This window comes from Nyctereutes procyonoides, unplaced genomic scaffold, assembly GCF_905146905.1.
Source record: "Nyctereutes procyonoides isolate TBG_1078 unplaced genomic scaffold, NYPRO_anot_genome, whole genome shotgun sequence".
Taxonomy (NCBI): domain Eukaryota; kingdom Metazoa; phylum Chordata; class Mammalia; order Carnivora; family Canidae; genus Nyctereutes; species Nyctereutes procyonoides.
The window spans coordinates 21,827,589-21,940,983 of NW_026575024.1; the positions used below are offsets into that span (position 1 = coordinate 21,827,589).

At 52.7% G+C, this 113,395-nt stretch overlaps 1 protein-coding gene across 5 annotated transcripts; it reads right to left on the minus strand.

Annotated features, from left to right (window-relative positions):
* Positions 1 to 49,874: 49,874 nt before the first annotated feature.
* Positions 49,875 to 102,206, minus strand: SRC (SRC proto-oncogene, non-receptor tyrosine kinase). 5 transcript variants are annotated; one of them, XM_055301355.1, is made up of 14 exons: positions 101,924 to 102,205; positions 84,379 to 84,449; positions 71,227 to 71,387; positions 70,088 to 70,345; positions 68,314 to 68,413; positions 60,650 to 60,748; positions 60,398 to 60,501; positions 58,500 to 58,649; positions 56,898 to 57,053; positions 54,698 to 54,877; positions 53,492 to 53,568; positions 52,668 to 52,821; positions 52,397 to 52,528; positions 49,875 to 52,107 (listed from the first exon to the last, which is right to left on the minus strand). In XM_055301355.1, the coding sequence occupies exons 4-14, from the start codon at positions 70,335 to 70,337 to the stop codon at positions 51,899 to 51,901; spliced, it is 1,611 nt and encodes a 536-aa protein (XP_055157330.1). In that variant the 5' UTR covers positions 70,338 to 70,345; positions 71,227 to 71,387; positions 84,379 to 84,449; positions 101,924 to 102,205; the 3' UTR covers positions 49,875 to 51,898. The 5 variants fall into 5 exon arrangements, with proteins under 5 accessions (XP_055157330.1, XP_055157335.1, XP_055157334.1 ...); XM_055301360.1 differs by lacking the exon at positions 101,924 to 102,205 and adding an exon at positions 89,119 to 89,195; XM_055301359.1 differs by lacking the exon at positions 101,924 to 102,205 and adding an exon at positions 88,648 to 88,671.
* Between the last annotated feature and the right edge of the window lie 11,189 nt (positions 102,207 to 113,395).

Sequence of the window (113,395 nt, forward strand, 5' to 3'; positions counted from 1 at the left end):
GCTTCTCTCCCTGCCTATGTCTCTGCCTCTCTCTGTGTCTCTCATGGATAAATAAATAAAAATTTTTTTAAAAACCTGACAAGTGCTGCATATATTTAGTTTTGCGTTAAAGCCTCATATACAAGCAGTGCAGCGCACGAATCTGAAGTGTGCAGCTCAGTGATTGTCTGATTATGCATACACCCATGTAACCGCCCCCCAGATCAAGATACACAACACTTTCATCCCCCTGGAAGGCTCTCGGGCACCCCCTCCCAGTTAGCACCCAGCCTCCAGAAGTGATTACTACCCCGACGAGCTTCACCCACGAGTGGTTTTGTTTGTTCTTGAACTTCACACGAACAGAATCAGTGTGTTCCCTGCATCTGGCTTCTTTCACTAAACATACATCTATGAGACTCACCCCTGTCCGTGCATGTAGATTGACTTTGTTCTTTTTCACTGCCATCAGGTGCTCCTTTAAGTGAATATGCCGCCAATGGATATATTTATGCATTCTCCTTTGGGTTGATTCTGATTTTCTGTGATGACAAAGAAAAATATATGAATGTTCTGTGCACATCTTTAGGGGGACCTATACACTACTTCCCATCGGGGTAGTCCTAGTAGCAGACTGTTTGGGTCAGAGGGCAGGGGTATGCTTCACTTTTACAGATATTGCCAAACAGTTTTCCAAAGCGGTTGTACCAATTTACACCCAGCACAGTAGGTCTTCTTAAAGGCCATGCCTATTGATACACAATTTACAGGGAATGACATTCACTGTTATTTTTGTGTACAGTTTTGACAAATGCATATCGTAGCATAGCCCTCACCATAACTGAGATAGAAAATATTTCTATCACTGCAAAACATTCCCTCGTGCACCACCGACCACCACTGGTGTGTTCCCTGTCCATATGTTTTTGCCTTTTCTAGAATGTCATGTAAAAGGAAATCACAGAGCATTTGGGGTCTGGCTTCTTTCACTTATCATAATGCATTTGAGATTCCCCCCATGCTGTTTCAGTACTCGTTCCTTTTTATTGCTAAGAGCTGCTCTACTGTGTAGGTGTGCCACATTTTTGTTGTTGTTGTTTTTAATCTCCATGAGTTGAAAGATATTTGAATTATTTCCAGTTGGGACAGCTGTGAATAAAATTGCTCTAAACATCCATATAGAGATGTTTAGGTGGATGAAAGTTTTTTTCACTAGTTAAATGTCCAAGAAGGGATCATGTGTTCTCCAGTTTAACTCTGCAATGAACTGTCCAACAGTTGTAAAGGCTCTGCCATTTGGTGCTCCCACCAGCAATGGATGAGCGTTCAGGTAGCTCCTCATCCCTGACAGCACCTCATAGTGGGTTTTTTTGTTGTTGTTGTTTTATTTTAGCCACTCTTGTGACTATACAGTGGTTCAGGTATTAGGCCCTTGTTTTGTGGAGCCGACTAGAGGGGTTTTGAATGAGAAAGGGCACAATCAGATGTGTCCTCCAGGGCTGGCTGGAGGCGACCAGAGCAGAGGAGCCTGTACCCTGGGATCTGGAGGGAACCTGTTGCATCGTGACAAGGCCACACGAGGGGTGGCCCTGAGGATGCAGAGTGAGAGGCTATAAACATGGTTCCAAAGATGTTGGAGAGGGGCTGGTGGTCCTTGGCTGTTGTGGTCACTGCTGACTTAGGTCAGGGTCTGCAGAGGCAGTGCATCAACAAGAATTTAAGTACAGGTGGTTGGTTTATTAAAGAAGTGAACCCAAAACAAACAGGTGAGGGATGGGGAAGCAGGATGGGAAAGGAGGAGGCGTACAAGGTTCCACAGGGGGCAGCCCCGGTCTGATCCCACAGGGAGCTCTGGAGGGTCAGGCCCCTCCAAGCTGCCCTTCCTGGCAGCAAGGGAGCTGGGCTCGCACCCTGCCTCACCGGTCAGCATTGGCAGGGCTGGAGGCGGCTGACATAAATCCCCATACACTTCTGATTCTTAAAACCTGTATGGAAAGAAAGTCCTGGAGCCTAAAAGTAGTCCTCCATCACACAACTGTGAGTGCTAGCTGTAAGAAACTAAACATAACAAAAATGGGGTTTGGGGAGCACAGAAAACTGTCTGAAAGGATGGAGACACAGAGTCAGCATTGCCCATCACCAGTGCTGCAACCTCGCACCTAGAACAGTGCCTGGCACTGAGCAGATGCTCAATAAATCCTTGTTGACAGAAGGAGTGGCAAGAGCCACTGAGGCAGGACAACCCAGAAGAAGAGCCAGTTCAGTAGGAAGGAGAGAGACTGGCTTGGGGCCTGATGACTCTGAGGTGGTGATGGGTGATGGGTCTGGCCCCTAGAAGTAGGGCCCCTGGAAGTGGGAGTAAAGAGAGGGAGGAGATGGGAGGGGAAGTCTCAGGGGCTTAGGGCCCAGGGAATAGGAGCTGCTGAAGGTGAGGAGAAGGTGCCCAGAGACAGGGAGGGAGCCCGGAGAGACAGATTTGAGGAAGAAAGGCAGTGGGTCATCCCTGACTCTGCCAAGCAAGAGGCCCTGGCAAGGACCCCACGGAACACCCCCAATGTCTTCGGCCAGGGAGGCTGCAGTTGCCTGAGGGCCTGGAGGGAGACCAAGAGGGGCAGCCAGAGATGGGCCTGGGAAGGAGGAGGCCTGTGGGCAGAGGAGAAAGAGAGGGTGTGTTAAGAAAGGAGAACGGGGCTGGGGGGTTGTGGGGTGGGGGGTCAGGAGGGGGTGGCCCACATTGACAGGATCCAGGCCGAGTGGAAGGATTAGATTTAAACAATACCTCAGTGTTGGGCTGAGCTGCCTGAGGTGAATTAATTAAGTCCTCAGCGGGTAACACTATCCCCGTGTCCCGGGTGAACCTCAAGGGGTCCCGAACGTTCCCGGGGAAGGGCAGGTTGCATCCTGCCCTGGGGTCCCCAGCGATTGTGCCACTTAAACTGCAGCCCACATCGGAAGCCCCCAGAAAGGTGAGCGGGCAGGCAAGATCCTGGGAGCTTTCTGGAAGCCAGATTGGAGGTGGGGTGGGGGAAGGCAGGAGGGGGGCAGGGGTAGGGAGAGTTTGGTGGAGAAGCCAGCCTCTGGAGGAGAAGAGGGAGAGGTGGAGGCAGAGGTGGTGGGTTGGGAGCAGTTGAGAATTGTTCTGGGCAGAGGAAAAAGAGCCAGCAGAGAGGGAGAAATCAGAGGAAGGAGAAGGGGGGTGAGGCCCGGGAGGAGACGGGCAAGGGACAGCTGGCCTCAGACGTGAGAAGGTGCTGGCAGCTCTCTCCAGAGCTGGGGGGCGGGGAGGACAGTGGCAGGAGCCAGCACCCCACAAAGGCCTCTGTTTTCTCTACTGAGTGGGGCCCAGGTCGCCTGCCTGGCCCATGGGAGCGGGGGGTGCTGTGGGGCTCAGGGGGCACAGCTGCTGTAAGAGGGGATGGGAAAGAGTTTGGGGACCACTCGAGAGGCTGCTGCGCTGCATTTAAGACCCAGCTGAGGTTGAAGAAAAGTAATCTGTGTTGGCGTCAATCAGCGTGGTGATGTGATTTTCTCTGGCCACACTTGGCGGCCCAGAGGCCGGATGGAGAAAACAGATGGTTTTCTGAGCTCCTGCTTGTCTACTGTTGAGTTTAGTCTGCCCGGCAAGCCCAGCCTCCTCTGGCCTACAGATGAGGAAACTGAGGCCCAGGGCAGGGAGACCACATGCCCAGGTGTTGCAACAAGAAAGTGGCAGCTGGACTTCCTGCAAACTTTTGCTGGCACACACTGTGAAGAGCATTGTGACAGCCCCCTGGCCCCTGACCCAAATACTTATGGAGCCTGCTGCCTTGTGTTCCCAGAATTGCTCAGCTCACCTACTCACTGAAACCTCTCCAAGAGAGAGGGACCAGGAGGAAACAGGGGCACAGATATGACACATGGCTGGTTCGGGGTCACGCAGCATTGTTAAGATGTCAATTCTCCCCAAATTGATGTAGTGATTCAACACAATTGCAGAATCCTAGTAGGCTTTCTGTAGAAATTGACTAACCGACTCTAAAGTGGATAAAGAAATGCAAAGAACTAGAACAGCCAAAACAATTTTGAGAAAGAAGAACAAAGTAGGAGGACTTGCACTATCTAATTTCAAGACTTGCTAAAACCTACAGTAATCAAGACAATGTTTTATTGGCCTGTGGAGAAATGGAATGTAATATAGAGTCTGAAAATAGAACCACGCATATATGGTCAATTGATTTTTGACAAGGGTGCCAAGGCAATTCAACGGTGAAAGGATAATTTTCCTCAAACTGTGCTGGAACAATAGGAAATCCATAGGGGGAAAAATGAACCTCAACTCTTACTGACCTCACACCATATCCAGAATATATAAAGAAGGAGTAAGTACTGGGCTCAATATTCAACCTGACTTTTTTTTTTCAACCTGCCTTTTTTTGATTGGCAAAAATATGAGCAGATACTTCACCATAGAAGATACAGGAATGGCAGATAAACATGTGGAAAGATGCTCAACATTGTTAGTTATTTAGGAGATGCAAATTAAAACCACAATGAGCTGCCACTGTACACCCACTAAAATGGCTAAAACTAAAAAGACTGATAATATCAAACGTTGGCAATAATGTAGAGCAACTGGAATGCTCATACATTGCTAGTGGGAGTATAAAATAGTACAACCACTTTGGAAAACACTTTGGAAGTTTCTTATAAAGTTAAACATGCACTAAACATTCAGTTCACCCAGAATAAATGAAAACACATGTCCCCACGAAAACTGGTTCTCAAACATCATAGTGGCTTTATTAATAATCGCCTAAAAATGGGGGAAAGAACAAAATATTCACCAACATGCAAAAGGGTAAAGAAATTTTTATATATTTACACAATGGAATAGTACTCAGCAATAAAAAAGAACAAATGATTGATTACGTGCAGCAACAAGGATAAAATCTCAAAAACATGATACTGAGCAAAATTAGCCAGAAGCAAAACAATGTGTACTACATCATTTCATTTATATGAACCCCAGGAAAATGTCAGTCTAATCCATAATGGTGGAAAAGGGATTACTAGTTACTTCAGGCAGCAAATGGTGAGAGATTACGTGTAAAGACATTGAGGGAAGTTTCTGGGGGAATAGAATGTTCTATATCTTGACTATAGTAGTGGTTACATTGCTATAGAGTTTGTCAAAACTCATCAAAATGGACACTTAAATTGGGTGCATTTCACTGTATATAACTTAAGCTATGATAATTTTAAAATATTATTAAAATTGTCATCATGAGAAAAACCAGAACTATGTGGACTTACCTTATAGTTCATCAATTGTTTTCATTTATTGTTGAGGTAAAAGGACCATAATCTTGGAGCCCCTGAAGACCTTGATCCAGTCCTGGAGAGCTAGTCAAGGCCAAATACCAGAGGGTCTTGAATGCCAGGTGTAGTGGTTTTAAGATATATCTATAAATTCTTTTACTCTCCTCCCTTAGTGACTTACTTCTTACAATAGAACAAAGCAAAACTGATATATAGGATTTTGAGGACTAGGTCATAAAAGGCACTGCAGCTGTTCTTTCTCTCTCCTTCTCTCTCATCACTTCCTCTGGGGGAATCTAGCTGCCATGTCCCCAGACACTTCAGGAGCCCCCTGGAGAGCCCACATGGTAAGGAACTGGGCCTCTTGCCAACAGCCATGTCAGCATGCCATCTTGGAAACTGATCCTCCAGCCCCAGCCAAACCTTCAGTTCACCAGAGTCCCAGCCGTTAGCTTGACCACACCTCCTGAGAGAACCTGAGCCAGAATCACTCAACCGGGCTGCTCCTGGATTTCTGACACTCAGAAACTGTGCGAGAAAATAAATATTTGTTGTTTTACACTGCCTGGTTTGGAGGTAATTTGTTATGTAGTAAAAGCTATGACACCAAATTAAGAAGTTTGGAATTTGTCCTAGGGACAAATTGAGGAGTTCTGGAAGGTGTTAGAGAAAGGGAGTGACATGGAAAGAGCTGAACTTAGGAAGAAGTCTCTTGGTCCCAGAGTGGAGAAGGGATTGGAAGTCACAGGGTCCAGAGAACATTAGACAGAGGCAGAGACTCTGGAGCTGGGTCTCTGTGCCAGGTGGCTGAGTCAGGGAATTGCACTCTGGCCAGAGGAAACAGCGTGTGCTTAAGTCAAGAAGGGCAGATGTTGCCAAGTGTCAGGGGCAGTGGGTACAGATGGAAAATGAGATCGTTAGCACAGGCGTGGATAGACAGTGAGGTGCTCAGGGCTGGGTCCCACCCCTTCCCACTCTAGCCTTCATCAGGACCAGCAGTTGCTCCAGGATGTGTCGGACACTTATAGAAACCCAGTTCAACTTAAATCCCCCATGAGCCCCATTGTGCTGGCCACCCACACTGGGAAATGTAGCAGTGAACAAGCAGACAAAATTTCCTGCCCTCATCAAATTTTCATGTTAGTGGAAGGAAGCAGGTAACGAGCAAAATTTAATAATAAATATATAATAAAAGAAAATAAATATGGAGAGAAATGCATAGGATTATGTGGATTATAAATTGGGGTGGTTGTGATTCTAGGTAGGGGGCCACCTACTTAGAATTCACTGAGAAGATAACATTTGAGCAAACACGTGGAAAGTAAGCAAGTTAGCCATGTGGATATCAGCGGAAACAGTGTTCCTGGTGGAGGGAACAGCCAATGCAAAGGCCCTGAGGTGAGTTGATCTTTGAGACAAAAAGTTCAGGTAGGCAGAAGGGGTTGTAAATTGAGGGGCAGATTACCTGACTGAAAAAAGCTCTGCAGAAAACTAGTTCCAGAAATTTAGAGGGGAGTTCCCTTGAGTCATTAGTAAATGCAAGGTTGTTCATGTGTAGGATGAAACCCCACAAGGACAGGCCAAGAAAGACTGGGGAGTTTTGAGCTGAACAATTCTCAGAGCCTACATAGGGTGAGGATGTCTACAAGTGCTGACCAGCTAGAGCTTGAGTCCTTGATGATAATCGGGGCCATTCAATCATCTCTTAGCAGAGAGATAAACTATCCCATGAGTGAAGGCCACGGTGAACCCACCCTAAGAGCCTTAAAAATGAGCCTCAAGGGGCACCTGGGTGACTCAGTCAGTTAAGCATCTGCCTTGGGCTCGGGTCATGACCCCAAGTCCTGGGATTGAGCCCCATGTCAGGCTTCCTGCTCAGAGGGGGATCTGCCTCTCCCTCTCCCTAAGCCCCTCCCCCATCTCTCTCTCTCTCTCTCTCTCTCTCTCTTAAATAAGTAAATTAAATCTTTTTTAAAAACGGAGTCTCAACAGGTGCCTGAGTGGCTCAGTTAGTTGAATGTCTAACTCTTGATTTTGAAGCAGGTGATGATATCAGGGTTGTGAGACAGAGCTCTGCATTGAACTTTGTGCTCAGTGTGGAGTCTGCCTGATTTCTCTCTCTCCTTCTCCCTCTGCCCCTCCCCGCTACTCACATATACTTTCTCTAAAATAAACAACTAAATCTTCTTTTAAAAATGAGGCTTAAAAAAAAAATGAGCCTTAAGGCAGCCCCGGTGGCCCAGTGGTTTAACACCGCCCTCAGCCCAGGGTGTGGTCCTGGAGACCTGGGATCGAGTCCCACGTCGGCTCCCTGCATGGAGCCTGCTTCTCACTCTGCCTGTGTCTCTGCCTCTCTCTCTCTCTCTCTGTGTGTGTCTGTCATGAATGAATAAATGAAATCTTTTTTTAAAAATGAGCCTTAAATTGATTAAAATAATTAGCAAGTAACTTACTTGCATGTCATTTCTTAAAGGAAAACAACAAAAAAATCCCAGATCAGCAGTAGCATAGCATTCACAATATCCAGCACCCAATAAAAAATTTCTAGACAGGCCAAGAGACAGAAAATTATGACCTACCACTAGAAGAAAAATCAGTAAACAGAAACAGACCCAAAAACAACAGAGATGGTGTGAGAAGGCAAGAATGCTAAAGGGGCTTTTATATCCATGTATTTGAAAGAAAAAGGAGATCTATCTTCTAATCAAAAGTAACCCCAAACCAGAGCTCATGCCTAGAGGAACAGAATAAGGGCTGGATTTTGGCCTCTGCTCACATCCTCAGCATGGCGCCATAAGCAACCTGGTGTGGGTTGTTCACAGAACCCCAAGAAGGCCAGAGCAGCATGAGCCAGGGGAAAGGAGCAGGAGATGAAGGCAGAGAGGTAACAGGGAGACAGACTACGGAGGCACATAGGCTGTGGTGAGGATATTAGCCTTTACTCTGAGTGACACAAGAGCCATGGGAAGATTTGAGCAAAGAAGATCCATGATCCCCCTGGAAGTTCATGGAGGATGAGGAGGGTGGTCAGAAGACCGGCGGAGTCCCCTGCAGTGAACCAGACATGATGCTGGGCCTGGGCCAGAGGCCCCCGCTGAAGGGATTGGGATTAGAGGGGTCTCAGAGCAGCCCCTAGGAGGCAGATTGGGCAGGAAGTAGGGACAGATGGCCATGGGTGACAGAGCAGAAGGAGTCAGGGATGACCGGGGCCCCTGGCCGTCATAGCCCCTGGCACACAGAGGCGCTCAGTGGTAGGTGGAAAAGAAACACGTTTCAGGCTATGAGGATGAGGCAGCGGGTTTGAGGCTCCTGTGGACGGATCCGGCCCATGCTGGCTCAGAGCCTAAGGCTTGAGGGAAAGGAAACAAAAGATGGGGTTCTGGCTGCAGAAGCAGTTGTGGGGGGTGAGCTTGTCTGGGGAGTGTGTGGGCAGTGAGAGAAGAGGAGGGAAACAAGAGACCGGACAGACAGGTAGATGCCACCCAGAGCTAACTCAGCATGCTGTGGACAGAGGGATGGACAGACAGACAGGTGAACAGTCCATGACAGTGAGAGAGACAGAGAACGTGGGAGCCACCACTGACAATGCCTCAGGGAGACGTGGCCCACCTGCATGTACACCTGTGCATCCACACCCAGACACACACAGCAGGGTACAGAGAGAGAAAGAGAGAAAAGTCCACAAAGGAATGAAGGAAAGATGGGCAGGCACGTCCATGTATGCGCACGCACAAATGCACACACACAGCAGGAATGATGCACAAACAGCATATTCAATAGGGCTCCTCTGGAGAGTGAGAAGAAGCGTGGCTGAGTGAGATGGAGACAGAGAAAACAGGAGGGGGGCGGGAAGAGGGCTCCGAGCGACAGACCCCCCAGAGGGGCAGAGACATTGATATGGCACATTTGAGGGGCACATACATAGATCCACATGCATGAACCACCCCAGCTCCAATACCTGGGAGATTCTCAGTGTCCACGGTAGCGGAGTGGTCAGGAGGGACAGTGGGTGTGTAGAAGTCACCCAGCAGACGTGAACTAGGATGAGAAAAAAGATAAAGAGGAACCCACAGGTGATGGGACACGTAATGGGACACACAGACATTAGGTGTCTGACAAGGTGTGAGGATCAAATCTAGAGGGAATATGGAACATTAACTTTACCAGGAGGGCAGTGGGGTGCCGGCTGAGCTGGGTAAGCTGCCAGATGGGAGACTTGGAAAGGTGGCTTGGGCAGCTTCACCAGATGTGGATGGGAGGAGGCAAGACTGGGGACTGGCATCCAGAGAAGCTGGTGGTCTGCTAGAGGCAGAGGAGGGTTCCCAGTTTTCATGGAGGGGACCCGACAGCCCTGGGTGGGACTGGGTGTGGCCAGAAAGTCAAGAAGATGCCTGTAACTCAGTCCACCTACACCAGGTGTGAGGAGCTGGGCAGTGGGAGGGCAATAGAGAAAATCATTGTGGTAGGGATGGAGAAGAGCCCCTGCCCCCTCCTCCCCTGCTCCTGTATACAGATGTGCAGGTTCCAGTTAGGGAGAGAGCTCTATGGCCAAGAAGGACAATGATGGCCACAGATGTCCCGGAGGAAAGGGAGCCACCCTCAGGCAGCAGGCAGAGTGGGAAGAGGAGGGCTGGGCCCTGCGGAGTATTAGCCCTGGGGAGAGGGTGAAGAAGAAAAGCCCAAGGGATGGGACAAAGGTCAGGGCACCCAGAGTGCTACGGGAGGAGAGAGGATCTGGAAGCAAGGATGGACACCATGTCAGGCCTCTGATGGCCAGTGGGAATGAACAGGCGAAAGGGGCTGTAGGCTGGAAAAGCAGGAGATCAGTGGAGACCTAGCTCAAGAACCATGGTAGACTCAGGGTGACTATGGTCAGCGGCAATGGATGTGGTGATTGGGGGAGAGAACGCAACCCTCGAGCCCAGAGCTCCCTCCCCAGCATTTTGGTGGACGGACAGACAGATGGCAGAACAAGAGAAGAAAGAATGGGTGGCAGGAGAACAGCCCTCATCATGTTAGAGGAAAGTGGACCCCAGAAGAGGGAAAAGGATAGCTGTTGCCAAGGCAACCATACTGGCCGTGGGAACGGAGAGGGGCACGAGACGGTGAAAGACTTTGGAGGAAGAAGTGGCGCAAACTAGGGGCACCTGGATGGCTCAGTCAGTTGAGCGTCTGACTCTTGGTTTTGGCTCAGGTCAAGATCTCAGGGTCATGAGATAGAGCCCTGCATTGGGCTATGTGCTCAATGCAGAGTTGATTCAGATTGTCTCTCCCTCTCCCTCCCACTCCCTCTCTCTCACATATAAATAAAGTCGAAGAAGAAGAAGAACAACAACAACAACAACAAAGCTGAAGGACAGAGGCAGGGAGTGAGCTAGATTCCTGTTCCTGGGGAAGGAGCACCGGGAGTGCAGACCAGGAGTAGAGAGGGTAACGACTGGTCTAGCTCAGTGAGTCTGTGATGATGGCGGTACCACCGAGTGGGGCTGAGCAGGGGACAACAGGTGCAGGGGACTTGAGAAGGTGGTGGGAGGGGGGATGTCAGCACAGAAACAAGGGGGCCTTCTTGTGGAGGGCATCCCTGAAGCCCTGGGGTGGCCAGTGTGGCTCAGGAGAGCACATGGAGCAGGAGGAGCAGAGGGATGAGGACACAGCCCTGGGGAGCATGGCTAAGGAAGAGCAGGAGGAGAGTTAAAAGTCTGAAGAGGTGAGCAAGGCAGTCTGCACACTCACTGGCACGCACACGCAGTGACGCCGAGAGTGACTTAGAGACTTCAGAAGTCTTCGGAAGTCCCCTCGCTCAGTGATAACGGGGTGATAACTGGTCTACCTTCCCCAGGACTTCTTAGAACTTGGCCGGGGGCGTTGAAGCTCCTATCCTCAGCAGAGCACCCAGGTACCCAGGGCAGGTCTCTTGCTGGATGGCCAGGTGCATGGGCCAGTCGTCCACTCAACCATCACCACGATGCCACAGCAGGGGCTGAGGGGGTGGGAGGCTCTAGAGCCCCTTGGAGGGAGAGTCGGCGAGGCGGGAAACAGATAGGCTGTGCGTGGCTAAATGGGGGTAGTCAGAAACAGCAGAGGGCTCTGGGCTGCGAAGGCAGCAAAGTTCTGCATTAGTAAGAAGAAAGAAAAAGGCTGGTTGGGGCGTGGAGAGAAGGATTCGAGTCGAGGACATCTGTGGAGGGGGCAGGCCAACACTGGCTCCAACCTGTGGCTCCAGAGACGACGTGGGTGGGTGGTTCTAGGGATAACGGGCGTGGGTGGTTCTAGGGTGCAGGAGGGGATTGGGTGCCCTCTCAGGGGGCAGTCGGTAAATTTGTGCAGGGAGCAGGTGCAGCATAAGAGGAGGGGCATCGGACAGCCCCTTGTCCAGAGCCCAGGGGCATTCTGTGGACGGATGAAGCACCTGGGAGTGACGGAAAGGGCAGGAAGCAGCCCTGGCCATGCTGCGGGGAGACACAACTCACACACGCGTGTACACACAAAGAGACACAGAGAAAGAGCAAAACTCCACAAGCCCCAGAAAGAGAGGGAGGGAGCTGGAGAAGAAAGTTGGAGGCACACTGGCGCACTCACACGCGCGCACACATACACACGCAGCGGAATGACGCACAGACCCGGAGCAAAATTCAATAAAGCTCCTCCGGAGAGCCGGAGCTAAGGCGGCTGAGCAGGCGAAGACGGAGGCGGGGGAGGGGGGCACATCAATAATAAAGTTAAAAAATAAAACAAAGAAGGGGAGGAGGGACCCTCGGGGAGGCAGAGGCAGGCAGATGCGGAGATGCACGCATGGCAGATGAACGAGCCGGCAGGCTGGAGGGAGGCGTGGGAGGAAGGAACCTGATAAGGAGCCTCTGAGACTGGCACCCTGCCCACATGTCCACACAGAAGCAGGCACCCATCATGACCCTGGGGGCAAGGGCCAAATCTGGGGAGAAGGAGAAGGGAGGGAGGAGATGAGGCAGGATGAAGGGGGAAGCAGGCAGCACTCAGCTCTGGAGAGGCTGCCCTTCCAATGCTCAAACAGACAGATGGACAGACGGAAGAGGATCCACACACTGTGGACACATTCTGGAGGCCTCCCTAGAATTCAGAAGAGAAAAAGGAAAAAGGGGAGGTCTGGGCATGGACATTTTATCTGTCATAGTGAAAAAGAGAAAGCAGTCTGTGTCCATCCACAGGAGGACATGCAACCGTGGTCTAGAATTTACTCGGGAGCAGATTTCTGACATAGGGTGCATCCTGCAGTGTGCTGGCAAACTGGCTCTCTGAGGAGAAAAAAAATCCCAATTTATATCTTTCGCCTACTTCTGTGGCATAAATACTACCACCGAGGCCAATTTTAAGCTATCTGTGCATCTTCGTTGGATGGAGTTGGGGAGAGATGCCCATGATTGGCAAGGCCATGTGTGAACATGCTCGTGGGAAGAGCTCTAACACTCACCAATGGGCAAAGAAGCCTGTTGGCAAAACCCATACCTAGTAAACAGCATTTACATTTTAAAATAAATCCCTCCACTCCCTCCAAAGCAACCATATTTATTTAGCTGAGAAGGCATGTATGGACAGTGTGGACAAATGGATTCACGCAGAACTAGTCACAGTGGTTCTTTGGCGTGGGGGAGGGGTTCAAAAGAGGGTGGGGAGGGGTAAAGACACTCGAGTCCTTTCTGTCATGCTGCATTTGCAAAAAGAATGTCCTCATGTATCACATGTATAATTTCAAACCATTTCTTTTAAATCGGGAGAGGGAAAAAATTGGAGGGGAAAAGAGAAAATTGGAGGGAGAATGAGACTGAGAAGGGGAAGGAAGAGGTCTCCAGTCCTTCGTTCTGTCTGTCTGCCCACCCTCTCTTCAGCCAGAGTGCTCCCCAACCCATTTCTCTGTGCTGAGAAGTAGAGAGAAATCAGGTGTAGACCTGCCTTCAAGGAGCCCACAGCCTGGGGTTGGGGGGGACAGGGTGGTGCCCCATGGGGAATCCTCCCCCCTCCCCCCCCGTATGGTGGGACCTCCAGGGAGAGCTTGGCAAAGACTTCTTTAGGAGGATGAGGGTTTTCTGGAGTGTGCCTGTGACCCTGCTTAGCAGAGCTGTAACGGGGAGAGGGATGGGCTGGGCGGCATCAGCATGAGGCTGGTTGCCCAGGCCCTCAAGGAAGACCACGCAGGGTAGTGGAGAGAGCAGCAGGAAGAGGGAGGAGGGAGCCCCAGAAGGATAGGCACTAAATGGAGAGATATCCCAAAAAATGGGAATCGAAGTAGAGGGAGTCCAGTCACCAGGATACACCCCCTGGCATCAGAGGCCTTGGATGAGTAAGAGATGAGAGAGAGAAGAAATGGGCTGTGGGGTCTGGAAGCCTCGCCCAGCCACCCTGGTGGGCACAGAATGGCTGAGGTGGGAAGTTGTGCAAGAAGATGGGTTGGGGGAGGAGTGCGTAGACGCCACCATTGCTGCGTCCCTCCCCAGCTGTTCTGTGGATGGAAAGAGAGAGGACAGGAGGAAGATGGGAACAAAAGGTCAGGGGAGAACTCAACTCTTCAGGTGGGAGGGAGATGAGTATGTCCACCTGCTGGTAGAGCCCAGAGGAGGGACAAAGAAGGGGACACCTGTTGCTAAGGCAACCATATAGACTAGGAGGATGGAGAAGATAGGACTTTGAGGGAAGAATCAGTCATAGGTTGGAAGTGGGGGGCAGGCAGAGGCAAAAGGGCTAATCTATATTTTCAGCCCTGGTTTTGGGAAGTGGAAGGAACACAGAGCCAGTCCTGGACTTAGTGAGTCTATGATGCTGGTGGGACCTCAGTGGGGTGCCTGATAAGATGCATAGTACTTCAGCAGAGGATCCTAGGGAAGTAGGGGCATCTCTCTCTCTCTCACACACACACATACATATTGTGATGTTCAGAGAAAAATAAAGAGGGGGGTACTTACCCCCATATTCTCATTAACCTACTTCCCTATGGACTTAGTGCCACCAGGATGTAGCCTGGGCTGTGGAGTCTGTGTCCACTGCCAAGCACCCAGTTGGTGCTCAGTGCATGCTTGTCAGATGGACAGACAGATGGATATATTTGGTGCAAGCATAAGATTGTTATATCTGATCTGAGGTGGAGGTGAAGGGCTGGAGAGAATCTTGACCTGTGCCTTGGAGGGAGACTTGGCAGGAAAGAGAATGGGTGAGCCAAGGAGGCAGGAGTAGGAATAGTCAGGGATGATTAGGGGCTCCTGGCTGCATAGCCCTGGGTGCCAGTGATGTCAGCACTGATGAGAATAGAGACAGAAAGACATCCAGCAGGTATAGAAACAGTGCAAGAAGACTGGGGATCTGGGTAAGGGTTGCCTCAAGCTCCAATCAGTTGCTGGAGAAAAGTGAGAGGGTCCGGGCTATGGAAGGCACAGTGGAGGGGTCAGCACAGAGGACAGTAGACAAACCCATCCAGGGAATGTGTGTATAGTGAGCAGAGAACCCGGGACAGGACCATGGGGGCCCAGAGGTAAACAGAAAGAGGAGAGTTGGGGAAGGAGAGGAGGAGAGACAGGACAGACACTGAACTAATTAACAGTTTATGGACATGCAGAAGAGCAAGCAGAGAATCAGGCAAGGAGAGTGAGGGGGGTGGAAGCCAATTCTAGTCATGCCTCAGAGAAAAAGGCATGAGCCACAAGTGTTCACACATGAGATGAAACAAAGAAAAGACACAGGTCCCAGCACCCAGCAGGTGCTATGACATTTGTGGATGATGGACAGATGGATGGATGGGTGAATGGATGGATGGTGGATGGTGAATGGATGGATGGATGGATGGATGGATGGATGGATAGGTGAATGGATGGGTGGTGGATGGATGGATGGAGAACTCAAGGAATAAGAATAAATTCAGTTAACAGAGCCAGAAAGAGAAAGACTCGTGTGTGACCACTTTGCTGGTCACCTCCCCGAGATGTCCTGTGGGGAAAAGCTGTAGGAACTAGGATCAGGAAAATAAAAGAATTCCAAGGCTTTAGAATAAAACTCTGCAAGCCCCCAGAAAAAGAGAGAGCTATGGGGGAAGGGCAGGCAGCCCAAGCACGCACACTCGCACATACACAGCAGGAATGACGCACAGCCTCAGAGAAAAATTCAATAACTCTCCTCTGGAGAGAGAGAAAGAGCAGAAATGAGCAAGACACAGATACAGGAAGAGAAGGGGAATTATATGTCAATAAAAAAGTTGAAAAGAAGCAGGGGCGGCAGGACCCACAGGCAGACAGGTGGGGGGCAGGCAGAGACCCAGGCGCAGGCTCACGTGTATGCACACACCCCTCGGCAGGTGCTCACCCCACACAGGGCACCTGGTAGAGGCTCGTGCGATTTGCTGGATGGATGGATGGATGTGTGGAAGGGGTTCGATGGATAGATGGATAAAGTAACCCAGAGCTGGAAACAAAACCTGATAGAGGGCCCAGGCAGAGAATGTTCTAGATGTCTTCTGCTTGCTCCTCCAGGTCCTCTTCCACATTTCTCTTCTCCAGGAGGCTGACTGTGCAGATTACCATCAGTAGGCTCCCTGCCCTCTAGCTTCCGGTTGGGTTTGGCCAATGAGATGCCCTGGCAGGAGACAGGCAGGGGAGGAGGGTGGCTCCCCTGGGTCCACTTTGGCTGGATGGTCCTTCAACTGAGGGTAACAGCTCCTCTCACAGCAGAGCCTCTCTGCGACTCCACTTTCTGGTAATTACTGCCACCGCTCGTCCCCTAGGTAGGAGAGGTGGTCATAAACTCCCCACAGTTAGTCCCAGCTGTCAGCAAAATCCCTCCGGGTTTTTCTACTCCACACCTTGCAATATAGTGCCTTCGTGGGAAACGCTCCTCAAATGTTCCTAATTTGAATGTTCCATCTCTTTTCTTTTGGGGCCCTGACTAACACACGTACACACACACACATACACACGTACACGCACACACACACGTACACACACAGAATGACAACCACATCTAGAAAGAATGGGGAGCCATGAAAAGCTGAGAGGGAAAGAGGAAAAGAAGAAAGAGACTAGTTCAGAGTCAGAGCCTGGGGAGGCAGAAGGGAGAGTGCACCTGGAAGGGAGGAGAGACACAGGCATGCATGGCAACCTTGTTTGAATGGCAAGAAAGTAGAAATCATCTAAACATCTATTACTGGAAGAAAGTTAAATAAACCATGACAGTTCGCCATGGAATACCATGCAGCTGATATAAAGGCTGATGTACATTGTTATGTATTGAGATGGAAAGAGATCCCGAAAAATCAGTCAAAAATCCCACTGAACAGAGGCATGTAGGTGGCTCAGTCAGTTGAGTGTCTGCCTTCAGCTCAGGTCATGACCTCAGTGTCTTGGGATCAAGCCCTATGTCAGGCTGCTTCTCCCTCTCCTCCCCAGCTTGTTCTTTCTCTTGCTCTCTCTGCCTCTCTCCCAAATAAATAAATAAAATCTTTTTAAAAATGTCTCACTGAACAATATTCATAGCCCCCCCCCCATAGCTCAATATCATTTCTATAGGGAAAATACTGTAAACCAAAACTTACTAAAAACCCTTTATATTTTCATCGGAAAAAGTACATACATATATTATAGTTTATGTGTATATGTATACGTTTGTATGTGTGTATGAGAGTATAAGTACCTAGTGTGGATGATCCTGCTAAAGCATTAGCTGTGGTTCCACCCCCACCTACCCCACCCCCCACGAGGAAGTAGCCTGGGATCAGGTGGGAGGAGTGTTCAAGGGAACCCTATCACTATATCTTTGATACTGTACTTTGTATACAAAGATGTGTTTGTGTGTCACTTATGTAGTCAAATATTAATTTTTTTAAAGATTTTATTTATTTATTTGAGAGAGGGAGAGAGAGCATGCGCGAGCAGAGTGGGGGAGAAGCAGAGGGAGAGGGAGACTCTCCGCAGAGCAGGGATCCTGATGTGGGGCTGGGTCCCAAGACCCTGGGATCAGCACCCGAGCCAAAGGCAGACACTTAACCAACTGAGCCACCCAGGAACTCCTCAAATACTAATTTTAAAAGGAGAGGAAACAGCAAGGGTAAAAAGGACAAGAGAGTTGAGGAAGAAAAGTGACCCTCTGGACAGAGCCAGCTTCTATCTGTCTGTCTGCTCATCCTCTCCTCCAGGCACAGCTATTGGCCAGTTCCTCTGGCTAAGACCCCAGACATGCACATCGGGTCCCAAGAAGCTCAAAAAGACACGCAACCCTCACATGCCGGAGTGCTCCAGGCACCCCTGTGTGTGCTCTCCTCAGGGGAGGATCAGCAGGCACTTCGGGGGGGAGGATACAGGTCTTCTTCTGGGTCGGTGATGAGAGGCACAGGGAGGAGGCCTGTGAAGGCCATGCCAAGTGGATATGGGGGTCCCAGCTCAGCAGGAAGAGGCTGGGGCACAAGCACAGTGGGATGTGGCCAAGATGTGGATGGTCCCAGGCCGTGGGAGTGGTGGAACTGGGGCTGTTGGCAGGACGTCCAGGTAGAAAGGAAGGATTTAGACACATGGGCCTGCGGTGTAAACAGGAGGGCCTGTGTGGACACAAGACACGAATGAGGGGCATCTCAGGAGCCCCACCTGTGAGGAGCATGGCCCAGGGAACGTTTGTCAGTGGAAAGGAGTAGAAAAAGGAGAACACAACTGATACTAGAGAGATGAGGAGGGAGACAGTCTAGAGAGGTGGGCAATGCAGAAAGATCACACACACACACACACACACACACACACAACCTGAATGGGATCCTCAGAGATCACAACCTGGGGAGCCTTCATCACTCTCCTCATCTTCTCACGCTCTGACTCTTCAAATTAGAGCTTGGGACTTTGGACTCCTTGCCCTTAGCAGAGCACACAGCAGGCATTCCACTTACATTTGCTTGATGTCTACTGGATGGATGGGTGGGTGGGTGGGTGTGTCATCCAGGTACGAGGCCGGGCTAAGGAGTGAGGCCGGGCTAAGGAGTTAGGCAGGCACCCTCAGCAGCCTCTTTGAGGGTCACTTGGTAGGAAGTGGGGACGGATAGGTCATGAGTGGTAGGAGGGCGCAGGGATGATGCAGGGCTCCAAGGAGGGGTGACATTCAGCATTGGCAAGAACAGGAAGAGTTACCCATCTGGGGTCCAGAGATGACGGTGATGCTCTAAATTCAAGGCACCTGGGGAAGGACCCAACCAGTGTTGGCTCAGAGAGGGTCGCATCTCCAGGAACATAGTGGGAGGACAGCATAGGCAGGAGGTCCAGAGGACATGTGAGAGTAAGGGGGGGTACAGGAGAGGACCCGAGGCGCCCCCACCCCACCCCACCCCCGCCTCGTGTGAAGTGGGTGGAGGAGGAAGCATAGTTAACGAAGAACATGAAGAGGGCAGCCCAGGTGGCTCAGTGGTTTAGCGCCACCTTCAGCCCAGGGCCTGATCCTGGAGACCCAGATCAAGTCCCACGTCCGGCTTCCTGCATGGAGCCTGCTTCTCCCTCTGCCTGTGTCTCTGCCTCTCTCTCTGTCTGTGTCTCTCATGAATAAATAAATAAAATATTTTTTTAAAGGAAGAACATGAAGAGAAACAGGGCAGACAGACAGATCCTGGTCCAGACCCCTCCACATACTCCAGGGATGTGTGGGTGAAACTATGGAAGGATGGAAAGATAATGGATAGACAGACAGACAGGCAGATGAGGTGGGGACCAAGTTTAATCATGAACACACAAGTTTATACACACACACACACGGTGAGGGAAAGAGAAAAACTCTAAATGCTTCAGAAACAAGAGAGAAAGCTGTGGACGAGGCAGCAGCTACACACACAGCAGGAGTGACCCCCACACAGAGTCCAATTCAATAAGTCTCTTCTGGAAAGCAAGAAGAAGCATGGCTGGGGGAGATGGAGCTGGGGGGCGGCAGGTAGTATGTCAAAGGAAAGTTTAAGAAGTCAAGGGGAAAAAAAGGAAAAAAAAAGGAAAATAAATAAATAAATAAATAAAGAAGTCAAGGGGAGCGGAACCCACAGGCAGCAGGGGATGTAGGTGCATACACAGTTCCCCACAGACATAGCCCACAGGGCCCTGGCTCCCAGACTCCAGATGCTCACCTGCATGCACTGCAGACAGGTGAACGGGGCAACCCAAGGGGGTGAGGACAAAGCCCAAGAAAGCCCCAGAGTGACACAGGGTGCCAATGACTCCCGCTGGCCTTGCAGCTCCACCCTCCCTACTGGCCTCGGCCAGTAGAGACCCCCAACAGGAGATCTGGGGGAGAGTGGGGGAGTCAGCAGTCCCCTGGAGCTCAGGCTGTTGTGTCCCTCTCCACTTGAGGTGGCCTTCTCTATGAAGTTCTGGAAGCTTCTTTCAGTGTTAATGGCTGCTCAGTGCCACTTACCCCTGGGCTCCTGCACCAGCCCTCATGGTTGCTTCCACCCACACCCCAGTACCTCTGTAAACACGCATTCCTCAAATACCCTTCCTTCAAGGAGACATCTGCTCCCTGTTGGGACCTGTGAGGCAAGAATGGGAACAGGGATCAAAGGCGACTTCTGTTGTATATGGAAGGACTTCATTCTTTTACAAATATGGTTAAGTCCTTACGTTGCTCATGGAATTAAAAATTATTTGCAAAAAATGAGAAATGAAGCAAGAAGGGGAGAAAAACAAGGGAGCAGGGAAGATGAGGTCCACAGACACCTCTGCCCAGCTTCCCTTCGGTACAGACCCCAAGAGAAAGCAGACCCAGTCCCCAAAGAGCCTGTGCCCCAGCGGGAAGGGACAAAGGCATGTGCTGTGGTTGATGCTCCCAGAGGGTGCTCGCTGGGTCCAGCAGGTCCTAAGGGAGCCTCCCTCGTGCAGTGCAGAGTGGGAGCCAGGGCCAGAGCTGAGTGTGTAAGTGGTAAGCCTGGTGGGATGGAGGGGAGAGATGGGAACCAGGACAGGGCCCTGGGGAGCTTGAAAGCTCCATAGAGGCTGTTGGAAAAAACCCTCCCAAGGAAACAGACGGAGCACGGCCTGAAAGGTGGAAGAAAACTGAGAGCTCTCAGTGTCCCCAGCGGACAGCACAGGGGTCCCCGGGGGCAGAGAGAGAGTGAAGAGTGAAGTGGGTTGACCACATTTGTTGACAAGCAGGTGGGGGAATCTTGCCAAGATGTAGCAGGGGACTTAAGGTGAGAGTCCTTGACTGCAGAGGGTGTGTGGCAGAGAAGAGAAAAGACCAGTGCCTACTGTTCCCCCCTCAGCTGTCTGTGGATAGAAGGAGAGAGAAGACAGGAAGGAGATAGGAACCTCACTTCTCAGGTAGGAAAGAGTGAGGGAATCCACCTGTCAAGAGGATCCAGGAAGAGGGGAGATGACAGCCATTGCCAGGGCAACGACACTGACCTTAAGAATGAGGAAGAGCCTGGGGACATGGTGAAAAGCCTGTGGGGAAAGAATCATGAAGAATGGGAAGCAGATTAGAGGTGAGAGTAGTGAGATGGGTGGGGCGGCCAGAATTCTGGCTCTGAAGAGGGGGCTGGCTCTCGTCAGAGGATGAAAAGTTTGGTCCTCACTTGGGGAGTCAGTGGTGCTGGTGGGACCACTAAGTGGAGGCACCAGGCAGACAGATGTGATCTGGGGAGTGAGCAGAAGAGACTGGGTTGGGGGGACTGAGGTGAGGCAGCATCTTGTGGAAGGGGCTTTTGAACCCTCAATAAAAGACAACAAGCTCAAGAAATCTAAGAGGGAGAGAAGTAGCAGGAGGGCGCTGCAGCTATGAGAGCATCAATGCTGGGAAACCAGGATGGAGAGAGGTCTAGAGAAGTAGCCCAGACAGACAGACAGACACACACACACACACACACACACACACACACACACTGCTCAGAGTGACTTAAGGTCTTGGGGCACCCCTATCACCCATCTTGTAGTGTAGTGAGTGATAACTGGTCTATCTTCCCCCCTGGATTCAGCTCCTATAAGACACGGGCTGGGGTTTAGGGGCCTTTGTTCTCAGTGGAGACCCAGTGGGTGCTTGGGGCAAGCTTGTTGGGAGATAGATGAATGGATGGGTAGATAAGTAGGTAGATGGGCGGGGGCATGGATAGGGGGATGGATGATGGGGGGATGGATGGTCTAGGCATCACAAAGTTGATAATGGGGCTGTGGCCGAGGCCCCTCAGAGGGAGAGTTGACCAGACAAGGGACAGGTGAAGGAGTGGATGTTGTTAGAGAAAGGACTGGGGGCTCCTGATGTTCCAGATAGTGGTGATGCTGAGCGCTAATGAGAGCAGAGAAGAAACACACATGGGGCTGGGGAGAGAAGGCACTGGGTTTAAGGGTGGGGGCCCAGTGCCCATGGCAGGAGAGAAAGAAAATTAGTAGAGTCTGAATGGCAGAGGGACACTGGAATATATATGCAAAGAACTCTGACTGCATCCAGGGAGCGGCTGAAATAGAAGAAGGATGCAGGACAGGGACCTGGGGGCAGCACAATGGGAGATGTGTGAAGCAGGAAGAGTCAGGGAAGGAAGACCACCAGGACAGACAGATCCTAGAACACAGCTCAACAAATATGTTTTGGATAAACAGACAAGTAGATGGATGAAGAGTCACTGAGAATGACAGAGAGCATGGAACACAATGGTGACCCACCTCAGAGAGAGAAGCACGATGCCACCTGCAGAACTCTGTGTGCTCATGAGCACATGGTAAGGCAGAGTGAAAGCAGAAAGTTTTACAAACTTGGGAAAAAGAGATGGAACTGAGGGGGCGAGCTGTGCATACACACACACACACACACACACACACACATGCTGCAGAAATTACACGCAAACTCAGAGCAAAATTGAATGCTTCTCAGGAGAGTGGGGAAGAGTACAGCTGAGCGAGTGACATGAAGACAACAGCAAGAGGAGCACAATGAGGGGTAACTTAAAAAATGAGAAAATAACAAAGAAGGGGGGAGACCTTGTAGAACTGAAAGGCAGGCAGAGACACAAGCATGTTCCTGGGCACATGCTCCAACATACACGTGTCTGCTCCTGGGACATGCTAGGGATGTCCTTGTGGGCAGATGCACAGTGGCTGGGAGGACATGTGGATGGAGGAGACGATGGAGAAGCCACACGCACACTCAGGAGCCACATCCATCAGGAAATCAATGTTGCGATCAAATTAGGGTAGTCTGAGGAGCTTTCCTCTCTCTGGGGCATTTTCTCAGGTGTTGAGCCCCTGATGGGACCTTTACTGATGCCCAGAGTGGGGAACGGGCAGCATGCACACACACATGCAAGCACACATGCACTCAAGAATGAGGGCCAAATGCAAACAGAAGTGGGGAAGATAAAGCAGAAGAAGAAGGAGTGAGGCAGGGAAGGAGACAGAGTTCTCTGAGGCCCCACGAGGCAGGTGAATATACAGACAGGCTGCAGTGGCTGAGAACCTAGAGCAGAGGGAGCCAGAAGGAGATGCACATGAGTTCAGTACAGCCTTATCTGTAATGACAGACTAGAAACTACCAGAATGTCCATCCTTGAAGGAAGGGTGAAGTAGATGCCAGTGCAGCCCTCCTCTAAAACCCTGTGCAGTGGAGGAAAAGAACTGACTACAAGGTACGTGCTAAGAGGGAAAACAGGACCCTCAGAGAGCTGTTGAGTGTAAGAGCTCACTGGAGAATAATATTCACAGTATGAGGCGATTTCTTTTAAGAGCAAAGACAACAGTGTTCTGAATACTGTTCACCAAACCATACTCTGCATTTTTTAGAGGAATATATATGCTTCCATTTCCAACTGTTCGTTGATTTTTGTGTACTGAGTTTGTACCTTGTGACCTTATAAACTCATTTCATAGTTTTAGGAGCTTTTTTGAATGTTTTTATAAGTCTCTATGTAAATAATAATGTCATCTGCTAATAAAGACAGATGACATCTTCCTCTCCACTCTGTATGTTCTTTTATTTCTTTTTCCTGCCCTATTGCACAGGCTAGGACTTCCAGTATGATGCTGAATGGGAGTGGTGAAAGTAGTGTCCTTGCCATATTATCGATCTTGGTGGGGAAAGCTGTCTTTCACCCCTGAGTATGATTTTAGCTGCTCTTCAGGATGTATGTATGATTAATTTTTTCCTACTCATTTGATAACTCTGGTTTCCACCTGGGAAAGAATTGAGGACCAGAATGTAGGATGAGGGGAACAGTGGAAGAGTCTTTAATTTCATAGGCAATGTTTTAATCTTCCAAGAAGACAATGTATTTGTATATCACTGGTGAGACTGAAAAGTAATATTTATTTAAAAAAATAGAGAGGGGGTGGCAGAAAGGGAAGAAAGGGACCACTGGTGAAGAACAAAGAGGAAGAGGAAATCCACCTTCCATCTGTCTGTTCATTCTTCCTCCCTACTCAGCCCCAAACATCTCCTAGCTGCCCCCCTCACACCCCATACTGACATCTGGAAAAGAAATCAGATGCAGGGTTCAGTCTGGTGTGGAGAAAGGCACCCAAACCAAGCCATGCCCAGCTGTGCCTGGGGGAGAGCTCCTGTAAAATGATGGGAATGTGATGGGATATGGGCAGAGAGCTTCATCAAAAGGGACACGGTGCCTTATTCTTGAACGATGGGTTTGGAAAGGGGAGGGAAAGAGGCCATTGTAGCCTTGCTGACAATGATGAGAAACCTGAAGGACATCATGAGGTACTCTCCACCGGGATAAGTAAGAGAAAAGAGACTGTGGATCTAGCAAACCAGAGGCTGGTAGAGAGGGCTTTGCCTGAGCATCAGGGTGGGTACAGAGAAAGTGGAGGCATCAAAGCTAAAGCCAAGATTTAAGCTCTCCAACTCTTCTGAAGATGGAAGAAGAGTGAACAAGAGTGAGATGGGGAAAGATGAAGTGTTTGTCCTCTAGTTAGAAGTGACCCAGCTGGGCAGCCCGGTGGCTCAGCAGTTTAGCGCCACCTTTAGCCCAGGGCCTGATCCTGGAGACCCCGGATCGAGTCCCACGTCGGGCTCCCTGCATGGAGCCTGCTTCTCCCTCTGCCTGTGTCTCTGCCTCTGTGTGTGTGTGTGTGTGTGTGATGAATAAATAAATAAAATATTAAAAAAAAAAGAAGTGACCCAGCTTAGAGGAGCTTGGAAAGAAGGGAGAGAACAGCCATGGCCAGGGCAACCATGTTGTTGGCCATGAAGATGAGGAGGAACATGGAGGAGGACTGGAGGGAGATGTTGGAGAAAGAACTGGGAAAGAAGAAAGAAGAAAGAAAGAAAGAAAGAAAGAAAGAAAGAAAGAAAGAAAGAGAAAGAAAGAAAGAAAGAAAGAAAGAAAAGAAAGGAAGGAAGAAAAGAAAAGAAAAAAGAAAAGAAAAGAAAAGAAAAGAAAAAAGAAAATGGAACTAAATTGAAAATGGAGAGCAAGGGAAAAGAGAAGGTGATTTCTGGATTTCTGGTCTTAAAGATGAGAAGTAGGCACAAAGGATGAAGGTGAGGACAATTAGGAATTTGATCCTATCTTGGGAAGTCTGATGTTGCTCGGGCATCTGAGTGGGGCTGAGGGGTCGCTGAATATACGTGAGGGAGATTCTGAGTGGAGGGGGTGGTCTCTGGAGCCTTGGCCATGGACGGCATGGTGCAGGAGAACTCATGGAAGGGGAAAAGCAGACTGCAGCCCGGGGAGCACAATTCTAGAGATCTGGAAGGAGGAAGGTCTGAAAAAGTGGCCAAAGCAAATAAGATGGATGTCACACACACCCCTCCCCCAAACATACACAGTGACATAGATTCTTAAGCCAAAGGCAGGCGCCAAACCGCTGAGCCACCCAGGCGTCCCGACATAAATTCTTGGAACACCCCCATCACACATCTTCTAATCCAATGATAATTGGTCTGTATTCTCTCTGGACTCTGAGCTCCTGTAGGACATGGTTTTGGGAACTTCGTGCTCAGCATAGACCTAGTAGGTGCTTAGGGCAAGTTTGTTGATTGGGTAGATGGATGGATTGACAAATAGGTGGATGGATGGATGGATGGATGGATGGATGATGAATTCAGTGGTCCAGGCTTCAGTTTTCTGGGCCCAGGCTGAGACAAGGCTGATAAGACAGTGGGGGGTGGGGGCTGCTGAGCAGCTTTTGGGGAAAGATTCTACAGGAAAGAAGACAGATGGGCTGTGGGCGGCAGGAGAGTGAAGACTCAGATGACTCGGGGCTCCTGGCTGCGGACCCAGGCAGGCAATGACAGCGCTAATGAGAACAGGGAGAGAAACCCATTAGAGGTGCGGAAATGATATGGTGAGCTTGTCTTATGCTGGGTTTGAAGTATCAAAGCCAGCTGGGGATTGGCTCTGAGTTTTCAACTCATGAACAAAAAGGGAGTGTGGCCTGCAGGGCTGTCAGCACCAAGGGCAGAATAAGCACGTGCAGAAGAGGAGTGGAGTCCAGTGCACATGCTGGGGGTCCCAGGGTGTGAAGGTAGGTGGAGGGAGAGGAGAGAAGAAGACAAGCAGTAGACAGCAGACAGCCATGCACTTACACAACACACATACACTATGGACTGGCCCAGGTCTTGGCACGAAGCAAGTGTTTAATAAACCTCTTGTGGATAAATCAACAAATAAATGGACAAAGTGTGAATGACAGTGACCCAGAGACTGAGAGCCACCTCAGCCTAAGCCCCAGAGGGAAAGATGTGAGAGACTGACAGATGTTCACACACACACACACACACACACACACACACGTTAGAGTGTCACAAGAAAAGAGCATAATTTCGCAAGCCATGGAAAGAGAGAGCTAAGAGGAAAGGTCAGCCAGCATGAGTGCATGCACATGCACCCACACATAGCACAAACGCTCACAGACTCAGCACGAAAATTCAACAAGGCTCCTTTATAGAAATAACAGAAATGTGGCTTTGCCCAAAGGCAGTGAAGAAGGGAGAAAGAGATCCTCACACAGACAGCAGGGACACAGAAACAGGCACAGTGTGCACAAACACTCACATCCTCACTCACTGGAATAGAATCTGGCACTTGTCAGATGATGGATGGATGGATGGATGGATGGATGGATGGATGGCATAATCTAGAGAGGAGAACACATGTGAATCACACGACACACACCTAAACTATCTAACATAGCATCTACCACAAGGTATTTAAAGATGGGATAACTTCATAAAATGATAAATTAACAAAGGAGTGAATGAATGGAGCAAATCAGAAATTTGATCAAAACCCATTAAGTGAGAGAGACAGAAATATAACCCATGGTGGGACAGACACAGTTGCACACACACAAAGGTGTGGATATGAATTCACACTCACACACAGAATGCTCCACTCTCAAGGGGAAGACCACACCTGTGAAGGTTCAGAGAGAGAACTCAGAAGCTAGAAAAGAATGAAGCAGCACAGTAGAGCAGGGCAGGGAGGCAGAGGGCTGGAATGGAGGCTGCAGAGATGAGAGCTGTCAAGGAACAGACCTGACGGGACTTGGTCTCCAATCAGATTCATGCATGTCACCCATGAATATTTACCAAGCAACTACTATGAGCCAGACACTGTTGAATGAGAAAATTACAGCAGAGAACAGAACAGACTCAGCCCCTGCTCTCCCAGAATGGACCTCCCAGTACAGAAGGCAGAAAAAAAGGCCATGTAAGTTAAGGAGACCATTTCTGATATTGATAAGAGCTAGAAGGAGCATAAGGCAGGGTGGTAAGACAGAGCTCTGGGGGGAGTGGAGGGGTACTTCAGAAAGGATAATTAGGTAAAGCCTCCCTGATGTGGTGAATCTGAGCTGAGAACTGAGGAATAGGGAGGAAGGAGGCAGCCTTGTGAATTTCTGGGAGAAGGGGTTTCCAGGATGAAAGAGTTGCAAAGCTAAAGTCCTGAGACAAGAATGAGCTTGGCATGTTGGAGGGCTAGCAGGGAGGTCAGTGGGGCTGGAGCTGAGTGAGTAAGAGGGAGAAGTAGCAGGAGGTATAGCTGGAGATGCGGTCAGGGCCACACATGTCAGACTTTGTAAGCACAAAGCTTCGGTTTCATGGTCAACATAATGGGAAACCACTGGAAGGTTTTAAGCAGGTAGTGGTCTGATTCAATCTAAGATCCTTCTGGTTTGTGGATGGAGAATGAATGGAACACAGGAGTAGCAGCAGGAATCCCAAGGAGAAGGCTGGGCTGTTGTCCCAGAGAAGCCATGGGGGCTTAAGTTAGGATGGAATAGCCGGAGTGAAGAAAACAAAATAGATTTGGGATCTTTGGGAAGTTTGGTCAGTGGGACTTACCAGTGTATTAAGCATGAATAGGTATGAGTGATGAAGGCAACAAGGGACTCCAGGATGACTTTTTAGGGAATTAAAATGGTATCATTTACTGATATAGGGAAGGAGCAAGTTTGTGGGGGAGATAGAACAATTTCAGCTTTAAACACAGCAAGTTTGAAAGGCCTTTTGGGCATCCAAGTAGAGATGTTGAATGGACAGTACAGTCTGGAGTTCAGGGGGAGCTAAAGGTTGTGAGTCACCAGCAAATAAAGAGTATGTCCAACGATTTAACAAGATGAGATCCCCTAAGGAGAGTGTGTAGATGAAGAAGAGAAGGGAGCCATTTGGAGACTGGGGGAATTGGAAGGATCCAGCTGAAGAGCCGGGAAAGAAAAACAGAATGTCGTATCATGAAAGCCAAGAAAAGTGAATGCTCCAAAACTGAGGAAGTTCTTGACCCATTCAATATTGCTGATGGGGCAAGGAAAGTGGGGACTGAGAACTGACCATTGGATCCGACAAGACAAAAGCACTGGTGACCTTGCCAAGAGCAGTGTCAGTAGCAAAGTAGGGATGAAAGGTTAATTAGCAGGGGTTAAAGAAAGAATTGTTAGAGGTAGAGGCTGATTTCCAAGGTCTTGTTGAGATCAAAGTCATGAAATGAGAAAATGAGATGGGATGACAACAGATGATGGCTGGGGAGTGCGATGGCTTGAAATTGGGGTTTCAGATCCAAGCTGTTATTGGGTGACAAGGTCAAAGATGTGGTCATGGTTGAGGTCAAGTAGAGGACAAGATTGTCAGCACTTGGGAGGTCAAGACCATGGTATTGGTTACACCAACCAGTGGTTGTGAAGTCATCAAAGATGGCCATAGGACTAGGAATAGAGAGAGAATAGAACAGGAAATACAGTCCTCAGTGACTGAGGGGGCCCAGTGGGAGATTGGCAAATGACTGACTAATGAGAAGCACTGGTAGAGTGAGCAAAGAAGAGTCAAGTGTGATTTGAGGGTACCACCCTCCATAGTAGGGCACGTAGTGATCTTACTAACCCAGGTGAGGCTGGAGGAGCATATGTTGGGGAAGATGCTGAGTTCACTTTGGGACACATGGGGTGGCAGGTGCCAATGGACACCCAGATGGAAGCATCTAGGAAATGCCTGACCGTACAGATCTAAGGCTCAAAATCATGATTAGGCAGGAGAGAGAAACTCAAAGGTCATCAGCATTTGAGTGGTCATCGAAACAGAGGACAGGGAAACAGGTAGAGGGAGAACTGAAGACTGGGGACACAGACCTGGGGGTGAGGGACAGTGGCAAGTCTGAAGCAGGGCCCTTGTCTCAGGTTTGGGTAATGGTTGTGCCAGTTACTGAAGTGAAGGAGGTGGGGGAGGGACTAAGCTTGGTGGATGCAAGTCCAAGGCTCATCAGGAGCATGCTTGATTTGAGTTGCCCATAGACTTCCACATGAGGTGTCCAGAGGCAGGTAGGTACAGGAGTCTGGTGTCCGGGCCCCGGCTGGCAGTCGTCTGCATAAAGCTGGTGTTCAAGTCACGAGACTGGATGAATCAAGATTCCCAAGGAATCGAGAGACAGAGACAGTGAGATATCCAAAGACATCCATTAGCTCACCAACATTTCATCAACATTCACAAGGGGGTTCTCCAGCTTTTCTCCAGCAGCCAGTCCTGGAAGCACAGGAGGGGAGATGGAGCTGGGTGTCCTGGAAGCAGAGAACAGACTTGAAAAGCTGCTGAGAGTTCCAGTAAAATGTACGTGTCCCTTAAACTGGTGGCTTGGAGGTGGCACCACTGATGTCCTGGGATGGGGTAACTGATGGAAGCACATCCTGCAGGAAATGGACTACCGGGGGCAATTCTTTCCCTAAACTTTCACAAGGAGAGAGGAGGGAGTAGCTGGGGGAGAGACAGAGTCAAGGGAGGAAAATTTTCTGAGATGGGAGAGATGTGCACGCTGACTGGAGGGATCCAAAATCTTTCAAAGGGTAGCCATCCTTCCAACAGGTTTAACAAGCACTGCCTTACAGACAAAGTGGGGCAAGGAGGCAGCAGGGACTCAGAGGAGGGCTAGGAAGAGAAGAATGGTGTGCCCACAGGGTCATTCGTTCGTTCATTCAGAAAATCTTTAATAACAACTACCCATTTAATCCTTAATCACGGCTCCGGATTGTGAGCCTGGCCCTGCCGTAACAGCTTTTCAAAATTCTTCTAATCCTCGAGACACCCCATGAGGAACGTGACGTGGGCGGCTTTGTTTACAGACCAGGGGACTTGGGAAGGTGACAGGTGTTTGAGCAAGAAGTAGAGGGGTGGGCGCAGAGGTGGGGGGCCGGGAAGGGCCCCCGGAGGGAGAGTCAGCAGGAAGCAGAGACAGATGGCAGTGGGCGGTAGGAGCTGGAGGAGTCAGAGTCGACTCCCGGCTCCTGGCTGCAGCCGGTGGGAGCTAATGAGAACAGGAGAAAAACATGTTTGGGGGCTACGGAGGCAAAGTGGGGGAGGCGGGTGTTTAGAGGCATCTGTGGAAAGACCTAGCTGGTGCTGGCATGTGTCTCCATCCTTGCAGACTGCAGGGAGTCCAGGACACCAGGCAGGGGGACGTACTGTCCAAGGAGAAGGTACGGAGTGAGGGCACGAGGTGCTCAGGGCAAGACAGGAGCTGCAGAAAAGACAAAGACCCTGAGATCCTTTAGACTTGGAGAGAAAAAATGCTTAACACATAATCATCTTACATCACTTAGAAGATGTCTCTGGAACCGGACAGCATGGACAAATCCCACCTCCACTATTTATTTGCTGTGTAACCTGGAACAAGTCACTTAATCTCTCTGAGACTTGGTTTCTCCACCTGTAAAATGGAGATAATAACGTATCATTTTATGCAGTACTTACTGCCTGCCACAGTTTCCGGCCGGCAGTAAGCACTACATAAAATTAGGTGTTGTCCTTGTTATAGGCTATCTTACTCTACCCTTGAGCACCTGTAGCCTTTGGAGAGACACACACACGAAGGGGGGGCAGTGGCGCAGCGGATGGTCACTTGAACTGGACGTTTTGGGCTGCATACAAGTTAGCCAGGTGGAGAAGGAAGGCTTATGCCTTATTTCAGCTACCCTCCAGCATCCCCCCAGCTCCTGGCCTGTGCCAGAGGGGTGAGGCCAAAGCTCCGGGGAAGAGCGTGCATCTGGCCAGAGCCTGTGTCACTCCCAGGCTGGTGGGGGAGGCAGATCCAGTAGAAATGGAGTTGAACCTTGAACAATGTAGGGATTAGGGGCGCCCACCCCTGCACAGTCAAAAATCATGTATAACTTTTGACTCCCCTCCAAATTTAACTACAAATAGCTAGCTTCCTTTGGACCAAATCCTTACCAATAACGTAGATACCAATTAACGCACATTTGGGAGTTCAATGTATTATATACTGAATTCTTGCAATCAAGTAAGTTAGAGGGGAGAAGAGTTATCAAGAAAATCATAAGGAAGAGAAAATAACACAGTACTACAATGTATTTATCCCCAAAAATCTGCATTTAAGTGGACCATGCAGTTCAAATCTGAGTTATTCAAGGGTCAGCTGTAGATTGGTAGGGAACCGCAGGGATGGGGATCGCCAGGGGCTCACGGGAGCCGCCAGGCAGGATGCTCATGTGGGGCTGACAGGAGGAGCAGAAGGAGGGAGTCAGGTAAATGGGAGGCGGGGGGCTTGCAGCCCACGCCAGGGGACAGCTGCAGCCAAAGCCTTCAAGGGGGGCACGCTGTGCCGCTAAAGGCCGCTTGTGTCCCCAGCCTTCCCTCCCCGACCTCCACTGCCCACGGGTCTCCATGGTTTGTCTCACCCACTCATTCCCTGCCTATCTAAGTGACACATTGGAAGGGGGGCACCAGGGTGGACCCACCTCCTGCCCTCCCCCACTGTTGCCCAGCCCCTCCCACCCCCTTCACTATCCTTCCTGTTCGCTTGCTGTCAGAGGGCTTGTCACCAAACTCCACCACTGCAACAGGATCACTCCCTTGCTCCACAACCTTCACTTGGCCCACAGGGCAAAACCCAGAATTCCTCCTGGCTGCTCTCACCACTGGGGCCAGAGGAAGCCAGACCATGTCTGGGTCCCCCTTCTGACACAGGAGAGGCCCCAGGTCACATTTGACTAAGTGATGGGCTGGCTGTCTCTGTTTGGGGTCTGGAGCAGTTCTGACTCCCCCACACCCCCTCAACCCACACACTTACCACAAACACACACACTCCTCTCTGTTTCCGTCTTCTGTGTGTGTGTCTCACTTGCTCAGTCTCTCCCTGTCTCCCTCTGGCACCGACACCACTCCCTGACTTTCATCTCTTTGTGTGTCCCTCCCTCTCTCCCTGTGTCTCTAGGTCTCTACAACTCTCTCTATGTCTGTTTCTCCCTGGATCACTGATACCCTTTGGTTCTCTCCTTCTCTTCCTCTGTCTTCCTTTCTGGCTCTTTGTTGCTCCTTCCCTCTGCCTCTATCTCTGGGTGTCTGCCTCTCTGCCTCTGTGGTCCCGGTTTGCACCGACCAAACGCCCTCAGCAGGGCAGGCTCCCTGCCAGCCTGTCAGGCTCCTGGGCTCTCTGCTGAGGGTCTTTCTCCCACCCACTCCCCAACTTTTGTTTTCTCTTCCTCATGGCCTTCTCTGGGGTTGAATTCAACGTCCTTCCAACCCAAGGGCCAGTCCTGCTGTGTCTGGTGCATGCACGCTCACATGTGCAATCGTCTGACCATCCGTCTGTCTGCCTGGCTCAGGCCTTTTCTCCAAGTTGTTCTGAGTCACTCATTCAGATGCCAGCAAGGGAGCACCTGCCACATCATGGATCAGGACCCCCAGTCCCTGAGGAGAGACACAGTGACAAGAACAACCATGGTACAGTTGGAGCACATGCCCACGGAGCCCTGGCCATGCACTAGGCCCTCTTCTAAGCCCTTGCTTGCATTCTTCAGCCCTCCTTCTGCCTCTGTCTCATACTTGAGGAAACTGAGGCAATTGGGGGGTGTGTGTGGCAAGGCCCAGCAAGCAGTAGTTACCTCCAATCCCCCAGGCTCTGGAATCCACACTCAAAGCCCCTCTGAGTACCCCTCCCTCCCCCCACCCTCTCACCCTCCTCCCCCGAAAAGAAGGAGCCTCAGAGACTGCAAGCCCCACATCTGCCCCCCTGCTCCCAGCATGCCCAGCCCCTTGGCACACAGAAGTCACCACAGGCTAATGGAGGGGCCCTATGAAAGTCCAGGCTGTTCCAAAGCCAAGACTGGGCCAGGTGCAGGGGTGGGGGTGGGGGAGGTACTTCCGGGAGAGGTTCTGGGGACCTAAGTGACAGGAAGCCGGGACAGTTAAAGAGTGGGTATTGGAAGGCAAGTGTCAAGTGGGGGCCCTGCTGGGTGCTGACAGCAAGTGACTGGTCAGGGCCAGGGGAGACCCCAGATGGCTGCTTAGAGGGGAGTGGGGGGCGGGGAGGTCCCTGAAGCAGGGACCAGGGAGGGAGCTGGGGCAGAGTTGGCCTTGGGCTCCTGGAAACTTCAGCAGCTGTACACACACGCGTGTGCACACCCAGGCCCAGCACAGAGCCTGGAGCTGAGGAAGAAGTTGTGTGTGGAAGAGAGAAGAGAGGGGAAAGAGAGAGGAAGAGGCATGTGAACAGCCCCTGATTCGGGCAGAGAAGAGGGGAGAGGCAGCCTGGTGGTGGCCAGCACTAACCAGCGCATGGAGCGCTTGCCGCAGGCCCGGCTCTGCGCTAAGCATTCTTCACATGATCCATCACATTTGTGCTTAAGAACTCCTATTATCCCCATTCTGCTGGTGAGGACACTCAGGCTCCCAGGAGTGTCACTAGTCTGAGGACCAGTAAGATGTGAGCCAGGTGTCAGACACCAAAGTCCAGCAGCTCATCCTCTGTGTCCTATGAGCGTCAGAGCCCGAGCAGAAATGGAGCCGAGGGCCCTAGAGGCAGCGGAGAGGGTCCAACAGTGAACGGAGGGACCTGGAGGGAGACAGCTTTGTTCTCAGCGGTAGCAGCCTGGGCCTAGGGGAGAGGCTGGGAGGCTCCAGGCCGCCCCACTCCCTCTGCTCCCCTATGCCTGCTCCCAGCCCTTACAGGGGTGAGGCGAGAGGCAGGCCCTCAGTGCCCAGGCCCCTGCTCCTCCGCCACCCTCGTCTCACAGGCTGCTCAAGGACACCCTCCAGAAGTACTGCCCGGCTTCCTGCTTTCCCTCGCTGGTGGAAGGTGTGCTGTCCACCTGCATTATCCTACTCCGATCCCAACACCATCCTCTAGCTCTCCTTCCTTCCTTCTTAGGGAACCAGAGAACAAAGAGACAGGCAGGAAAAGGAACGGAAGGACAGACGGACAGATGCAGGGAGGCCCCCAGCACGGTGGGTCCTGCATCAAGAGGGAAGCAGCTGGACAGAGACAGAGAAGGGAGGGGAGGGGACGTGGGGTCTCTCTCTCCCCCACCCCTTTTCTTCCTGCTCACTTTCACTGTCTATCTCTCTCTCTCTCTCTCTCTACACACACACACACACACACACACACACACACACACACACACACACACGATACAGCCCCAGAGCAAAAGGGGAAGATGGGAGGAAGGTAGGAGACTGTCAGACAGACAGACCTTCCCAGACAAAGACATTCCAACCGTTCAGCTGGGCTGACAAAGACACCTGGGGGTGTCCTGAGTGGGGGGCCCCCCAAATGCTTTTGAAGGAACGAATGAATGAGATTCCAATGAAATCGAGGGCAGAGAAAGACACACCCAGGGGGAGAAAAGATTCACAGGCACAGGGAAGAGATTGAAAAAAGACCCTCAAAATTAGCAGTGGTTTCTTTCTGCCTGGGAAGCAGGATTACGGGGGATTTTTATTTTATAATCTTCCGCACCTTCTTTTTGGTATTTTCCACCTTTTCTGCAGTGAACACATATGAGTTCTGAGACCAAAGGAAAACAATACATGTCTTTTCTAAAAGAAAGGAAATGTCCACAGAGGGGGATCGAGGCTGCCAAGGCCGCCAGGGCAGCGAGGGTGGGGGAGGGACGGAGCCAATACACACACGCTCACACATGCTCACACACACTTGCCCCTGGGCCCACACACAGGCTCTTACACACTCACATGCACCTACTCATGTACACATACACACACACATACACATCCCATTCTTTCCACTCACAGAGGAATAACCAGAGTGAAATTCCAGAAATCTCTGAGGGAGGAAGAAGGCAGAGAAGGAAAGAAAGAGGCAGACAGGGAAGACTGGAGATGGATGAACAGACAGACACACAGACCCAGCACAGGGCATGACTCAGTGTGGATGCTACCCAGGGCGTCTAACACCCTCACTATTCTTATGGTGGTTGTGGTTATAACTTTAATGGGCTTTTCTTACTATAAAGGTAATAAAGCAATTTGTACTCCTGGCAGACAACTTTTTTTTAAATGATGTTCTGTATTTTTGAATGAGCAAAAGAACTTATGAATGAAAGTGACCAACAGAGACCAAACTGTGAGGAAGCCAGAGAGGAGACTGGCAAGGCAAGAGCCGCGTGGAGGGGTACACACATGTGCACACGTGACACGTGTGCATGCGCACGCACACACACACACACAGGATGGGGCAGGAGCAAGACGGCAGTTCAAAAAGGCTGCAAAAAGAGGGAGGTGACAAGCAGATAGACAGGCAAATGGGCGTCCAGGGAGCCAGACACATGGACACACACTCCCAACATGCACCCCCAGGAGCTCACAGAGTGGGGGCAAGATTCAGTGAGACACTATCCCATAGATACACACACACCCCACCTCCCCCGTCTGCAGAATGAGTCGAATGAATGAATGAATGAATGAACGAACGAATGAATGTGAGTGTGGATGGAATACCCAGGACAGGACAGGGGTGATGCCCCCAGAGACAGAGGGACAGGCTGTGAGAGGCACAAAGCAGGCCTCAGTGACCCACCAGGGAGTGACAGCCATAGGTGGGAACAGAGTGTGAGACAGAGAGGGTGCCCCAGGTACAGCTCAGTGCAGGGTCCACTCCCCAGTATGCTCCCAGGGAATCCTCCTCCTGGGAAATGGGACTTCTATTGTTTCTCCAGTGCTTCTTCGTATTATCTAAACTTTCTATTGTGAAGATGGACGCATTACCTTTGAGATCAGGAAAAAATATGTGCCTTGAAAGAAAAAGAAAAAAGGGGACCTTCAGTTGATTGAGCATCTGCCTTCGGCTCAGATCACGCGATCCTGGAGTCCTGGGATGGTGCCCTGCATCAGGCTCTCTGCTCCACAAGGAGCCTGCTTCTCCCTCTGCCTGCGGCTCCCTCTTCTTGTGCTCTCTCTCTCTAATAGATAAATTTTTAAAAAATCTTAAAAAAAGGAAGAAAGAAAGAAAGAAAGAAAGAAAGAAAGAAAGAAAGAAAGAAAAACAGTACAGAGTAAATGGAGATGAAGCTAGAGAGTGTGCACACATGCACCCGCACACATGCACACACTGGAACCATGGGGAGACAGGAGCGGGGAGCAGGGAGGCAGTGGGGAGGAAGGGGAAGTGGACTGACTGAGGCACTGAGCCCCAAGCCTCCAAACACATTCACACTGGGCAAACAAACTCCTGGAGGAGCCTGGCAAGTGCATTTAGGATTGCCGACTGTGTGCAGGCTCCTAGGGTTACAATGATCCCCTCAAGCCCACCACAATCTTGGTGGCACAGCTGGGCTGACCCAGAGACCTGGGGCAGGGTAGGGGTCTCCCAGAAAAGCGTGGGGGTGGGGAATTGCCAAGGAAGAAGGCGTGGGGCAAAGGTGGGCCGGCTGGCCAGACAGAGGGCAAAGCCTGAGCACAAAGAGCAGAGTGGTGAGGGGGAGAGAGAGAGAGAGAGAGAGAGAGAGAGAGAGAGAGAGAGAGAGAGAATGGGAGGAGGCTGCAGGGACAGACAGGGCCTGAAAGTTGGCTTTGTTCCTCGAACAGGGTTTAAGATCAGGAGATGGAGCTTGTTTCTGGTCCCCGATGGCAGCAGAAGCAGGGAGACCACAAGGCAGCCCAGGGAGAGATGGGGTGTCCTGATGAGGGGGGAGAGGAGTCACCTGAGAGCAGCTTAGGGGCAGCATCTGCATGAAGGTTTTCTCTGGGTGTGGGGAGCAGAGGGGAAATGATGAGGGCCCCCAACTTGGAAGCCCTGGGGACCAGGTCTCAGAAGGAGAACATGAGTCTACATTCATGGCAAATATGAAGGAGTGAGGATCTCTTCCGCAAGAGGCCCCAGGAGCCGGGAGGTGACAGCTGGGGGTGCCAGTGGGAACACAAGACTCCCAAGCAGTGCCCCCTGGGAGCCCCAGAGGTTGGGAGCAGGCACAGGGAGTGGAAGGAGGCCCAAGTGTGAAGGCACACTCACGTCAGGCATGCACGTGCACACACACACACATGCACACAAGGGCGTGCGCCAGAGACCAGGAGGAAGGGGAAAAGAGAGAGCCTGAGTGAGGGGGAGGGAGGGAGACACGTGGCGTGAGAGTCAGACGTGGGCACATCTGGAAAAATCAGGGAGGAAGGAGAGGGAGGCCCTGAGGAGGAAGAGGGAGAGAGCGGGGGAGCAGAGAGGCGGAGAGGAGAGGCGCAGCGGGGAGAGACGGAGAAAGGATAAAGTTAGTGATGGGGAAGAGAGAAGGATAGACCCAGAGAGTCAGGGTCAGAGCTGGGGCGTGACACACACACAGGAGAGTCAGGGACAGAGCTGGGGCATGACACACACACAGGCCGAGAGAGAGAGAGAGAGAGAGAGAGAGAGAGAGAGAGAGAGACCTCGGAGAGCCAGGGCAGATTGCAGTGCTGCCTTAGAGACAGAGAGAGGGCAGAGGGAGGGGGAAGAGGCACTCCCTCTCCCTCCCCCTCCCCCTCACACACACACACACACACACACACACACACACACACACACACAGAGGCACGCACACCGAAGCCACAGCCCAGCACGCAGAGGGGTGTTGACTGAGCAGAGGGATGAAAGCCAGTGACTCAGGGAGCAAGCACAAAAGCAAGAACCCTGCAGAGAGGGGCCATGCTGGGGGCTCTCTCTCACTCCCTCTCTCATTCTGGGCTGGAGGGGGCGTTGTGCGTGTGTATCTCACACACACATACGGAGAATGACAATGACTCCCAGCGCTGAAGCAGAGAGAAAGCAGGAGTACAGCTCGGCGGGACAGTCAGCTGCAAACAGACAGACTGGCCAAGGGAAGAGGAACAGACACACCCTGGAAAAGCATCTGATGCTCGAAAAGAGCACAAAGTCAGCTAATGCTCCAGAGAAGGAAGTGTGACAATCAGATGGACAAAAGCCACCCTCACACAGTGTGAGAGGAGACTGGGGCTCGAGGCCCTCAGAGGAAGAGGCGAAGACAAGGGAGAGCAGGGCCTGAGGGGCCCCTCCATCACCCCTTCTTTTCCTCACCCATAAGTCCCTCTCGCACCTGCCTGCCAGGAGCGCCATCCTGGGCACCGATGACCCAGGACCTGGACCAGCACACAGTGGGGCAGGAGCTTTCCTGGAAGCCCCTTCCTTCCAGAACCCATAGATGGAAAAGGCATGCAGCCAGCCCAGGGTGGCCCAGATTATCCCAGGAACATGAGGGCCAGAGAAGGAAGAGTCCAGCCTTCGACAAGGGGTCCTTTGAGACTCAAAAGGCAGGGCGGATAAATTACACCATGCAATATTATTATTCATCCATAAAGGAGGAATGAAGTCTTGATAAGTACTACCATGTGGGTGAACCTCGAAAAACTTAGGCTAAGTGCAAGAAGCCAGACTTGAAAGGTCACATTTCCTCTGACTCCTTTTATATGAAATATCCAGAATAGGTAGTCTGCAGACCAGAAAGCAGATCTGTGGTTGCCAGGGAAGGGAAGTGGGGAGGGGAACCAGGAAGTAACTGCTTAATGGGGTTAATGGGATTTTATCTGGGGGTGATAAAAAAGGTTTTAAAACTAGACAAAGGCTGCATGAAACATTGTGGGTGCCACTAAGCTGTTTACTAAAATGGTTAATTTTGTTATATGAATTTTACCTTGAAAAAAATGCATTTAATTTTTTAAAAAGTAGGAGTTCACTAAGCAGACACCCAGGGAAGAGATTTCCGGGTGGAAAGACCAGCACATGCAAAGGTGTCGAGGCTTGGAAAGCAGGTGAGGGGGGAGGTATGGCTGAGTGGGGCGAGGGGCTTGGAAGCAGGAGACTGTACAGGAGGTGGGGTGGGCTTGGCCACTTCTGGGAGGTGGGAATGTATGATCCAGGAGGATGGGGGAAGACCTGAGATAGGGAGACCAGGAGGAGGCAGATGTCTGAACCACCAAGCACGGGCTGCTGGAACCAGTTAGCCAAGGTGGGGGTCGGGCAGATTGGGAAGGCCAGGATGGAACCAGGAGTTGGGGTGAACAAGAAGAGACACTTCCCCACATCCTGGCCAAAGAAGGCTTAGAAATTAGATTGTCCATTTATCGTCAAACATGAGTGCCTTCTGCGCGCAGGGCAGTGTTCTAGGACTGGAGACCCGACACCAAGCAGATAGACTATCCCTGCCCTCCAGAGGTGCACAGTGCACTAGCACAAAAGACTGAAGATAAGCCAATATATCAATATATCAGATGACAACCAGAGTGATAAGTGCTCTGAAGACAAATACAGCAGGGGAGTGGTAGGAGAGCAATGGAGAGCTCTTTTAGACCAAGTGGTCAGAGAAGGCCTCTGTGAAGAGGGGGGACTTTGGAGCAGAGAACAGAAGGGCATAAGCAAGCACACAGATCTCAAGGAAGAGCCCTCCAGGCAGCAGGGACAGCAAGTGCAAAGGCCCTGAGGTGGGAGCAGCTCATGTTACATTTAGAGAAAGACACAGCAGGGAGGCTGGAGCAGAAGGAGGTGAGGAGGGACAGCAGAAAGGGCGCCAAAAGGCCTTCCCACAGGTCTAGGTGAGTGCTTTTGATTTGGTTCTCCAGAGACATGCCCCTGGAGGGAGGGGGACCCTATTGAGGACAAGAGGCAGAAGGAAAGGAGGAGTCATGTCAGGCCCTCAACCCCTCCCTACCACCCTGTGATTCACAGGTTTGTGAATCAAAGACTGAGTAAACCCTAAGTTCCCCTGATAAACTCGCTCAGCAGCAGAAAGTTAACAGGAGGCGAGAGGAGAGAACTTCACGCAGATGCCACAAGAAGGAAGGGGAAGAAAGCTCAGGAAAGTCTCAGGCAGAGGGCGGGAGGGAGCCAGGGGAGCCGAGCAGCGAGGCGAGACCCCCACACAGCCAGGGGCTCCAAGATGACGCACAAGGGGACAGCGGCAGCAGTGGCAGCCGGGCTCGGCACGAGGTGTGACGCACGCTGCCTGCTTGCAGGCTTGCAAGGCGGCCAGACACAGACGTGACGTGCAGCCCCAATAAAGACCCCCGAGAAGGAGAAGGGACGCAGGGAAGGAAAAGGAGGGGGGACACGTGAGGTAGACAGCCAGGCGGCACATCGCGGCCAGCTGGACAGACGGGAAGCCCGGGACATCAGAGACAGAAGGACCCACAGACAAAATCACCCAGACAGACCCCTACACTCGGGGAGACACAACCAGAGACACGGTGATGCTGGCAACACGTGGAGACACAGCCAGGAGGGACCCTCCCTGATACACAGACATCCCCGCACACGCACATCACTGCACACAGACGGAACTGGCCAACAAACACACACACGAGACAAAGACAGACACACAGAGAGACATAGAGACACACAGCTGCCACACAGACACATACGGGACCCGCCGACACTCCCATGCACACGGACAGAAGTCGGAAACCCAGGTCGGGATGCACAGGCTGTGTGACGAACAAAATGAAGAGAAACAGACACAGGCATACAGGCACTAGAATGTCCTGACAGTCGGACACACACACACACACACACGCTTGCACATCCAGACCCACAGAGAGGCAGGAAGCCCAGATACACACACCGGTGTCTGTCCCTGATGCACAGACAGATCTCAATGCCTGACATGGACAGAGATGCAAAGCCCCTCACTCTGACATTGGAAAGACACACTGTGACGTTGGAGACAGACGGGCTGGACAGCCCGAAGGCAAGACCGAAGCAAAGGGAAGTTGGTAGAAATTAGAAGATGAAGAGGAGGAAGAGTAGAAGGGGCCTCACGCCACACCCCGGCCCACGTGGCTCAGGGTCCCTCTTCCACACGAGGGTACCAGGCCATGTATAGGCTTTGACCACGAGGCCTGCCCCACCGTGGGCCCTCTGCCACTGTTTGTTGACCGAATGCTCGACCAGATTTGCCCAATGTCTGAAAGTCGCTTTGGGAGGCCGAGTGCAGACCAGAGCATTGCAACAGGAGTCAGGGGATGGGGAGCCAGTGAGGACACTGGAGCATAGCCCAAGAGAGGGGACAAGCCCCAAACGAAGGCAAGGTGCTGGAACGGAGAGGAACGAGCGGGGCGAGGCCCATGTGGGGGATCATGTGAGCAGAAAGTAGGCAGGGAGGGGACAGAGGAGCCGGGACAAGCCCAGGGGTGGACCTGGGTGCTCAATGGGCAGTGGTGCCTGTGGAATGTCCAGGAGGCAGGTGTACGGGGAGATCTGCCAATGGGAAGGGAGAGGTGAGGCCCAGAGTGAGTAAGGCCACCAGGCTCGGGCAGGAAGGGAGAAGAGGGCGAGGCACAGAGAACAAGCCATCTGGGAGGTAAGGGGAGACTCAGGAGATGCAGTCACTTATGTCTGCAGAGGCAAACCCCAGGCTTGCTGGCAGGTGGGAGAGGTCACGGTGGGAGCCGTACTGGGGGTTGAGAACAAAGTGCAGCTGGACAGAGAGGGAGAAGGAGGTGCTGACAATGGACAGCTCTGGGACAGGATGGGGCCCGGGGAGGGGGTCCCACCCTGGGAGAGATGGACCTGAGCCCGGGCCAGTCAGGGGCTTAGCACCAAGATCCCCGCTAGGGACCCGTGGCCAGAAGGTCGACCCCGAGCAAAGAGTCTGCAAAGGGGGCTGGGGAAATGCAAGAGGCAGCAGGCAGGGGCGAGGCCGGAGCTGAGGTGGACACACACACACACACACACACACACACACGTGTACACACACTCTCAGTGCCAGCCAGCTCTCCCCCACCCCTCAGAGATAGCGAGGGGAGAAAGGAAGAGAGAGAGAGAGAAATAGGGCCAGACTCACCTGGAACAATCTAAATCTTTTTTTTTAATATAAAGATTTTATTTATTTATTCATGAGAGACACACAGAGAAAGGGAAAGGCAGAGACACAGGCAGAGGGAGAAGCAGGCTCCATGCAGGGAGCCCGATGTGGGACTCGATCCCAGGTCCCCAGGATCACGCCTGGGCTGAAGGCGGCGCCAAATCGCTGAGCCACCTGGGTGCCCCTCACCTGGAACAATCCAGATGGAGCCCCCAGGAGCGGGAGAGAAGAGGCAGAGGTGGGTGGGCGCAGCAGTGAGTGAGGGGGAGGTGGTGGGTGGGCAAGCGGGGACACCAGACACACACACACACACACGCACACACACACACGCACTCCTGCAGTGACACACAGAATGGAAGGAGAATTCAATAATGGCTTAGAGACGAAGCAGGGGGAGCGGGAAAGAGGGGGGGCAGCTGACATACAGCCCCATCTTCGGAGGTACTACAATTGTTGAGGGGAGGAAGAAAAATGAGGGACTCCCAGAAAGGAGGCAACAACCCAGAAAGTTCTCAGACAGGCAGGACGCCACACATGCACACAGTGAGAACACCACTCCCCCATGAGAGTGAACAGTAAGAGTCAGAACAGCAGCTCCCGGGGAGTGGGGTGGTCATGAAGAGGGGGCTGCCGGGCGCTGGGAGGCCTGGGTCTCACTCAAGAAGGTGGATCTGCAGGTGTGGACACGTAAAATTCACTGAGGCTTTTCACTTAAGGTTTGTGCATTTTATGGTATGTATGGTATGTATTTATTATTTTTTTATTGAGAGAAAGGATAAGACGGGAAGGAAAGAGGTGTGCATCAGACAGGGAGCCAGGAATAGAAGCACACACACAGGTGCACACACACACACACACCAATGCCCAGGTGAAAGAGCAAATCCTGACCATGTCTGATGAAAACGGACATAGAAAAGTGATGTGACCAAGAAACACTGACGCCAAGACCCTCACGTGGAAAGGGAGAGACTCCGGGAGACACCTGAATGCTGGGGAGGCCCACAGGGCAGGAAGAAAATCACCAACCTTGGCCCCTTGAGCTGGAGCGAGTGTCTACCACTGTGGAATGACCTGGCCAGGGTGACTTGTTCAGGGCGGTGACATGTGGGGTGAGGGGGCGGGATGGGTCTCAAGGGATGCGGGGGCTGGGGTGAGGGAGTGGGGGGACCCAGGAGCTCACACAGAAGGGCCGCAAGGAGATGGAGGCTAGTGTAGGGGGCCCAGATGGCCCAGCAGTGTGCCGCTGAAGACCACGGGGGGCCCAGGAGGGGGTTTAGGAGCAGGGTCTAGAAATAACTCTCAGACACACAGATGGAGGGGTGGACACACAGACAGATCACCATATGCTTATCCGCACAGAGAAAGCAAATGCCGGACAGAGCCTCAGACATGGATGTGGAAGGAGAAAAGGGAGAGTTTGGGGGAAATGGGAGAGACCCAGATACCAGTGTGTCTTGAAAAATCCAGATGGAGCCAGAGAGGGGATGGGACGTAGAGAGCAAGAGGGTGAGAGATCTCTCTCTCTCTCTCTCTCTCTCTCTCTCTCACACACACACACACACACACACACACACACACACACACACACACGGCTGGGCAGGAGCAACTGTTTCATGATGAGTGTTCTAGGAAGAGCGGAGGAGAAAGACCCCCAGGGGATGGCTGTGACCCTCTGAGTACTGATGGGCGGCAGCAGCTGCCCACCCTGGAAACCCAAGTTTGCAGAGATGGGGGGTGCCCAGGCTCAGGGACCCCCAACAGGGCCACACAAACACAAGCACAGTCCTAAGAAGCACCGACCCAGTGTTGGGGGCTGAGTGAATGGGGGGAGCATGTTGTGGCACACAGACACACACGTGTGCACACACACATGTGATTGCGCAGTCACATCTGGGTGGGAAGACTCACTCTCTGCTCACTCTCGGGAGCACACAGAGTCCTGCTAAGGCTCAGAGGCAGAGACAGACAGACAAAGAACGACAGGCAAACAGAGAGAAAAAGGGAGAAAGACTGGGAGGGGCAGTGACAGACACAAGTGCAGGCAGGACGCCGAAGTCTACAACCAGGCAGCACAATGGCCCTGAGAGAGGAGTTTGGAGAGAGAAAACCGAGATGGAGACCGAATGAAGGAGGATGAAGAGAAAGATCAGCCGAGGGAGAGAGAGATGCACCCGTGCACCCTGGGCTGCCGCCTAAGAATGGCTCGAATCAGGATTTTAAGTCCGAATAAATGAAAGAAATGTTTGAACGCATGTGAGGCGCAGCCCATGCAGGATCCGGGCAACAGCGACAGAGAGGGAGGGACCATATGCCACACACAGCACCCCTCACACACACACAGCACACACCGCTACCCATCGCATACCACCCCTCACACACACCACATACACACACCACCCTTCACACACCACCCCTCACGCACACACACACCACACACGTCACACATGCCACACCTACTACACACAACACATCACATACAACACACACACACAAGACGCCATACAAACATCACACATCCACACCTACCACACACACACCACACACACCACACTTGTCACACACAACATACCATACATACCACACACAACACACATAACACGTATGCCACACACTATACTACCTACATGCCACACAGAGGTTACACGCACCCCACACAAACTACACCACACATACCATACATGTGCGTGCACACACATGTCAGAAGCCCAGAGAAAAGACAAGACTCAGAGATGCCCCAGAGAGAAAAAGGAAGGAGAGAAACGGGAGATAAACACAGGAAAAGCAGGAGACTTCCATGCGCCTCACTCGCCCTCCCCCAGGGCCTGGATGTCCGTTTGTCTCCCTGTCTGTCGGGCTTCCTCACACAGTCACAACCCCAGGATGACTCGAGAGCCATCCCACCCTGGCTCTGCTAGCTCCCGCTTCCTGGCCTTTGTCCCCTCCCTCAGCAATGCTCCTTGCCATCGGGCCTCACTCAGGCCTGTGTCCTCGGGGAGCCCTCCGCCCCTCCGTTCCCACTCGGGACCCCATCCCCACTCCCCCGGGACCATCTGTTCTGCTTGTCTGTCCCAGGCAGGAAGTGCCATGTCCGTCTGTGTCCAGGCTTCCCAGAAGTTGTTCCTCACCCCTGAACCTCCAACCCCACCAGAGCCAGACACACAGCAGGTGCTCAATGGAAACTTGTCGAATGGGCCGGGGAGTGCATGAAGGCTGACACACGTGGGCAGAGGCAAAGTTGGAGAGCAACGAGGTGAGCAGGTGAACGTGCACCAAAACACAGAGGGTAAGAGCTGGGTGGAGGGAAGGAAAGCAAGAGCTGGAGGAGATGGAAAGGCCAGGCAGGCACCCCTGGAATGATCAAGAAGGAGGCTGGGGTGGGGAGAGCCCTGGGAGCCTCTGGCAGGAGTGGAAGGATGCACTCACCCCCCAGCCCCAGCCCCTGCCGAGGGGAAGGGCTGGGGCTGCAGGAGCAGGCCCAGGGGAAATTCAAGAAGCCCACAGAGGGACAGATGGGGAGCCAGACACACAGACAGCAGGGCCACATGTTAGTTGGAGGAATAAATGAATTAATGGGGGGACCCCTAGAGAAAGGGACAAAACTGCTAGGGCAAGAGACAGCTGGACATAGAGAGACAGAGGCAGTGGGGGAGAGGGTGACGCACCCCACCTTGCTCTGATGCACCTGCACTGAAGCCAAGGGCAAACCACAGAGGGCGGAATGGAGAAGCAGGAACAGAGAGGGCAGAAGGCAAAGAGGACACATGGCCTGCCGGGAGCAGCATTTACCCAGGCCTGGCCCAGAGGAGAGGCTCAGTAAATCTACAGCCCACCATATTTTTAGGGGCCAACAAAAAAATTAATTTCTCTTAAAATCAGAAGACAAACTATTAGCTCAATCTCTTTTTTGATTAAACCCTACACCCAGCTTGGGACTCAAACTCATGACCCAGAGATCGAGAATCACACATTCCACCAACTGAGCCAGCCAGGCGCCCCTCAAACAATGTTTTCATAGTTAATAATAAATTTGACTTTGCACCAATATTGTAAACTAATTTTGCATATTTCCTATGGAGGAAGGGACCCACAAAGGCAAAGCTAACTCGGGCCCACCAGAGTCAAAGGGGGCCCTCTGTAGAGGGGGCGGGAGTAGACAGGGAGTAGTTGAGTTTGGGGTGTGGGAGGATACGGTGTCCAGGGAAGGGTTGGCAAGGAAACCATCCCGGAGGAAGGCCTTGGGGCTGAGGCTGGACAGAGCATGGGACTAAGTCTGGGGTTAGGATGGCATGTGGGCAAAAAATCACCCTGAAGGTCAAGTCCCAGGAGTCCTGGGGAAGGGAAAGAGGGTGGGCAAGATGTTCACACCCAGACATATGTACACAGGCGGGAAAGGAGGATTTTTAAGAAAACTACAGAGACGTGGAGGCAGGAGGTAGAGAAAGACACAGAGCTCCAGCCACACACACAAGGACACACAGACACACCCCACCCAGGGGAGGGGGCAAAGAAAAAGATAAACAGTGAATGAGACCATAGTAAGGGGGAGGCGTGGGGGGAACAGAAGCAGACGGACGCCAGACAGAGAGACACAGACTCAGGATCACAGGGGTCACCCTCTGAGGGCAGCACAGGTCTGGGCACTGGGTGGGAAGAGCCCTCAGGTGGGGAGGGCTGGGGACCGTGAGGCCTGGATGAATGACAGACAGACAAACAGACAGGACTCCATCTCCCCCTACCCATCCAGAGCTCCTTCCCTGGCTCTTCCCAACTCTGCCTCTATGTTTCTGTCTGTCTCTCTTTTTCTCTGCAAACCACAGCTTTTTGGAGCCTGGGAGAGAAAAATGGGAAAAGATGAGATGAGAGGAAATGCAAAAAAAAAAAAAAAAGAGAGAGAGAGGAAATGCAGACAATGGACCTCGCATGTGTATGTGCGCACGAGTGGGTGGGGGTGTGTGCATGTGTGCATGTGTGTGTGCATGCACATGCCTTCGGCACAGGTCGGGTCAGAGTTTCATGAGGGGATGAAAGGAGTAGAGGAGGAATGAAGAGAGCCACAGCTTGGGAGGCTGCAGGGAGCAGGGACGTGCATGTGGCCCACACACCACACACACACAGGGACACACACACACACACACACACACACACACACACTGGAAGTGCAGCAGCCGAAAGCACAACCAGCACAGAAGGCCTGACACAGATACTCCGGCAGTCGGAGGGCAGATGGAGGGCTGTCTGCTCACACCTCCACACGGGCCACGGCAGCACCGGGTCCAGGGCAGATCTTCAAGACGAGTTTTCCACGTGAATGTGGCTGAACGGGCTCGCAGCCCACAGTGAGAGCCAGTGAGCATGAGCCAGAGCACGGAGAGACAGAGACAGACACACTCAGAGAGGGAGAGAGAGAGACAAGGGAACACGGAGGCCGATGGGCCGAGAACAGACGACAGACCTCCAGGGACACACACACAGACACGTGGCCCACGCTCTCCAGGTGGGAGGGATGGGGTAGGGGACACAGAGTATGGTGTTTTGTTTTGTTTTGTTTTGTTTTAAAGATTTTATTTATTTACTCATGAGAGACACAGAGAGGCAGAGACACAGGCAGAGGGAGAAACAGGCTCCACGCAGGGAGCTCGATGCGGGACTCGATCCAGGGTCTCCAGGATCACTCCCTGGGCCGAAGGCAGCACTAAACCGCTGAGCCACCCGGGCTGCCCGAGTATGGTGTTTTTTTGTGTGTGTTTTTCTACATCTTTCCTACTTTGCTATAAGGAATATATATCATTTTTTTCATGAAGGAAAGCATCTCATTTTCCTCCAAAAAAAAAAAAAAAAAGCATGTGGAATAAGAAAAACCACTGAGTCCAGGAAGGGAAGGTGGAGAGGACGTGGGGGGCCCAGGTCTCCCACCCCCTGAAGTGGGCTAGAATTGGGACAGGGCTGCAGGAGGAGCAAGCAGAGGGGCTGTGAGGCAGTGGCCCCAGCAGACGGCACACCTCTCACCTCTCACCTCTCCACTGTCTCTCTCACAAGTCGAGCAAAAGCAAACTGGACAGCAGCCCAGAGAGAGGGATCAAAACCAGAGGAGGAGCTGGAGACGAGAGGTGGGGGAGACAGGAAGCCTTCCCCTTCCCTGACCAGATGCCATCCATGTGGGCCAGATCTGGGGGCATCAGCTAGAATTTCCCCAGACCCTCAAGCTCTTGTTCTAGTGGGTGAGCTTTGTGAACAAGCACAGCAGCGTTTGCAAGTTCCAGGGGAGTCAGGGGAAGCTCCGACGGGTGGTCTGTGGCCTCTGAGATGTGTTTTGAAGGATGAATAGGAGTTTGCCACGTTGCGGAGAGAAAAGAAAGGGCATTCTCCATCGTGTAAAGAGCTTGGGCAGAAGCACGGACCTGTGGGAGGGCCTGAGGACGAGTCAGAAGCCAGAGAGATTGATGAAGAGAAAATGTGTGAGACAGAGACACAGAGAAACAGGAGAGAGAGAGAGACAGCAGCCAGGCACAGAGCAAAAGAGAAGCCAGCAACAGCCCGAAACAGACAGAAACTCAGAAGCACACAGAGCTGCGCTGGAAACTATAGAGAAGTGGCAGGGGGGGGGGGGGGGGGAGTAGAAAGAAAGAAACAAAAAAAAAATGTTGAGACAGAGAGCCAGGGTCAGACAGCCAGAGACTGGAGAGGCTGACAGAGGCGGGAGGCTGACGGAGACAGAGACAGAGAGACACAGAGAAATGCAGAGCAAGATAGGTGCAGGGAAGGGGGGCTCAGCGAGGCCCCACGCCCTGGACCCACCACCCAGCATCGTACAGGTGTGCTCCCCACCTGCCGTGCAGGGTGAGCGCCTTGTCCCTGTCCCCGTGAGGGCTGAGGCACACCCCTGGCCTGCTGGCACGTGTTCCTGAGTTCTTCCAGCCCCAGCCCAGCGCACGTGGGCCCTGCCAGGAGCGGCCAACGCTGTGTGTGCCCTCCGATCCCACAGAACCAGCTGCACGCATCGGTGCCCGGCCCCCCGGAGCCCAAAGCTCAGGCACCAACTACCTGCATTTGTATTCATGTGCTACACACAAATCCTTGCACACACAGCGGGAGAAAACAGACATGCTGGTTTCACACCCCACTCATACCCAGGAGCCTGCAGGCTGGCACACGACCTGGACATGTGTATTTACAGATGCACACAGCCTCGGGCAAACCTCCCACTCACACACCCACGTGAACATAAAGGTTCACGCAGCTAGATACACAGTCCCAGGAGCCCCAGACTCACAAACCACCCGAACACATGTCCACATACACCTACACAGACACCCATGAGTAAACTGGCCCACACACATACCCACGTGAACACGAAGGCACACACGTCCTAGGCACACAGTCCCAGGAGCAAAGAGGACACATGCCACAAACATCCATGCTCTTACGCTCCCAAGTCATGCCCATACCCATGGAGTCTCTGGGTGTCTATTCTGACCTGGATACTATGGGATTTGGCTTATGAAAATACTACTGCAGAGAGAAATGTCCTAATTCTGAAATTTGTTTTTAATTGGACCCTTATTACGGCCAGAGGTGACACACGAACACATGTGTGGTCTCACGTAAGATAAATGTCTTCATATAGACTGTCGCAAATAACTACCCAGTTGTGTCCCTTAGTGGTGAGGGAAAAGGGAGGAGACGAAAGGTCTTTGGGTTTTTCTCTAGAGTGGATCCAGCTCCACCCCAGCCTGGCGCTCCTGCAAAACACAGCACACACACAGCCACATCACCCCTTAAGCACGCCCATGACCCCACACAGGCCTGACAGTCCCTCCTGGCCCCCAGAGTGTCAACTGCCACCATCCACCCAGGGCATCTGCATCCTGAACGGCTCACACTGTGGGAGTCCTGGCTTCACTGGTGCATGTCAGACACAAGCCAGCCTCTGCCAGATGTGCTCACTCCCTAGACAGGTGCAGTCTGTCTCCAATCTGATCACGTCTCCCCCTGGCCTAAAGTCCTCTAGCCACCAGTGTGGCCCGAACAAGGCCCCTCCCACCACAGTCTGTCCTCACATCCCACCCCTCTCACTCTCCAGCACACGGTAGATGCTCAATAAACCACAGGCCAAACTTTGAGGTCTGTTTGTGTTTAATCAGACAATATGCAAAGTATTTACAACCAATTCTGGATCCCCCCCCCAAGCCTGGGCCGTGAAATCTGGGACCCCCAGGCCCTGCCCAGAGCTGAGGGTCCCCTAGGCCTCTGCATAGTCATCTGAAATCTACAAAACACTGTTTATTTAAAAAAACAAAACAAAACAAAACAGTATTAGGACACCTTATACAAAGGGCCCCGGGCAGCTGGAAGGGGGACTTGAGAGCACGCTGGGGTCAGCGAGCCCAGATCCGACTGGGACGGACAGCAGACTTGCGTAATAAACATGTATGAAAGGAAAAGTTGAAATTTCATAGGCAGGCACCGCTTGGCCTCCTTTCCCACTGGCAGGGCCTGGCTGGCTCGAGCACCCCTGGCAGCAGGAATGTTATTGCTATGATGGGGGGCTGTGGTGAAATGTACAACATGTCTCGGGGACAGAGCAGGGGAGCATTTTTACATGTTAAATATGGACACACATGGAAGAACACACATGTGCACACACACACAACGCACATAACACACATAGGGGCCCTTGGCAAGATGCCCACAAACCGTCAGCCACCCCTTTTTAAGATGGGCACACCGAGGCCCAGGGAGGAGCCACCACATACCCTAAGGCTAAAAACACCAGAGCTAGGGCCAGAGAGCCTCCGGACGCCCCAGGCGGGGCTCACCAAGTGATGCCAGGCCACAGGGTCTGGAGCAGAGCAGTTGCAGAGGCCACGGCCACACATGAAGGCAGACACTGCAGCCGAGGGAGGAAGCAGGGGCCACCCGAGGTCACACCGCCAGCACAGCCAGACTTGGCACATAGCAGCAGACACTCATCCTCTCCCACCCCAGCATTAGGTACTCCTTTCCTCGCTCATAGTTAAGGGGTGCCAACTTGGGGAGGAGGGCAGGCGCCAGGCATTGAAATGACACAGGACAAACTGGGGTTCCTCCTGAGGCCAGGACCTCCCAACCACTTAGATCTTCTATTTCTGTTCAATTGCCTCCGGAGCCTGGGAGCTCACTCTCTTTCATGCTGGCTAGCCCCAAGGATGAGAAACCACTCACATTCTGTTCGACATCTTCCCAACGCCTGCATGGTCACCCCTCATTCCTAGCCCCGCCCTCCGTCCCCCTCCACTCTCTCCCTGCACAGCAGCCCCGCCAGGCAGGCAGTGGCAGCAGGACTCTCTCTGCTATCTCTAATTCAGCCTCAGGCCCCTGGTCCCCTAGGCTGCCCTGGGCTGTCCACGCTGCCTCCAAGGACTATCTTGTTGGTTCCTGAGGAAGACAGAGGGAGCACCGGGTTCCGAACCCACCTCAACCCTGAACTTCTCTGTGGTCTTGGGCAAGTCACATCCCCTCTCTGGACTGTTTCTCCAGGGGTACTATAAGGACAAGGAATCGGTGATCTCTCAGGGTCCGTGGTTCTAAGAACAGGACTTGAGGGGGGTGTCCACACTACCCACCACCATGAAGTCAAGCTACACCTCAGCTGCCCAGTCGGGGAGCCGTGGCAGAGGGGCCTGGACCCAGCAGCTTCCACCAACAGGTGTTTCAGAAATGGACGGCAAGGGGTAGGGTGGTGGGCAGGCCGTGGGCCAGGGGCCCATCACTCCTCTTTGGAAAGGCTCTTCGGCCAGCTCTGGAGGCAGACCTGGGATGACATGGAAGTGGGATGGAGCCAATGTGGAGAGTAGCCCGTCCTTCTTCCTGCTTCCTCCTGCTGAGCAGCACAGAGCTCCAGAAGGGAGGGCTGAGGGGACACATGTGGCCGGAGCAGGAGCTGGGATGCAGTCACTGTGCCAGCCTTGGACCCTGTCCCCGAGGCCACCCCAGGCCCCAAGCCCTTCCATGCCACAAAAGAGGGAGGGGCCTCATCACTGACAATTCAGCCCCACAGAGGGGATCAATGCAGGCAGGCAGAGGGAGGCAAGATCCTACATCAGGGGCCACCCAGCCCAGGATCCAAGCCGAGAAGCCAGTCTGGCCCTGTAGCCTGCTCCCTATAGGTTCTCTCCCGGCTGGTACTGGGGCTCAGTGGATGTGAAGTAGTCCTCCAGGAAGGCCTGCAGGTACTCAAAGGTGGGTCGTTCCTCAGGCTCCTTCCGCCAGCACTGGCACATGAGGTCGTGCAGGGACTCGGGACACTCAGGCGGGCAGGGCATCCGGTAGCCCCGCTCCACCTGGTCAAGCACCTCGCGGTTGACCATCCCTGTGGATAGAGGGAAGCATGAGGAGACTGGCTCTGGTGAGGAAAGCCAGGTGGGGGGAGGATGATGAGGAGAGCAGAGATGACCTCCCGCCTAGGGCAGGGGGGTGTGATCACGGGTAAGTCCCCTCCTGTGGCAGAGAGCCCTGACCAGAGGGCCCCTAAGATGGGATACTCAACCTCTTTATTATACAGATGGGGAAACTGAGCCTGGGAAGGGGTGTGGCTTGCCCTAGATCACCAGGGCAGAGGGGTTCAGGGATCAAAGATGGGCCACAGAGAGCCCTCTTACCAGGGTAGGGCACCCGCCCCTTTGTCGTGAGCTCCGTCAGCAGGATCCCAAAGGACCACACATCTGACTTGATGGTGAACCGGCCGTAGAGGGCCGCTTCCGGAGCTGTCCACTTGATGGGGAATTTGGCACCTGCGGGAGGGAGAAAGATCAGGGGAGGCTCAGTAGTGTCATGACCATGCTGCCAGTAGGTACCACTCTCATCCCCACTGGACAGAGGCAGAAACAGGCTCAGAGAAGGCCAGATGGCACGGACCCAGACCCTGCCCACCTTGCCGGGCGGTGTACTCGTTGTCTTCGATGAGCCGGGCCAGCCCAAAGTCGGCCACTTTGCACACGAGATTCTCTCCAACCAGAATGTTGGCAGCACGGAGGTCACGGTGGACGTAGTTCATCCGTTCCACGTAGGCCATGCCTGAGGCGATCTGCGGGCAGAACCCAAGGAACCCGGCTCAGGGACCACCCCCGCCCCCCTGTCCCCAAGGTCATGGGTCACATGCCCAGAGAGCCAATCGGATGCCCTACCCTTCCCAGTCTTCTGGCTAGTAAAGTCTGCTTACAATAAGCACCGTTGGCACAGAAAGCAGGACCAGCGCTTAGCAGAAAGAGGAAATGCAGGACAAAGGGCAAGGGCAGAGGAAACATAGACAAGATACAGCCCGGAAGGCAGGTGACCATGAAAAAGCCCCAGATGCCCCACCGATACAGGCGAGTGCCAGGTCCTGCCTGCTGTCCTGAGTCCCCTCTCTGAACCTGTTTTCTTATGTCAAACGGAGTGACAGCCAGTCCTGCCTCCCCTGATTGGGATAAGGATTAATGAAGAGATGATTGTCGAGCACCACCTACAGCAAGCAAGTTCTAATGCATGGTTATTGAGTGACTGAATAACCTCCTCACTGACCTCGGATACTGGCCCAGCAAAGGTTCTTTTCTCTGCCCGGTAGTAAATGTGGTGAGATCCAAGAGTGTGGGGGGCAGTCAAGGCAAGCTGCCTGGAGGGATCCCTCATGCGGATAAAACCAGCTGAGCTACTGAGCTAAGAGGGACGGAGTGTTCTAGGGCCAAGGCTGTGAGAGGTGGGAGGGGTGGACTCACCTGAGCGGCCATGTCCACCAGCTGAGGTAGTCGCAGGTACTTGCCTGTCTCCCCCTTGAGGAAGTCCAGCAGACTCCCTGGGAGGAAAGAGAGCGGCACTAGTCCCAGCCCTGTCCTCCCTGAGCCAGGAGCAGCGATTCCCACATCCTGTCCACCTCCGCAGGCCAGCCTCGCTCTAAGCGGCACAGCAGATTTCACATAAACCCATCTCGGAAGGAAGACTCACTCAGCATTCATCACTCAGAAGGCAAAGTGGGATGGGAAACAACCCAATGTCTCCTTCCAGGAGCACAGAGACTGTGGTCCGTCCCTGCGATGCACTGCTACTGCCCAGCGATAAAAACGAAACGTACTACTGATACATGGGACAAGGATGAACCTCGGATGTAAATGAGAACACATGTGAAGTTCTAGAAGAAACACCCGTGATGACAGAGAGAGAGCTACTACCTGCCTTGAGCGCTGGAAGGTACTTGTCTGCAAGGGGCAACAAGAGAGTTTTCTGGGGAGATCTCCTGTAGCTCTGTTGTGGTAAGGGATACACAGAGTGTCCGTTTGTTAAAACTCATCAAACTGGATGCTTAAAATACTGGATTCTACCATCTGCAAATTATGCCTCCGAAAAGCACATTTTGAATAATTTAACTAACTTAAAAATTAAGTAAAGGTCAAGCCAGGGACTTGTCCCAGAAGTGGCTCAGCTCGGAGGGTTGGGGGACTTCTCTTTCAGCTGCAGAATGACAGATGGCTTTAGAAAACCAGCAAACTGGAGGGAGAAAAGATGCATTGTGGGAAATCATTAAAAACAAAACAAGATGAGAAAGGCAACCTTTGGCTTGACTTTCCATTGACATGACAAGTTGGTTCTATTCTGTTCCACCTTTTAAAATGTACACTCTAGGGCAGCCCCGGTGGCGCAGTGGTTTAGCGCCGCCTACAGCCCAGGGTGTGATCCGGGGGACCCGGGATTGAGTCCCACGTCAGGCTTCCTGCACGGAGCCTGCTTCTCCCTCTGCCTGTGTCTCTGCCTCTCTCTCTCTTTCTCTCTCTGAATAAATAAATTTAAAAATCTTTTAAAAATATATTTAAAAAATAAATAAGTAAAATAAAATGTACACTCTAGATCTGGGGGGACATGAAGCGCGTGCCCTCCTGCCCAGGAAGGGACTGCCCCATGCATCTCCACGCGGGTCTCTCGGGCCTCACCCTTGCTCATGTACTCTGTGACGATGTAGATGGGCTCCTCAGACACCACCGCGTACAGCTGCACCAGCTTCTCGTGCCTCAGTTTCTTCATGACCTGAGCCTCCTGCAGGAAGGCCTCTGGAGACATCGTGCCTGGCTTCAGGGTTTTGATGGCCACCCTGGTGGTTCCGTTCCAGGTTCCTGTGGACAGGGGTACAGGCTGCCTCATTGAAGGCCCCCCTATTTACATCCCACAGGGACCCGCATCTGCCTGCCTGCGTACCAGTTTTAGCCCTGGCCTCCCTAGCCACGTGACAAGCCCAGCCAAGGTCCAGCCCCTTTCTGAGCCACAACAGGCCACTCCTCAGGGAGTTATTAAAAGGATGGAATGAATCTCTGGTACACGCTCAAGAAACAGTGGCCGTTGATCTTTTGTTGGGATTGCCATTATTAGGAATGTCCCAAAAAGCAGCACTTTCACCAAAGAGATGGACAATCATGGCCCCAAAACTCAACTACTCTCTCCCGAGTGACCGTGTTCCTTCTGGGCAGCACACAGGAGGTGAGTCAGGAGTTAGCAAATGAATGGGGCTGGCGGGGAAGCAGAGCTGGCCTCAGGACAAAGCCACCTCAACGAGAGGCATGCTCTCTAAAACGCAAGGCCTGGACCAGACACATGAGGGCTTGAAGGTCAGACTGGCCAGGGTTTGAAGCCCAACTCTGCCTCCTGACAGCAGTGAGACCGTGGGCCAGTCAGTTCCCTTCTCTGAGCCTGTCTTCTCTGGAAAATGCAGATGTTATAGTGTCTCCCTGCGGGGTTGTTTGAGAATTAAATGAGATTTTAGGCTCTGGGCCCAACCCACTGTGAGGGCTCGGTAAATAATAGTTACACTTGTCATTTTATTATTATCTGGATTTTCACGCTGAGAGGCCTTGGGGGAAGTTGTGTGCTAGAGCAGTGTGTTTAATCCGAGTTCTTAGCACACTGGACCCAAGGTCCTCTGATGAGTGGCCCTGGGTCCATTCCTCCCAGTCTCTGGGCCTCCATCTGAGAGTGGGGGCCCAGGCCTATCTCTGGGGCACCTCCAGCACAATGTCTGGGGATCCGTACCTGCCACTTCATGAGTCTACCTGCAGTGTCCACAGCTACTACCACACATGCGTGCCAGGAATGAGTCTTTGCAGTCTCCGGAACATCCCCCTCCTCTCTCCCCAGCTAAAAGCCAGCACTTCCCCTTTCCTGACTTGGCCTGACCAGCCTGCAGGCCTGTGTCCCTGCAGGGCCTCCCACCCAGGAACTGTCCTTGCTCTCCCCTGAGAGGAGGAAAGTGGAGACAGTGGTGCCAAGTGAACACTGGGGCTTACATGACGGCACACGATGATTCCCCAGCTGAAGCCACGGGCTTAAGACTGTCTTGCCTGTCTCACACCAACCTCCCTGATTCCTCTGTGGCAGCAGGAACCAAGCAGAGGGTGCCTGGGTTTTGTCAGGGTTTCATGGTGTTTGTTTTCAAGGATAGTTTTGCCATTTCTCCAGGGTTAGACAGGAGATCGTGAACAGGCCCAGAACATGCCAGACCTTGTACTTCCAAGCACTCCCTCTGAGAGCTGAGGCTTCACGTCCCGCGGCTAAGCACTAACGTGTGGATGCACACTGGGCCAGCGTTCTCTCACAGTCCGCAGGTGGGTCCTATTATCCTCATCTCCACTTTACACTGAGGAGGACTAAGACTCACAGTGGAGCCACCTGGCCTGGACCACACAGCATCTTTGGGGAATCGGGATGCCCAGCCCCAAGCAGCTCTCGGCAAACAGTTTGCCATGGTTTGCAGAGGTGTGGGGGAGCTCCAGCTTTAAAACACAGCCCACTGGGGGCACCTGGGTGGCTCAGCAGTTGACTGTCTGCCTTTGGTTCAGGGTGTGATCCCGGGGTCCTGGAATCAAGTCCCACTTTGGGCTCCCTGCAGAGAGCCTGCTTCTCCCTCTGCCTCTGCCTCTCTCTGTGTGTCTCTCATGAATAAATACATAGAATCTTTAAAAAAAAAATAGAGCCCACTGTTCAGCAGAGGCAACTGAGCCTCATGGAGGTGAAGGGTTGTGGGGGAGCCCTGGGACCTTGAGCTGTCCTATGGGATGGACATCTCCCTGGTTCTCGACTGGGGACACCAGAGCCCCCCCAAGGGGACCACGGTTTCCTCTGGGGGCAGAGGCAAGGCCTTACCCATCCACACCTCTCCGAAACAGCCCTGGCCCAGTTTGACCTCCAGCCGCAGGGACTCCCGAGGGATCTCCCAGGCATCCTTGGCCAGCCCCTGAGTCTGTGGCTTGGATGTGGGGCACACGGTGGTGAGGCGGTGGCACAGGCCATCAGCATGTTCTGAAGACAGAGGCAGGGAGATAGAGTTCAGGCAGGGGGTCTGCCCTGGGACCTCCCTGTCCCATGGTCTGATATATACATGGTACACACACAGGCTTTGGGGACACAAAGGATGCCCTTGAGGCCACGGATCCACACCTGAGTCTCCACACCCTCACCCCACACAGGCCCACACTGCCTCATGCACATGCTCACGAATTATTCACTCATTCATTCAGCAGACTTTAAAGGGTGGCCACCCCGGTCAGTGGCAAGGACACAGTGCCGGACAAGCCCAGTGGAATCCTGCCCTCGGGGAGCTCACAGTGCCAAGTGAGCCCCACCTCCCTTAATCACCTCCCGGCCACAAGTGTGACGGAGGAGAGCTGTGGGTGCCACAGCAGATGGGTTGGATGGAGTCTGGGAAGGCTTCCCTGAGGAAGTGGCCCCTGAGCTTGGGTCTGCAGGACAGTGAGTGGTTGACTAAGGCCCACCACTCCAAACAGAGGGTTTGCACCACGCATGCACATGCAGAGGCCCTGGGAGAGGAACAAGCCTCTGGTTGCACGAACTGAAAGGAGGCCAGAGGCACTGCAAGAGAGTGAATGGGGGCAAGGGGCCCCAAGTAAAGCAGGGAGGCCAGCCGGGTTTAGAGCAGCCACTTGGGGGTCTCTATCCTGAGATCGATTTTGCTGTGGGGGAACAGTGTGCAGAATGAACTGCAGAATGAGAGCCAAGGAGATAGAGGGGTGGCAGATGGTAGAGGGTGTCGGGCAGCCCAGCTGAAGGAGAGGAGGGTGGCACAGGATGGGGACAAACTGGCACTCTCAAGTTAGACCATACCTGCACACAGAGTCCACGGCCACACACACAGGCACCAACAGAGACCCACCCACGTGAGTACACACAGACCCTTGAGCCTTCGGTGTCCCCAGGGAAGCCCCGAAATGTGCAGACACTGCATGCATGCTCCCCACCATGACCTGCGTGCGCGTGCATGTGTGTGTGTGTGTGTGTGTGTGTGTGTGTGTGTGTGTACCTGAAGCCCTCGCCCTGGCTCCCTCTGCAGCCACCTATGCTCCCTCCCACTCCCTCCTCCCTCTGTGGGCTATGGGCTGCAGCGGGTCTAGCCGCCCCCTCCCCTCCCAGCAACCGGTTCAGACCGGTCCTAGGGCTGCAGAGACAAATGGCACCAGCCTCAGCCCCCCTCCCTTCCCTGCTCCCCTCTAGGCAGTGCCCTCCTCTCCAGCCAGCTGCAGAGGGGGAGAAAGAGGGGGGTGGGCCTGGTGGGAGGAGGGCACGGGAGGATCCAGGAGGAAAAAGGGGGGGAGGAGAGGAGGGGGAAGGGGGAAGGGAGAGGAGGGGCAGGGGGACAAAGGAGCTCCACACAACCAGGGTAACAGAAGTCCCAGCCCCGTGTTGGCCCCAAAGGCCCCCCCTCCCAGCATCCGCTCTGCTGGCCCTCACTGGAGTAGTAGGCCACCAGCTGCTGCAGGCTGTTGAACTGTGTGCGCGAGGTGATGTAGAAGCCACCACTGTCGAGCTTGCGGATCTTGTAGTGCTTCACATTGAGGCCCTTGGCGTTGTCGAAATCCGACACAGAGAGGCAGTAGGCGCCTGCAAGGTGGGACCAGAGAGGAGCAGTGACCCCATGTGTCCAACCCCTCCACCTCCCCCTCAGGCCACAGCACTCAGTGCAGTTCTGTGCCTACCCAGCACGGGAGGACATGGAGGCCAGAGCCAGATCCAGTCTGCCCTATCTTGGAGCACCTAGCCTGTGGGTGGCCATCAAGGCAGGGCCCAGTGAGCAAAGGGGCACCCGATCAGAGAACCTCTCCATGCACTCTTGGCCCTGGCAAGATCTTCAAGGCAGAGTGTCTATCTCAACTGTGTGGCCTAGACCAGTCACCTGGCCCCCGGGCCTCAGTTTCCTCCTCTGCACAACAGGGTGACTCCCAGGGATGCCGGGAAAATTTGAGACCACTTATAAGAGGGCCTGGCACATGGTAGGTGCTCAATAAATGTTTGCTAGGAGCCAGAAATGGTTGTGTGTCCCTGGCTTAACTGCTTCCCCTCTCTGCCCCACACTTTCTGAACACCCTGGGCTCAGGCAGGAGTGGGTGGCTGGCTAAAGCTACAGCCCGGGCAGGAGGCCATGTGCTGGGTGTGGCCTTCAGGCCACCAAAGCCAAGAGGGGCCAGCCCTGGTGGCCTCCTCCCTGACTCTCTTGAGCCTGGAAAAGCATTTGGCTGGAAAAGTTTCCTCCTGCCTAGCAGGCCTGGCTAGGAGCCTCTGTTAACTTGAGCCCAAGAGAAGCCTGGGGTAGAGGCTTCACCAGCCAGAAAGAGCCTTTTTCAGAAGGTAGGGTACGGGCCCCACAGCCCATGGCCCTCTGGACAGTCCTCAACTGCGAGTTACAATCTCCAGCGTAAAGAAGGGGAAAATGAGACCCAGAGAGGGAAAGCAGCTAACCTCAGGTCACCCAGCCAGTTAGGCACACAGAATCATAACCAGGTCTCTAAAGCCTGCGTTGGGCAACCACAACTAACACATGGCCCAGGATACACACATGTGGACACCTGTAGCCTGAGCCTAAAGCCAGCCCCTGAGCACATGTGTATGTGCACATATACAGGCATGCCCATGCTCACACTGGGATGCACTCCCCAAGCCCCCAGGCACAAAGACAAACCCACAACTATCTGCTCCCACACGGCAACACCCAGACAATTCCACCCCCATGTGCACACACATGCCTGGACTCACACATGGCATGCCTGGCACACAACTGCCCATAAATGCACACACATGACATGGGTGCTCTGCTTCCCACTAAACCCAGGCCCACAGGATGTGGCCCAGCTTTGTCTCCATGGTGTCAGGTAGCCTACAACCCACTTGAAGAGGGGCTAGAGAGGGGATGGCCTATGTTCTCTGGCTGAGGGAGGGATGGAAGAGGAACAGGGACAAGGATGGCTGGGGAAGGGCAAAGCTGGCTCCTGGTACCTCGTCCAGCTCTAGAAGCCCCTGGAGAAGGAGAAGAAGGGCCTACTTCATCCGCACCCATCCTGGAAATAAGTCTTTGGCTGTGTGACCGCCAGGCCTCCCGACAGCCTGTGCACATTCCTCATCTGAGGAAAGTGAGACCAGAGAGGCTAAGTATCACCATTTGCTGCATCTCTGGCCACCCTGGATATCTCAGTCTTCCTCAAATGTACCTCCTTGCTGTTGATCCTACCACTTACTCCACCTGGAGGGCTCTTCCTACTCCACTCCAGGTACCAAACTCCTATTCATTCCACAATACCCAGTTCAAACAACCCACAAAAGGCTCAGTTCTCATTGACCAAAAGGAGCACTCCTACCTTTCGTGGTCTCGCTTTCTCGCACCAGGAAGGTCCCTCTCGGGTTCTCTGCATTGAGCAGTAACCGCTCTGACTCCCGTCTGGTGATCTTGCCAAAGTACCACCTAGGAGGAAGGAGGGTGGTATTGGTGACCCGGGCTTCCATCTACCTGCTGCGCCGGGGCTCCAGGCACTCCACCCACTCCAACCCAGGAGAGAAGCTCCAAACCTGCGGGGATAGGGGGCAGGCAAGAGACCAGGTTCCATACTCACTCCTCAGCCTGGATAGAGTCAGAGGGCGCCACGTAGTTGCTGGGGATGTAGCCTGTCTGTCCCGTGCTGAGCGAGTGGGCCAGCCACCAGTCACCCTCTCTAAGGAGGGGGAGAGGAAAGGAGCAAAGGAGAAGGAGCCGTCAGTGGTGGGCCCAATGCTGCAATCTTCACAGGTGCTGTGCTGAGGGTCCCCAAGGCCAAGTGAGGTACTGGGAGCTGTGGGACCGGCTGGAGTTCTCATGCCACCAGGCCAAGCTGGCCAGGAATTCTTTCTCTCCCCAGCCCAGATGCCTCTTGGCCCAAGCTGACTCAGTCGGACTTTGTCCAGGACTGTGGCAGGACTGACCTTGGTCAGCCTGAGGTCTAAATTCACAGGGGGCAGAGTCCTGGGATGGGGAGGAAGCTGCTTCCCTGCAAATAGACCAAGCCATCTCAAGATGCCAAGGGCTGTCTTGGGAATGAGGGAGGGAGCTCCCTGTCTCTGGGAAGCAAGCAAGTTGTAACAGGAGAGATGATTCCTGCCTAAGACAGATGTCAAATCAGATCTCCAAAGCCTCCCCAAGCCCTGAGATTTGGAAGCTGGTGAGACCTGGGTGGAGGTAGGGGGCGGCCCTTTGGGGGCTTGGTGACAATCCAGGCACTGATCCTGCACACTAGAGCAATGCTTGCCTTTGTTGCAAACCACTGGTCATCCATAAGGGACTCCTTAACTGAAAACTACAGGCCTCTTCCTGCGGCTTACCCATCCTACCCTACTGGGGAAACTGAGGCCAAAGGGGGCTGGGACTTGCCCAGAGTCACACAGAGCCATGTCAGAGGGGCTGAGGTGGCAGAGACTCAAAGCCCAGGGCACTTCTACACTAACTACCCCATGAGGAGGAAATGGGGACAGGGGCGGAGGAGCTCCCTGCACGGGTCCCCTGGGCCTGGGTGGGAGTGGGGAGGGGGCGAAGTACCTTTGCAGCCATCTGAATGTGAACCAGGTCTGGCTGGAGCGGGGGTCCAGAGACACAGAGGAGAGAGGAGAAAGCGAGAGCCCAACAGGAAAGAAGAGGCAGAGATGGGGGTGGTGAGAGAGAGAGGCAGAAAGAGCAAGGAAGAGAGCAGGAGAGCAGGCGGTGCTGGGGACAGGGGACAAGGCGGGGCAGCCACAGAGGCCTCACATCCAAAGCAACCGAAGGGGATGGGGAGGGGTCTGGGGCGGGGTGGAGGGTGACGGTGGGGAGGGGAGGCCAGTGGGAAAGGCTGCCTGGGAAATAGGGCTCAGCCCCCTTCCATTCCCACCGTGCAGATGGGAAGACAGGCCAGAGAAGCAAAGGCCTCTGCTCAAGGTCACACAGCCAGGCCCAGGCTCCTGACTCCCACAGAAGGAATCTTCCCCTGCGGGGTGTGGTGGGGCCTGATCGCTTGCGGAGCTTCTCACTCCAAGGCTGCCTTTGGACCTCACCGCAACCAGGACCCTGAGAAGACGCACAGCAGGCAGGATGTGCCCCCCTTCCTCAGTGCCAGGGCCCAGAGAAAAGGGCCCGTGCCCACATTTGCACAGTCTGGACTTGAACCTGGATCCCTGGCTCCTGATTCTTCTGAGCTGCCTTGGACACAGTCTTCGACCCATTTTGAAGATAGAGTAGCTGAAGCAAGGAGAAAGCAGGCTGGGAGAGCTCTCCAAACACTGGAGAGCACCCAGACCTGGGGGCTCAGTAGGGGTGCATCGAGGCTGAACCAGAGGGTATAGAGAGCCTTCCGGACAGCAAAGGGAGCGTGGCCGGGGGCTGTGAGGAACACCTCAGCCGTGCAATTGCTGCACGCACATTCAGGCAGGGGCATGAGCTCACACGGCGGTCTCCGCTGGAGAGGGGGGGCTCTGAAGTTAGGGGGCACGGCCGACCTCAGGGAAGGCCCTTCCTTGAAAGCCCAGGACCACCATCTATCCCCCTGTTGTGCAAACACCCACAGGTGTCCGCTTCTGTCTGTCCCATGTGATCCTCGAGGCCACCCTGTGAGGAAGGCGGGCCTTAGCCCCCCGATGAGGAAACCATGGCTCAGAAACATCAAGGGACCAGCCCAAAGCCACACAGCACCCAGGCTGGAGTAACTTAGTACTTTGTAGGGAGACTGAGGCATAGAGATGGGCAAAGACTTGCCCAAAGCTATAAAGCAAGAACTTACAGGGAACAGCTGAGATCTTCCAGTAGGAAAATAAGGCAGAGAGGGACAGTGATTTGTCGAAAGCCATAGCAAATCAATGGCAGGGCAAGGGTGACTACCAGGGCCCAAGTGCCCACAGCCAGACACAGAAGGCCCTCCTGGACCCCTGCAGCTTCCCCAGGCCACTCAGAGGCTCAGAGACCCTCAGAAAAGCCAGGGGAAGCTAGAGGAGGAGGCAGCAGGGCTAGGGGCGGGAGACTGGGCCAAGGTCTAGGTCAGAGGCAACAAAACGAGACAGATTGACAAAGCCAGAGTCTGCAAACTGGCTGGCCTCTGGGGAGCCCCCATCCACACACTCAAGAGTGGAAGGCCGGCAAGGAGTATGTGCCCAGAGGCCAGCCAAGCAGGGCCCCGGAATCAAGGGGGGGTTCAATCCTGCTGACATTACCCAGACTTCAGCCAGCAGATCCTCCAGCTCCCTGATATCAGCCCAGTTGTGAGTTTGGGGTTTCAAGTCCAGATCTAGGGTTTTATTTAGTTCACAAGGCAGGGGTGAGGTACACCACAGTCTCACAATGGACCCAAGGTCCAACTTTGACCTGGCCCCAGCTGGAGAGGTATCTAAGAGCTTGAGCTCCAAGAGTCAGACCTCCCTGGGCACCATCCCATCCACCATTTGCAGGTTACGTGACCGGGGCCCTGCCTCAGTTTCCCCACCTGCCCACCTGTAGGGATACTCAGGCCTCCTTCCAAGTATGTAAAATACTGGCACAGGGCCTGGCACATAGTGGGGGCTCCATGTTCATGAGCTGTTAGTATCTTGATTTGGCTTTAAAAAGAAAAACAATTAAATCTGTATCTCTGTGGGACCCCTCCCTACTCTCCAAAATGTTTTTAAAAACTACAGCAGCAAAATTAATTAATTTATTTATTAATTAAAAACCAAAGCAGCTGATGAAAGGAAAATATTTGTAATAGTCTAAATGCCCAGCAACAGGAAATGTCCCAAAGACATTATGGACATTACTCTCTAAGATATTTACACTATGCAATATGGGGAAAGAATGAGGGAGGAGCTAGATGTACTGACATGGCAAGATATCTCTGTCATAATGATTAGGAAAGAAAGCAAATCATTAAATAAAGTGTATAGTTGAAGTAGGAAAAAAAAAAAAAAACCAAAGCAGCTCAGTCTCAGTCTTCAATAAGGATCTGCTGTGTGACTTTGGGCAAGTACCCTATCTTCTCTGGGTCTTAATTTTCTCATCTATAAAAAGGAAATAATATTCCCAGAATCTCCCTTGTAGGCAAAGTGTATCAGTCATCAATAAGCTGGGCTTAGGGCCAACTAAGATAATTACTGTGACATCATCTAGGCCCACCTGTGAAAAGGAGCTATCAAGCCACATCTTGCTATGTCTATGGTCTGGGAGGCTCAAACGTGCCTTGGGTAGGTCCCAAGTGAGGGACCCCACAGCCTCCCAGATGGGTCCAGTCCGGCAGCGACACCAACCTAAGCCCAGACTTAGAAGTCATCTATCAGTTTGAGCAGATTTACTACATCTAGCACCTTCCCCAGGGGCCTGGTCCTTATCAGATGGATGTGAAAAAGGGAAGGAAGGAAGGGTATTACACACATTCCCTGACCCACTCCTCACCTTCCCTTAGGTGGTTAGAGAAGCACTGGACCAGGAGTCCTCGAATTTTACACCCCAAGTGCTGTTCACTAGCTGTGTGACCTCAGACAACTGACCTCACCTCTCTGAGCCTCAGGATCCTCTTTTGGGACCCTAATCCTTGAGCCGGCCATGCAGGCATGGAGATCGGGAGTATGGCAGCTTCAGAACCTGGGAAGTTATTCTGGTTTGGGAACTTATATTTAACTCACTTGGATTGTTGGGACTGGTCAGATAAGCACTTTGGGGATTGCGGGCAAGCCAGGGTTCCCTGAGGCCTGGGCACATGGTCAGTGGGGAGGCAGCAGGGTGAGGCGAGGGCAGGTTGCATGAGAAGGGTAAAAAGGTATCCCTTGCCCCATGGTGGGAAGTGGGACTGCAGTGCCCAGAACGAGTTGGGGAGACATCAGTGCCTGCTGAAGGGCTCCCCCAGAGAAGCTGCTGGAATCTGGGTCAGAGGAAAGAGCAGGTCAGGGAAGAACCCAGAGTCAGACTCAGAAGGGCCCTGATTCCTAGAGACTCAGACAGCAGGGCAGGGTGCTCAGGATAGTCAGATCTCAGAACCCTCTGGGCTTCCTCAGACCCAGGCCACACGGTGCACAGGATTCCAGGACCCAGGGCTGTTTGGCATGAAGATCCAGGGAGCAGGGTCTCCAGGACTGCTACTGTGAGGACCAGGACCCGGCAAGCCCTGGCCAAACCCCACCAACAGACGGGCTAGTCCTTAAGCTCTACCCCTCCCTGACACCCAGCCCAGCCACAGGCTGGCCTCAGGAAGCCCCTCATTCATCCAGGGGCAGGACGGGAGGTGTAAATCATGGGCCCTAAGCAATAACGGGGACAGGACATGCAGGGTAGTCCCTGGGTGGCCATGAGACCTGAACACCTCAACTTTGGGTGGCCCATCTGTCACTAAGTGCCCCCAGTCCCCTGTCCCCCACTTCCTCTAGGGCCCCAACTCCACCACCACCTGACTTCTCAGGCAAAGGGGTGGCTGAGCACTGCGATGGGGGAAGGGCTCCCAGTCCCCCTCTCCGGTCATGGCAGGTCACCGCTTCCCTTGGACGGGACTCCACCACTTGCAGCCCCAGGCCTGGCCCAACACCGTCAGCCCTACTTGGACAGCAGGAAGAAGGGAGGGGAGGGGCCGGGCGAAGGAAAGGGGAGAGAGGCAGAACCAGAGCTTCCAGAGCCTTCCCTCCCACCACACCCTCGCTCAAGCTGTGGCCCCAGCCTGAGGCGCCCTTCCCATCATCACGGGTAGAGATGGGGAGAGATCCCCTGAAGCATCCTCCCCAGCAGCACGCCCCATCCTCGGTGCCTCTACGGAGCCCCTCCTGCAAGGGCCGTGGGTGGGAGGGCCTGCCCGCCCCTCCCAGCTCTGCCACCGCCAGCCGTGTGACCTCGAACAAGTCACCTCACCTCCCGGGGCCTCAGTTTCCTCCTGTGCAAAATAAAGCAAAGCAGAGTTTCCACTTCCCGGGGCTGTGGTGTCGTATAAATAAAACAACGCAACTTAAGACCAGGCTGGCAGCCAGAGCACGGTAAATGGTGGCCGATTACTGGTCGTTCATCTTGCTTGGTGACACCAGGGAGGCACCCCCTGCTGCGCTGAGCGACAGGTGATCTGGGACCCACAAAGGCGGCAGACCTGAGAGCAGCCCCCCCAGGAGCTCCCGGTCTGGGGGAGGCCGATGCGAACCGCTTGGAACCACCAGGGCACCGAGCGGCACTAGGACTGACACGCAAGGGGCGGAAAGATGGGGAGAGAGCCGCGGCCCGAGTTTCCATCCCGGCTTTGCCACCTGCTAGCTGTGTGACCTTGGTCAAGGGCCTTCACAACTCTGAGCCTCAGTTTCCGCGCTTGCAGAATGGAGACAGCCCCTCCCCCGTCACCAGAGCCCTGGCAGGACTGCATCGAGGAGTAAATACAAGGACATGGGTAGAAACGCCTGGCACAGCACCTGGCACCTCTTTTCCCTTTTGCCTCCCAGAGAAGGCCGTCCTGAGCTGGATCTTGAAGGATGAATAGGAGTTTGCCAGGCAGAGACGGGAGAAAGGTGTTTCAGGCGGAGGGAAGAGCGTGCACAAGGGTAGGAAGGCATGACCGAGCAAGACACACTTGGAGTTGGTGATGTCCAATCTCCTCAGCCAGGCCTTTGAGGACGCTGGGGGGCCAATCCTACTCTATCCCCAGCTCCTTCCTGCCTTTCTACCGCCCTGCCCTCTCCGGCAAACCGCCCCTCCAAGAGGGACTGCCTGCCTCCCGCCCCTTCCACCTGCCCCAAAGCATCACTGCTCTCCTTGGAGGACTTGCTTGGAACCTTCCAGTCCCTGTAGTCACCACCAGAGGGGGGCACACAGCAGGAACCAAAATGCATGAGCAAGGACCCCAGCCCTACCCTCTCTGCCTATCACTTGGTCTGGATCACTTGGTGGAGCTCGCACCACCTTCTCCTGCCACACTGGCTCCAGGTAGGGCCCCTTCTCCACCCAGGCCTCACTGGGCCGGCACTGGACCCTGCATGCAGCTGGCACTCAGTGGACGCTGAGCAGTCAGGATGGAGAGCGGGAGGGTGAGCAGGAAGGTGGCTGGGGAGGAGGCCTGATGGTGAGTGACAGGGGGACAGTAGGGCCCTCCCCAACCTCAGCCTGGGGGTTAAGGTGGGGACCCGGCCACACCAGTTGGGGTTAGGGCCGAAGCTGGGGAGGCTGGCTGGGGGCAGCCAAAGGAGCCAGGACCCACAGGCAGGGACATGCAGAGGCAGCACATGCAGACAGCAGCCCCCCCTTAACCAGCAAAGCCCCCCAACCCCCCGACCCCAGCCCGCCACCTACGAAGCATGTACACACCTGACATCCACTTTCCTCCTAAGGGCCAGCGAGAGAGAAGCAGAGAGAGGGAGAAGCTGAGAGGGGGCTGGAGGGAGCAAGCAGGAGCCAGGAATTGGGGGGGGTTCCAAATGAGGATGGGGGCGTAGAGTAGGCCTTGCCCGGGGCAGGAATGCAGCGGGTGCTGAGCTCTGCCCGGCGCTGTGCTGGCGGCGCCTGCAGGAACAAGCCCCCACCCCTCACCCCTATGCGTGTGTCCCAAAGCCTGCACCCCCCACACCCCTCCCCGCCCCGTGACAGGCAATGCAGCCCACCCCCGGGACACTCCTGGCAGGGAAAGGAGAAGAGGAAAGAGGAGAGGAAGGACCCCTACCCCATGGCTAGAGCCCCAGCTACCACTCACTAGTTTATCCCCCCCTGCCCCCGGCCCTGCTCCCCTGCCCACAGGGGCCCCAGAGCCAGCTTGGCCCTAGGACGCCCCACCCCAAGGCTGGAGTTTCTGGAGGTCAATCAGACGTCCACACCCCATCGCTGTGCTCCATCATAACCCCTCACACTGAGTGCCCAGTATGGGGTCTCTGTCCCCTGCAGCTAGAGACTGGTTCCACCAGCTGCTCCAGGCCCTCCAACCCCAGGTCCCTAAAGAGGGCACCTCTAGGGGCACAGCATCCTGCTTTAGGCCCTGTTTTCTGTAGTCCTGGGTCCTAGACCCAGTCCTGCCCTGACCATATGCCCCTCTGTGGGGTCTGGGATGATGTGCCCTATTGAGTATTTACTGAACCCAGATCCCTGCCCTGGGAGCCCTCCAGGATCCTTGACCACCACCACCTGTCTCATCTCTCATAGGCTCAGGACAGTTCCCTGGACCTTGGCGAGCCTTGACACTAGCCATGCCTGCTGCCCATCATGCTGCCCCCAGCTCTGGGATACTCAGAAGTGGCTCTGGCCCAAGACCAGGTCAGGGGGATAGGGTCCCAAGGGATGAGGGACATGGGGTCGGTCACTCACGTGTTGTTGACAATCTGGAGCCGCTCCCCTTTCTTGAAGGACAGATCGGTCTCTGTCCGAGACTCATAGTCATAGAGGGCCACAAAGGTGGTCACTCCACCTGCAGAGAGAGGCGGGAAGTGTCAAAATGGCCAGGGTCATCACTCAAAAGAGGGGTGGACAGGAGGGCCCTGGACAGAATAGAGGCTGGTCTCCCACAGCCGTCACAGCCCAGCCCAGAGCCGTGGCCACCTTCACAGGGGCTGGCCCAGCAGTGAGTGTGTCCACCTGTGTGCATGTGTCTGGGCACCCCTGTGAGGGTGTGTAGGAGGCGTGTGCGTCTCTTCACATCTGAGTGTGCCCACTGGGCTCTGGGTGATCCTGACTGCTGGCTTCTGTTTAGTGCCCATCCTCCACACAGACCCAGAAGCCCCCAGCAACAGGCATCTTAGCACACAGTAGGTGCTCAAGAAGCGACTGGGGGTGAATGAGCCAGTAAATGAAGGAAACTGCACCCGGTTGGGCTGTTCTGTTTCTGTGTCTGTGTGACTGGGTGTATTGGGGGAGAGCTCAGTTCCAGGCACTGTGCCCTCAAAGAGATCCCTCTGTCCCCCATTTTAACCACAACCTTCACCCCATACCCCCCAAGACCCCTCCCTGCCCTTTTTGCTCCTTCAACGGCAGCACTGCCTTCAAGCAGCCTACACATTTTACGAGCCTTGCTCTGTTTTTCTCCCCCATGCTCTGTATACTGCTGTGTCCCCAGCGCCAGAAGAGTCCTGGCACACAGTACGGGCATCACAAATGAATGGGTGTGTTTGTGGGTCTGTGTCTCACTCGGGTATGTGTCTGTATCTAAGGCATCCGTGAGTGTCCCTGCGTGTCCGTGCGTCTGTGTGTTCTCACTGCGTGTATGTACATCTGTGAACCTGTGGGTATCCGTGATGGTGCTCCTAGCTGAAACTGTCTGTACCCTGTGTGTGTCTTTGAGGGGCTTCTGACTGCCTGTGTGTGTGTCTTCACCTGGGAGTACGAGGTTATTTGTGCGTGTGTGTCTGTGTTTGCGTACATCTGCCTGGTTGCATGTCTGTGCCCGTCCATGTGTCCCTAAGTGGGTCTCTATGTCCACAGTGTATCTATGAGTATCTCATCTCTGATGGTGTCTCCAGGTCATCTCGTTTAAGGGTCTGCATAGGTATCTTAGGAGCTGCTGACTGTGTGTGTGGCCCTGAGTGTGTCGAGGGAAGAATGCACGTGTTTGTGTGAGTGTCTCCAGCCGTGTGTCTCTGAGACCACGTTGGCATCTTTCTGTGAGCATCCCCGGCCTGGGGCTGCCATACCGCGAAGCGCCAGCAGAGGGCGCAGGGGCGCATCGCGGCGCTGGGCCAGGCCCCTGAGAACCAGAGAGCTGCCTCCTGCCCTCCCTTGCCCCCTCCGCCACCCAAGGCCTCCCGACCTGACCCATCGCTGGGCTGCCCAGAGCAAAAAGCAACGCCTCAAACCCAGTCCCCATGCTGCCCTGAGCGTACAGCCCCCGGACCCCCTGCACCTCAGTTCCCCTCTGCAGGCCCATATCTCTAGACCCTGTTACTGTCCACTTTGGATTTGCTCTCAAAGGCAGTGGGATTTGCACCACACTGTCCAGTTTATAAAGCTCTTCCCTACCGACAGTCTCCAGGAAACCCCCAACAGTCCCCAAGCCCAAGACACCCATAGCCTCTTCCCCTTCTGTGAGAGAGGCAGCAGCGGGGAGAGGCCCAGCACGCAGGCACCCACGCTCCCAAAGCCCACTGACCAGCCAGCGGCCCCGCCCGCTGCGGGGAGGTGACCGTGTCCGAGGAGTTGAAGCCCCCAAACAGCTTGGGCTCAGCAGCTGCGGAAGGGAAGGCTGTACTGGGGCCTCGGTGGCCATCAGCGGAGGCTGGCTTGCTGGGTGTCTGTGAGGTGGGGAAGGCACCCCCGCCGCCACCGTGGGTGTTCTCAGCTGGCTCTAGGCTGCGGCGCCGTTGGCTGGCATCCTTGGGCTTGCTCTTGTTGCTGCCCATGGTCCTGGCTGGAGATGAGAAAGCACACTGGGTGAAGGACTCTGGGAGCAGGCAGGGCTGCTGGGCCCGGGCCCTTTAGACAGCCTCCACACCTACCCACCATTCTACAGACGAGGACACCGAGGCCCAAAGAAGGGCACCAGCCTCTTTTGGATAAGTAAGACTTTCAGAGCCTCAGTTTTTTAATCTGTAAAATGGGGATAATGATGGGACCCATAAATGGCTTCCTTGGGACAAAGCCAGGCACAGAAGCAATGACTCATAATCAGAAGCCCTAACCTCCCTCACTTCCCCCTGAGTCAGTTTCTGTCGGTCATGGGCAGGGACAGTATCTGAGTCATGGCCATATCCCAGGCATACAACACATAGGAAAGGGCTCACTGAGGGCTTGCTGAGCAATTATATGACTGACTGAGATGGTCTCACACCAGAGTGAAAGGTGCTAATAGTTGCAGCCAAGACAGGGATACAGAGGAAGCTGGAAGGAGAGATGTCTGGGAGCTCACCCAGCCACAGGGCCTTTGCACATGCTGTTCCCTCTGCCTGAATGCTCTTCCCTGACCACTTCACCAGAATAACTCATGCCTCCTTCAGTTCTCAGCTCAAAAGTCACCTCATGGGGAAGTGTTCCCCAAATCCTTTCTGGTCTAAGTCCCCCCCCCTGACTTTTGTACCTCTCTTGATAACACGTGGCCCAGAAAAAAAAAACAAACTGAAAACTCTCCAGTGATGCCCATAGCCCTGCCACCCCCTTTTGCCTCCTACCTCCCACTCCACAGATCCTGGTTGGTCCCAGCTTCCAACAAATGTGGCCAGGGTCTTCCCACCCATCACGGCCATCCCTCCCTATGCCCCCCATCTTGGCAGCCCTGATGGGCCATCACCTCACCTGGGGGAAGGCAGGGGCTGTCCCAGAAGGTCTGGGAAGCAGCCTGAGGTCTCAGCACGAACACCAGGTCAGGGGTCTTGAACTAGAGGCCCTGCTCCACGTCTCCCTGCTATGTGACCCTAAGCAACTCACTTCCCCTCTTTGGGCCTCAACGTCTTCATCTGCAAAACAGGGAGAAGGCAGACCTCTCAGGCTGTTGAATGGATATGATTAGAAAGAGAAATCACCATGGCTCTGAGTCTTGGGTCCCAGTTTACCAGGCTCTGACTCTGACAGTTCCAATGCTAAGAGCTTCCCAGACCTTCCCTTCCATCAACCTTCCCAAAGCATTTTATGAGCATGAGCAAGGCAGGGTATGACGCAGTGGTTAAGAGTGGGCTCTGGAGCCAAACTCCCCGAACTCAGATCCCACCTTTACCCTCATCGGCCGTATCACCTCAGGGTAATGACTTAACCTCTCTGAGCCCTATTTCTTCATCTGGAAATGATGGGGTCATTGGGGTCCATGGTAAGTGAACGAGGCAAGTATGTTCTTGCTGGGAATGAGGCAGGTCATCCCACCACATCCGCTATGACTGATACTGTGTGATTCTGGATATACCGGCAAGGTAGGTTTGGGATATTCTCCAGGGAATGCTGCAGGCCCTGGAATCAGTCCAGAACTTCCTCTGGGAACCCATGGATGGGGAAAAGTGTTCTTGACTGGTTGAGGCCTTAGGCAAGACTACCGGCCCTGAGCCCCAAGCCCAGCTCTGCAAGCTCTCCTCCTGCAGGAACTTTAGCCAGTTCCTGCACCCCTGAACCCCTCAGGCTGACAGACTGCACAATGTGGGCGTGGCCTGCATGCTCCCTGGGGACCATCCAGCTCAGAGAATGGGCTGGGGAGACCCTGAGGAGACCTGCTCAACAGCCCAAGGGATCACCAGGGCCTCCTGAGGGACAGGCCAACAAGCCTGGAGACAAAGAAGACCAATTTCCATGGCAACCCAATCCACCGGGGTCATATCAGCACTCATATTGTTGGTGTCCCGTGGGTCCTACTGACCCAGTTCCCCGCGGCTCCAGGCTGCACCTGCTACGCAGTGGCTCCCTGGTACAGCATTCACAGCACTGACTGTGCAGCAGAGGCTACGCTAGTCCATGGAAGGACACAGGGACGAATTGCCCGGGCCTCGTGTCAGGGGACACATGCTTTAGCAGGACACTCATTTGTGGGACTTTCGGAAGAAACTAAAACTATAAAAAATATTTTTTAAGGATGATTTAAAACATTTTTTTAAATGGAGAACTTTCTAAGGGCCTGAACTTTCTTTGTTTTCCTTTTTAAGATTTTATTTATGGAGCACCTGGGTGGCTCTGTGGTTGAGTGCCTGTCTTTGGCTCAGGTCGTGATCCCAGGGTCCTGGAATCAAGTCCCACATCTTCCCCCTCTGCCTATGTCTCTGCCTCTCTCTGTGTCTCTCATGAATAAATAAATAAAATCTTAAAAAAAAAGAAATATTTATTTATTTAAGAGAGACAGCACAAGTTGAGAGTCAGGCAGAGGGAGAGGGAGAAGCAGACTCCCCACTGAGCAAGAAGCCCAACGCAGGACTCAATCCCAGGACCTCAGAATCATAACCTGAGCCAAAGGTAGATGGTTAACTGACTGAGCCACCCAGGCATGCTGAATTTTCTTTAGATTGAACTAAATGATGCAGAGGGAGCTCCCTGTCACTGGAGGTAATAATCAAGGACAGGAGAAAGAGTCATTGGGTGGGTGGTGTGCTATAGAGAAAAGAGGGAGAGTCAGGCCTGGATCTTGAGCACCGTCCCAGCACCTAGAAAATGTATGTGCCCTTTTTGGTGGGGGTGAGGGAAAAAAAGACAGTTCTTGCTCCCAAACTCTTACACTGACCCAGACCACTCCCTAGCAGGGCACTCAGCAAAAGCACAAGAGAGGCTTCAAGACCCAGCCAAGGTGGCCTGGTCTCCTGTTGCAATGTTTGTTGGTTGGAGGAGTTTCTGTTCTGTTTGTTTTGTTGGTCTTTGTGGTTAAAACCGATTATGTACGTAACACGTGTTTGTGGAAAGGCAGGGGTGTGGAGGTGAAGAGCTAGAGTACTAGAGTGTTTGAACCCCAGCCCTACCACCCCATCATGGGACTCTGCCTCAGTTTCCTCCTCTGTCAGTCGGGGAGACTGGCACTGACCATCTAGTGCCTTTGACCAAGCCCCCTGCAGGCAGGACTGGGTCATATCCATCTCCACCACCCCAGTGGCCAGGACAGGACTGGCACCTACTACTACTTATTGCTCTGGAAACATCTGCAGAATAGACAAGAGACTAAATGAGCACAGACATGAATTGCATCCTGCTTTGCTCCCCCAATGCCATGCTGTGGAGACCAAGTGTCATTCTGGATATTCAAACACTCCCAGGGCCTCGACCTTATATAGGCCCTGCTCCAAGCTGTTTGAAAATTCTCATTCATCAAATTCTCATGATAATCTGGAAGGTAGATACTAGTAGTGTTCCTGTTTTACCAATAAGGAAACTGAGGCCCAATGGGATTGAGGAACTTGTCTGAGGTCACACAGCGAGGGTGAGAAAGGACAGGGAACCACACTGAGCAGGTGCAGGTATCAGGGGCTGCTCATGGGGTCTGCTGGGGAAACCTGTGGCCCTACCTCCTGCCCTCAGGACGTCCCCTCACATGGAACAGCCAGATGCCCTTGGCGGATGGCGCACAAGCAGATCACGCGGGGCCCAGTCCCCTCTCCTAGAGAAAGCCAGAGGTTCCCAGCTTCAACAAAGCAGAGTGTGCCCATGGAAGGACAGGCACATTCAGGGTGGGGTCTAGTCCCTGCAGGGCTGCGGCCACACTGTGTGACCTCAGGAGAGACCACCCTCCTGGGCCCCAGGCTCCCTTCCTGAGGCAGGACCCCATTGCAGGACCTTTTGGTTCTGAGGCCCGAATGCCAAGTCACCATGAGTTGCCCATCTGATAGGAACCAACCCACATCTCTTCCGCCACTTGCACGCTCTGAGGTACAGATAGACCCTTGGGGGACCGAGAGGAAGTGGTGAGGCCTCTGTCCTGGGGGAGTCCGAGGTTTCCAGAGGAAGGAGGCCCCTTTCCTCTGGGGAGCCACTCCTAACCTCAGCCTCCTGACCACACTCACCAGACGGAGGGGAGGGCTTGTGCACCAGAGGTGCCAGGAAGCCAGCCTGCAACACCTCCCCTCACCCCCAGGGTCCCCACCTGGCTTGGCATCTCCCCCTGCCCAGCCTGTAGCCCCAGCCCTCCACCTGTCCCTGTCTCAGTGCTGGTGCCCTCCACCGCCCCAAATCTTCCTCAGATGTGTCCCTGCCCTCAGCCGAGCGCCTGGCTTCCGGGGCCTGGATGCAGGAGTCTGGCCCTCAGGTGCACCCTGCTCCCTGCAGCCAGGGCATCTCTGCAAACTACACAGACAACGGGGCCTCCTCTGCTTAGCACGCTCCATGGAAAGCCAGACACGACGTCCGTCCTCGCGAGGGAGGGGCTGGCGAGTAAACGATGGTCCGCTCACCGTGGGGACGGCCGTGCAGCTGAGGAGACAGAGCAAGAGCTGGGGCAGCCCGAGAAGATGCAGCGGCAGGTGAAGAGAGGCAGCTGCCAGGGCACAATGTCCTCTGGGCCCCTAGGGACCTCAGTTTCCGCAACTGGGAAAGGGGTACAATAGCGCTACCTAAGCCATGGGGTTAGTGACAGGAGTAAATGAGCCGCCGCTTGCCGTGGGCTTGCTGTGGTGCTGGCCCAGAGGACACGTGAGCTACGAGGATTCTGTAAAGGAAGTGTGTGTGTGTGTCTATGACAGCACACTGAGGTGCAGAGAAAGTTCTGGAAGGATTCCAAATTCCTCACAATGCTTCATCCAAGAGATGTGGGACATGGAGAGGAAAAAAATCCCTTTTTTTACTGTATGTGCTATATCACTTGACATTTAGAAATTACGTTATTAGTGGGGCTCCTGGGGGTGCTCAGTCGGTTAAGCACCTGCCTTCAGCTCAGGTCATGATCTCAGGGTCCTGGGGTCGAGTCCTGCATTGGGCTTCCTGCTCAGTGGGGATCTGTTTCCCCCTTTCCCTCTGCCCCTATGCCCCCACTTGTGCTTTCTCTCTCTCTCTCCCTCTCTCAAATGAGTAAATAAAATCTTTTTTAAAAATTACGTTGTCGGGATCCCTGGTTGGCGCAGAGGTTTGGCGCCTGCCTTTGGCCCAGGGCGCGATCCTGGAGACCTGGGATCGAATCCCATGTCTGGCTCCCGGTGCATGGAGCCTGCTTCTCCTTCTGCCTGTGTCTCTGCCTCTCTCTCTCTCTCTGTGTGACTATCATAAATAAATAAAAAATTAAAAAAAAATTACGTTGTCAAAAATTGTTTTTTAATGAGACTTAAAAAAAAAAAAAACAGAAGAGCTTCCCATCACTCTGGGTGAACCCCTCTTCACCCAGCCCTGCACAATTGGTGCTGTCACCCTCTCCATGACCCCTCTGCTGGAGGGCACCACACTCTTCCTCACCTCCTGACCTGGCTGCGCCCCCTCCCCAGGCACATGGACACTCACAACATCCAGAACCCTCTGGGGATAAACTGCTGTTCGGTCACAGCACTCCCACCCCCTCCTTCCCTACTCTGGCGAGCATCACCTTCACTGCTAAGGGTGGAAGGAAGCCAGAGGATTAGGATGTGAGAGTGAGGGATCCAGTTAGGCCTGGGTTCAAATCCTGATTCCAGTACTTACTAGCTAAATCTTCTTGGGCAAGTTACTCTGTGTCTCAGTCTCATTATTTTTTTTTAAGATTTTAAAAATTCATTTGACAGAGAGAAAGAGAGCACAAGCAGGGGGAACGGAAGGCAGAGGGAGAGGGAGAAGAAGGCTCCTTGCTGAGCAGGGAGTCCAACTCAGTCCAGTGTCCTGGGATCATGATCTGAGCCAAACGCAGATGCTTAACCAACTGAGCCAGCCAGGCACCCCTCAGCCTCCTTATCTTTAAAATGGGAATAATAGGGACTTCTGGGTGGCTCAGCGGTTAAGCGCCTGCCTTTGGCTCAGGGCAGGATCCTGGAGTCCCAGGATCGAGTCCCACATCGGGCTCCTGGCATGGAGCCTGCTTCTCCCTCTGCCTGTGTCTCTGCCTCTCTGTCTCTCTGTATCTTTCATGAATAAATAAATAAAATTTAAAAAAATAAATAAATAAAATGGGAATAATAATAAACCTAACATCTGAGAATTAAAGGAGAGAGGCCATGTGCCAGGCACAGAATAAGTGCTTGATAAACAGTGCACAGTGGTGTTTGCTGTCATTACTAATATTACAGGGAGGGGATAAGAGGAACCATGCGGGAGGAGACAGGAGTTAGGTGTCGAAGCCTTGAATGCCAAGCATAGAGCTGAGAACTTACACCCAGTTGATACTCAACTGTCCTGACAGCACAGTGAAGAATAGACTATAACTGTGCCCACTTAACAGATGGGAGCAAGGTTCAGAGAAGCCAAACCTTGTCTGAGGCCACAAAGCAAATGAGTGGACCAAGGCTGGGATGCTCGAGGGCTAGGAGAGTGGCATCAGAAGGCACCTCTGCATCCCGCCCACTGTGTAGCCAGCCCCCACACTCCAGACACACCCACCACTCCCCCATTGCCGCCTCCTGGACACATAGGCAACACAGGGACCAGAAGCCAAGCCCTGACATCATCCACCATAACTCTGGACCTTCCAGGGAAGCAGAAATGTCACAAAAATACAGGCCTGGAGCTTGAAAGCCAGGTTCAGATGCCGTCTTGCATCCAAGGGCCTCAGTCTACTCCTCATCAAAAATGGGAATCAGTATAATCGTTCCCACATAACTAGTTTTGTTGTAAGAAGTATGAGGTAATACATATGCAGTGCCTAGCACATAAGAAGTACCCAATAAATATTAGCTATCATCATCATCAAAATATTAGCTATCATCATCATCATTACTGTGGAAGATCTCTTTTAGATCCTTGCTCTTTTTCTTTTCTTTTTTTTTTTCTTTTTAAAGGCTTTATTTATTTATTTGAGACAGGAGAGAGAGAGAGAGAGAGCACAAGTGGGAGAGGGTTAAAGGGAGGGGGAGAAGCAGACTCCCTGTTGAGCACAGAGCCTTAGACCGGGGTCAGTCTCACAACCCTGAGATCATGATCTGACCCCAAATCAAGAGTCAGACGCTTAACTGACTGAGCTACCCAGGCACCCCAGATCCTTGCTCTTTTGTAATCACTCTCACAATGAGGCAAACTTCCCAGATTCCTCCTATGTGTCAAGCTCTGTGCATGACCGTGAAGGGATTTTCTGGTAGAGTTCATCAGGAGCCCAGGCCCAGAAAAGCCACTTCACAGGGAAAGAGTCCAGAAAAGACAAGCATGTCCACTAGTTAACCTTGCTCTGAGATCCTTGCCAATCCAATGAGCTAAGAACAAGAAATGGAAGTAATAAAATGAAATTAGAAAGGAGAAGATGAGTATCATCATTTGCAGATGTTATCAGCTCAGATCTGGGAAATCCAAGAGAATCTGCTGCAAAACTATTAAACAAAAAGCAAATTAAGTAAAGTGGAAGGAAATTAAAAGTTAATACACCTAAATCAACAATGTAGCTATATACCAACAGCAATCAGAAAATAAAACTCCTGAGTGCCTGGATTGCTCAGTTAGTTAAGCTTCCGACTCTTGATTTGGGCTCAGGTCATGATCTCAGGGTGATGAGATCAAGCCCCACATTGGGCTGTGCTCCAGCACTTGTTCCTCTCCCTCTCCTACTGCCCCTCCCCCATCTCACACTTATGTTCTCTCACTCTCAAATAAATAAATAAATAAATAAATAAAATCTCTTTTAAAAAGAAATTTAAAAGAAAGCTTAGCATTATGAAAATATCAATTCTTCTAAATTAATCTAAAAATTCAATGTGATCCCAATAAAAACCCCAACAGGATTGTTTTTTAATCTATATCAATTTTAAAGTTACAATTAAAAGTAAATATATACAAGTAGCCAGAAAAATCCTAAAAAAAAAAAAAAGGAGTGGGAAATAGCTGACCAGATAGTAAAAATTACTATAAAGTCACAGTAATTAAAACTGTGTGACATCAGCACAAAAACAGGCAAGTCAACGCCAACAGAACAGAGAATCCAAATATTGCCTCAAACATACAGAGAATTAACACAACGAAAGTGGTATTCGATGCCATTGCAAAGAAGGTAGATTATTTTTAAAATAGAGCTGGGATCAATGACCTGCAACCAAGAAACAAAGCTGGATTTCAAACTTACTCCATATGACTATAAATTCCAGATCAATCAGATTTATACCACACAAAAATAAAACCAAAAAGCTTAAAAAGGGGAGTAGAGAATAAATTTTCTAATCTCAAAATGGGAAAAACATTTAACACAGCACAAAACACAAAACCTGAAAATCATCCTTAAAATGATAAATCTATCTATATAGATAAATCTAAAATGTCTTCATGGTTAAATAAATATCATAAACACACTCAAAAGGCAGACAACAAGCTAAGAAAAATATTTGTAGCTCATATGATAGACAAGGATTTTCCCCTTAATATATAATAAACTCCCACAAAATAAGAAAAATAACCACAGGTAGTTTACAGCAAATCAAATGGCTTTTCAACATACAACAAGATACTCACCTCACTTATAAGATTATGCAAATTAAAAATACACAATTTCCCCAACCACAGCAGAATACAGATTCTTCTTTTTTTTTTTTTTTCAAAATTTATTTATTCATGATAGACATACAGAGAGAGGCAGAGACACAGGAGGAGGGAGAAGCAGGCTCCATGCAGGAAGCCCGACAGGGACTCGATCCTAGGACTCCAGGATCGTGCCTCAGGCCAAAGGCAGGCACCAAACCACTGAGCCACCCAGGGATCCCCAATACAGATTCTTCTCAAGGGCACATGGAACACTGGGATAGACCACTATTCTAAGCCATAAAATAAGCCTTAATAAATTTAAAAGGAGTGAAATCATAAAAAAGCCATAAAATAAGCCTTAATAAATTTAAAAGGAGTGAAATCATAAAAAGTATGTTTTCAAGCACGTAATGAATTAAGAAATCAGTAACAGAAATTACAAATATGTAAAAATTAATAAACTCCTCAATAACCAATGAGTCAAAAAAATTATCAAAACAATAGAAAATACTTTGAAGTGAATGAAGATGAAGACACAACACATCAAAATGTATGGGATATAGTAAAAGTAGAACTTAAAGGTAAATTTATAGCTGTATATGCCTATATTAAAAAAGAAGAAAGAAAAGAAGAAGAAGAAAAAAGAAGAAAGAAAGAAAGAAATTAAAAAAAGAGAAAAGATCCCAAACCAATAACCTAAACTTTCATCTTAACACAATAGCAAGAGAGAAGCAAATTAACCCTAAAACAAAAGGAAGGAAATAAAGATTAGGGCAGAAATTAATGGCATAGAGAATAATAAAACAATAGAGAAAATCAACAAAACTAAAAGTTGGTTCTTTAAAAAGATCAACAAAACTGACAAGCCATTAGCTTCACTGAATAAGAAAATCAGAGAGAAGGCTCAAATTACTAAAATCAGAAATGAAAGAGAGAACAATACTACAAACCTTATGGAAATAAAGACAGTTATAAGGGAATACTATCAACAATCCTACTCCAACAAATAAGAGAACTTGGATGAAATGGACAAACTCTTAAAAAAATGCAAACTAGGGCAGCCTGGGTGGCTCAGCGGTTGGTTTAGTGCCGCCTTCAGCCCAGAACATGATCCTGGAGACCCTGGATCAAGTCCCACTTCAGGTTCCCTGCATGGAACCTGTTTCTCCCTCTGCCTGTGTCTCTGCCTCTCTCTTTCTCTCTGTGTCTCTCATGAATAAATACATAAAATCTTTAAAAAAAAATGCAAACTACCAAAACTAAGAAGAACTAGAAAATCTGAATAAAGCTAAAACAAGTAAAGAGATTGAATTAGTAATTTTAAAATATGTCACAAATAAAGACCCAGGCCCAGATGGCTTCATTGGTGAATTCTACCAAACATTTAAAGAATTAATACTAAGTCTTCACTAGGAACACCACCCAACTCGTTCTACAAAGCCAGTATTACCCTAATACCAAAACCAGACAACGATATCACTTTAAAAAAAAGGGGGGGGGTGGCAGCTACAGACTATCTACTAGATTCAACAACATATAAAGAATTAACACCATGACCAGGTGAGATTTACCCCAGGAATACTAGGTTGGTTTAACTTCCTGAAAATTGATTAATGTAATACACCATACCAATACCAATAGAATAAAGGAGAAAAATCACACAATAATCTCAATAGATGCAGAAAAAGTATTTGACAAAATCCAACACTCTTTCATGATAAAAACTCAACAAATTCCCTGGAAGTGAATTTCCTCAGTCCAATTAAAGGCATCTATGAAAAACTCATATCTAACATCATACTTCATGGTGAATAGTTGAATGCCTTCCCCCTAAGATCAGGAATAAGACAAGTATGTCCATTCTTACAATTTATATTTAACATTGTAATGGAGGTTCCAGGCAGGGCAACGAGATGAAGATGAAGTAAAAGGCATCCAGATTAGAAAGGAAGAAGTAAAGCTATCTCTCTCTGCAGATGACATGGTCTTGTATACAGAAATTCCTAAGGATTTCACTAAAAACATTATCAGAACACAGTAAGCCCCGGTGGCTCAGTGGTTTAGCACCGCCTTCGGTCCAGGGCCTGATCCTGGAGACCTATGATCGGTCCCATGCTGGGCTCCCTGCATGGAGCCTGCTTCTCCCTCTGCCTGTGTCTCTGCCTCTCTCTCTGCATCTCTCTGTGTCTCTCATGGATAAATAAATAAAATCTTTAAAAATAATAATAATAAATAAATAAATAAATAAATAAATAAATAAATAAATAAATTATCAGAACTAATAAACAAGTTCAGCAAAGTTGTAAGGTACAAGATCAACATATAAAAAATAATTATATTTCTATACATTAGCAAAAATCCAAAAATAAAATTAAGAAAACAATTTACAATATCAAAGGAATAGTTAGGAATAAGAGTAACTTAAAGAAGTACAAAATTTATACTTTTAATTTTAAATTTTAAATTTTAATTTTAAATTTTAATTTTAATTTTGAAATTAAAAAATTTCAAAAATTGTTGAATGAAATTAAAATCTAAATAAGTGGAAAGACATCCCATGTTCGTGGACTGGAAAACTAAACATTGCTAAGATGGCAATATTCCCCAAATTGATCTACAGACTCAACATAATCCTTATCAAAAATCCAAGCTATCTTCTTTGCACAATTGACAAACTGATCTTAAAATTCATATGGAAGGTCAAGGGACCCAGAATAGCCAAAACAACCTTAAAATAGAGAAACAAAGCTTGCAGGCTCACTCCTCTTAATTTCAAAATTGAGGAAAAGGTCCAGTAGTCAAAATACTATAGGGGCACCTCTCTGGCTCAGATGGTAGAGCACACGAATCTTGATCTTGGGGTGGTAAGTTAGAGCCCCACGGTGGGGGTAGAGATTACAATAAATAAATAAATAAATAAATAAACAAACAAACCATGGTACTTGCATGAAGACAGACATATAAATTAATAGGACAGAAATGAGGGACAGAAATCAACCCTCACATTTATAGTCAATTGAGTTTTGACAAGAGTGCCAACATCACACAATGGAGAAAATACAGTCTTTTCAACAAATAGTTCAGGAAACAGTGGATATACACATGCAAAAGTAGGAAACTGGATACCTTCCTCAAACCCTACACCCAAAATTAACTCAAAATGGATCATGAACCTAAGTATGCAAAGTAAAGCTGAAAAAAATTCTTATAAGAAAATATAGGTATAAATTTCACAATCTTGGCTTCTTAGATATGGCACCCACGGCACAAGCAACAAAAGAAAAAACTGGATGCCATCAAAATTAAAAAAACTTTGTATCCAATGGACACCATCAAGGAGGTAAAAAGAATTCACAGAATGGGAGAAAATATTTGTAAATCATATATATGATAAGGGATCTGTACCAAGAATACATAAAGAACTCTTACAACTCAACAACAAAAAGACAAATACCCCAATTAGACATTTCTCCAAAAAAGAATTACACATGGCCAATAACTGCATGCAAAGATGCTCAACATCATTAGTCATTAAGGAGACGCAAATCAAAACCACAATGAGCTACCCCTTCACGCCCACTAGGAAAGCTATAATTAAAAAGACAGATAACAGTAAGTTGTTGGAAACCTCATACATTGCCGGCGGGAATGTACAATGGTGTTGCTGCTTTGGAAAACAGCCTGGTATTTTTCCTCAAAAGATTAAACATAGAGTTACCACATGATCCAGAAAGTCTGCTTTAGGTATGTACCCAAGAGAAAAGAGAACTTTTATGTGAAAACATAAAAATGTGTATGTGAAAAAAAATTTTAAAAAAAAACTTGTATGTGAATATTCCTAACAGCTTTGTTCATAATAGCCAAAAAGTGGAAACCACCACATATCCAGCAGTTGATGAATGGACAGATGACATGTGGTACTATGTCCAGACAATGGAATATTATTTTGCAAGAAAAAGGAATGATGCCTGACAACATGCTATAACATGGATGAACCTTGAAAGCATGATGCTAAGTGAAAGAAGCCAGACACAAAAGACCACATGCTGTATGATTCCATTTATATAAAAGGACCAGAATAGGCAAATCTATAGAAACAGAAAGACTGGTTGTTGCCCGGAGCTGGAGGAGGAACGTCTGAGGGGGAGTGGGGAGTGACTAATGGGTACACAGTTTCTTTCTGGGGTGATAGAAGTGTTCTAAAATTGATTGTGGTGATAGTTACACAACTCTGTGAATATACTAAAAACCATTAAATAGTACATTTTAAATGGGCGAGTTGTTCGGTATGTGAATTATATCTCAGTAAAGCTGTGATATTAAAAAACAAAACAAAACACTACAGCGGAGGGCCACTGTTCAACTATTAGACTGGAAAAGACCTCGAAATTCTATAGCAAAACCCACATTGGTTAAGAGTGAGGGAAGCTGGGGGGTGGAGGGGCAGCGTGAGGGTCTATTTGCGCAACCTGCAGCAAGGACAATCTGGCAATTGCCATCAAATGACAACTGCATACAACCTCTGAGCCTGCAAATTGGGCTCAATCCTAGAGGAATCCTCGCACATGAATACTAAGTGAATGACAGGATATTCATCACAGAATTGTCTATAAAAAGCAAAAGACTAGAAACAACCAAAGCATTCTTCACTAATTATTTGTTTAAAGAGATATGCAACTTTTGTTTAAAAGATTTTATTTATTTATTTGATAGGGAGAGAGAGAGCACAGAAGGAGAGGGAGAAGCAGAGAAGTTCTCTCCTTGCTGAGCAGAGAACCTGATGTGGGGCTCTATCCCAGGACCCTAAGATCATAACCCTAGCCAAAGACAGATGCTGAAACAACTGAGCCACCCAGGCCTCCCATTCCTCACTAATTAAATAAAGCCTGGTCTCCAGCCACACAAAGCATACAATGCAACCATGGAAAAGAAAGCAGTGGCACCAATGGTTCCCAGGGTACACTGCCAAGAAGAAACAGGCAGGTGTAAGACAGGGTACACCACATGCTACCATTTGTGTGTGTGTGTGTGTGTGTGTTAATTTTCTAACATACATGTTTACATATGCATCCTCCATCTCCCTAGAAGGACACATTAGAACCCCTCCAGTAGTTGCCTCTGACAAGGAGACCTGCAGCCAAGAGAAGTTTTTCCCTGTCTTCCTTTGTACTTTGAATTATTTTTTTACTGTGTGCATGGTAATGCTTTTTCTTTTCCTTTTTTTTTTTAAGATTTTATTTATTTATTCATAAGAGACCCACAGAGAGAGAGGCAGAGACAGAGGCAGAGGGAGAGGGAGAAGCAGGCTCCCTGCAGGAAGCCCAATGTAGGACTCGATCCCTGGACTCCGGGATCACACCCTGGGTTAAAGGTGGGCACTAAACCGCTGAGCCACCCAGGGGTCCCTTTTTCTTTTCCTTTTAAGAAAAAATACAGGCTTACCTGGTCTCAAATCCTGGCATGCCCTCTCTCATAGCTGGGAAGGTCACTTCACTTCTCTGAGCTTCTGTGTTCTGCAAAGAGAGGGATAATAATAATTCCCAGCTTCAAGGTTGTTGTGGAGGAGTGAATAAGACAACCCATGCACGGGGCTGCCCATGTGCCTAGTGCCCATTCAGTGCACGGTCCTTGTTTATTAATATGTTACTAAGTCCACCAAGTTGGATTGTAACAGGTGCCAGCAGAGAGCCTCAGACCAAGTGTGCAGAACACCAGCAATACTCTGACAGGGAGAAGGTGGGAAGGGCTTGCTGTGAGAGGCAACATTTGAGGAGGACTTCAAGGACAAGAAGGAGTTCCACAAGCAGAGAGACTGGGGACAGTGCTCCTGGCAAAGGGAGCTATGCACAAAAAGACAGAAATAGGAAAGCCCTGGGTATTCACTCAAGAGTTGTGCATTTGTTGGCTCCTTCCACAAAGCTTGGCTGAGCACCTGCTATGTGCCAGGCATTATGGTGGGAAAGACAAAAGCCAAGTGGCCAAACGGGCCAAGGGATGAATTACAGAGAATACAGCAATGGGGACAAGGAGGCACTGGGGTAGAGCTGCACTCACTCATACCCAACTGCTCAAAGAGCAGACCAGGAAAAGGAGGCTCAGAGAGGGACAGGGACTGCCTAAGGTCCCTCATCCCACAGGCACCCTCCTGATGTGTACCCCTCAGAAGGTACCATCTAAACTGGGGGCCCCACCTAAAGGAGAGGCAACTAGTTCTCAAATGATAACAACAGCTGGTTGATGGGTAGAGAGACTCCTGCGTGTCAGGCACCAGACTAAGAATGACACTACATGCGTGAGTCCCAATGAACCCATTGCAGCCGTACGTGGTCAGCCCCATTTGCAGATGAGAAAACCAAGGCATACAGAGTTCACGGTGCTTGCCTCAAGTCACAGAGCTTGTAAGAGGCAGCATCAGCCAGCAGACTTGAACTGTGGGCTCTGCAGCCTCGTGTCCCAGGGCCCCACTCCCAGAGGAGCCACCAACAGGACCTCTGTCAGCAGTCACAACCCCTCTCAGAGGGGCCCAAGGTAGGAGCTCTTCTCAGCCAGTCCAGGAATGTCTCCTGATAACAGTGACCCAACCCGGGGTGGGGGAAGGATGGGCAGTGGAGGTTGTGTCAGGAATGTGTGGGGTGGAGGAGGGAGGAGGTGGTAGGGAGGGAAACAGCCCATCAGCAGCCCATCAGCAGCCATCTGGAGAGATGGACTGGGAAGTCCTGCCTGAGCCAGGTGGGGTACAGCATCATGGTTAGAGGGGCCCTGCTGTGGCCCACGGGTGGACCCTGGGTAAACTGATCAAAGCCTCCTTCGGTACCACAGAGTCGGCCATGGTCATCCCCAGGCAGCTGCAAAGGCAGATGAGCTAACGGACGCAGAGCCCTGAGCACACAGGCTATTCTTCCAAAACGGGGCCCTTACTATTGTGGCCATGACGGTTTCCATCATTGCTTAGCTATCTAGTTCTCTCCAGGACCCAGCCATACAGGGATCAGCCCTGTCTCGCAGAGGAGGGGACAGAGAGAGGCTCAGAGAAGCCAAGTCAGGTGTCCCAGCCACCATCCAAGACAGAAGCAGGCCAGCTGGGGATCCTGGCTCTCCTGGCCCTAGGCCACTGTCAGCCCTTCTCTCCAAGGCCACTGCTCCCAGCTGAACTCTGGCAGGTAGCCCACACATCGAGGACAAAGCAGGGCTCCGGGGCCAGTCCATTTTTCCAAAAGAGGAATTGGAGGCCAAGACAGGGGAGCCCCAGGAGGACCACTTATGGAGTGAACATGTGACCCCTCTGAACCTCCAAGACTCAGTCCCCAACTGACGCCCCTCCCTCCTCACAAAGCCCCGTGGGGCAGGTACACTAGCACTGCCCTGTCCACGGAGGGGGAAGCTAAGGCCAGAGGAGCTGGCGAGGGGGCCAGTCCAATGCTCCCATTTCACAGATGGGGGCTCCATCCCTCTCCTGCCTCCCTATAGCCTCCCACATGAGAATGGAAGCTCCCCACGGGCAGGGGGCTTCACCTGATTCCTTCCTTCCTTTCACACTCTCAAAAGAATTCCCTGTCGAACTGGGGTGTTTTTCTACAAGTGGTTTAGGAATATGGAAAGGACTCTGACTCCAGAGTGGGGGTAATATGAACGATGACAGTAGTAATAGCTGGTATTTATTTAGGACCTACTACATACCATTCTCATTACCCCATTCACAGATGGAGAAACTGGCACACACAGATTAAATGATGAGACTAAGACCTCACCTCCTAGCAGCTGACTGGCAAGTCCCTCCCTCTCGGATCTTCCCCCTACAGGGAAGGGCCCAAGGAAGGAGCCTTGGCTGGGCTCTTCTTGGTAGGGTCTAGGGCCACCTCGGCTCCCTCTCCAAAACTCAATGCCATTGGCTGCTTCAGTGCAGGCCAGTGGGGTGGAATGGGGCATGCTGAAGGCCACACTTCCCCCCACCTACTTCCTCCCACCTAAGGTTCACACTACCCCTTCAAATGCTCCCAATAGCCCTGAAGTGAGCCATGGCCACACGCATGTCACACACGAGGATATAAGGTCTCCCAGAAGCTGCCCAGCGAGGAAGTGAAGACCCAGATGCCAACACAAATCTGAGTGATACCAAAGCCCATCCTGTCTCCACTGGATATATAAGGAGGCATGGGAAGGGCAATCTAGGAGGTTGGCACAGCTTATGCAAAGGCCCTGAGACAGGAAGGTCAGATGTGCAGGGAGTTATCAAGTGAGCGGTCTGGACCGTGTGAGTCCCAACTTAACTAGGTCACTCGCTGCTAGTCTTTGGCCAAGGCCTGAAAAAGTCTGAAGGAGGGCCTGAAAGGGATCTGTCTAGCAATTTAGATCAGAAAAATTGAGAGAAGAGGCCATGAAAGTTTTCTCAGGCCCCTGAGACTGTGGGGTGGGGCAGGGTTAGGTTACTGAGCCTTCATCCCCCAGCGATCATCTCAGAGCACAGTGACCTCCAGCTCTAGAGGGCTGGAGGGCCAAGAAGGGGCCTAAACCATGGCGAACTTCCCAAAGGAGGGGATATCTCAGTTGAGGTCCGAAGGCTGGGCAGTGTGCGAAAAGAGGAAAGGGAAGTATGATCCAGGCAGAAGAGACTGCTTGGGCAAAGGCCTAAAGGTAGGATCGTTAAGAGAAAGGAAGGGAGCCAGTCAGTATAAGGCATGCAGCCTCAGTCTCCCCAGCAACAAAATGGGGGAAAAGACAGGCATCCAGTGGGTGGCTCCAGCTTTCCCATGCCTGCTTCCCACCATTCCCCCCCTCCAAGGCCCAAGAGGTTAGTCACTGGAAGGGTCCTCCTGCCCATGGGAGCATCTTGGGGTCAGGGAGGTCCACAGGCTTGGGAGGTTTCACCCACCCTACTCTAGCCTCTACCCCAGAGCCTAGGCCAGGCAGCTTGGCCAGTGGGTGGGCAGGGAGGCTCACAGGCCAAAGGTCACAGCCCTGGTGTCAGGGAGCCTTTGTGAGACATCCTCCTTCACAGACCAAGAGCTGAGGCTTAGAGGGGGGCGCCCAGGCCCAGGTCACACAGCGAGGCGAGTCTGGCCCCTGAACGAGGGTGTGGGGCACCGGGACTGAAGAGAAGATTCTCAAGGCACTAAGCCCAGTACAGGCAGGTTCCAGGGACCCAGCCAGGTACCACCTGGCTGAATGGAAGGCCTCCATCGGAATCGCTGTGTGACCTTGGGCCAGTCACGCCCCATCTTGGGGCTCAGTGTCTGTACCCTGACAGAGGCCCTGGCATGTCAAAGGTTCCTTAGCAGATGCCACTCCCGACCCCACCCCCCACCCCCATGCCACTGAGGTGACAAGTTTTGCTTTCTCTGGGCCTCTCCAAGGTCATCTCTCTGGGGGCTCACAGCTGCCCCACCCCCACTGGCTGATGGCTGATGGGCCTTGGAGGGACCATTGCCAGCCAGTGGCCTCTGCCCACTGCATTCAGGGGCTCACAGTGTTCGCTACTCCCTGACAGCAGCTCTGCTTCTCTGCTCTGGGAACACATAGTGCCCCCTCTTCCCCACCCACACCCAGGCAGAACTCCCTCTGGGGACACTGGTGGGCAGAAGCACCTGGTGGCCCGGCCCCTCCACAAAGTCAACCCGAGCTCCAGCCCCCGTCCCCGCCCCCAGCCTCAAAGCCCACACACAGGTGGCCCACCCTGCATGCGTGACCAGGAAGTCCAGCCCACCCTTCACTTACCCACAAAATGATGCCTCTGGCAGCCCTGAGGAAGACAGCCTCTGAGCCTGAGGTTGGGGACAGTGTCAGCGGGGTGGCCTGTGGGCCTGCTGCTCACAGGACGGAGGCCTGCTGCATCTCCTTCCTCCCACCTCTCAACCCTCCCTTCAACTTGTAATCACCCTCTAACCTTCACACGTGGCACGTGCTGTCTGCACCCCACCAAAGCTTCCCCACCTGCCTTCCCTTGACCCTTCACAAATTCCAGTGAGAGGAGGGAGGGAGGGAGAGATGAATGGGTCCTACCCAGGGCCCCAGACAACAAAGAGGCACAGGGGGTGGGAGGTGGGGGCGCCTCGCCCTGGGTCTGTCCAGCCCCACGGCCTACACCCTGACCCCCGCTCGCTGCTGCCGTCGCCTGACACGTCCCCGTGCCAGAGCTTGCGACCTCCCTGACCTCCACAGGGCAGTGTGCAAGTCTGAGGCACCCACCTCCAGGCCCCGAGCCCCACCCGGCACGGGCCGGGACGCAGAACGGGTCCCAGGGGCTGTTTGCGGGGTGAGCGGGGAGCGCGGGAAGAGTGAGCCAGGGGCCATCCACGGGCCAGGGCAGCCACAACATGTCTGGTCCCGTGTTCGTGGAGCAAACACGCTCGGGGCTGGCAGGCCTCAAACCGGCTCTGCCAGTGTGGCCAGGGCGGGGCGGGGCGCTGCAGGCTCGGGCTGGCATCCGGGAGAGGGATGGAGGGGGGCCGCCGGGGACAGGGCCCGCAGCCCGGGGAAGGCAAAGGCTAAGCAGCCCGTGGAGCCCCCCTAAGCCCAGCCTGTAGAGGCAGAGCCATGCCAGCCCCTGCAGCTCTTGGGTTTCTTCCTGGGCAGGAAGGGGACTCCTTCCCAGACTCCAGGCCCTGACCTGCCCTGTAGCGTGCAGGATCCCTTCCCGCTGGGACCTGTCTACACCTGTCCACAGCCTAGAAGCCCTAGAGGGAAAGGGAAGGGCAAGGCCCGGAAGTGGGTGGCACGGGAGCAGGGCAGGGCGGCAGGCCACCTGGTGTAAAACGCTGCTCTGTCCCTGGTTGCTTCGTGGCCAGTTTCCCCATGTGGAAAGTAGTGCTGGGCATGGATTCCGGGGACCTCCTATCCCTTGGCGCTGAGTTATCTAGAAGACACCTCCTGGCAACTGCAGCGCTGCCCCAAAGCCCAGCGCTGGGGGTGACATAGCCAGAGGCCCAACTTACACACATGTCCTCACTCTCCACAGAACAACAATAATAAACCTACTGATTACTTAATGTTTATTGTATGCCAGGCATCAGGCGTGGCACTTTACGTTTTATCTGCCCCGCCCCCCAACACTGCTGTGATCTAGGAATCCCCAGCAGAGGAAACAGGTCCAGGTCACGTGGCAAGTTAGAGTCCAGGCTCCTGACCCCACCTCTGAGGTCACACTGAGGCAGCCTCCATCTCCCTAAGATAGTTCAGGGCAGGAAAGAAATCTTAGGTACAGAAATCTTTAGCTAGAACTGGGGAGGCAGGGTCCGTACTCCCCAAATCCATAGATCCCTGGAGTCCTGAGAGACCAAGCCCCAACCCTGCCCCACTATGTAACCCAGGCAGTGGGTGTACCACTCTTAGCCTCAGTTTTCTCATCTGTAAAATGGGTAGGGTCCTGCCAGTTTTGCCTAACGTACAGAGCCATGGGAACAGAAAGGTTCAGCCCAGCCATCAGGACACGGTGAGGAAGGCACTGGGAATTTGTGCCTCCAGATGGACCGGGTAAAGGGAACAAACAAACCAGAAGCCACCATGGCCTGTGGCGAGGACTCAGCCCCTCATCACCAGCAAGCAGCCCAAGAGAGGAACGATGATTCCTCCTGCCCCCACGTAACCCGGTTCCCAGTCCTGCCTATCCCACCTCCCAAACACATCCTGAATCCACTTCCCTCTCACCATGGCCACCCCACTGCCCAGGTTCAGCCTCCTCCCCCAAGCTGGACAACTGGGAGCAGAGACCCTTTCTGGAATGTCAGTCTGAACCATGACTCTTGCTTAACACCCTTCACGGCCCCTATGAAACAAAGGACAAAGTCCTCCCCCAGGCCTCCAAGCCTTCTAGTGGACTCTACCGGCCCCACCCCCTTCACTTCTGTTCTTCTCACACTGTCCACTGCTTCCCCTTCCCCTGAGAACCGGGCGCACACACTCACTCGGGCCTTTGCCCTTGTCGTCCCCTCTACCTACCAACCCCAGACATCTACACACCCCACCCCTTCACGTCTTCCAGGTGCTTCACTCAGACATCACAGGCTCAGAAGGCCCTGCCTGGCCACCTGTTTCAATGGCAACACGCCCCACCAACTCTGTCCTCTCTTTGAGTCTCATTTCAAAAGCTACCTCCTCACAGAAGGCTTCTCTTGACCTCCTCCTGCCCAAGTAAGGACCTTCAACTTCTCCTTCCTAGCACAGACCACAGCACTGATGACATAGCTGCCCATGGGAGCACACGTCTGAGGACAGGGGCCACTTCTGTCTCACTCACTGCTGAAAGCCCTGCAGTGGGTGTAATATTTAAAACAGATAACAGCTGGGAAACTTGGCTACCATCTGGCCAGAGTGGCCCCTGGCTGAAAGCATAGGGCCTAGCACACAGTGGATACCTGGTAATTACAGAATGGATGGACAGATTCATGGATGGATGGATGGGCAGATGAATAGACGGATGGATAAGTGAAAAGGGCATACACAGTGGGGTTGGGACTTGCCAGGGATGCTCAAGGCCCTGAAAGGTGGCCCAGAAAAGGGATGGATCTGTCCAAGCTCATCAGCCAGACTTTCTGGCCTACGCAGCTGCAGCCAGCCTGGACTCTCCTCCTGCACAACCCGACTTTCATTTCCCATCTCCTCTGCCTGAGGAAGCTCCTTCCCCCGGGGGGACTGGGTGAGGAGGAGGGGCAGGCGGCCCTCTGGTCCTCGATGAGAGGGGGGCTCCCAGGCTCCATCTGTCTCGCCACAAAGGGGCTTTGTCCTCGGTGCCTGTGCTGAGCCCAAGGCAGACCGGAAGCCACCCCTCAGCCACCCAGCAAGTCTTACCACCCCTGGTCAGCTGGGCCAACAGCTCCAAAGCCAGACCCCAGGGGCCGGCATGGTGTTGGGCACAGCCTTGTGAAATCTTATTAAGCCCTAGGACACTCTAAGGTGACCCCCATTTTGCAGATGGGGAAACTGAGGCTCAGAATAGCAAAGACACTTGGGCTCCTGGCCCACAGAGAACAAAGCTGGGTTTCAAACCCATGCCTATCAGGCATCAGAGTCTTCAGCCATTGTTCTTTACTCACCTTGTCTGGAGTACAGACCGTCTGAGTTTAAGAGGGCAGAGGGGCTTTTCTGGAGTCTCGAATGGACCCAAGCAGGGAGACCTTTGCCCTGGCAAGCTTTACTCAACATGGCAGGGAGATCAGGCCTTGAACCCGGAGCCCTTGCCCCATGCCCAGCCCATGTCCCAGGCACCTTCAGAATCAGCCAGCCAGGCCCCAACACGTCTCCACCACTTCCTGCCAGGCGGGCTTCCACAAGGAAAGGATGTACAGGCAGGCAGAGTGGGGGCTGAGGCCTCCATCCCCCAACTTGCTGCTCCCCCATCAATCCCAGACTTGCCATTTACCTGGCTGGCACCCACCTTCTCCCCAGGGCCACCTCACCAAAGCCACAATGCTGACAGGGCTCCCACTCACAGTGCTAGATGAATCAGTTCTGTCCAGCTATCTCCTCATGCCCAAGGATGGCATGTAGACTCTGAGCAGGCCCTCAGACCTCTCCATGGATGGGCACCAGCACCTCTGAAGTCAAAATTCTACCCCTCCTTGGGGCTCCAACAAGAGGAGCTGCCCATGCCACAGCTTCAGGCCCCAGTTCAAGCTCCACCTCCCCACAGAGAACTATCTCATCCTTTCAAGTATGTCATGTACCACTTCCTCCAGGAAGTCCTCCCTGATCTGCTTCCTCTGAGGCCCCAGACCAGCCCCTACCTTCTGCCTCAGGTAGGGGTTCTTGATCCCTATCTGGAACCCCAGCCTCTCTGGACTACCTTCATTTGGTAACAGTAACTGAGCACTGGAGAGCCAAGTCTGGCCTTTGTCTTCCCTTCGCACCTTCAGCAGGAGGCCTCAGCAAAGCCTGGCAAGATATTGAGGCCTTGCCCGGTCAACCTAGTCCCCTTCTAACTACCCTGTACATGACCTGACACATACCCCCACCTCCCAAGGCTATAGCTGCACACACCAGGTGAGTTCCCACCTCCAGATATTTGCCCAGGCTCTGCCTTTGTCCTGGCATGTCCTCACCATTGCTTTTTCCTGTGAGCTCCTGCTCATCCTTTAGGACTCAAGTCAGGTATCACTTCCTCTAGGAAGCCCTTCTGGCCTTGTAATGGGCTGCCAAAGTTCCTGTGGTGCCTACCCAGTGGTAGGACAATGATCAGGGTCTGTGTCTGGCTCCACCAGAGTGCAGGCTGTTCCCAGAGTGCATCCCTTGGGGGTCTCTAGCACCCAACACAAGGTCCAGACACCAGCAGCACGTAATCAAGAGTCCAGCTGCCAACTCCCTACCCAGAGAATCCAGGGACAGAGGCCAGGAACAACTCCCAGAGGCAATAATGAGTCCTATTTTGCCCATGCTGCCCACAGATCTAAGGTATGGGCGGAGTGGTGGTGGGGGGGTGCTTTCTGCAAATGGCCAACTGGTAACCAAACCCACGTCGTTTCTAAAACTAGGGCACAGGAGAGAAACGGGAACAGCAGAATTGTCCCCAAATAGAACTGTGGCTCATCTGGTTCCAGGGCCTTCGGGAACACCTGGCAGGGAGGGGGGTGGGGAGCACAGGTGGCTGCTCCCAAGGCTCTGAAAGGAAATCTAAAGTTTGGAGGGCAGGAAGGTCAACATCACCACAGTCACTGCTGACACCCTGCCCACTCCCCTCAGGGTCAGTCCAAATCCTAGAAGGTGGCAGTCCACTCCACCTACCCCCAACTAACTACAGGGTACTCCTACTCTGAGCCTTGGCTCACATGGGTCCTCTGCCTGGAATGCTGCTGCCCCTTCTTGCCAGTCAGAATCCTGCCCATCCTCATGCCTGTAACCACTAGCTGGGGCCTTTCTCTAAGCCTAGCATGGGCAGGCATCTGGGGGGAAATGAGCTATCCAGTCCTCCCAACAGCTTCGTGAAGAAAGATGTCTGCCCCCATCTCACAGATGAGAAACTGAGGCTCAATGAAAGAAGCCATTCGTCTAGGGCACACAACAGAGGAGGAAGGTGGACCAGATGATATGGTGGGACCTGGGTGCTGGTGGCTGCAGGGCACCCTGAAGGCCTGGCCTGGCCTGATTCAGCCTCCTAGGCAAGACGAGCCTTGAGAACTTGGCATAATTCAGGGACAAAGTCCACAGGGCACAGCCCCCATCAGCCTAGACAGGTGCCCCTACCTCCCCCAACCCCCACCCTAGGGTGGCTGCAGACTAAGGAACCACATTGGTTTGATGTGATGGAACTATCTCCCCACCATATGCACAAACCCACTGAACAGATGAGAAAACTGAGTCCTGGAAGGAGATAGTTTCCCTATCTGGAAATGGGATGTGCCCCCAGGAACTTGTGACATCCCTCTGTGGCCTGATGGATGCTATTTCCTTTCTCTGAGTCTCAGTTTTCCAATCTGGAGAATGGGATTGTCAATTCTTTCGTCTTCAAGCTGATACAGATTATAACAAAATAGCGGCTAATCTTTCTCCAGTGCCCATTAGGTGCTGGCTTTGCTGAGAGCATCCCGCACCTTAGAACAAGCCTATGGCATGGATACTGGCATTAGGCCCATTTTTCAGGTAGGGAAGCTGAAGCACAGAGAGGTGAAGTGACTCACCAAAGTCGCACAATTTGTGGGTGACAGCAGTTGGAGGTAGGAGAGCCCTGGGGCTGGGGGCCGGTAGCTTGCCAGAGAAGTCTCCAGGCCTCGCCATCTGAGAGGAATGCCAGGAAAGGGCTAGAGGAGGATCAGGGGTCAGACAGGAGGCAAAGAAGGGCTCAGCCCACATGAGGCAGGGCAGGCCTGTGGAGTCCTTGGGGCCCCGGGTCCAAATTCATGCACTGGGTGACCTTAGGCAAGCTGCTTTGCTTGTCTGAGCCTCAGTTTCCTGTCTTGTGAAATGGGGCCAGAACTTGCTGCCTTGCATGATGCTGTGAGGACCAGACACAAGCACTTACCTGGCACCGGCCCAGGGCCCAACTACGTGCTGAGGGAGCCAGTGACTCCTGAAGGACCTCCAGGGGCTGATCCCTGCTCCCTCAGGACCACGAGTGCATCTGGTTCTCCACTCAGGAGTGGGAGCATGGGCACAACCTGCCCCTTCTCGGAGGCCCAGAAGGAACACTCCCAGCTCTGCCAGCCTTCCAGGCCACGGGACCTCACACAAGTCACTTCACCTCTCTGAACCTCCAAATCCTTTCGAGGGGTTCCTGCCTCGGGAGACTGTGGGCTCATGGGGGTGGGGGCGGGGCTCAGTGCCAGCAGAGAGAGCCACTGGGGGGACCCTGACTTGGCGTCTCATTTTCCTAATTTGCCAAACGAAGATTATTACTCCTAGCCCTGCTGGGGGCGCTGAGAGGTGGCCGTGGAAGGTGCTCTGTAGACTGTAAAGTGCAGTGCCCTTGAGCCATGATTACCATCACCGACCTGCCTAAGAAGCAAAAAGAATCCTGTGACTTGCCATGTAGGGCAGAAGGTGTCAGAGCCATGAGGGAAGGCAGAGAAGGGGCAGTGGGGTGCAGAGGAGGGAAGAATGGACTCGGGCTGGGGCACAGAGCGTGGTCACTGAGAGCTTCCCGGCGGCAGGCGCAGAGGCATCTCAGCCGCTTAGACAAGTATGGAGAGGGAGGGCCACTGGGCAGTGGGCCCACAGGGGCAAGGCACGGAGGCCGGAGCACCCAGGCCCACAGGGGACAGCTGAAGGTTCAAAAAGCCCAAAGCCCACTGAGTACCAGGGAAATGTGGGCGTGGCCGGGGCGGGGCAGAGGCAGGGCTCACCTCCAGGACCCCGAGCTGGGGGGCCCCCTACCCCCACCCACCTTGCCTCGCTCTGAGCCTCGGCTACCCCTGCAAAGCACCAGCGCAGTAACAGCTCCCGCCTCGTGGGCCAAGCACCCACGGCTCCATCAGTGGTCACCTTCACAGAGAATGGGCCGGCTCAGTGAGGAGGCCTCAAATGTCGCGATCAGGACACTAGAAGGCCTTGACAAGTCGCAGGTGGGCAAGCCACAGGTGGGCTAAGGCGGGAGCCCGTCAGGGAGGCAGGATGGCGCTCATGGTCTCCAACTCACCCAGTCACAAAACCTGTTTCTAGTTAACCTTCCCCTTGGCCACGTCCCATTGGACAAGCCTGCCACAGACACATACGTCCGGTCTCAGCCCCAGGGAGTCCCCAATTCATTGGCCTGTAATTCCTGTCCACAGTTCCCGCCTGGTCAGGGAACTGCCTTCATAATTATGGGCGCTCAGAAATACTAAGCACTTACTGTGTGCGGACTCTGCCAAAGCAGACATACATTCACTCATCTGATCCTCACATCACCTTGTCAAAGCTGCCATTGGCACTGTCATCCCCATTTCTAAGACAGGGAAACCAGGGCCCCAAGCAATTGTTTTTCCACAATCCTACACAGCAAATGGCAGTCAGGATTTGAACCCAGAACCAATCAGCTCCAAAAGCCTTGCTACTTCTAATCCCTTTATGCCATGAGTAGCCACTGAGCACCCCATGAGATGCCAACCCGTGGAGCTGGGGGCTCCCTGCAAGACCCTATATTCTCCCCTATATCTGAGGGGAGATCCATCAGCCAGAATCAGAAGCCCAGAAAGTCAGGATCACCTGTCCCCCGCAATACACCAGCCCTATTCCTTGGGTAAGATTTCAGGCAAGCTGGGTGCACACTCAGTGGGAATTGGATGCTACAGATCACCCAGAAGCCAAAAGTCTGGGCTCACACTTCGCTGTGCTGGGAGACCGTGGCCCCAGCCATTGTCCCTTCTGAGCCTCTCAGTTTCCTTTTCTGTGTAATGGGAACAAAAGTTTTGCCCATCCCATGCTAAGGCAAAGGATGGAATGGTCCACGTGGCTACAACCTGGCTGGAGAGGGCACGACATGAGGACATCCACATCAGACAGAGTAAAGGTCAGGGCAACAAATCTGGGCAGGGCAAGAGAAAGTAATCGGGCCCGGACGGGGAGGCTGAGTCTCCCGACTTCCATCCACGGCACCAGGAGTCTGCCTGCAGGCTGCTTGGAGGACTCATTGCCACAGTTTCTAACGGCCCCACGTGGGCTCAACAGCCAGGCCTGCCCTGGACAACTCCCGCAGGAGAGGCTTCTCATTTTATTCTGGAACTCCTCCGGGTCATTGTGTTGGGAAGAGAGGAGCTTAGGCCCAGGGTAGAAGAGGGTCCCTTGGGTTTGGCGCCTGCCTTTGGCCCAGGGCGCGATCCTGGAGACCCGGGATCGAATCCCACGTCGGGCTCCCGGTGCATGGAGCCTGCTTCTCCCTCTGCCTATGTCTCTGCCCCCCGCCCCCCCGTGTGACTATCATAAATAAATAAAAATTAAAAAAAAAAAAAAAAAAAGAAGAGGGTCCCTTGCTCAAGGTCCTATAGCCAGGGCTTTGCTCCTGGCTGTGGGCTCTGGGGTCCTTCCCATCCACCTCTCCCTTCACTCGGCCCCACCCAGGCTGTCCAGTGGGAAGGGGCAGGCTGGCTGAGTTGGGAGAGCCTTGGATCAAAAGACTAGAGATGTGCATTTTTCTCCTAGCTTGGATAATATGTCCCGGGTCTTTCTGGCCTCAATTCCCCCATCTGTGAAAAGAGAAGGTCAGAATGGATCGGGAATGACAAACGCACAGCACATGGACAACATGCTCTAATCCTCTGCCAATGGCAGACATTACTCATCTCTCACAGCGCTCCTTCCCAGGAAGCCAAGCCTGGACCTCAGAACGCTTCTCGACACAGCAGCGCAGGCCTGGGCCATCTTAAAACGGGATGATATCTGAGCCCCCGAGAGGGAAGGGAGGGGAGAAAGATGTCACATTTACTGACTGTCCAGTAGACTCAAGCCACTGGGAGAAATAAGCAAATCTAATCTCCACAAGGGAGGTATGCAGAGGTTTGAGTTTCCTTTGGACAGACGGTGGGAACCAGGCCTTGAACACAGGGGAAGGACCTGCTGGGCCTACATTTCCAAGAACCATGATGCCGAGCCAGCGCCCAGGTAAAGGCAGGGACCAGCTCATCCCACTCTCCCCTTGGCCTCACTAAGGGTAAAACCCCATGCCCATTTACAGCTACAGGAACTGATTCACAGGAAGGGGGTGTCTGCTGCCAGAGGATGAAGGATTTAAGCTGTACCTGGTTCTTCCCCACCCCTATTTATCTAGTTAATGAGTGCTAAATGCTTTATTTCAGTCCTCTCAGGGCACCCTAGTAGCCATGACTCATATTATCCCACTTCACAGATGAGGAAACTGAGGTACCCCAGAGGAAGTACCCTCCCCTCCCCTCCCCGCTAACTGGCTTGAGTGGAAACCAGAGTGGTTTACTGTAGAGATAAGGGGTTAGAGCAGTGGTGGGGGAGTAAAGGACCCAAGGGGAGATAGAGGTGCCGGGAGCCACACGATCCAGGCAGGAAGTGGCTTCTCCTCTCTGGGTCTTAGTATTTACATCTGGAAAATGGACCAATCTCACCTAAGGTATGCTCTCAAGAAGTTGGGCTGAACTAGACTAACAGCACTCTCTCCAGTCCAGCCTCCTCACACAGCAAGGGCAGAGCAGGATTCAAATCACCCGGCACAGGGGTGGCCTTGTCTGCCAACATCCTTTCCTAGGCCACTCCTGCCCAGGCCAGCAACTTCGGACTCCATGAGTTCATCCACTTAAAGCCTTCCAAACACAGCTGATGAGGCCAGACCCACCGGGTCCAGGGGCTACCTAGTGTAACACCACTTGAGGCAGGTCACCTTCCCTAAGCACCTATCGGCACCAGGCGTGGGGGCCATGTAGGCCTCCTTTGGCTGCTACCTGATAGGGAGATACGTATTGTCCTTGTTTTCAAGACAAAGAAAGTGAAGTCTCAGAAAGATACAGTGAATGACCCAAAGATACACAACAGGTGGAGACAGTCAGAACTCAAACACAGACCTGTTTGACTCCTGAGCCCTTATCATAACCCTGTCATACCTTTGGTCTCCAGCTGTCCCCTGCCTGCCCACCCCCCCCCCACACACACACACACCCAGCCTCCAGCCACCCCAACTGCTGGCTCCCACCCTCTCCTGCCTTCCTGCCAGTGAACTCCTACTCCACTTTCAAAGCCCAGCCTCAAATGCCTCCTCCTCTTGACTCCTGATCTAGGCCCCCACAGAATACTTGGAGTCCAGCCCACAGATCTATTTCTACCAAGTGCCTTGAACAGCTCTGTATCCCTGGCCTCCAGCATGGGGCTGCTCACACAGGGTACGCTGATTAGTCCCTTGTGTGAAGATGAAGGTCAAACTCATCTCCAAGGCCCACACAGCTCCATATGGTCCAGCCATATGAGTGATTACCCCCCAAAACACCCCCTACTTCACCTCTCACCCACTCTCCTTAATTCTCTGTGCTCCGAATTCAGAGGCTTTCCCATCGTTTCTCTATAACAACACATACTTCCCACCTCAGGGCCTTTGCACAGGTATTTCTCTCTGCCTGACAAGCCCTTCCCCAGCTCCATGCTTGGCCAACTCCTACATACTTCCTTCAAAATTCCTCTGCACCCCACGCCTCTCTCTCTGAGCCCTTATCGCATCTGTGATTATATATTAATTTATTTGGTAACTTGTTTGCTATTTGGCTCACCCTCTAGACTCAAATATCTAGGAGGCCAGGGATCTGTTCACAATTCTGCAGCAGGATGACCACCTCCACAATCCCAGAAACCCTGGGAAGTGTCCGAATAGAAGAAAGAGCACCCTCCCTCCCTCTTGGTTGAGCAAACTTCTTGCCCTCCTCACCTCTTTGAAGCCCCCTGATGCCTCCAACTCCCACTACTAACCCCTTCGCCACACTGCTCAGCCTGAGTTTGAAGCTCCTAGCATATAGCAGAGGCTCACACAGGGTCATGGATGTTTGCATCTGGGCAGGTTTGGAAAATGGGACCAACGAGGACCAGGGGGTTGGGGAGTGTTGTCAACAGGTCACTGAGCCATGTCCTCCCTGGCTCCTGGGGCTCGTGGGAGCCAGACATCCCCCCCCCCCCACCCGCCAGGTCACAATCAGGGAAGAAGCCACAGCAGGCACTGTGCTGTGAGCTGGGGAGAGTTCATGCTCCAGGAAGAGGCTGGGGAGGGGAGGCAGAGCTGGGGAGCCTTCCTGGAAGAGGTGGGCCTGAAGCTAAGTCTTCAAGAGTAAGAACAGATAAACAGCTCACAGAGGAGAGGGCAGTCCTGGCAGGGACACCTTCAGGAAGAAAAAAGCCCAAGAGCCACACAGGAGGGCTTAGGCAGGCAGTCAGCTGAGAGAGGTGACACACTGTAAATCACTTCCCTAGGTGGAAAGACCACATCACCGAGGCACACCACATCACCACATCCCCAGAAGGACCTCGTGGCTTCCATGCAATCACTCATCAATCTGTATGGTCTGTTCTAACACCGTTGATGCCTGGTCCCATACTGGGAAACCCCTGCTCCCCCCACACTGGAGGGGTCAAGGGCAGCCAGACTGGGGTCTCTGAAGTGTACGTTCTCATTCCAGCTTCAAACTGTGTGGGCTTGGTCAAGTCCTTTCCCCTCTCTGAGCCTCAGTTTCTCCATTTGGCCTATTTTATACTTAATAAGACTGAGGCCCAAGGAAGCAGCGAGTTGCTCGAGGTCACACAGCTGCTGGGTGGCAGGATGGTGCTGGAGTTGTTTCTCAAGGGGCTCTCCGGTGGCTTTTCGGACACCAATCCATCCTCTTCTGGACACAAGCCCCACTGGGACCAGCACCCTCAGCCCCCGCCCATTTTAGGCAACTCATCCAGTGAAGCGCTCATTTATTGAGCACCTACTACACACCGAGCTCCTACACGTAGAAGTGCATATATTCTTCCCCCATGCCACATGTGGGTGCTCAGAGGGGCAGTCCCTTGGCCCAGGTCACCCAGGGAGACAAGAAGTCTTGTCTGTCCAGCCAGGAGGCTGACAAGAGGGGCAGTAACAGGACTGGCCTGGCCTATGCCCGAAACCAAGTCTGATCTCAGCAGCACTGTGGCTGGGCCTGGACTCATCCCAGGTAACCCAGGGACCCCTGCCCCAACTGTAGAGGTCCTGAAGCTCAGGAAGCCCCACTTGACAAGCCTCACTTGTTCTGCCCACAGGCCAGTGAGCCTGAAGGCCCCAGAGGCAGAACTGATACCCCATAGGTGAGCCTCTTCTGTTCACCGTCATCCTTCCACCAGCCCAGCAGTCCCAGACAGACCCACCTGCCACTGATCAGGACCCCCAGATCAGAGAGGGTAGGCAGTTGCCTGACCACACAAAGCTGGGCAAGCGGCAGCCCCTGTGGGCACCTAAGCTCACCCCCAACCGAAGCCCAGACAGGGAGATGGACCCAGCCTGGTGGAGAAAACCCAAAACTTTTGCCAACTTCTGAGCAGGCAGGCGGCTGGGCCTGCCAGGGGCGAGGCTGGGGGCTGGGGACAGTGGACCGACAGTGTGGCCCAGTCCCTTCCAGACCCGCGGCACCAGGCCCTACCCCAAGCTCCAGGAGGGCAGGGTGGTCCTGGGGCCCGCGCCCCGCGCCCCTGGCTCGGCGCCCCCAGGCCCACCCTGCCCGCCCCCTCTCCACCTCCCATCCCGGCCGGGGGCGCCAGGCCCGGCAGCCGCGGCCAGAGGCGGCGCCGACAGGCTCAGATTTCAGATTTGGCCTAGACCTGGCCCGGGGGCTCGGCCGGGCTCCTGCTCTCGGGGGCTCCTGGGGAAGGGTGAGCCGGCGGCGGGGCCCGCGCGGGCCGGACCCCGAGCCCCCGCCCGCCCCCTCCCCCCCAAGGCATCACAACAAAAGGCCGCGCCGGGCAGGTCCCCGTGCGCCCGCCCAGCGCTCCGGGATCGCGCCTCGGACCCGGGGGAGGCCGGAGCGGGGCCCCGAGCCCCCCGCCGCCCGGGCCTCGGACGCCGCGGGGGTCGGGGCGGGGGCTCCCCCGAGCCGGCCGGGACCGGGGCCCGCGGAGGGGCGGGGGCGCTCACCTGGGCCGGTCGGCGGCGGGCGCACCGGCAGACGGACGCGCGGGAGGGCGGACGGCGGGACGGCCGGGGTCGGGCACTCGGCGGCCTGGCCGCTCCGGCTCCCGGGCCGGAATGGATTCCGGGCCGGGAGAGACAGATCGGGAGAGAAAGGGAGGAGGAGGAGGAGGAGGAGGCGGCCCGGGGAGGGGAAGAGGAGGGAGGGAGCGCGCGAGCAGGGAGGAGGGGCCCGGCCGGCCGCCGGGAGGAGGAGGAAGGAGGAAGCGTGCGGGGACCGGCTCCCCGCGGGTGACCCAGGAGAGACCACACGCGGGACCCCCACCCCGCGGGAGCCGGAGGTGCGGGAGGGGCAGGCCGGGGGCGGAGACACAGAAACCCTGCCCCCACCCCGACCCGTGAGAGCGCCCCACCCTGTGGGACCCCTCAGTACCCTCCAGCCAAAATGCCCTCCCTAACCGGCCCCAAGCACCCATCCTACTGACCCCAAATCCACCTCTTCCTCAATTACCGGTAATAAGAATAATAATGTCAGCGCTAACGGAGCCTTTGCTCTTTCCCAGGCACCATGCCAATGGCTCAGGTCGGCTTTTAGGATCTATTCCTAGCAACACCTAGGCTGGGCGGGCTGATGATTATCCCCATTTTACAGGTGAAAAACTGAGGCACAGAGAAGGAAGTCACCTGAGGAGAACCAGGCCTTGGACCCTGGCCTTGACTTGAGTTTCCCAAAGCAAGGGGGGGGGGGGGGCAGGAGGAACAGTGTAGGGAAGAGCAACATTTATTTTAATAGATACATGTTCATTTTATTTTTTATTTTATTTTTTTAGATTGTATTTATTTTCAGAGAGAGAGCAGGGGGAGGGGGAGGGGCACAGGGAGAGAGAGAGAAGCAGACTCACTGCTCAGCAGGGAGCCAGTTGCAGGCAGGGCTCCATCCCAGGGCCCCCAAGATCATGACCTGAGCTGAAGTCAGGTACTTAGCTGATTGAGCCACCCAGGTGCCCTGATATATGTTCATTTTAATGTGCGTTTAAAAAACAAAACAGTAACTAAGGCGGCTTATCAGAAGTCATTGAGTTTTAGATATTCCTGCTTATGAGGGGGCTGAAGCCAGTATTTAGTGGCAATCACACTTCCCAGTAAATAAAGAGGCAAATTATATCTGGATGCAGGGGGCAAAGAGTAGAGCAAAGAAAGGGGACAATAAGGAAATGCCGCTTTAGGCCACAAAGGCTTCTGCAAACACTATGCCAACAATCTTATCCCATGCTCCAAAACTGCACCCCACCTTTGGCTCTTCACTAGTCCTCCTGGAATCATGGCATAGGGAAGGGTGAGTGTGAATCCAGCTTTAAATACCATCCCTGTTTTGTCTCTCCTTCTTTGAAAGTTCTCCCATTTCACAGATGGGAAACTAAGGCCCATCCAGGTCAAACAGCACCAGGCCTCGGCTTCTCTTCCCAAGAGGAGCTGGGAGGTGAACCCTAGAAGAGAGGAGGCAAAGGTCTCAGAGCACAATAGAGCCTCCAAGAGACCAGGAATGGGCAAGGCCTAGAGCCAGACCAATCTGGGTTCAAATCTAGACTAGTTGCCCACCTGCCGTATCTCCTACAAGTCCACTGAGTTCCCCAGCCCTATCCCCTTGCCTATAAAACAGAAGTTATCGTGGCCCCATAGGACTCCTGAGAAGGTTAGAACGGACAAACGTGAGGGTGGCTGAGCTTGTGCTCAGCTAATGGTACCAGTTAATGGTAGTTCTCATAGTCAGTAAACTGAGGCTGGAGGGGGAAGCATATGCTCAAAGTCCCACAGCAAGTCGGCTGCAGAGCCGCACCAGAAACCAGCCTGGGCTGATAAAATAGCTGCACTTGTTTGCAGGGCTGATTTAAAGATTAACCACAGTTTCCTGGGATTCTGGGCAGGCCCCCCGCTGGAGGAGCAAGTTTCTCAGCCCTTATTCTCAGTCCTGATGGGCTTCACTGGCCACACTAGGGCCGGGACAGGATAGTCATCCAGTGGGTGCTGGGACTGACTCTTACCACTTGTAGGTGCTAACTGTGTTCATCTCTTTCCAATTCCAAGTCCAATGGTGTCACATTGGTAGCTTGATGCTAGCCACAGTTGGAGGGAATAGTTACACCTTGGAAATAAGAAGAAGAAAAAAAACATCTTTTTCTCCTTCAAGTGAGCTTTATAAATGTTCAGTATTTCCAAGCACAGCACATTCATCCTTAGGAGTTCAACTGAAGTTCTAGACTTCTTCTGGACCTGGGATGACAGAGGGCTTTAAAAGAGACAGACTTTTGGGATCCCTGGGTGGCTCAGTGGTTTAGCACCTGCCTTCAGCCCAGGCCATGATCCTGGAGTCCCAGAATCGAGTTCCATATCGGACTTCTTGCATGGAGCCTGTGTCTCCCTCTGCCTGTGTCTCTGCTTCTCTCCCTCTCTCTGTGTCTCTCATGAATAAATAAATAAAAATCTTTAAAAAAATAAAAGAGACAGACTTTGGATCCACAGACCTGGGTTCAAGTCCCAACACTGCCATTTCTTGTCTATGTGACGGCTAGCATGCTGCTTCTCTGAATCTCAGTATGCCAATCTGCAATAGGGGCTAAAGATCGTGCTTCTCTCAGAAGGCTCTCAGTAAGATGAAACAGGTGACCTACACTTAGTATATGTGAGCCCTCAGTGAACCTACACACTTTCTCAGAGGAGTGGGGTGGGGGTGACAACTGGGACAGGTCTTGGCTCTACAAGCGCAGATGAGGCCTTCTACCTGGAGCTATCACTGGTTTTGAGGGTTGGCCAGAGGCTGAGGTTCTCAGGAGGCCCTCCAAGAGGATGTGGCAATATGATGGTTTCATTATTGAGTGGTGGAAGTGTTTGCTAGTTTCAAACCACCCCTCTGGGCCTTTGTTCATGCTGTAAGCCAGCCAAGAATGCCTGTCCCATATTTCTAGCTTCCCAACACTTACCCACCCCCACCCCCACCACCCCTCTCATCAAGGTCCTAAATAAATTCCACCTCTTCCAGCACAGGCTTCCTGACAAACCCCTGATGGAGGCACACTCCAAGCCTGTCCCCACCCTGAGGGCAGGGACTATGGTCTGATCCATGCCCGGCACAGAGCAGATAATGCCCAGTTGGCGGGAGAGATCACACTGACTAGGGACATCCACATAGAAAGTTCAAGTTCCAACTGCTCCATTCATTGACTCTATGACCCTGCCCTCTCTGAGCCTCAATTTACTCATCAGTAATGTGTGGGAAACAACTGTACCAACTTCCATGATTATACAGATACAAGAGTTGCTGGTCTCTCTGGGCTGGTAGATTAAATAACTCTTTGTGCATTATTTTGTTTAAAACATTGTCAGTAAAACAGCAACTCATTGCTTAATACCTGCAAATTATTCACCATGGTTTATGGACAGCAAGCACTTATTGACCACCAATGGTATATAAAGGTCCTGGGCCAGGTCTGGAATACCACAAGGACAATCTTGCGACCCAAAGCACCCAACAAATGACAGATATTATTGATGTCAACGTGTTATGTTTCTGGAAACCTCCTCTTTCCTCTGACACCCAACCTGGGCAAAGCTATAGGAAGGAGTGGTAGGTATCAGGGAGGCCTGGACCCACACAACTGGCAGCAGTCCCCTGGGTGAGAGCTTTCCCATAACATGGGATCTGAGGCACCACCTGTACCTCACCCAGGGCGCTGGTGGCTCTGGTTCAATGATGGCCCATTTGCCACACCCATCCCAAACCAGCTCACCCTTGGAGCGGCGACTAGGAAGCTGACCCATCATAGACTCTCAGTGGGAAATTCCAGACCAGCCCTGTCATTCTCCAGAAGGCTTACGGCAAGCTGTCTGAAGCCATGGGGTTCAGAGTAGAAGAGTGGGTAGGCTCTAGCTTGAGGCTGTAGAAGGGGTGTGGCCCCTTGCATGGCACTGTACTTTACAGTTTACACAGAGATGCCCAGTGCTTCAGTGCGTCAATCTGGTTTGGTCCTTGCCAACCACGCAGGCCTCTCAGCAGGCCCTGGTCACCTTCCCTCCTCATCAAGCCTGCCTCCCTGCAGTCACTCCATCATAGCAGATCATTCTATGCAGAGATGTTACACCTGCTGGTCCCTCTGCCTGCAATGCTCTCTGTGCCCTAGTTCCTGGCTAAACCCCACTCTTCTCTCCTCTGGTCAGTCAGTATTTATTGCACATATACCAGGTGCAAGGGTCTGTGCTGGGGGCTAGAGATGCAGCAGTGAACAAAACAAGTCTGGTCTCTACCTTGGAATTGTTCACAGCCTCCAGAAGAGGGAAGTCCGAACACTGCACCAGGCATGATGAGGGGGGAAGCACTGAGAGTGAGAGGGGTCCACCAGAGCACCCCCGACCGCCCGCCAGCATGTGTGATGGAATAGAAGGCTAGTGGAAAAAGAAAAGGTCCTCTACGGAGAGTGTAGAAGCCTGAGGAGAGCACTGCAGATGAAAATAGGACAGAGATGATGTTCCAGGCAAAGGGAACAGCATGAGCAAAGACACAGGAGCCCGAAGCACTGCAGGGGCAGTGCTGATAGGGCACAACATGATGGGCAGGCTGGAGTGGGGGAAGTGAGCTGGGAAGGGCTTCTGGGTAGAATGATCTGCTATGATGGAGTGACTGCAGGGAGGGAGCAGTCTGAACAAGGAGGAAGGCAACTGATTGATGGTCCCCCAGGCTTGCTTCTGTCCCTGAGGCCTTGGAGAGCCATGGAGGGTCACGAGGAGAGAAGTGCCTGGGGAAATGTGCTATCACGGAGTGGGAGACAGATGGAGGGGTAGCAGGGAGCACCTGGAAGCATTCGTGCTGGCAGCAGCCACAGGTCAGGGCCAGCTGAAGCCAAGTCCTGGGCTTACCTGGTGTGGGGGGTGGGGGGGGGGTGGAATTCCAGGGAGGGAGGCCAAATCAGCCCAAAGGCTTAAGACACAGGACATTCGAGAAGCATCCTGAACCCCATGAGAGTCCAAAGGAGCTCAGAGCAACCAAGCATGTTCTCCTTCAGGGCTGGCTGCCAGGAGGGTGACCAGCCTCCAGCAGGTTCATCCCGCATCCACCCACCTGCCCGGGAAGGGATGGAGACAGAGGGCACCTGGACCAGGTGGAGCTCAAGCAAACCATGATGTTAACCAGTGAGTGTAGCTCCAGATGATCCAAATCCTCACAGCCCCACCCTCTGGGTATGCACAGCCGATTCAGATGGGAAGCCTGAGGTTCAAATGCTTCTCTGTCCAGCCCAGAGTCTGGTGACAAAACAGGGGACATCACAGGCAGAAAAGACCTGCCTGTGTGAAGAGAAGGGAGACACCTGGCCCCACCAGGTTCCTGTGAAGGCCAAGAGCCAAGAAATTCAGCCATTCATCCCCCCACTCCCCTCAGGCCACAGTAGAGGCCCAGAGAAGGACAGATACTCTCCCAAGGTCATGGGGGCAGGTGGGGGGAGGGTCTCCGACAGGCTGAGCCAGCTCCCCTCCAGCCCAGGTCTCCTTCCACCATGTCTCAAAATGTTTGTGAGAAAAGATGAAAGGAGCTAGGGCCCTTGATCCGCCTGGCCTGGCAGGAGGGCAGAGGGCAGGGCGGAAATCTGCAGCCAGAGCGGTGACCCCCACCAGATCAGAAGGGGTTAGAAACCTGCTGAGCAGACAGGAGACAGCCTGCAAATGGAGGGCTTCAAAGAGGACTTATAAAAACAATCATCACAGCACCAGCTCACCGTCACTGTGCGCACCGCTTCCTGGGCAGTGCCCTGTTCTGAGGCTCTGTGCGTAGCCTCTCATTTGAGGTAGGAGTTATTGTTATCCACATTGTACAGTTGAGTAAACTGAGGCTCAGGGAGGCGACATGCCAATGTGAGGGAGTGCAGGACCTCGAGTTCAAAGCCAGGAAGAATTCAGGTCCCTCTGAGAATGACACTGGAGGTTCTGTCCTGCCCAGACCTTCTGAGTCTCAGCCTTCACGGCCTTCACCCATTTCCCGTCCAAGAGGGAGAGGCAGGCCCCACAGAGCCTGACCCAACCGCTGATGTCCACCGCCCTCCCCTCCCTGAACCTCCGCTTCCACCTCAAGGAATGTCTCCATCTCCAACAATTCCCAGGCTTATTGGAAAGATGGGCTGTAGCAATGTTTCGTGGGAGTCCTTGGAAAAGTAGATACTCAAGAAGAAAAAAATGCTAGTACTATACTCTGCCCTCAAGAAGAGCATAACTCCCCATTCCTTAGTGGCTTCCTTCCTCCCAAGGAGGACAGCGTGGAGGCGGGGGCAGGGAGGTAACTTTGCAGTGGAGAAACCCAACAAACACTGCCTCAGCCAGGCGGTCAAGGTCGACAGCAACAGGGCTAACGTCATGGTAATAATATGTGCCCTTGATAGGATGTGATGAGAACAGCACTTCACCTCTGTGGTCTTCTTTCCCAGAACCCATAATCCCAGCGTAATCATGAGAAAAACATCAGACAAGTTTCAGTAGAGAGATATTCTACAAATATTAGCTGACCAGTTCTCCTTAAAACTGTCAAGGTCATCAAAAACAAGAAAGTCTGCGAAATTGTCACAGCCAAGAGGAGCCCAAGGAGACACGCACGATGATTACACGTAATGTGGCATCCTGGATGGGATTCTGGAACAGAAAAGGGACATTAGGGGAAAACTAAGGAACTCTGAGTAAAACGTGGACATTAGTTAATAATCACGTACCGAGGGATGCCTGGGTGGCTCAGTGGTCGAGACTCTGCCTTCGGCTCAGGGCATGATCCTGGGGTCCTGCGATCAAGTCCTGCATCAGGTTCCTCAAGGGAAGCCGGCTTCTCCCTCCACCTAGGTCTCTGCCTCTCTTTCTGTGTCTCTCATGGATAAATAAAATCTCTTAAAAAAATAATCATATACCAATATTGTTTCATAAGTTGTCATGAATGAACCAAACTAATGCAAGATGTTGTTAATAAGGAGAAACTAGCTGTGGGGTATGTGCCATGTTATGTTCTAGGGCAAAGGTAAGGATTTTAGGACAGGCAGGAAGCCAAGAGAGCTGTCTCTAAGCACCTCCTTGTAACACTGGGGAAACTAAGGACAGAAGAATGGAAGTGACTTGCCCAAGGTTATACCACAAGCTGATGACAGTCTGGACTAGGATCAAAGTTTCTTGATGTCACAAGAATGTATTAAATGCCTACTGTATACAAGGCACCAGCCTCTGTCATCGTGGTGAAGGCAGGTTAAGAAGTTCAAAGATTTTTCCGTGGCTCAGCACCTCCTTTGGGCTAGGTGTCCAAGGACCCAGCCCCTGCCCCTAGGGGGCTCTGAAGCCAGAAGGGGAAAGATGCTGACACATCCCAAGCTGGAGGGCCAGGAGCCATGAACTTCCCTGTCCAAAAGATCCAGCCCCACCCCGTGCAGCCCGCGTGACCTTGCTGAGCCTCATTCCACTGCCAGTGACATCAAGCACCCAGTGATTGTACCAACTACCAGTGTTGCTGAGAGGTTCCAATAAGGTGTCAAAGCCAAGAGGTAGTTAGCATGATGCCTTGTACGCTGCACACACTCAGTAAACAGTGATTCTTTCCGTGGACTTTTAAGGGCAGTCTGAGTGCTGGAGGAGCCGAAAGAGGTAGCCACTTCTCAGTTTGTCTAGGTGGTGGTTTCCCCGGGAGCCGCCCAGAGAAGGGACATTTCAGTTGGGTCTTGGAGGACAGGAAAGGGTTTGCCAGGCAGGGAGGAACTGGAAGCTGCAGCCCAGGCCTCCAGAGTTCACTGTCTGGGCTGGCAGAGAAAGATACATCAGGCCACTCTCTCGGGGCATTTCCATGTGACAGGACTTCCCTGTTTCCTGGCCTTGATGCCTCCTTCCTGGCCTCCTTGGGCTTTGGAGTTCACCACTGCCTGAGCCAAGGGCAGAGGCAGCCGAGGATGAGCCAGGGTGGGGGTGGGCACCAGAGCCAAACGACTCCAGGACTCAGTCTGGAAATGAAACCAAGCCGTGCCTCCCACTCACCGGCTGAGTGTCGCTTATACAACTTCCTCCTTCTGTTCCTGTTCAGGAATTACCCGGGCAGGCTCTGCAGTGGTTAGGGGATTGCCCCACAGGCTATGCTGGGGGCCTCTGGGTCTTCTCTGGCCCCTCAAAGACTCCCAGCCCCTTTGCCTGGTCAGCCTTCCCCTTGTCCCACTCCTGCCTCCACACATGTGCCCCTGGAGTGTGGTCCACCGTTTCCTCTCTCTCTCTGCTCGTCCAAACCCTACTTGCCCCTGGGCCCCTCCTAGAAGCCTGACACAAACACCCCTCTCTGTCCTGGCTTTGTTATCTGCTCGTCCTATATGGCAGTCCTTGTGCTAGGATTGGGGATGGATGCTGCAGTGATGGTGCTTTGGAGCTTGGGCCTCTAACCTCTATGGCCCGGTGTGTCCCCCATGCTTTGTCCACCCTTGGGGAGAGAATCGAAAACCAGGCCCCCAGTCCAGTGCAGTTTCTGCACAGTGTGGCCTTAGGCAAGTCCCTTCCCCTCTCTGGTCAGCAGTGTTTTCATAACTGCTGATGGAAGAGGTTCAGTGACAAGTAGGGATCCTTAAGAGAATAGGCAGGAAGGATGGTGAGGACTGCCCTGACCCCCCTGCCAACCCTGATATAAAGCATCCCTCCAATTGGAACTGGTAAAATGCATACAATAGGGCCCCAATTCATCTCAATTGCTGGGTGGAAACAAATATGGGGGGCCAAGCAAGGGTCCCCACCAGGTGGCCAAACATCATTTTAAGAGCAGCTACGAAGGGGTGCCTCGGTGGATCAGTCAGTTGAGCCTCTGACTCTTGGTTTTGGCTCAAGTCCTGATCTCATGGGTCATGAAATCAAGGCCCACATGGGACTCCTCACTCAGGAGGGATACTACTTAAAGATTCTCTCCCTCTTCCCTCCCCCCGACTCTCTCTCTCTAAAATAAATAAAAATAAATCTTTAAAAAAAAAAAAAAAGCAGCCACAGAGACCTGGTTTTGAATCCTGCCTCAATAGCCCTGTGACTTTGGGCCACTCACTTGACCCCTCTCGCCCTCACTTCTCTCATCTGTAAACTGGAGATAACAGTGCATACCTCACATGGCTATTCAGTGATTGGCATGACACACACATGCTAGATCCGCCATCATCGGATATATTGTTGTTACTATTATTTCCAGTGCAGCCAGCCTAAGATTCCAGGAATAAAGTGAACTGCAATGGCAGACTTAAAATGAACAATGTAGATCTATATATGTTCCCATGGAAAGAGTTCATGCTATAATAGTAAATTAAAATGTTATAGTATTAATAATATAATGCCAGGGTGCCCAGATGGCTCAGCTGGTTAAGTGTCCAACCCTTGATTTCGGCTCAGATCGTAGTCTCAGTGTCGAGAGATGGAGCCCCATGTAAGGCTCCCCACTCAACAAGGAGTCTGCTTGAGATCCTCTCTCTTTCTGCTTTCCCTCTGCCCCTCCCCATTTGAGCTCTAAATAAATAAATAAATAAATCCTTTAAAAAATAAGAATATTATAATCCCATCTGTTTTTTTTTTTTAAGATTTTATTTATTTATTCATGAGAGACTCAGAGAGAGAGGCAGAGACACAGGCAGAGGGAGAAGCAGGCTCTACGCAGGGAGCCCGATGTGGGACTCGATCCTGGGACTCCAGGATCATGCCCTGGGCCGAAGGCAGACACTAAACTGCTGAGCCACCCAAGGATCCCCCCTATCTCTGTTTTTTTTTTTTAAAGTGGGCATATGAAAAAGAGCTAAACACTAGCATGTTTCTAGCAGTTGTCCCAGGCATAGGGGATCACTGATGAGCTTATTTATTGTTTTCCTTTGTGCTTTGTGTTTTCTTTTGCAGTTTTCTGCAAAACACCACAGCCTCGTGTTCCTGGAGCAATAGGAAGTAATATAGGTTATTTGTGACTCTGATCACAGTGGGTCTTTGCTCACCAACTGATCTGAACACCCAGTACAAGGCCTAGTCACAGAGCTTCACAGCTCAGGGCTCCTGAGAGCCAAAGTCCTCGAGGGTGAGCCAGTCATGCACTTGACCTCTTTCTACCTAATCTGGGTTGGCCCCTGGATATGCACCTGCCTGGGATCCTGGTGCTTATTGTGCTCCTGGCTCCCTCTGAAGAGGAAGAGAGAAACCCCCAGAAGTGTCCAGTTCTCTCCCATGACGTCCCAGGACCCTGCTCTTCCCCCTCCCCTCGGCCTTGGCTCACCCTATTTACTTCCACAAACCCTCCCTGTAGGCAGAGGCAGAAATGAGTAGGGGGGCTCTTTGACCCTGGGCTTGCATTTAAGGCCAAGAACACAGTCCATGTTAGCCCAGGAGGAGCCTACAGTCCCATGGCTTCACCTAGGCTTTGTCTTAGGCCCTTCTGAAGCAGAATCTGAGACAAGCACTCACTTGGGAAGGGATCCGAGAAGCTGCAGAGCCAGCAAGGAGGGAAGCCAGTAGAAGAAGTGTTATCCAGGTCACTGCTATAGACAACAGGAGCTCCAGTCCTCTGAGACCTCCAATAGATTTCCACAGGCCTCCCAGAAATTATTCCCCTCACACTTCCTAACCAAGCCTGCTCCTTGCCTCCAAGGAGCTAGGGGGAGAAGATCTGAGAAGGGACTCCCACCAAGCTTTACCCCTCCCTTTCCCCAGCTCTAGCACCTCCACCTCCCTGCCTCCCCACAGAGCTCTGCAGCATCCATCTATCATCCTATAGACCCCTCCCTAGAACAGTCCCCCAGCACCCACCCTGGGCTCCAGGATAGCCCTCTTTTCCTAGGCAGAATGTATCCTCCATTCCCTGAAACTGGTCCCCTCCTTGGTCCCCCATTTAGTGATAGCTACTCCATCCTCTCAGGCACTGCAGCCAGACACCAGGCATCCCAGCCTATCCCCACCCCCCACGCCCAAGACCTACTGCCTCTACCACCCTAACCACCCCTCCTCTGGTCCCTTCCCCTCCACCTGGGTGGGGCCTGGCTCATCCAGACACCATCCTGCCTCTGATCTCCTGAATCATCCCCTAACAGCCCTCGTGTTCCTCTTTCCAAAACACGACTCTGGTCCTTCACTGACTCCCTGTGGCCTTCAGCCAGACCCATACTTAAGAGGCCACACAGGGCCCTGCCAGCCTCTTGAGTCTGATCTTCATCTTGGTCACCCCCGACCCACCTACCCACCCATGCCACTGTCTCACCTCCCTTCACTTGGCATGTCCTGCTCCCTGCCTCGCCTCCCTGGTTCATCCTGTTCATTCTTTGGTCCCTCTTCTGACCCTCCAGACTAGGCCAAAGCTTCACAGACCTCATCAGCACTGTCACAAGGAATGCTCATTTTAACCCTTCCACTCCCCACCCCCCACCTCCACCTCCAGACTGAGAGCCCCAAGGGTTAGAGTTTGGGCCTGTATCATGCGCAGACCAG

What these genes read in the sequence shown, in the direction of transcription:
- SRC (XM_055301363.1), bottom strand. Translation starts at nt 70,337, where the DNA reads ATGGGCAGCAACAAGAGCAAGCCCAAGGATGCCAGCCAACGGCGCCGC. An exon ending in TTTCGGAGAGGTGTGGATGG is followed by an intron (nt 54,878 to 56,897) that starts GTAAGGCCTTGC and finishes CCCTGTCCACAG; the next exon opens with GAACCTGGAACGGAACCACC. An exon ending in CGAGTACACCGCCCGGCAAG is followed by an intron (nt 52,529 to 52,667) that starts GTGGGCAGGGTC and finishes TCCCTCCCGCAG; the next exon opens with GTGCCAAATTCCCCATCAAG.